Source organism: Macaca nemestrina, chromosome 1, assembly GCF_043159975.1.
Source record: "Macaca nemestrina isolate mMacNem1 chromosome 1, mMacNem.hap1, whole genome shotgun sequence".
Taxonomy (NCBI): domain Eukaryota; kingdom Metazoa; phylum Chordata; class Mammalia; order Primates; family Cercopithecidae; genus Macaca; species Macaca nemestrina.
In genome coordinates, this window is record NC_092125.1 from 143,919,135 (window position 1) to 144,060,606 (window position 141,472).

A 141,472-nucleotide genomic window follows, 5' to 3' on the forward strand; every position below is an offset into this window, starting at 1 on the left:
TTGGGGGTACAGCCAATTTCATCTAAATCTTAAGGAGTGATGCAAGCCCTCAATGAATTGGTTTGGAGATTTAGTAGGCTGGAGGGTGAACGCAGACCTTAATACAGCATTACATAGACACAGTTTACATCAGCCATTATAGGGCAGGCTGCCCAGCAGCGAGTCATTAGTTTAAATTGTCTGCTGGAGAACATCTCTGGGACTTTTCTGGTCCCTTTGCTCATGAGTAATTATTTCCTAGAAAACTTTTTCCAACCCTTAAGTGTTCCTCCTGATCTAGAAGAATGATGTGACCCAACTGAGAAGGCTGCCACAAAGCAAGGAGGCAGAAGCCTAGAGACCTGCTCTCACTGCCGGTACTGCAGTCGCTGGGAGGGTTTGTAACCTTCACTAGGGTCAGGCTGGGGAGGGCAGGAAGCTAGGGCCCTGAGTACACTTCTCTGTTGGGATAAAAACCGGAAGCTCAGGGGTTTGGCTAAGGCCCCACCCCTGGTCTCTCCACATTTTCACCACAGAGACTGATGAGACATTTCCTCTTATTCATTCGTGTAAGTCACAGACAAGGGGTGTGTGTACACACCCATCTCTGAGCATTTAGGAAACTTTGGCTTACACTAGGAGAAGCAAGAGTGTTAATCAAAATTTGTAAAAGTGCCTCATTGAAATCTTGTCAAAAGGATAATGATTTTAAAGAGGCAATAATATGAAATGATGGCTTTCTTGCAGCTATTTCATAATATGTATTCTGCCAGGCTCTCCCGGCTTGCCCAAAGAAAAGGAGAAATGAAAACACTAGGTTTGTCAATTTTCTGCTTTTCTATAATAATTGCTGGATATGCTGAATGTATGAAATTCATGAGTGTTTCTTGGCCTCTATGCATCCTATATTTCTTATCTATAAGTGTTAGCAAACACTAAAGAGTTAGAGGTCCTTACATGTAAAACATTTAAAAGTGCTGCTCCATGGTTGAAAAATTTGGTGTGAGATTGTGTGACAGACTGTATTTTTCATAGATGGCTACAACGATACCTCCTGTTCCACATATTCTTAAGATGTGACACTGGCACTTCTCCCATTGAAAGGTGGGTTCTGTGTCTTCTCTGCCTCTGCTCCAAAACGGGGCAAGATTTATGACTGTTTTAACTAATAAGAGTATGGCAGAAGTGAGGAATGTGACTTTCGAGGACAGGCCATGACAGATGATGCAGCATCCTTTGTGTCTTTTGGAACACTTGTTTTGGACCCTAAGTTATCATGTAAGATGCCTGACTGCCCTGCAGCTGTCATGCTGGGAGGAAGCCCAGGCTGGATGGGGAGGTTTGCTCTGGCCGATAGCCCCAGCTGAGGTTCCTGCCAACAGCTAGAATCAAATGCCAGACTTGGGAGTGAAGATGCCTCCAGATGACTGTAGCTCCCAGCCATTAAGTCTTGCCAACTGAGGTTCCACACATCATGGAGCATAAATAAGAGGTCTTTGCTGTGCCAGATTCCTTACCTACAGAATCTGAGTGTCATAATGTAGTTGCTTTACACCGCTAAGTTTTGGGCTGGTTCGTTACATGGAAATATTAATTGGAACAGATATAAAACCAGAAGCCCTGTTCACTCCCCGAGTCTTTCCAAGATACTTTGTTGGAGAGTCAGAGCTTCTTGGAACATTATTTGAAAACCTCTGGACTAACTACTCTTCAATGGCTCCAAAATCTCTGTTTGTAATAAACCTAGAATTTAAGAGCTTCATCAAGAAAGAGAAGAATCTCACCTAGTGTTATGGATTGAATTCCATCCCCACAAAAGATGTTAAAGTCCTACCTCTCAGGACCTGTGAATATGACCTTATTTGGAAACATGGTCTTTGCAGATTATCAAGTTAAGATGAAGTCATAAGGGTGTATTACTATGTTCTTTTTTTTTCTTTTTTATTTATTTATTATTATTATTATACTTTAAGTTCTAGGGTACATGTGCATAACGTGCAGGTTTGTTACATATGTATATTTGTGCCATGTTGGTGTGCTGCACCCATCAACTCGTCAGCACCCATCAACTCGTCATTTACATCAGGTATAACTCCCAATGCGATCCCTCCCCCCTCTTCCCTCCCCCCTCCCCATGATAGGCCCCGGTGGCATTTTGACATAGAGATAGATACACACGGGGAGAATGTCATATGAAGATAAAGGCAGAGATGGAGGTAATGCATCCACAAATGAAGGATCATCAATGATTGCCAGCAAACTATCAAAGATGAGGAGAGAGGGACGCAATAAACTCTTCCTTACAGTCCTTGGAAGGAACCAACCCGGCTGCAAACATCGTGCTTTAGAACTGAGGCAATAAATTTCTGTTTAAGCCACCCAGTTTGTGGTACTTTGTCATGGTAGTCCTAAAAAACTCATGTACCTAGGAGTGAATTTGAACAGAGATGATGGTCCCTCACATTCTAAGGGCCTCAGTTAACAGAGTTAGGCCTTTTGATTAATTCAGTGTTTTTTTTTTAGAGCCAACTGGGTACAAGTCACAATGGTAAGCACCACAGAGAAATACAGAGATAAAGAAGTCTTGGTTCCTGCACTCACTGGGCCTCCAACTTTGGAAGGAAAGATATGATAAGTCCTAAAACAACATAATCCAAATGGTAAGTGTCCTAAATAATGGGGCAGGTAGAAAGTGTTAAGAGAAAATCTAAATAAGTCTTTAAAATGCTTTAAAAAGTCTCATGGATTTTAATACATGCAGGGCCCTAGATTGGATTTGGACGGACGGAACTGACGATAGAAAGGGCATTTCTTCAATGAGATACCATCTCACACCAGTTAGAATGGCGATCATTAAAAAGTCAGGAAACAACAGGTGCTGGAGAGGATGTGGAGAAATAGGAACACTTTTACACTGTTAGTGGGATTGTAAACTAATTCAACCATTATGGAAAACAGTATGGCGATTCCTCAAGGATCTAGAACTAGATGTACCATATGACCCAGCCATCCCATTACTGGGTATATACCCAAAGGATTATAAATCATGCTGCTATAAAGACACATGCACACGTATGTTTATTGCGGCACTATTCACAATAGCAAAGACTTGGAATCAACCCAAATGTCCATCAGTGACAGACTGGATTAAGAAAATGTGGCACATATACACCATGGAATACTATGCAGCCATCAAAAAGGATGAGTTTGTGTCCTTTGTAGGGACATGGATGCAGCTGGAAACCATCATTCTTAGCAAACTATCACAAGAACAGAAAACCAAACACCGCATGTTCTCACTCATAGGTGGGAACTGAACAATGAGATCACTTGGACTCAGGAAGGGGAACATCACACACTGGGGCCTATCATCGGGAGGGGGGAGGGGGGGGGGAGGGGGGAGGGATTGCATTGGGAGTTATACCTGATGTAAATGACGAGTTGATGGGTGCTGACCAGTTGATGGGTGCAGCACAGCAACATGGCACAAGTATACATATGTAACAAACATGCAAGTTATGCACATGTACCCTAGAACTTAAAGTATAATAATAATAATAATAAATAAAAAAAAACAATAAAAAAAGAAAGGGCATTTCTTTCTTTTTTCTTTTTTTTTTTTTTGAGACGGAATCTCGCTGTCTCCCAGACTGGAGTGCAGTGGCCGGATTTCAGCTCACTGCAAGCTCCACCTCCCAGGTTTACGCCATTCTCCTGCCTCAGCCTCCCGAGTAGCTGGGACTACAGGCGCCCGCCACTTCTCCCGGCTAGTTTTTTGTATTTTTTAGTAGAGACGGGGTTTCACCGTGTCAGCCAGGATGGTCTGGATGTCCTGACCTCGTGATCCACCCGTCTCGGCCTCCCAAAGTGCTGGGATTACAGGCTTGAGCCACCGCGCCCGGCCACCGAAAGGGCGTTTCTATGAATATCCAACACTCTGCGTGTCCCTGTCTGATCAAAGTACATAAACAGAGTAAGTATAACTTCTTTATTATTGAGCCTACTTAAAGCATTTGTAGAATCCTGGATACATTTTTGTATAATTTTTTTTCCCTCCCTGTATATATAAGAAAAAAACGATTCTAAATATTTGAAAACAATCCAGAATGCAACTTTTGTCTTAGAGTTGTTTACCATAGTGTAGTGCAGTGCTATTAAGAATATCCACGCAGGATATGGTTCAGCGGGTGGGGAGGGGGCGGGGGGCGGTGGGGGCGGGGATGGAGCATGTCATTATCAGTTTTTCCCGTAAGATTTTGAAGTTAACTTTCTGACATTTTCGATGCAAGTTCTTGATCAGATTTATAACTGAAGCACTTAATAGTCACTAGCAGTTTCTGAGTTAGGGAAAGTTACCTGAAAATAATTACCTAGCTGGTTTGCTGTACTTGAGATTTGATTATTTTAAAGTTGGTAGAATTTGAAGGGCAACAGATCACTATGAATTTTAGAAAGTGTGTTAAGTACTCCTTATCAGGAGTCTGCTTTCTAAGCTCCACTCTCCCCTTACCCCCCAACAAATGACAGCCTTATTTAATATAAACCAGGTGTTTAATCTGACATTCTTTGTATTTCCCATTTGACATGAAATCGGTTTCTTTGAGAGGTTACCTGGACTTAAGAAAATATTTACGTAGTTAAATGTTTAGATTGGGTTGTTTTGACTAAAGCTGAATCTCTAGTTTTTAATTTTACAAGTATGAATTTATTTTAAATACTTCATCACTTAAGGCTGTCAACATCCTGTCTTTGTTTCTAGATGCATAAAACTACTAAATCTGTTAGCATGCTGATATTGTTAAGGCTCAACGTGTGATTACCAGGAAAGTCTGAGTCACACCACCAGAGGTTAGAACCTGGGGGAGAGTTCAGAAAAAATAGTCTTCTAATTTTGAACAAATTGACTTCCTGTTGGAAAGGCTCACAGAAATGCCCTGTACCCATTAAATAAAACTTCGTTTTCATTTTGAGATCATTGTTGTACATGGCCTTTTAGAATTTTGTTAACAGTGGCAACTCTGACAAACTACTTTTCATAAAGAAATTTAAATTATGAAGATATAATTTATACATACAGCTCAATAGACATGAACAGAACTCATTATTTCATAAGCTTGTGGACATTTATTACTCAAATGCATATGGAGTACATCTTCCTATTTTTGCTTTGGTTTTCATTGTTCTTGGACTAAATCATCCTAAGAAAGATTTTTTTTTTTTTTTTTTGAGACGGAGTCTCGCTCTGTCGCCCAGGCTGGAGTGCAGTGGCGCGATCTCGGCTCACTGCAAGCTCCGCCTCCCGGGTTCACGCCATTCTCCTGCCTCAGCCTCCCGAGTAGCTGGGACTACAGGCGCCCCCCGGCTAATTTTTTGTATTTTTAGTAGAGACGGGGTTTCACCGTGGTCTCGATCTCCTGACCTTGTGATCCGCCCGCCTCGGCCTCCCAAAGTGCTGGGATTACAGGCGTGAGCCACCGCGCCCGGCCTAAGAAAGATTTTTAAGCTGTCTGAATATTAGAGTATGATTTTAACAAAATTGTCACACATAGTCTATGTTAAATTACAATGAAATCCCAAGAAATTCCCCAATTCAAAGTGAAGAAATGCTATATATATATTTTTGCCATATCAGCATCACTGCTGGGGAGTAGAATAACTGTGGAGGAGATAAAAAATGTAAAACTTAGAGGTTGCCTCTTTTTGTGTCATTTTTCCTGAAACATCTGTTACCTGAGACTAATAAGACTTGAACCAAACAGTATTTATTTTTTAATGGCAAAAGTCTAGATGTAACTCGAGTTGAAATAAAATTAACTCTGTAAAGGATTGAAAAAAGCCCATTTTCTACTTATTCTCAAACTTTATAACAGAAAAATCCATGGATTAAAATAATCGTAACGGCCAATTTGGTTTACATGTTTGATAACATCATTGCCTACCTTGTATCTTTCATGCAAAATATTCAAACTCTGAGAATATTCTATCACTTATGATATGCCTGATCATATAACTATTTTATTTGTCCTTAAATGTGTTCAAATATGTTTAAATGTGAAACCTACAGTATAGTCTGCATTCAAATATCTATGCTCACACAAACTTATGTAGCTAATGAACAGCTTTCACTTTTTTCCTACTTGCAAATTTAGGATGACATTCAAACTTACATTCAGAAATATGCGGGCCTTGTGCTCTGACAGTATAAATACTCCACTGAGTCTCAAATGAACTTTAATAACTTCCTTTTTATGCATTTACTTCTCTACCCAAATGAAAAGTTTATGTTGCTAGCCAATAGTAACTAATAACTAAACGAATTTAAAAATTTTCAGAATTTATCTCAATACTGTGTAAGTGAAAGGACTAGAAGATGGGACAGTGGAGAATGGCAGCGGGCAGAGTTTTTTCTGTACGTGCATATTGCACTGAAATTGCTAGATGTCTCTTATCTATTGCATTCCCTAGCTCTTGTCTCCAGAATTTCTCCAGAGCTCTCACATGATCTCTTCTAATTTCTGCTACTCACACTTACATAGCCTCTCCCATCACACTCACCACCCTTCCTTATCTCAACAATCCTTCTCCAGAGGGCTGATGATCAGTAAAATAAACACTATTATTAATAAAAATATGTAAAGTGACTATTTAACTTTGAAAATTACCCATCATTTCTTATGCATAAGTGGTCATAAAGTTTCCTTGTAGAGGGCTTCCCTAAGCCTGGAGTGAATGTGGCTAATTAGAGGAGGCCTCCTAGCTGTGCAGGATCATGCCGATTCCTTTAAGTAACCACAGTCATTACTATAAGACTATTTACTGAAAGCTAAGCTGGACAGCCATTGTACAATCTGATTTGGCAAATGCATAGAAATTGCACTCCAGATTACATATTAAGGCACTAATTACCCAAATGAAACTCCAGGGGCACCTTAGGTAGATACAGTAGAGTGAATTAAGGAAGGAAATAATTAGTCACAATTACAGAAACTAGCTCTACACAAAGTGAAAGAATGCATGCAGCTTATTTCCTGCAGAGAAAAGGCAGCCTTAGTAATAGTTTAAGAAATGCAAACGATAAACATGATTTCTAAAAATGAGTAAGAAAGGGACAAATCTCTATTTTAAGTTATAAAAATGACTTTATTTTTCTGTTTCTATGTACTACATATCCAAATAACATTAAGACATTTTATCATGAGTTTGCACTATGACAAATCAACTTTCAAGCATTTTCTTGACAGTTCAGTTTTGCCAGCATTTGACATACATACAGACAGAGTAAACAAAGGGCAAAAAGAAAACTGAATGAGCGCATAAGGCATGGAGTTTGAACTCCAATAAAAATATTCATTAAAGAGGAAGAATAAAGTTGGGGGTGGAGAGAGGTATTCCAAAGAAAGAAACAAATTTCCATCACATTAAAAACCATGCATAGGAACTGTTATCAAACACAGCCAAGAAATTAAGTTTTCCAAATGTATATACCCCCCTTTCAAGGTATTCTGATAAAAAAATTCCTTCGGGCAGGGGGAGATCCTCCTCCACCTTTCAAAAATGAGCTTAAGGATGCTACCTTTATCGGTGAGTGACTTTGGGAAGATGGAATGAGTGGATGCTTAGTTTAGATGGCTGGCAGGAAACTTTCAGAAGCATGTCACTGAGGCCTAAATCTTATAAAATCATGGCAGGTCTGGTGAAGACTATCCAAGTTTTCTTGCAATGTTTCTAAGTAAAAAGAAAAGATGAGAAAATTTTCTTGATCTTTTAGGCAGTCTCCTAAGAACCAAACTGTTTAGATAATTTGTTTTGCTCACTTGAGGTTAGTATGGAACGCTATCCTGAGTTACTAAGATCCTACTAACAATGTGACTGTTTGAATCACATTATCACATTCAGAATTCATAGAAGAATGTTAATTGAATCTTAATTTAGTCTCTAAAAGCAAAGTGGAATTATATTGAAATTGACCTTATCTGTTCACTACTAAGTACTGCTGACACTTTTTATAACGATGGATTAGGAATGTTTGCTGTTGAAATAAATCATTTCTATTGATCAGGTATTTGGTATGAAATTAGATTAGAGGGTAAAAGAAACTACTTAAAGAATGAACTTTTCTTATAATAGAAAATAAATAACAGCACAACCCTTCTTGGGGGAAGTGTTAATAAGAGATATAATGATTTTGTTTTTTCTTTTTTAGTATCAGAAATCCTGAAATAGTATACTGTAAGAATTTGGACTTCACTTACCCCAAGTAAATACAAGGAAGATTTTTGTCTAAGACCCTCTCCACAAAGACGACTTGAGAGCCAGGTAAATGGCTACATCTGAACAAAATACTCATAGCAGGTGTGTTTTCCAAGTCTTTCTGAAAAAGCAGTACCTACTGCATATGATGCAATGTATATTGTTGAAACTCCTTTAAATAGATGGGAAATACAATGGCAGGGGGAGGGGTGGGTGAAGAATAAGAAAAACTTACATTTGAAATAAGAGATTTCATTGTATCAAGAATCTTTATATTAAAAGAGCTGTATTAAAAAAAAAACAAATCAAACCCAACACATAACAAGAAAATGCAATAGTTTCTGAGGTGTGGTCTTCTTTGGCGAGTTCTATTGGGATATACTTATATGCTCTCTTTCAACCAGGCCATCACCAAACAACTGTTTGTTCTGTACTTAACAATTAAAACTGACAAAAAGACTTATCCATCATGAGCTTCAAGCAGCCATAGGAGTTAAGAACACATATGGTGCTTTTATATTTACACAAGCAATTTCTCACGAGTCCTATAGAGATTGGGGAAATAGAGCTATACTAGTTATTCCTTTTTAGAAAGAGCACTTGTAAAATACAGAAAGTGATTAGATAAATATCCCTCTATACTGAATTGATCAGTTAAAGAACTTTAGAAAAGTCAGCAGTTCATTACCTGAGTTTCCCATTTAAAGGCTAAATAGTAATTAAATGTTTTTTACTTAAGTGAACAAAAACTTACAATATTAAAAAGGGCCAGTGTCAGAAAATTTAGACTCAAAATTAAGTTTGAGACTTCTGAAGGTTTATAAAATCTAATAGGAATATCTGAATTTTCCTTCTTAGTCATAGCATGAAGTCACAGAGCTATACTGACTTACTAAATGTTATCAAAACTTAGGTTGGGGGTCAGCTTGCAAAATCATTAAAAACCAAATCAATATTTTTTGGAATTTTGAGCAAATTTTTACAAGTGATAAAAATGAATTATTAGTGACCTCAGTTACGAACCCATATGAGATTTTTAGTTAACACCAGATAAAGACTTCAGCATAAGCGTGATTTTTAACCTGAAGAGATCCCTTTTGAAGGGTAATATAGAAAATACCTATAAATTTTATCCAGAAAAATAGTGCACCCGGTGTTTTGCCAGCAGTTACCTAAGCTTGCCTTTCAACAAGGTATTTTTGTCATGCTCAACCATGGACAATCGGCCAACAAATTATTTGTTTAAAACAGATAGGGCTATGTTTCTAAATACAACACACTGTTCAAACTCAGGATTCCAACAATATTCTGAAATTGAATACTTTATCATACAAGAACTATAACCATGTTATTATTGTGAGCACATTATTTCAATTTCGGGTCTAAATTAATCAGCAAAATCACCATTCTAAAACATTAACATAGAGCAGAAACTTAAAAACACTTTGGTCTGTATAATTAGATTATTAAACAAATCAAAAGAATCTCTTTCCCTAATGCTTCACCCCATGATGTATTGTAAAGTTGAAAACACAAATGAGGCACACATTTCTGAGGAGCAATTTCCATCATTGGTTTCTGTATACGAGTCAAAGTAGCATTGGGTCAATTCACCCAAGGAGCAATTTTAAAAAACAACATTTGGAAAACCCAAAGCATCTTTCTACTTTCTTTCATTGTTAAGTCACAAAACTTACTATGATCAGTCCAGAGCTCAGAAAATGGTCAATATGAATTTGGTACATAAAACAAAGTTCTCATAATCAATGGTTCTGGTTCTGGGTCAAGGGCACAAATAGTGTATTTCATTTTCCTGTTCTACATGCTTAATAGTCAGTGAAATACTTTGCCCAAGAGCCCATGCTATGTTGGATTTTAAGTACAAAGGTAAATAAAAGCTCTGCTGATGGTCAGGCAAAAATTATTGCTAAGCAACAACCACTTAGCAATGTATTCACACTTCAACGAACGATTTTAGATGAGATACGTATTTTAAGCCAGAGAGCAGATGGAGTTCCCGTGCTTGTAGCACTAGTATTCACAGCAAGGGCAGGCTTGAGGGAAATCGATTAATATCCAGTTATCCCTCAGTATCATGGGGAATTGATTTCAGGATGCCCTCGGACACCAAAATCTGAAGATGTTCAAATCCTCGATATAAAATGGTGCAGAAATTGCATATAACCTATGCACATCCTCCCATATACTTTAAATTATTTCTAGGTAATTTATAATACCTAAAACAATGTAAATGCTATTTAAATAGTTGTTACACTGTATTGTTTAGGGAATAATGACAAGGAAAAAGTCTGTACATATTCAGCACAGACACGACTTTCTTTTTGAATATTTTCCATCTACAGTTGGTGGAATCCACAGATGCAGAACCCACAAGTACGGAAGGCTGACTGTATATATAACTGGATTATTTTGTGCAACAGGCAAAGTTTGAATAGATTATCACTGCCACACTGTGCTGAGAAAAGGAGAGGGCCTCACTGGAGCACACCAGCTCTTTAACAGGGTGCTTTAGTAAATTTGTTTTCCATCTGATGCAGCTGCATATCAAGATATGAAAGATGATTAAATTACTCAAAAACCAGGCTTCTAATTCTATGATTTTTAAATGTAATTACCTACTAGAATATTAAAATAAATCTAGGTTCTCCAAGGTTGTTCACCAGTACTACATAGCAGTATTGAGATTAAGGTGGGAGGAGCCTCTGTATTTAGGTTTTAAATATTTTTAAAATGTTGGTAAAATGCAAATAAGTTAAATGATAAAGGACTAATTCAAACATACCAGCCACTAAAGATTATTTTCTTCACTCACAAAAACCTTGCCTAAGGATAACAAGAACTGTCAGGTATATGAAATAATACAATTTAGGGTTTTGTTGGAGGCAGGGGAACATTTAAAATACTCTATGACAATGCACTTATGTGAAGTTCCACTGAATGAAGGTCTTGGCCAATGGAGAAGGCAGCTGGTATTAAAATAACTAGCACAGATTCCTTGATACACACACAATGAAAACAAAAATAAGAAACCTGTACAGGTGTAAACAAGTTAAAAATGGCCTTGGCAAAATATCTTCCTCTATTTAAAAAATGCCACAAAGCATGCAACTTATAATTCCCTCCTTTCCACAAGAATGAACTAAAAAACAAAAACAAAAAACCAAATGGAACCATCTCTTTCTGTCAGTAGATAATAGATACATTGTGTTTCAAGACAAATAAAACTTTAAAATATTAATATTGAAAAAATACAATTAAATTTTTATTAAAAATACATACTCCTTACGCAATCTTTGTGTACATTTTGTTTTGTGTGAAAAGGAAAAAAAAATAAAATAGGAAAGGCATTAAGACTACCTAATTATTCATACTGTATTTGGTAGAAGCGTGTTTCAGTCAAACTTTAACGAAAAATAAGTTATTCTGTTTTCATTTGCTCCCGGACATCAGAAGGCAGAGTTTCAAACAGAGCATCTTCCACAACTAAACCAGCTCGCTTCAGAGCCCGACAGTCACCCAGTTCAGGAGGGAGGATTTCAAAGTGATTACCTTTTACATCTAAGTAGGAAAGAAATAGTAAATTTCCAATTTTCGGTGAAAGTACAGATAGGCTGTTTTTCCCAATCTTCAGAGTTTTAAGTTTCTTGCAGAAGTAGAGTTCATCTGGAAGGCTTTCCACTTTATTACACGTGATGGAAAAATACTGTAAACTTTGTAGAACTCCGATTTCAGGTGGGATAAATCGAATGTCATTGTACGATAAGTCCAAGTATCGGATCTTGTTGCATAGGAAGAGGTGGGAAGGCAGCACCTCTATTTTATTGTGACTAAAGGACAGGCGTTCCAGGCTGGTGAGTTTCTTTATATGCTCTGGGATGTAAGTGATGCTGTTATGCCACAGTTTTAGCACTGTCAACTTTCTCAAGTGCTGAAAGCTAACGATTTCTTCTATAGATTTCAGATTGTTTTCCTTCAGGTCCAATTCCTGGAGGCTGAGTAGGCTGAACACGGCATGAGGAATACGCTCCAGGTCACAGTGGACCAACTCCAGCTCTGTCAGATTGGTCATCTTCTTTAAGTTGTTGAGCATCACCAGCTTGGTGCCATCATTATGTATGCACATCTTCTGGAGATGGCTGGAAACATCAACCACTGCCTGAGGGATTTTGGAAACATTGCTTTTGATAGAGAGAATTTTAAGGCTTTTGAGATCCCGCAGAGACTCAAGGGTGACATTTCTGGAAATATCATGACTTAGAGAGCCAACTAGGTACAGCTCTTCCAGATTTCGGAGCCCATACATCCAGGGGGGGAGTTCCCTCATGTCATCAAACTTGACGCTCAAGACCTTGAGGTTTTCCTTCAGGAAAGAGAGCGCCGCACTGTGGATTTTGACAGAACATTGGTGCAGAGAGAGCTCTTGAAGATTGTCTAGCTGTGCAATGGTGGCAGGTATCATTACGTTCTTAATGATTTCAAGTTTTAGAGATTGCAACTCTGTGATTTCAAAAACAGTGTCTGGAAGGCCAGAGAGCATGATAAGGGGCAATTCCAGTCGATTATGGGCATTTGTCTGTAGCTTCTGCCTCAGTTTATCAGGAGTCCATTCGTTATTTAAGTTCAGCTGCTTTAATTTGTTTTCACTGACTTCAGACAGGAACACTGCAAATCTCTTGGAATAGAGAGGGTCATACTGATCTATCATATGAAGCATAAAAGCAAAGTCATTTTTCACATCTGGAATATCATCAATTCCAGTCTCCTGCCGGACATACTCAAAGGAATATTCCCGTAGAGAACGGTAGAACAGCCAGTATAAGGTATAAAGGCACGTCAATCCATAGATACTAACAAAGCACAGATAGCAAAAGGACAGTTTTGAGAACAAGTGTGCCATGGTATGATTGCAAGAAAAGTTTTTATATCCAGTCATGTCCTGAATGTCCACATTACAGTCCACTGTAAACTGGACCTTGGAAACCAGAGCACTATTATATGCAATGATGATTAGGAATTTGATAACCTTAAGTACAGTCTGGCGAACATACATGGCATATAGAATATCACCTTCTTCCACATGCAGCCTGAACTTCTTCACCTTCTCAAATAAGGCCTTCGCCTGCTCACCCTCCTTTTTATCCAGAGCCCCTGCAGTGGATTTATCAACCACAAACTTCTCAGGAATGGACTTTAAAGACTGAGAGTTGACCAGGCTGCCTTCTGGACCAGATTGGGTGGTGTTGGACCTGTTCATGTTGTTCTTCCTGTTGTCCTTTTCTTCTGAGTCCTCCCCAGACACTTCAGATAAAGCCCGTGTGGTCCAAGGAGAATCAAAACACTTCCCCAGAATGGAGATGAAATGTTCTATTTTGGAGCTGGAGCCAGGGAATTTGAACCAAAAGTTACTGCAGAGCATAAAGACCAAGGTATGGATGAGGACAAGGTAAGGGAAATACTTGGCATACCAGTGGAGGGCTCGCTCATAACACATCTGGTTTATAAAGCTGTACTGCTGAAGGTCCAAATCTGTCTTCAGGCCTTTCATCTCCACAGTGATGGGGTTAGCAGGAGATGGTTTAGGTGGAGGCAGTGGAGTGGTACTGGCAACTGCTTGAGAGACATTCGAAAGGGAAGAGTGGTTCTGAGCAGGCTGCACTCTTTTGGGAAGGCAGATTATCTTGTCTTGCATGACCTGAAACACAGAAATAATATTTTCAAATTATATTACTCAAAGAGCTTTCATAATATCATTACTGCAAGGAAAGCATCAGTAACATCCAATAAATGTCCATTTCCTCTGCCTGGAGAATACAACGTTCAATTCCAGCACCAAGATTTTATTCTTAGCTCATATATTGGAAAAATGAAATATCTGACTTTGTTCATCATGTCTAAGTTATGACATAAAACAGTGGTTTTTCAGGTCATAGAACAACTCACAAGAAAATAAATATTTAGGGAACATTCATGTGTTTTAAAAAATTAGCAGCCAGCCGCAGTGACTCACAACTGTAATCCAAGCACTTTGTGAGGCCGAGGCGGGTGGATCACCTGAGATCAGGAGTTTGAAACCAGCCTGGCCAACATGGTGAAACCCTGTCTGGACTAAAAATACAAAAATTAGCTGGGCGTGGTGAGCGCCTGTAATTCCAGGTACTTGGGAGGCTGAGGTAGGAGAATTGCTTGAACCCAGGAGGTGGAGGTTGCAGTAAGCCGAGATCATGCCACTGCACTTCAACATGGGTGACAAGAGCAAAACTTTGTCTCAAAAAAAAAAAAAAAAAAAAAAAAATTAGCAATTCTCTCACTGGATTCTGGGAGAATCAGTCATCGATCTGGGAAGTATATCACCTTCTCAGACTCAATCTTGAGTTAGATGTCCCCAAAGATTGTATCAGTCTGTGTATGAGAAGCAGAAAGATAAGAACGAGGAAGTATGAAAGAAATTCCTGTCTTGTTTCCCCCTTCTTTTTCTACACATATTCTAGACTGTATGTATAGATTAATATGAATGAATGTAATGGAAATTTTGCTAAGCTTTTATAAAAACTATTCCTTCAGAGAGAGATAAAAAAATACAGAAGTGTTTAATAGTAAAATAATTGTTTAGGTTTGCTAGCGTTTCACACAAAATATTACATTGAGAACCACCATCCTTCTACCAATGCTTCAGTTTGTTGAAAAGAATATTAAGCTGTAAGAATGTCCAGCCGACTCAAAAAATTGCAATTTGGGAAAGAGAGAATGCATGCACCCTTTCTGAAGATAAGGTAGGATGTGACAGAATACACATTGAATCGACCTAGAGGAATCATCTTCAGGAGGAGGCCCATGTAAGTGGAACTCTATGAACAAAAAGCTGATAATTCAAAGGAAGAATAACCAAAGAGAATTCAGCAATGACATGTGGAATTAATAATGCAGGGAAAGTCTATTTGTACCTTAAAATGTCAAATGGCTGGAAATCCACAGTGTTTAGTGATTCTGCACCAACAGTGGTTAGTGATTTTGCCACATCAAAGTCCTTTACCTTGATTATAGGCATAGAAACTGAACCCGTTGTAAAGTGGTCTGCTATAGCATGGTAAGGTGACCACAAGCTGGTGACAAGGGAACTAGCATCCCACCATATAGAAGCATGAGGCTGACGACAGAGTGAAGCACCCAGCACTTTGTAAAGTGTCTGGTACATGGAAGACCACCAGTGTATATTTGCTGAGAAAGGAAATGAATCCAAAATTGCCAATAGTGCTTCCAGTTCAGGGTTGTTATCAGTCCAGGTGTGCAGGACACCTCTTCCAGGAATGAAGATGAAGATGGTGATTACAGTGATGACAGCAGCAAACTTCTGTTGTGCTTAATATGCAACTGACCATCTTTTCATAAAGTCATGGGCATTAATTCTGTTAATTGCCCTCTTAATCAGATGACAGCAAGTACTCTTATTATTTCCATTTTATAGATGAGGAGACTGAGGCATGGACTCAGGTTAAGTAACTTGCCTAATGTCATCTAGCTCAGAATCACCTAGACCCAGAGCCCATATCCGCATTTTCCCAAATGTCTAGGATTAAGTCAGAAGGATCCCAATTTGACTTTATCTTAACCAATCATTTTGCACAAGCAAGTCACATTTTACGAAAAAGGCTTACTGCTTGCCATGTCCTATGCAGATAACAAGAAATGAGATTGCAGGAAGAGAGGAGGTTTCACCACAAGATTTATAAAGTTCTGTCTTGGAAGATAAAGCAGGGGGCAACTATTTACTATTTAAATCAAAAGAATGCAGGTAAGAACAACAAATGCGATTGCATTTAGAGGATTCAGATGGCTACTGAGATGTGAGAATTCAGCAGTGGTCTTCAAACATTTAGAAGAAAATGTTGAGTATGCCTACCCACTATATTTATGTCTTCCTATAATTAATGAATATTGACATCAATCAATATGTCAATCAAAAAGCTAACTTATTTCAAGTTTAAAATAAATATAGAGAAAAGTTTTCACTTTTATTTCGCATATCAATGGAGCATTCATCATATTTCTCGGGATTCAAGCACCATATTTTGGAAACCCCTGGAATAAAATAAAAACAAAAAACAAACAAACAAAAAACCACCAGGAGAAAGCCCAGACAAATACTAGACTATCTTGAAGAAACATAAAAGAGAAGGGCTTGGGATCATGTTCCAGATGCTTTCCTGTTCATGGTCTCATTTAATGCTCCAACAACTTGGGAAGTAGGCAGAGGGAGGGGGCCAGAGATCAGCACGGAAAAGGAATGTGCTTCCTTGAGCACATTCTTCAAGAGTGACACCCTTGAACCTATTGTTAATATGACACTGTTAATTATAAGATGAACATACAGGCCAGGCACGGTGGCTCACGCCTGTAATCCCAGCACTTTGGAGACCCAGGCAGGCAGATCACGAGGTCAGGAGATCGAGACCATCCTGGCTAAATGGTGAAACCCCGTCTCTACTAAAAATACAAAAAATTAGCCTGGCGTGATGGCGGGAGCCTGTAGTCCAAGCTACTCGGTAGGCTGAGGCAGGAGAATGGAGTGAACTCGGGAGGCAAAGCTTGCGGTGAGCTGAGATTTCACCACTGCACTCCAGCCTGGGCGACAGAGTGAGACTCTGTCTCAAAAAAAAAAAAAAAAAAAAAAAAAGCAAATACAGAGGAGGAATCAGTGTAAAAGCAAGATTAAATAGAAGGTAAAAAGGGAGGCATCTTCTTATCTTCTTACGGTGCTAAGTTCCTGCTAAGCAACCAAGTGGGCCCCATTTCTGTACCCCTGCCTCACCCCTTCCCGAGGCTTGCTCCTAATGGAAGAAGATGGTGGACTTCAGGAACTTGGTTGCCGTATAGGATTGTAGGTTATGCACTGTACCAGGGTGCCCAGCTGAAGGGCAAGTGTAGGCTGAAGGGCAAGTGTAGGCTGAAATCTAGCTTGTGTACCTCTCACTCAGCTGTGTGCACTTGGGGTTATGTCCACACAGTGCAACTGCGCTTTTATATTTTGCACAAAAATGTCTAATTAGCTGGAATCTGCCATGCTGGAGAAGTAGGTCACATTCTCTCCATTCTACAGAAGAACAAACTGACCAAGGTTCAGAAAACTTCAGTGATCTGCACATGTTCACGCAGTTAGGAAATGGCAGAACAGGAATTTAAATCTGTCTTTTCTTTCCAGCCTAGTGTTCTTCCACCACTCCCCACATTCTTCTCATTTCACCCAGCTTCTGCTAGGATGGCTTTGTAGAGAACAGCCCAGCGTAGGAAGCTTATATCACAGGCAATCTCCAGAAGTTCTGTTCACTCTTTTGACTTCATATTTCTCTTTCATTCCTTCATGAAGATATTTTTTGAAGCGTGCCTACTCAAATCTTGGGAGAATAAAGACAGTGATCTATTTTCTAAAAGCTGTTAATCACCCAGAAATGAGCCCTGAGAAGAAAATAATACTGGAATTTAGTTACTAAGAACAGTAGCATCTCATGCTGCTGAGGGAACACATCACAAGAAGACTCCTGCAGAGAGGCAGCTCTGAGTAGAATTCCAAAAGAATGTGAGGGCTGGCTGTCAAATCCAGGACTACAAAAAGAAACAGCCAGGTTAAGAGGTCCAACAGTAAACAGTATGAAGATTTAAACAGTGCCATAGCTACAAGAGAGAGGAAGTTACCCTCCGTGTTAAATAGAAACTGTATTTCTGAACACTGCAATGTTGGGAAGAACTGGGAAAAGGATCAGAATTTTCAAAGAGAATAATAAGGAAAAAAAAAATAAGGCAGGCAGGCTTCTTCTTTCTTCTCTTCTTTCTTCTTTTTCCTCCTTCTTCCATCTCCTTCTCCTTTTCCTTCTTCTTCTTTTAACAAAAAAGGTTAAATGTGTTTTTGCCATGTCTGTGTAACAGTAGCCTGTGAGAATTAGGAAGTTTTTGTTTCATCTTTCCTATCCTTTTGAGAAGTCTGCCTAATCAGACCTATACTTCACGTTTCTTTTTCTTTACACAGTAATTTAAAGATCAGGGTGGAAAATAAGCCTTAAAGAAAGACTACAAAACAAATCTCAAAAGAATAGTTGTAGGGTTTCAGGCTGTTGGTACAGGACTAAGAAAGAGGGCTTGGAGTAGGGGCAGGGAGAAAGTGCCCAACTGCATCCCCTTCTACAAAGCCCCGAGGCTCAGTTCATCACCAGCAGCTCATCCACACATATTATCACATGGAGGAATTCCACCATTTTCTTTCAAGGACAACTCTCAGCTGCTTTTGGAGGAAAAAAGCTTGAGAATAGAGTTACATGGCGTCTTTATGTAGGAAGAGGGAAAGAAAAAGGGGGAAGAAATTGGGGGAAGACGTGAAGAAAAAAAAATCAAAATGAATAAGAGAACCTGATCTAAAATGCATAAAAGTGAGAAAAATTAATATTCTAAAAGCTGCTATGAGAATTCTGAGAATTCTTTGAATGAAATCATGTATGGTAACGAAAATGTCTAAGTGAAGGAGGAAAAGAGGGACATAGAATGAGACACTGAGAGCAAGGGTCGGATTAAGCCAAGGTACAAAGAGACAGCTAAACTGCCTACTTTACATTGGAGTGAACAGGCTTGGAAGTAGGAGGAGGTGAATCAGGAGAACATGGACAGGCTAGAAGGGAAGAAGAAAATTAGGTCAAACCACACAGCAGGTGGTTGGAGTATATGGTCATTATTTCTATTTTGAGATACAAATACCTTTCAATCTTTCTCAAATCTTTAGTAAAATCTGTTACACACACACACACACACACACACCCCAGCCACACCTTTTATGAATGCATTTTGTAGAATCACAGCCAATTTCACACCATGATCAAAGTTATACAGAGTTTACCTGGGATAGGTAATCTAAAGGTTTCCATGGAAGCAGAAACTGGGACCATGGGAACCTAATCCTTCTAGGAACCTGCCTGGGGGCATTAGACTGGGGATTGACCCAATATCCTCTGGATCTTTTTTTTTTTTTTTTTTTTTTTTTTTTTGAGATGGAGTCTTGCTCTGTCACCCAGGCTGGAGTGTAGTGGTGGGATCTCAGCTCACTGCAACCTCTGCCTCCTGGGTTAAAGTGATTCTTCTGCCTCAGCCTCTGAAGTAGCTGGGACTACAGGTGCATGCCACCACACCCGACTAATTTTTGTATTTTAAGTAGAGATGGGGTTTCACCATATTGGCCAGGCTGGTCTCGAGCTCCTAACCTCGTGATCTGCCCACCTTGGCCTCCCAAAGTACTAGGATTACAGGAGTGAGCCACTGCGCCCTGCTTATCCTCTGGATCTTTAGGAACAACTGACACCAGGAGTATAAAATACTCCTCAAGGCTTCCCAATTAAAGTCCTTGGAGAGAAAAACGGACACATAAACTTGTTCCATGACTGTGATAACATCTATGCAGTACTTACAGAAAAGAAACCCAAGGGTTGCAATAATTGGTTAAATGGATTCATTAAAATTTGGATTCTTCAATTCTGAGCTGCAAATCATCATATTGAGAAAGCACAACAGCTATTTTTGAAAAGATAAAAGAGGATCTTGAAGATCCTTCCTCAATTCTAAGGTCAATGAAATAAGTTGAATTTCTTACTTTTGCTTTCTATGGGGAGGGGAAGGGTTTCAAGAGAAGCATAGGCCAAAATTCAAGCTTCCTAAAAAAAGGAACAACCCATCCAAACCTGCCTGAAAATGCTGTTCAAATTAGGAAGAGAAATCAAATATTTTAAAATGTAACTATCAGACTTAGAGATGCTTTTTTTTTTTTTTTGAGACGGAGTCTTGCTCTGTCGCCCAGGCTGGAGTGCAGTGGCCGGATCTCAGCTCACTGCAAGTTCCGCCTCCCGGGTTTACGCCATTCTCCTGCCTCAGCCTCCCGAGTAGCTGGGACTACAGGCGCCCGCCACCTCGCCCGGCTAGTTTTTTGTATTATTTTAGTAGAGACGGGGTTCCACCGGATTAGCCAGGATGGTCTCGATCTCCTGACCTCGTGATCCGCCCATCTCGGCCTCCCAAAGTGCTGGGATTACAGAGAGATTCATTTTAAGTGGAGTATGCGCACACTTTATTGCATACTGAAATACCTTGAATGGTCAATGTGAAATTAGGGCCTTTTAAATAGAAATTTTCACTATTTTAAGTCATAGTATTTATGGCAACATTTTTGTATGATGTACGTTATTTTAGTCTTAGTCCTTTGTTAGAATCATTGAGACATATCAGGATGACACTTTTTTAGGCAGTTGCCAGAAAAGTATGGAAGTGAAAAGCAGAACCCACCTGTGATAACCAGTTGAAAAGGTATTACATTTGCATGAATGAGACACCAAGGGGCTGAGGTTAAAACAAAATAAAACCACTTAGCTTCAGAGAAACTGCCTGAAATAACAAAGAACATATAAACAAAGGCAGCTTATCTATTACATGCCAGACATGTAGAACATAAATGCTGAATTCTGAGTGTGCCCCAGGAAAAGTCAATCATTCTGGAGTAGTATCTACCATATGCCAGTTGTTATGTTTGGGATACCAATAAGAACAAAAAGCCCTTCAAAGTCAAGAACAAGAGTGAGACATCTGAATCAGTAATTAGTGTGACAAGTGCTCAAATTTGTGCTTGTCTTTCACAATAAACTTTATCATCAAATTATGTAGATACAGAAAAAAAAACCCTAGTAGTATTTTTATTGGGATCACTTTACAAGTTAAGAACTGACATGATGTTGATTCTTCCTCCTTACGGTGTGTGTTTTTTTACTTGTTTGCATCTAATTTTGTGCCTTTCAGGAGTGTTTTATAGTTTTCTCACATAGATTTTGTACATTATGAAGTTATGTCTATGTATTTTATTTTTTTGCTACCGTAAATCTGTCTTTAAAAAAACACATTTATTTATTGTTGAGACAGGGTCTTGCTCTGTTGCCAGGCTGGGGTGCAGGGGCATGATCTTGGCTCACTGCAACCTCCAACTCCCGGGTTCAAGTGCTTTTCCAACCTCAGCCTCCTGAGTGGCTGGGACCACAGGCATGCACCACCATACCTGGCTAATTTTTGTATTTTTTTTGTAGAGATGGGGTTTTACCATGTTGCCCAGGCTGGTCTCAAACTCCTGTGCTCAAAACGATCTGCCCGCCTCGGTCTCCCAAAGTGCTGGGATTACAGGCGTGAGCCACCGCACCCAGCCAAAACATTTATTTTTAACACAGAAGGTAGAGTCCTCCCTTTCCTTCTTCCTATTCCCATTGCCATTCCTTCGTGAGCCCTGATAAGTTTGGTGTATACCATTCCAGATCTATGTCTGTGCATTTACATGTATATAATATATAAACAAATAAGATCTTACTAGATGTATTGTTCCTGCACCTTGAGTTTTTCTCTTTCACGGTATGTCTTGAAGATGTTAATACATTGGCACCTGGATATCTACTTCATTCTAAGTGCCATGGAATTACATATTGTGGATGTACTATAATTTAGGGAAGACATTCCCATGATGACATGCATGTAGGGAGTTTTGCTACTAAAAAATGTGTTAGTCTCAAAAGGTTACATACTATCTGATTTTACACGGCATTCTGAAAAATAGGACAGAGAGATGAGGACATAGAACAGATCAGAGGTTAAAGGCTGAGGTTGGGGGGTTCATTGCAAAGGTCAGCAGCAGGAATTCTTTGGGGTGTTGAGATTCTTCTGTATCGTGTTTGTGGTGGTGGTTACAAGAACCTGTACATATTAGAAAACTAAATATATACCTTGTTTAGATAAAGGGTGTATTCTTGAAGATGGGAGAGCTAAATGCTATCTAATATTAACATTACTCTACCAGCTTTTTTGGGTATTTGTGTTATATTATCTTTTAATCTCTATTTTTACTCTTAAAATTTTTTTTAGGTTTCTGTCTTTTGAATTTTTAAAAAACCAAACTAATCACCCCTTTCTTTCTATAAGTGAACTTAATCCATTATTTTGCTCACTCATATTTGGATATTTGCACTTATTTCTAGATTTTTAGTTTTCTTTTATACTTTTCCCTTCTCCTTCCTGCCTTCTGCTGCACTGGTCATTTTTTCTCTATCTCCTATTTCCCACCCAACCCCTTCTCAGCTGGTTAGGAAGACAGCAACTGTATTTCTGATCTTCTAGAGGTTATCTATAATTTCTTAAAATGTACATTTAAAATTTTTAGTATCTCCACACCACTTCCAAGGATATGTTGTAACTACCCACTGAACTATACCGGTTTGTTGTTCTGAGTTTGTGTTTGCTTTCTTTTGAAACACTTTTTTTTTTTCACCATCTGTACTTGTGTTTGTTTATATATTTATTAAATTATGAGTCACTAGTTTTCTTAGATCCCATAACTTCTCCCTGCATTCATTTTCCTTTTGGTTGAAGCATACACCTTAATAACTCTTAATAAAAGTCTGTGGATAGGAAACTCATATATCTTGTAAGACTGACAATTCCTATATTGCTTTCATTCTTCAGTAATTATTTGGTAAGTTATACAACTCTGTTTTGATAGTAATTTCCTCTCAGCATTTAAAAATATTATTACATTTTCCCTGCCCTGTATTTTTTCTGATGAGAAGCTGGCTGTCAGTTTGTGTTCTTTAGTGCACAATCTATCTTTAAGGTAGCTTTTAAGATTTTACCTTTAGTCTCAGGATTTTCTGCAGGTTCACTTTAATTTTGAATATATGTGGATTAATCCTACTCCATATCTGGAACTAAGGACTTTCTTTAATTTTGGGAAATTAAAGCAAATATTTCTTCAAATATTGCTCCATTCTTTCTTCCATTTTCTTCTACAATTACTCTGAGATGTACGTTAGTGTCTCTCAGTCTGTCTTTTATGAGTGTGCGTTTTGATTCCTGTCTCTCTCTGTGCCGGGCTCTGGGTAAACTCAGAACTCTTGTTTAATTCATTACTTCTTTATGCTACTGAATACAGTCCAGTTATTCTATCTGTTGATATTTTATAATTCAATGACTTTATTTCCAAAATTTCTAAATTTGTTATATCAGCTCTTAAGTCATATCTACCTACTTTATTGATTGACTGATTGAGATAGGGTCTTGCTGTGTTGCCCAGGCTGGAGTGCAGTAGCGTGATCATGGCTCACAGCAGCTTCAAAATCCTGGGATCAAGTGATCCTCCCACCTCAGCCTGCCATGTAGCTGGGAATACAGGTGTGTGCCACCATGCTTGGCTAACTAAAAAAAAAAATTTTTTTTTCTTTTTTAAGAGATGGGGTCTTGCCATGCTGCCCAGGCTGGTTTTGAACTCCTGGGCTCAAGCAAGGTGCCTACCTTAGCCTCCCAAAGTGCAGGGACTACAGGTGTTTGCCACTGTACCTGACCCCTACTTTTTTTTTATTATTATTATACTTTAAGTTCTAGGGTACATGTGCACAATGTGCAGGTTTGTTACATATGTATACTTGTGCCATGTTGCTGTGCTGCACCCATCAACTCGTCATTTACATTAGGTATATCTGCTAATGCTATCCCTCCCCCCTACTCGCTCCCCACAATAGGCCCCGGTGTGTGATGTTCCCCTTCCTGTGTCCAAGTGTTCTTATTGTTCAATTCCTACCTATGAGTGAGAACATGCGGTGTTTGGTTTTCTGTTCTTGCAACAGTTTGCTGAGAATGATGGTTTCCAGCTGCATCCATGTCCCTACAAAGGACACGAACTCATCCTTTTTTTATGGCTGCATAGTATTCCATGGTGTGTATGTGCCACATTTTCTTAATCCAGTCTGTCACTGATGGACATTTGGGTTGATTTTAAGTCTTTCCTATTGTGAATAGTGCCGCAATAAACATACGTGTGCATGTGTCTTTATAGCAGCATGATTTATAATCCTTTGGGTATATACCCAATAATGGGATTGCTGGGTCAAATGGTATTTCTAGTTCTAGATCCTGGAGGAATCGCCACACTGTCTTCCACAATGGTTGAACCAGTTTACAGTCCCACCAACAGTGTAAAAGTGTTCCTATTTCTCTACATCCTCTCCAGCCTCTGTTGTTTCTTAATTTTTTAATGATTGCCATTCTAACTGGTGTGAGATGGTATCTCATTGTGGTTTTGATTTGCATTTCTCTGATGGCCAGTGATGATGAGCATTTTTTCATGTGTCTCTTGGCTGCATGAATGTCTTCTTTTGAGAAGTGTCTGTTCATATCCTTTGCCCACTTTTTGATGGGGTTGTTTTTTTCTAGTAAATTTGTTTGAGTTCTTTGTAGGTTCTGGATATTAGCCCTTTGTCAGATGAGTAGATTGCAAAAATGTTCTCCCATTCTGTAGATTGCCTGTTCACTCTGATGGTAATTTCTTTTGCTGTGCAGAAGCGCTTTAGTTTAATTAGATCCCATTTCTCAATTTTGGCTTTTGTTGCCATTGCTTTTGGTGTTTTAGACATGAAGTCCTCGCCCATGCCTATGTCCTGAATGGTATTACCTAGGTTTTCTTCTAGGGTTTTTATGGTTTTAGGTCTAACATTTAAGTCTCTAATCCATCTTGAATTAATTTTCGTATAAGGAGGATGGAAAGGATCCAGTTTCAGCTTTCTACTTATGGCTACCCAATTTTCCCAGCACCCCGGCCCCTACTTTTTAAATGTTATGTCTTGATCTTTTTAACCACTCTCTGTATATTTATTTTAAATTCATCGTCATCTGGTTAAAACTTAATTTCATCTTGCATGAATCTGTGTTCCAATTGTTAATTTTGTTAATAGTCTTTCTTAACATAGTTTTTTTCATGTGTTCTGGGTGGTAGACACATCCTGAGTAGGCGTATGTTTTCCACTGCTTCTCTTGAGTGTGCTTTTGTGGTTTTCTGCACCCAGCCCCCAGCCTCCCAGAGTCCATCAATAGGTCTTATCATGGTGTTTTGATGTTCCACTGTGATGTCAGGACCTCACAGAGTCAGTCTGGGAGACAGTGGACAGGCTGACTCAGTTTCTGGTTGGCAGGCACCTTAGATGCACACTTTCCTCTGAAGTACCGGCTCCAGCATCCAGTTCATCACTATATTTTTTCAGCTTCTTTTTGGGAGTGGGGACTTTTGGCTTGAAACAGTGACCAGGCTCCAGTCTCTTATCTTGCTTGGTGCATTTATGGTTCCCTTTACTGGCAGGAGCTGAGCTCCTGGCTGCTACCGCTTAGTTTTGGATAAGAGCCCAGCAATTGATTCAGACCCATTCAGCGTTCCATTTGTGCTCCACAGAAATGTTCATCTTGCTTTGGGGTCTGTGTATGCATTTTTGTTATCTTTTTATATCTATCATGACTATACACATTGAACAGAGGACTGTTTTGAATTGTAACACCTGTTTTACCATCTTTCGCAGATAGATATAGACGTGTATATCTTAATACAAAAATTAGTTGAGACAAATTAACATTATGAAAAATTGTGTTGCTTGGGTAGTGCCACACAAGGTAAACTTGCATGTCAAATTCCCTCCCCTCAAAAAAGGCTGAATTTCTTTACACATGTTCCACCAACAGCATATGAAAATACTTACTTTCCTATATCCTCGACAATAAAGTCCATGGTTCTTTTTCTTTTTTTTTTCTTTTTTTTTTTTTTGCAGGGGAAGGGTGGATGCAGTCTTGCTCTGTCGCCCAGGCTGGAGTGCAGTGGTGCGATCTCGGCTCATTGCAAGCTCCACCTCCTGCGTTCACGCCATTCTCCTGCCTCAGCCTCCCAAGTAGCTGGGACTACAGGCGCCCACTAATTTTTTGTATTTTTAGCAGAGACAGGGTTTCACCGTGTTAGCCAGGATGGTCTCAATCTCCTGACCTTGTGATCTGCCTGCCTCGGCCTCCCAAAATGCTGGGATTACAGACGTAAGCCATTGCACCTGGCCCCATTGTTCTTTTTTATGAACTATAATCCCCAAATTATTTCTCCAGCTTGGACCTGTTTTCTATTTTTATTTTTTATAGAGATGGGTTCTCACTATATTGCCTAGGCTAGTCTTGAACTTCTGGGCTCAAGTGATCCTCCTGCCTTGGACCCCCAAAATGCTGGGATTACAGGCATGAGCTACCAGCTTGGACTTTAAAACACAGTTATGATTATATTGTTATAGGAAGAGGAAAAAAGAAAATTTGCAGTGTATGATAAAATAGGTGGTACCATTCCAATATGTTAACTTGTGATCCAGATGTAGTCTTTAGATTGTGTCTTATTCTTTAAAAAGACAGTACTTTAACTTGGTTATGACAGATTTGATCCAAACAGGTAGAGTGGAGCCACAAAAAGGCAAGTGGCGAATATAAGGCAGTTAACTTTATGCTTCATCCTCTCTCTACCTCATCGATTCAAATATAGGTAGTACCAAAGATTTCTACCCTGAGGTTGATCATCTAGACTTGCCCCCAGTCTGGCAGAACAAACCAAGTTATGTCTGTTGACCTAAGAAGGATATAGCAAAATCACATCCCAAAGACCTATTCTCCAGGGATTGTTAAGAGATACGAAGAGCAGGCTATCCTTTGCCAACAGAAACATATTGAATACCTACTATCTACTATTAGGTTAGCATAAAATTAATTGTGTTTTTTGCCATTGAAAGTAATGGCAAAAAACACAATTACTTTTGTGCCAAGATAATACATGCTAAGCGTCATAGGAAAACCAAAGAGGCATAGCCAGTATTTGCTGTTCTAAAAGCACATGCAATCTTGCTACAGAGACATAAATAGCCACATGAAAAATCAAACGAGAGTGCAAATATGACAATAGGTACAGTAAGAGCTCAGGCTTGGAGTAAGCAGGGTAGGCTCAGTGGAGTAGAAGTAACTTCATTTGGGACTTGAAGCTACTAGGTTAGAGCCTGTGGTTCCAGAGGCAGGAGCAAAGGGATGCATTTGGGGAGAGAGAGGGAGAAAGACTGAAAAGATGGAGTGTCACTCTTCCTTTCTGAGGTAGACCCATTTATCCTGGGCAAAGGGATAGAAATAGAAGGGAAAGGAATTAACTTTCATGTTACTAAGTTATCAGTTAATGCACAAACTTGACTGAGCACTTTCCCCCAGAAACAAGATGCTAGAGGTCAAAGAAAGCACTCATTGTCCAAAGGCACGAGATCAACTCCCCTCATCAGTGATAGAATCAACTCTGAAAATGTAGATTGTGTTTCAAGGCTGAACTATGGAAAATATTTTAAGTACAAAAAGTGTTGGTGAGAATAAGAAGGAACTGAAAAGGCAGAGTAGATGGCTCTGAAGGAGTGAACATTTAAATGCTTTCATTCTTAGTAAATGTCTTATTCACAACTCTTGCTATGCATTATGTCCACTATATGCATATTTGGGGGCAATCACCACAAGAGCACAGAAATAGACATCTGTGCGAACCACACATGCTGCATCACTATCATCAGGACAAACACTGTCCTTGTCTCCAGCAGAAATGGAAAAGCAAAACTGCAAGTATGTGGCATCATTTCCTGTTTGCTGTGCACATGCTCTCTTCTTTTCTTCTACTTTTTAAAAAAGCTTTTAAATTTTCTTAGAGCAGCTTTAGGTTCACAGCAAAATTGAAAGGCAGGCACAGAGATTTCCCTACCTCCACCCATGTATAGCCTTCCCCATTATCACCAAGCTCAACCACAGTCGTACATTTGTTACAATCGATGAACCTACACTGACACATCATTATCATCCAAAGTCTACAGTTACCTTGGGGTTCACTCTTGGTGTTGGATGTTCTGTAGATTTGGACAAATGTATAACAACATGTATCCATTGTAATATCCTACAGAGTCATTTCACTGGCCTAAAAGACCTCTGAGCTATACCTATTTACACCTTCCCTCCTTTGTCCTTTCTAAGCAACAACTGATATTTTTACTGTCTGTAGTTTTGCCTTTTCCAGAATATAATACAGTTGGAATCATATAGCATGTATCCTTTTAAGATTAGCTTCTTTCACTTAGCAATGTTCATTTAATGTTCCTCCATGTCTTTTCATGGCTTGAGAGCTTTTTTTTTTTTTTTTTTTTTTTAGCTCTATATAGCATTCCATTGTTTGGATCATATCTCTCTCTCTCTCTTTTCTTTTTTTCCACCTTTGGGACTTGTCTGAATCTCCCTTATTTTTAATGATGATGATGCTTAACATTTATATCATGGCCAGGAAATAACACACTGTACAGGGAGGAAGTTTACACCCATATAGTAAAGTGAGACAAAAACCAGTTTAAGGCAAACTGCCAAAGTCTAAGGTATTTACAAGAGCAGAGTATAAGGTCTGTTTTTATTAGTTGCCTATTTCTCCAATAGCAATAGGAAAAGGAAAAGAAAAGAAATCATACCTTGGCACATTTGAGGCATGGAGTGCTTGGGGAAAAAAAATCCAAGGGATTGAAGAGATAAGTTCATTCAAACTTAGATTTCTGAACTTATGGATTTCTTCAGTGGTAAAGTATAATGGTACATTTTATACAGATTTTATTAATACATAATGAAAAACTAGTATCAAGCAAAACTCCTTGAGTTATGCACCATGAGAAATGCCTGAGGAACATTAAATGTCACTGATAGAAAGATTAAGCACTGAAAAAGCTACAGCATATCTTAAATCATTATACAGAACAAATAACAGTATAAGGAGCAGTAAGCTCTTTAAAGATCGGCACCATGCTTAGTTTTCATTGCCTGGCACAAAGTAGGTATGCAATAAATATGAAGTGAACAAATAAAATAAACACTGTCCCCCATATGCCTAAGGAGGAACAAACCACAGCTAAGGCAAGCATATGCATTCATATATTCAGATGCCAGAGAACATCTGGAAATATTTGGCCTCTAGCTACCTTCCTCTGACATGAAACAATTCATTTTGCACATTCTCCAAACTGCCAAGTGATATCAGTCTAGTGATTTCTAAAGCCAGAGTTAAGTGCTGACTCATTTAAGAGACACAAAGCGAGTACCAGATTTGGGACACATGGTCTGTTTATTCCTAGGTAAGAAAGAAACCATCATATCCACATTAGAATCATGTCTACATGTTGAAATTTTGCTTAGTAAATACAATTCTCCTATCACTGTAAATACTGACATACTAACTTTTCTGAGTATGAGGATGACAATACATGCTATTAATGTTCATTTTTTTAACCCTTGGTTAAACTGAAGCTTTCCAGCCATCAAGGATGCTTATATTACCTATATCTTGGATAATGTTGTATCCACATTGTTTTTTTCCCCCACTTCTTTTGAAGAAAGCTGCTCTAGGCCAAACAAGGAATTACGAACAAATCTTTTCAGAAATGAAGGGGGTGGGTAAGATTTGAAGCAGCTTCCTCTCATTCTGCTTCATGGCATTTTTTCCATAAGCCATAAAGACCAGTGAATTATTTGATCCATGGCAATTTAAGATCTATGTGGAAAGCATCCATTTCAAAGTAACAACCATGTGAGAAAATTCAATGGATACATAAAAACACAGAACATGTTTTGATTTATAACAGACTATTTGTTTCAGTTGTTCAAAGAATTTGAAATATTTATCTCTAATTATGCTCTTAAAATAATACAGGAAAATCTCTTTTGGAAGCAATGCCCAGGGACTGAAACCTTAGTTCTGTACTCAGCTGACTTAGCTCTAGAAACCCTGCAGTTTACTGATGAATTTGTGAGCAGGAGTAGAATCAAAGAAATTGGGAGAGTTCAAAGAGAAACAGAAATCATCCAGATTATCCTCAATGTATGAACACGACAAAGATACAGAATTCTAAATATGGGAAGCATACAAATAAAACTGTTCCGAAAGGATATTTTTAAATGATTAGTTTAGAAACTTACTATAATAATTGAAAAATAATTTGCTGTTTATTTTTAGCAAATGAAAGTATCTCCCCAAGTGAGATGATATCAACTGCCAGGTTGTGGTCCAATCTACATGAAGGAATAGATAGTGTCATTCTCAAAAGATAATATCCATAATTTGTTATGGCATCATAGAAGGCTTGCAGTTAAGGCAAGAGTCATGGCACTTGTTAGTCATTTATGTGTGCTGGATGGCAAGTGATTTTTTTTTCAATCATTATTATAATTTTTAGAACTTAAGATTATTTGGACTCCATAAATATTATCAATTTGGATAAGACAGGTTCCACACATTGCAGACAAATAGGCCTTTTACCTAGAGAGGGAGAATTTCATCTATGCACTTTTCCATTTTTCTGAATCATCCAGATGATGGCTGATTTCTGGGGAGAAAAGACTCTTCTTCGTTCCTCCTTACTTCTTTTTAAGTGAAAGAGGGCTTGATAGAGATGGTTACCTTAAGGAAAAGCACTGAACCTTGGTGTCACAGGCGGTTGTTTCTACCTTGGGATCAGTCTGTTTTGACTCCCTCTTCAGAGCTTCTAAAGGGGGTCATCATTTGGAAGTCTCCCTTTTTCCTTAAAACTGATGTGACACAATAGGTCTGAAGCTGCCTCTCTCTGGGAAGTTGATGGCAGCCTAGGAGGGCCTGAGGAGGATTGTTCAGATGAGCGTTAGGAAGAATCAACAATAAATTAATATCTCTCTCCCCTCTCTCTTCCTCCGTCTTCTCTCTTCCCCTTCCCCTCTCCCCTCTGTCTGTTCTTTACCCAGATTACCTTTTTTTTGACCTGAGCACAGCAGAGATTAAGGTGTAGAAAAAGAAGCTAAGGAGTTTTTTTTTCAGAACTCCCTACCACGCCCCCACTTTTTTTCCGGGTACGTAGATTTTTCAGAGCTTAGGCAAAGAAAGTGCTTGAGACTTATCTGAAGTGTGGCCTAGCTCACCAGGAAACTGATAATGTGGTTTAGGGCCAGAGCCTTAGCTTTAATTAAATGTTCTTCTGCCTGATCTTGTCCCCTGTGTCTGCATAGCTCCTGCAAAGTCTTCTGGGAGACGGACATAGGTAGCTATCGGAATTAGGACATTTGGTCCTGGATTCTATACCTCTCTCAATCTCTGTTTGTTAGAGGCTCAACTAATCACACTTATGACTATCTGAGATGCCCCAAATGAAGAGAAGGCAGTTTTTTGTTTTGTTTTTCAATTGGGGAGGATCAGAGTAATTGTCCAAGAGAAGACATTTTGAGGTCTGTAGTTTCTAAAGAGACTAAAAACAATACATTTCTATTTTATCACCATTTTTTTCCACAATAAATCTGGAAAATGGAAGTGACGCCTATCCTGCTCATTTTATAAAACTGGGCCTCAGAAAAGTCATGTGTTTCACCTAAACTCATACTAAAAGCATACGAGAGAACCCATGTTTTCTGTTTGAAGTTTTGGGGAAAGATTTAGTTTTTTTCTCTTTAAATTAACTTGATCTAGCTGAAATGATTATTATTTTTTTAAATCCAGGTTTTTTATTTCCAGTGAGCATATAAGGTTTCTTACAAGGTAAAATGATGAGATAGCTGATGGCCTATTTATTAGACAAAAGACCTTTGCAGAATTCTAAAAATATAATATTAAGTGACTAACCGATATAATCATGCATACAAGTGTTCTTCAGGGAATATTGCTACAACACTGTCTCAGCTTGCATTAAGCATTTTCTGAGTCCAATATCTAGCACCTATAACATTTAACATCAACATCCTAAACAATAAGTTAACATACTGAACTTAAGGTCACATAGCCCCAGTTTTGGATATCAGGGCAAAGAATCTCACCAGCTTTTAAGAACTAAAATAACTTGAGTAGGGAGATGCCAATTCTATTTTAAGATAGCTGACCTTAATACTGCCAGTAGTTCAAACACTTCTTAGGAAAGTTAATGTTTTGAACATGATGAAAAAAGTCACTATGTATGTTTAAAAGCCTTTATGTAGGGCCGGGCGAGGTGGCTCACGCCTGTAATCCCAGCACTTTGGGAGCCCAAGGGGGACAGATCACCTGAGGTCAGGAGTTTGAGACCAGTCTGGCCAACATGGTGAAACCCCGTCTCTACTAAAAATACAAAAATTAGCTGGGTGTGGTGGTTCATGTCTGTAGTCCCAGTTATTCGGGAGACTGAGGCAGGAGAATCGCTCGAACTCGGGAGGCAGAGGTTGCAGAGAGCTGAGATTGAGCCACTATACCCCAGCCTGGGTGACAAAGCGAGACACTGTATTTAAAAAAAAAAAAAAAAAAAGCCTTTATACTTTTATTAGAAACAGGAAGTGCTATTATAACAAAAAAGCTGGGCATGGGCCGGGCTCCCAGCACTTTGGGAGGCTGAGGCGGGTGGATCACTTGAGGTCAGAAGTTCCAGACCATTCTGGCCAACATGGTGAAAGCCCGTCTCTATGAAAAATACACAAATTAGCAGGGTGTGGTGGTGCACGGATGTAAACCCAACTACTAGGGAAGCTGAGGCAGGAGAACCGCTTGAATCTGGGAAGTGGAGGTTGCAGTGAGATCACACCGCTGCACATACTCCAGCCTGGGTGACAGAGTGAGACTCCATCTCAAAAAAAAAAAAAGAAGCTGGGGATAGGTGGCACACACCTGTAATCCCAGCTACTCAGGAGGCTGAGGCAGGAAGATCACTAGAGACCAGGAGTTTCAAAGCAACCTGGGCAACATAGTGAGAACTTGTCTCCAAAATAACAAATAAAATAAAGCAAAGCTGAAAGTCCTTATTTGCTAGAAACCCCCAAGTGGACATTTGTAGAATGTTACTATACCTCACAAGTCTTATCTTTTATAATACCCCATATCACTTTTTTCCCCCCTGAATGTAATTTATTCCTGTATTCCTATAACCACCCTGTATATAGAATGTCAAGAACCTTGATTTTCTCAGGCAGGGTTAACTATGATTTCTCCTTTGTACCCACTGCATTTTATTCACACTGTAGCAATTATGTTGTTTTAGAAGGATGTATATGAATGTTTATCTTTGCAGCTGTTTAAATATCTTTAGGACCAAAGCTAAGTTTTTGTGTCATCAGAAATTAGCATAGTGCCTATAAGAGTTGCAGAATAAATTGTTACAATGAATATGTTATTTTGCTCTGCAACTATTTTCTAAGCTCCTTTATTCTGTATTCCCCATAATACCTAACACAGTATTGGAAACCTAGTCAACATTCAATAAGTATGTGTTGAAGTATTTACAGTTTCATAGCAAAAAATTAATTAAACAAAACTCTTTTATCACCAAATATTCTCCAGCAAAATCTAGATATTAATATGTCAAGGATGTTATAAAATAGATTTCTATATTGGACTTAAGTCATTTATAAATTCTTTTCCAATTCTGAAAGTCTATTATTTTTAAAGGAAATTTAACTAGTGTAAGACTACAGCCTTTGTGGATAACAATAAACCAGTATCATGAAACTATCACCATTATTCAAGAAACACTATATTTTAAATGACTTTTTAAAAAAATCCCTAAAAAACTAAAGTATACTAAATAGTTAATGAACATAAGCAAAGTTCATTTGAAAATTGGTTATTTAGAATGAAAAAAAAAAAAAACCAAAACACTTTTCTACAAAATACCATGAAGGTTATTAGACTCTCAGGGCAGCTCATAAAATCCAATCCATGGGTGTACTGTGAAGTACTAATACTGCTACAGAACTTAATCACAACTAGTAGTAAGGTCTCCACTGGGATGCTGGCAATACACCTCTCCACACATCAGTATGAATGGACAACCACCTGGATAAGAAAAACCTGGCTTTCACCATGACAATTATCAACAATTTTATTATAAAAACAACCACATATGGCAAAATCCCCGCCAAATTTTCATTTCTGTAAAACATATTCCCATAATATTACTGAAATAACTCTGTAACTTCCTCTAATAAGGTACCTCAATTTCTACAATTTCTTAAGTTTCTTTGGCATAACAGCAGGCGTTTTTTTTTTCTACACAAACTTTAGCTGTAGTTTTCCTATGAGGGCACATAACAATATATATCATGATTTGTTGCTCACTTATTAGCATGTTATTGCATTATATCATCAAAAAATTTTCTTTTCAAGTTGGTTACTCTAACACATGAGGCCCTCTCTCTCTGGCATTGGGTTTATGCTAATTATTCTCCTGATGAAGCCCCCAGCATTCCCAATGGGCTCTGAAGAAGGCTGTAGTAAAACTCTCACACTACTCAAGAAAGATCATTTGTTACCAGCTGTTGTTTTTTTTTTTTTTCCCAAGATGGGTTCTCCCTCTATTGCCAATGCTGGAGTGCAGGAGCATGACCTCGGCTCACTGCAACCTCCGCCTCCCAGGTTCAAGCGATTCTCGTGCCTTAGCCTGTGGAGTAGCTGGGATTACAGGCACGTGCCACCATGCCCAGCTAATTTTTTTGTATTTTGGTAGAGACGGGGTGTCGCCATCTTGGCCAGGCTGTTTTCCAACTGCTGACCTCAGGTGATCCATCTGCCTTGGCTCCCCAAAGTGCTGGGATTACAGGTCACTGTGCCCAGCCTTACTAGCTGTTTTTTATAATTTGGGGAGGAAACGGGATTTTTCTGACCTCCTCATTAAATACTCCACACAAAGCTTTCCTCCACCAGTTTATGATGCAATCCTAATCTGCATTTTTGTATCATTGTTTTTATTAGTAAGACAGTGTAGTGAATTCTCAGAGCTGCTAAAGCACTGATATATTCAGTCACCCAAAGATTTCTGGAGTTTGTGCTGGGTCAAAGGCACTCAGGTAAGTAGAAAAATGAATCGGACACGAATCTTGCCTGTAAGCAACTTGAAATCGTATAGGAGCAATGAAATAATGCCCTTAACACTCTCTGCCATACACTGTTTCTCATTAAGTGCCAATCAAGGGGTGATGACAACTGTTTTGGTAATTCATGTGGTCCCAGCTTCCAAGAGGCTATAGGATTAAATTCTTTGTCCTAACTCTGAGATGGCAGATGTAAAGCTGGATGCATACATCTAAGACACCTGACATTCATGGGGGTACAAGTACTCTAGGACACTAGATGACTAGGTCTTGATTCGGGTCAATGCTTGTTTCAGGCCTTACCAAGTGGATCCAAATAAGAAAAAACTGAAAGGGGCCACTGCCCTTGTGCTATCACTGTACCTGCCACACTGGCCTCTTCTACTCCCTCTGTGTGCAATATTCTTTCTGCAGGTAGCCTCCCTCTCTCAGTTCCGTTTGTTCTGTGCCTTTTCAGTCTTCACCTTTTCAGAGAGGACTTCCTTGGCTACTCTATTTTGAGGGAGACCCCCTGCACACTCTCTCCTTGCGCTGCTTTGTCTTTTTCAAAGCATTTCTATCTGACATAGTATTTTAAATGTGTTTATTTGTTGGCAGGCATTTTGTCATTTTTATCACTGCCTAACTCCATTGCCTAGAAATACTATATGTAAAGAACAAATGGTTCTCATGTCATGACATATGGATTCTCCTTGTAGCTTCCCCTCCACCCAGGTTATTCAATTTCTGGAAGTGTATCTCCAATAATAGGAAACTTACAACCTACGTGACATTCTCAGAAAGTTCGTAGCTTTTTAAAAGCTTGAGTTTGTATGAGCCAAAATATTCCATCCTAAAACTTCTCTGTTGATTCTATTTGGTCTTCAAGGTGAGACCCCAGGGATAAGTTGAAGCCATTTATACGTTTCACATGGCGGCCCTTCCAGGGTCTGCTGTCCTCATTCTCATGCCCTTTCCATCTTCTCAACTTGAAGATAAGCATGCCCTCAATCAGGCCTCATACAAGGTCTTTTGGTCCCTCTCCTCTATTGGTCACAACTTCTTAACTTGTGGGGTAAAATGCCAAGAAATAAATGTAGTATTCTACATCTGTAATTGAAAGTTCTCAGCTGCTTTTCAAGGACACCAGGTGTTCACAATATATTAGCACATGGCTAAAACATGTCATCTACACTTCTTCATTCACTCATCCCTTCATTCCACAAAATGCATTCTTTTGGGCACTTACTTACATGGTGCCTGCTACTGACTTCTGTTCTGGGGATACAGAAACGAACCTGAATGATGAGGCCTGCCTGGCCTTATGGAGTTTATATTCCTACAAGTTAGAGGTAATTCTTCCAACTAGATTTTTGTTTTTTAGACAAAGGGATGACAAATATTAAGGCTAATGATTGTCTCATTTGTGAACTTTATAGTTAAGGAATTTCCTACTTGTGAAACACAATTGAAATGTTTGCAAAGAGATTTAGAGGGTGGGCAAGGTGGCTCACGTCTGTAATCCCAGCATTTTGGGAAACTGAGGGAGACAGATCACCTGAGGTCAGGAGTTTGAGACCAGCCTGACCAGCATAGTGAAACCCCATCTCTACTAAAAATGCAAAAATTAGCCAGGTGTGGTGGTGTGTGCCTGTAGTCCCAGCTAATCCGGAGGCCAAGGCATGAGAATTGCTTGAACCTGGGAGGTGGAGGTTGCAGTGAGCTGAGATCATGCCACTGCACTCCAGCCTGGGCAACAGAGTGAGACTCCATCTAAAAAAACAATTATAATTGGAAAAAAAAGGATGATATTTGGATGGAACATCTGACATGTTCTATAAAGAAAATTAGAAGAAAGGGGTGATTGTGTGTGCGTGTGTGTGTGTGTGTGTGTGTGTGTGTGTGAGTGAGATCGGGAGAGGGGAACCTCAGGGACAAAGGATTGACTTATTCATGCTTCTCGATGCAAAGGGTTATTAGCATCAGTTGATGCAAAACCCACTTTCTCACCACCACTCTGCTCCCCGCCACTTTTCTCTCTCATTCCTTTCACCTCTTATGCCACCTTATTCCCCTCTACCACCATAAGTGAGCATGCCTCATATAAATGTTAAGTTTATCAAATTTTTCAAAAAATCTAATTGGGATTTTATTAATATTGCATTGAATTTATGAAAAAATTTGTGGAGACTAGACATTTTCGTAAAACCAATTCTGTGCCGCTCAAGAACATGAAATGTCTTTCCAGTCATTCAAATTGCCTTATATGTCATTTATGTCTTAGACATTTAGAACTTTTCTATGAAGGCCTTGTGTATTATTGGTTAGCTTAATTCCTAGATACCCAATAGCTTTTGTTGCTATTTTGGATGGTATCTTGTTCTTTTGTTAAATCCTTCAGTTGGTATGTATCTTTCCAGTTGGGAGTATCTTAGTTCATATTTTTAGAAGTGGACACAAAATCATATTAATAGATTAAGGTTTTTTCACGGTATGAAAACTTGCTATTCCAAAACAATAGGAATTGTAAAATAGGCATAACAAAAATGCAGGATTTTACGAAGGAAATCGGTAGCATAGAAGCAGCAGCATTCACCGTTTATATTAAACAGGAGACTCCAGATATAACATAGAAACTTACCTACAATTAAAATGTAGTCCCAATGTTAGCCTAATCCTCACCACAGGGCCCCTATATTGCTGAGTGGTTCAGAATGCCACCAGTGCTCTCAGTGAAGAGAGAAGACTTTGAGAGGAAGAAAGTAAGGGCAGTAAGTGGTACAGTAGATCTGTTTGCTGATATGATCAGAGGACTGGGGAACATCTCCAAGTCAAAGGCCCTGATTAGAAACACAAGGCCACCTGCCTCCATGTCATAGTGCACTTATTTAACATAGGCCTTTAAACAGAAGTTTTGAATGATTCACACACAGGATCAACAACAGAGGCTAAATATATAGTAGATACCTGCTTTACATAGGAAAAAAGCCTCATATTCTGTCAGTGCTTTCTTATTTGGTGAAAAAGATGTATTATTAAACAATCAATAGGCAACAAGATCATAACAATACCTAACAATGAGAAAAACGGAAACATTCCCCATTCACTGACTGGCATTGGATGGTATCAGATAATCTAAGAAGAGCATTTAGATTCATGAACTATCTTAAACCCAAGACAGTGAAGCGAAAGGCACTCACTCCTATGTTATTCTTGTGGCCAGGAATTCAGTCCACGTAAAATTGTCAAGGTGATAGATGACAAGAAGTAAAATTCTAGGGAAGACCGAAAGTGTCAGTTCGAATAAACCACCATAAAAAGGAGGTCCCAACTAAGGCATATTTTTGATACTAGATGTAACAGAGGTTTTGAAATAGTGTTTCTTTCACAGCATTCACCACCATCCCCACAGAGATGACAAAGGTTGCTCTTCACAATTATTTTCACCATCTAAATAATTTTTGTTTCATATTCCCCAAAGACCCTAGTAGAACAGAGATGTAAGGTGGGTACATGGAAACTTTATACAACTGGGCTGTTGCAGTGGCTCATGCCTGTAATCCCAGCACTTTGGAAGGCTGAGGTGGGTGGATCACTCTAGGCCAGGAGTTCGAGACCAGCCTGGCCAACATCTTGAAACTCCGTCTCCACTAAAAATACAAAAATTAGCTGGGTGTGGTGGTGCATGCTGGTAAACCCAGCTACTCAGGTGGCTGAGGTATGAGAATTGCTTGAACCTGGAAGGCAGAGGTTGCAGTGAGCCGAGACTGTGCCACTGCACTCCAGCCTGGGTGACAGAGTGAGACTCTGTCTCAAATAAAATAAAATAAAATAAAATAAAATAAAAGGAATATATCCGAGATGAGGTCTTAATTTTAAGCCTTCACTTCTATCTGTGATTTCACCAGTATTCTGATGTAATCAGTATTACTGATTCTAAGTAAGAATTTCTGGGCTTCTATCTATAAAATTCAAATTTGGCAAAAGAAAAAGATCTACTAGAAATCCCAGACGATATACAGCAGATGACTGCATGGGGGAAGTAGAAGCAAGAATTCAGGCACATTAGCAAAATGAAGTCTTCTGAAATCATTCTGGAATCTGTAATTCTGATTGCCTGTACCTTCCCGTGAACTGCCTGTGAGCATTTTCACCTGAAGGTCATTTGTCATGGAGCTGACATTGACGGCTCTAAATCAGAGAAGTAGAAATTAATTTCAATATGCCCTAAAAATCAAAGTGGGGATCAGCTCTAACCAACAAACGCACATGTCCTAACCTTTTTGATAGCGTGACCCTGCTGGCCACTTTGCTCCCAGTGATTGGGTTAAATCTTGCAGGATTTTTTTATAGGTGGCTTCGTCATTGAAATAATTCTTTTTTTTCCCTTCCAAATTCAGAAAGCAGGAAATGTCTTTTCTATGTAACAATCACAAGGCAGGTCCCCTAGGGCTTCCAGGGGGCTTGCATCTTCCAGTTCCTGTTTCTGGTTTCTAACTGCTAATTCTATATTTGGTAACGGTCTGCCCATGGGCTGTTTTGGATGTGGTCATAATAAGATAACCTGGAGTCACTAAGCAGAGATCTAAAGCAATCTTATTTTTCCAGGAAGCAATGTGTTGACCTCTCAGGATTTGGTCTATTTTGTTGAATGTGCTGAGTTTTTGAATAGTGTTGTTTATAGCACAAAGTTGGGCGTTTACACTACTGGTCCTTGAGGGTGTATGACTGTACAGGAATAGGACAGACACATATACTCCTACATTCTCCTGGCTTACAGTGAGTTTATATTTGTTCTTATGTAGATTGATGTAATCTAAGGAATGCTCTTTATACATGCTCTTATTCCATGGCAGCCTTGAATAGAGCTACTTGCTCAGAAATGAATAAATATTTGTCACACAAGTAAGGCAAGAGAGCTGGTTCTAATCCCTTTACATAAGGGCAAGAAAGAATCAACACTCCCTTGATAGATAATAACCTTAATTCCCCAGTATTTTCCAAGCTGAGTAGTGTTAAACCTATATGAATACAATCTTTTAGGAGTAAACAGGTATCAACTGTTAACTTGACATGAAAAAAGTAACTTACAAAACAGTTACTGTAAAAGCTGTTGGATTACTATTTTGTCATCGAAGAGTGTTCTTCTAACTCCACCTTAGATTTTGCCTTTTCATGTATTCCAATCTAGGAGTTAACTTGCTTTGTAAATAAGATCAGAAAGAATGATTGTGCTTTCATTTTACAAGGGGAAAATCAAGGCATAAAAATATATTTTAACAATTTTAACATCACGTTGGGAATGAGAAAGGAACTTGAGCTTCACAGAGAATCCGTTGTTTAGAGTTATCAATCATTAAGCCATTTTTAGTGGATTATCATAGCACAGCTAAAATAAGAGCTTAAATTCTTCCCCTACGGGACATTACTTTGTTATATGGATCCTAGGTAGTTTTACTTTAATAATTTATAACATGAATTCTTTCTTGTTTTGTTAATGCTTACTATAGATTGCAAATTTTTCTTTTTAAATAGCAGGTATATAGTGAATGCCCCTTAAAATTTTAATTTGTAATTCATAAAATTGATGCTTTTTGTAACTATTTTCTCTTTTTATCATTTTGTACTTGCTTTTACACTGAAAATCCTGTTTTATAAGCCAAACCTTGCCCTCATAATCTGTGCAATTGTGATGGTTCCATAATATGTGATAGCAGTGTGCACAGGGGTGACACACACCTGGAGAATCAGCCTAAGATTGGAATCTCAGCTGCATCCCTCTTGGCTTTGGGACAAGTTATCTAACCTTCTATACTTTGGAATTCTCATCTGAAAAATGGGACTAATCTGCTTTCACAGGTTTGTTCTGGGAACTAAATAAAGTACATACAGATTCTAGCACAGGTTCTCTTGCCAGCGTTACTCCATGGATGTGCTTTTAGCATTCTGGATAAAACAATTCTGTTGTGTGGGAATGTCCTACCGATTGCCGGATGTTTAATATCCCTAATTCCACCCTCTCCAAAAAATGCCATCTGGGCCTTCCAGTCACTGTGCCAATCCATGAGGGCTTTGTAAAATGATCACACTAAATATTCCGTTAATACTGAGTTCTCCCCTTCATTCCTCTTATTAAAATATATATTTTGGTTTTGTATACTCATTCTTTGAGACTTCATTCAATTATCTTCTCCTTGAGTCCCTAACTTCCAGTGACTGAATGACAACATCATATTTGATGCTCTTGAGGCACCATTAAGGCACTTACACATTGGAAGACACTGTTTATGTGTTTCTATGGTCTTCAGACTATTAGCAATCTGAAGGCATGGGCTGTGCTGTTTTTCGTTTGGCATCTAGCACCCCACACAGTGTCTGATACATTGCTGATGCACAGGATTGTTTGTTGAATTGAGTAGACCACCCCATATGAATTCTGTGCCCTGTAGCCTTCATATTCTGATGCAAAATTTCTTTTGGCATCTCATTTTTTCTCAGAACCCTGTCATCTCAGACAACACTTCCTGTACCCAGTCAACTGGCATCAGATTTCTCTTTAACGGCTGAAGAGATGAAAGAGGCCTATGTGTGAAGGGCCTCAGTTAGTTAACCTATCTGAGCAGGAGCCACCAATTGTGGGAGGTAACAGTGGTGGTGCTGAGAAGGCTGGTCAGTGGGGAGCTGAAAAGGCTTCTGGACTGTAGAGAGACACTGTGGGGTTGTGCTGCAGGAAGATGATTCTGACCAGCACACAGGAAAAGAGGTTTAGCTTGTGCTTGAATCCCCTCCTGAACTTACTGCAGGCACATCTCCTAAATGATGCTCATTATAGACATTTTCATAAGTACACTCTTTTCATTAATTTCATTGCAAGTTAACTACTTATTCTAAAAGATTTTCTGTGTCCTTTCTCTTTTCTGCACTTCGCGTTGCCATGGAATATGTAAACAAGAGAAACAATTCCCTGTGCTTGTTAGGCAGATCCTGCAGCAGCGCTGTGAGCCACGGCACAGTAGTGAAGACAGGTTGAGAGTGCTCCTGCTAATCTATGCCACCTCCCTCTACTATTTCCCAAACTAGCCACCCCAAATCTAACCTTCTCCTTGAGACCCCTGCTCTTCTACCTTCCTTGTTGCTAATTCCTGCTACATCCCTCACCCTCACAATCTCTCAGTAAATGTTGTTTTCTCCATCACAGAGAAACAACAAGCCATAAGGCACAGACTCCCATCTTTCTGTCTCCCTAACAAATAAAAATGCATCTGTAGCTATCATTCCCATTCTGGTGGAAGATGCTTCCTTCACCCAAATCAAGGGTAATCCTTCCTCCTAGATCCTGGATCTTCACCTCCTTCCTCAGGAAATTGACCATCACTAACCCCAAACTCCTGGGTTTTACATCCAACTGATTACTTAATATCTCCATGTTGATGTTTAACATATATCACAAATTTAACATGTTTAAAAACAAACTTTTCTAGTTGCCGAGGTCTAAAAATCTTAGTCATCCTTGATTTCTTTTCTTTTCTTTCTTTCTTTTTTTTTTTTTTTTTGAGACAGAGTCTTGCTTTGTCACCCAGGCTGGAGTGCAGTGGTGCAATCTTGGCTCACTGCAACCTCTGCCTCCCAGGTTCAGGCGATTCTCCTGCCCCAGTCTCCCGAGTAGCTGGGATTACAGGTGCAATGCCAACATGCCTGGCTAATTTTTGTATTGTTAGTAGAGATGGGGTTTCACCATGTTGGCCAGGCTGGTTTTGAACTCCTGACCCCAGGTGATCCACCCACCTCGGTCTCCCAAAAGTGTTGGGATTACAGGCATGAGCCACCACGCCCAGCGGATTTCTTTTTTTCTCTTGTATTTCACATTTAATCTTTCAGCAAATCTTGGTGGGGTTTCCTTCAAAATACATGCAGAACACCTGCTTTCACCCTACTCAAACCATTTAATTCATTTCTTGCCTGGATTATTGCACTGGCCTTCCAAATACCACCCTCACTTCCATCCTCACCCCCTACAGTGTATTCTCAACAGCTGTAGTAGTCTTGTTAAAACATAAATTATGCTAATCCTCTCCTCATTATTCCTCCAAACATGTTCTAACTCACTCAGAACAAAGCCAAGCCCTCCAGTGGCCTAGAAGGCCCTACATGATCTGGCACCCATTGCGTCTCAGGCCTCACCTTTCACTGCTCTTCCCCTCACTCACATTTCTCTGGCACACTGGCCTCGTGGATTTTCCTCAACATTATAGAGGTAATCCTGCTTCAGGCCTGTAACATCACCAGGGGACTTTCTAGGTTCACCTTAACATTCAGACTTACAAGATTACCATAAACTTCATTTGGCACCAGAATCACTTTAGAAATACACAGATTAGAGTCACCAGCAAGGCAACATCAGTCTTTCCCCATTTAGGAAAATCTTCACAACTGTCCATGTAGCTGTCCACACTGCTGTCCTCCCCAAGCCTCTCCTCCCCATATCATCTCCAGTGCAAGGAAAAGAGATCCACTTTAGGTAGGTTCAGAACTTACCCTGGCTTAAAAGCCTTGTGCCTCAAAGGAACCAATATCTCCTGTAACTCAATAGATTAATCTTTGATGTGTCAAGGAGCATGCTGAATCACAAGTTTCACCACAGTCACAGAAGTCCAATGATACAGCTTCCTACCAGGCATTTATCACTCTTCCAGCCCAGATACAGTTGACCAATGAGTGGTCATTTATGCCATAATGTTGCCTAGTAACACAGTTAACGTTTGACCTTTATCGGGTCTCCAGGGAAACAGAACTAGAAAACTGAGAATGTGAGAACATCATAAAATCCAACTCTTCTGCAGCAAAGGAAGGGTCCTGTGCCTTCCGTTCACTATGCGCCTCTTGCTCTTGCTGTTCCCTCTGCCTGGAAGCCTCCTTCCAGGACATCTGCCTGGCCTGCTCCTGGACCTCTTTTAATTTCTTGGCCAAAAGTCACCTTTCCAATGAGGCCTTCCCAGGCCATCCTATTTGAAGATTGCAGCTTCTATCTTACCTGTAGTAACCTTCTACCATCTTTGCATGCTTTATTTTTTCCCATTGTCTTTATCCACTAACATATTTACTAATTGATTTTGCTTATTTTGCTTATTTTCCCCATAGAATTTAAAGTTCATAAAGCTGGGAGTTTTGTCTTTTTTCTCCTTCATTGACAATTCTTAGTAGAACAGTGCCTGATACACAGTAGGTTCTTCAACAACTATTTTCTTTATGAATGAATTTATGCCCCTTTTTTAAGACAATAACATCTCACTGGCACCCTTGTTGGAGGGGAGGGGGCAAGATATTTTCAGTGACCAAATAAAAGACAGCATGGTGTGAGGAACGAAGAGCAGGAACTTTGGAACCAAATCACCTGGACTGAATAAAGGCTTCAGTACTCACCTTGGGAGGATCCTTAGCCTCTCTGTGCCTCAGATGTCTCACTTGTGAGGATAGTAATAGAACCTATATCTTCGAGTTGTCATGAGGATGACATTTGTTAAAATATATGTAAAGTGTTCAAAAGAGTTCCTGACACATAGGAAGCAGTATGTGTTACTATTTTTAAGGCCAACTTTTAAAAGTCCTTTATTTTCACTCTGTACCACTTCTAGTGATTTCTCTCTCTCCCTATACCTCCTTTTCCAGCTGATCTACCTGAAAAATCACATCTACCCCATAGCTTCTATAATACGTTGATTTCCATCCACTTTTCCAGCCACTGACCTAAGATTTCTAATGATGCAGTTGCTACTTTCCCTTCTTAGCCCCTGAGTTAGTTGTGTTGGCTGCCATCATTGTCCATGGCTTCCTTTGGCTTCTGACCTATGCCTCTCTCCTGGTTTACATCTGTCCTTATGGCTGCCTCTTCTCAGTCTTCTTCAAGGGCCCCACTTTCTTCTCCATTTACTCTTTAACATTACTACTGACACTGCCTTCCCATCACATTCTCCCTGGGTGATTCTCCTTGCAAGCATGGCTTCAGCTCTCATATCGACACCCCGAATGTGCCGGTCCTACTGACAGCTTCCCAAAGATGTCATGTTCTTTCTCCCATCCATGACTCAGAGCTTTCTTTTCTCCTCTTGGTGTCCTCTGACTTTCAGCTAAGGAGAGGTTCTTGACTAACTTCAGCTGGTTTTCCAAGTTTTAATTCAACCACCACCTTTTCTTTTATTCCCAAACCAAAGTGAGGGTTTCTCTTCAGCATTCCCTTAGTGCCTCATGGACACCTCTACCATAGTATAACACAAGTAATTTTGATTGCTAGTTTATTTATTTCTCCCCTAGATATGAACTACTTATATGTATCCATGTCCTCAAAGTATGGTACCTGGAACATAGCAGCTATGTAAAAAATACCCAGATTCAATACATACATAGATGGCATCTATATAAACTTTTATTGGGTTCTTTTTAAATTCAGAACTAAACATTCAGTAAAATAATCATATCTCATCAAAATGTTAGTTCTTTCAGAAAATCTTATTAGGGGTAAGGGTAAAGGATGAAGAAAAGAAAAAAGTTCCACTTTGGCAATATCAATGGTGCTGGATATATGCTACATTTCACTGTGAAGCCAGTTTGGAAAGATAAGGGGCCCCCTTTGATGTTAGTGACATCAGACATTACTTGACTATAGTCAATTGCTCTTTGGGCTCATTGAAATCTTTCAAGTACCATATTTACCTTATTAGGAAAGCCCAGTAAACGGGTGTTTCAGGTGATCTGCTATGATTACAGATACATCTACAGAGAACAGTGACTGATACTTACACGGTTAAAAATCACACAGCCAGCTCTCTAAAGAGGTTTCATTGACTTGTGTCTTGCTCTGGCCCCCATTTTGCCAGGGATCTAGGCACCTACCTGTAAAGTACATCCAAACACGCCGATCATGAGCATGGCTACCGAGAGGTAATCGGTAAACACATCCCACCATGGCTTCAGCACTCGGAAGGCAGGCTGCTGCTCAGAGAACTGCCGGAATTCTGTCACGGGAATCATGTTTCTGAGAAAGGAGAGATTACTTGTAAATTAATTTATCTTCAAGTACAACATACTGCATTGTTACCAAATGTGGCTCCAACTCCTCACAGCAGAGGTCTGAATTAGTTCAAGAGCTGTCAAGACACATCAATGTTTTGATGAGCCACTGAATAAAACCACCAGTTGAGGAAATAAGGAGACCCACATGTCCAATAACAAGGTTCCCTTTGTGCACCAGGTGGGACAGAAAGAACATGGCCAGACACTTGCCAAGTCCCAGTTATTTCCTGGACCCTCATTTCTCTTAAACAGAACATGAAGATGCCAGAAAGAGTAGAGCTCATCCCTTGAAATGTTTTTGCTATTTATCTTACCATCTTGGGTTATTGCTTTAAGCTATTTTTTTGTTGTTGTTGCTTTAAACTATTTTTAAGTGTAATTTTAGCATTCATTTGTGTTAATTCTTTACTGAGCCCTATTTATAAAGCATTTTGCTCGTTCCATGGGAAAGGAAAACAGTGTTTCAACGTGGTCCTTGTCTTTTAAGAAGAAAGGTCTTATTGATGGTAGTGGGTTGAGGAGGCCTCGATTTTTCTTCCTTGTTTCCTTTTTGTCTCCATGCTTGTATCTTGATTTTTTACTCTGTTTCCTGTACTTCTCACATTTCACTGTGAACCCCAAACTTATCCTAATTTTCTCCTCTGAGACAACAGTTTACTCTGGAAACTCCTATCTCTAACCAAATGACAGAAGATAAATGAATAGGGTGCACCCAAGGCTCTGGGAAAAGGGAAAAAGAGGCACATTCTTTTCTTGATCTGCCCCCTCCTTTCTTACTCATTCTCACTGCCTTTGGTGTGACCCAGGACTTGAGGTTAATTATCCTGCTACTGTGAGGAGAAATATTCTTTCTTTATCTCATGGCAAGGAATAAGGGTGGCCAAGGACGGCCAAAAAAATTTCACCTTCCTTCCCTAATACTGAATTAAGAGCTAGATAGACAATAAACGTCCCAGATAAAAGCAAAGCCTCTTCTTTGATTACAGCTTTGGCAACAATTACAATGTTATCTATTCTGTCTTGCTGCATTGTGACTTTTTCTTAAACAATAATTTGTCTTCTTTTTGAATCTGTTAACACAACGTTGAAAATTTCAACAGCCTGGTGATTTTCTTCTCTCTGACCTACCTACTTGACATCTATGCAGAATACAATTTCCTCATTTTACTGAAACACAACTTTTCTTAACTCCCTTCTGTTACCACCATTAGGCTACAAGTTTCTTGAAGGTAGAATCTACGTGTTCTGCCTATGTGTCTCCTTAAAACACATGTTGCAGGCAAACTGCACAAGCTCAATACATTACTTTGTATATTTCGAGTGTGATTAAAATTTCAGACTAGTCCGAACTTCCATTTTCCTGACACTTAATGGCCTCTTTTTTTTTCTCAGTAAATTATTACAGTCCCACTGCCCAAATGTTTGATAGTCACAGTTGTCTCAGTGGCAGTTACAGATGGCATAAACTCATCTTGACTTCCAAGTTCCACTTCAGAAGCTACTGTCTTACTCTATTTTGCATCCCCATTACTTGCCATACTGCTGGAAAAACAAGAAGCTATGAACAACTGTCTGTTGAATAAATTCTGATGTTTATTCATGAAGCAATGCTCATCCAACTCAGATATGGGGTGACCCTAATCAGCTGCAGTGGCAGGGATAATTAGCAAACCACCTGTGTTATAGTCTATTGTTCCTTGATAGATTTGGTTGTTGTCTCCTCCATAAGTTTCTTTACATCATAGAGGAAGTTGGACTTATTTATAAAAGTGAGCAACAATTTCAGAAATAAAATGCACCAATATAGAGCAGTGGCTCTCTTAACTGTTTGGTCTCAGGAACCCCTCATGCTCTACAACAATGAGGAGAACCCCAAAGTGCTTACATGGGTTACACCTATACATATTTGCCACACCTAGAAGTGAAAAACCAATAAACTAAAAATATATGTAATTTATTAAAAAGTAAACTCATTAATCAACATATATCATCATGAAAAAGAACCATATTTTCCAAAACAAAATTAGTAGACCAATGAAATTGTTCTAAATTTTTGCAAATCCCTTTAATGCCTGGCTTAATATAAAAGACAGCTGAATAGAAGACATATCTGCTTCTGCAATCTATTATGATATGTTGTTTTGTCTGAAATTTCCATCTATTGTGATATGATACGTTGTTTTGTCTGAAATGTATGGACCAAACATGGCCTCACAAAGACATGTGGTTGGAAAAGGGAGGAGTATCCTTTTTATATCATGGTATATATTTATTTTTGATACTATGCTAAACCTTGACTAACTTAGTTGCAATATGGAAACTGGAAACTATATCAAACAACTTTTTAAACCTCATTATATTAGAATTAATTAGTGGCCGGGCTCAGTGGCTCGCCTGTAATCCCAGCACTTTGGGAGGCCAAGGTTGGTAGATCACGAGGTCAGGAGATCAAGACCATCCTGGCCAACATGGTGAAACCCCAACTCTACTAAAAATACAAAAATTAGCTGGGCGTGGTGGCATGCACTTGTAATCCCAGCTACTTGGGAGGCTGAGGCAGGAGAATCGCTTGAACCCAGGAGGCAGAGGTTGCAGTGAGCCGAGATCATGCCACTGGACTCCAGCCTGGTGACAGAGTGAGACTCCATCTCAAAAAAAAAAAAAAAAAAAAAAAAAAAAAATTTTAATTAGTCTATCTTGTACTTTGAATGGATTTTTTACACATGCATGATTTTGTAACACATGGATGATTTTGTAACATCATGCATTGGTAATTTGGAAAACATTGGATCACTGAGTTATCCAGATCTTCCAAATGTTGGCACATTTCATCATAACAAAATATTAAGACGTATTTTAGTAATAATATTTAAAAATTCATTAATATCACCACTGCTATCATCAGAAAAATGTTTAAGTATTGGGAAGCTGTCAAGCTCATGGTGGTGACCACAAGTTTTCCAAAATTCTAATTATCACTTGAAAGTTTGAATTTTATTGCTGTCAACAAATACTTTAGTTGTTCTCCTTGAAGTGTCAGGATCACTTCATTCATTTTGAGGATATATATGTCACATACTCAAGTCTCAATAATCAGTTGTTTTATTCAAGTAAAAGTAGTATGATGTGATAAAGTAGCTCATTCTACTTTCAACTCCATTACACAAGAGCTTTCTCTTGAGACAACCATTGTACTTTGGAATGCAGCAGAAGTGCTTTATGTATTCTTTCCATTTGATCACATAATGTATTAATAAAATATGCAGTCAAAGGTTGAGAGTTATTAAAACAATAATTTTTACTGCCTCAATAAGGACAGTAAGTGAACCTAGTTTTTTAATTGCACGTATTACCAGTGAAGAACACAATCCCACGGGGGGGGGGGGGGGGGGGGGGGCGGAGCAAGATGGCCGAATAGGAACAGCTCCAGTCTCCAACTCCCAGCGCGAGCGACACAGAAGACGGGTGATTTCTGCATTTTCAACTGAGGTACTGGGTTCATCTCACTGGGGAGTGCCGGACGATCGGTGCTGGTCAGCTGCTGCAGCCCGACCAGCGAGAGCTGAAGCAGGGCGAGGCATTGCCTCACCTGGGAAGCGCAAGGGGGAAGGCAATCCCTTTTCCTAGCCAGGGGAACTGAGACACACAACACCTGGAAAATCGGGTAACTCCCACCCCAATACTGCGCTTTAAGCAAACAGGCACACCAGGAGATCATATCCCACACCTGGCCAGGAGGGTCCCACACCCACGGAGCCTTCCTCATTGCTAGCACAGCAGTCTGTGATCTACCGGCAAGGCAGCAGTGAGGCTGGGGGAGGGGCGCCCGCCATTGCTGAGGCTTAAGTAGGTAAACAAAGCTGCTGGGAAGCTAGAACTGGGTGGAGCTCACAGCAGCTCAAGGAAACCTGCCTGTCTCTGTAGACTCCACCTCTGGGGACAGGGCAATAACAAACGCAGCCGAAACCTCTGCAGACGCAAACGACTCTGTCTGACAGCTTTGAAGAGAGCAGTGGATCTCCCAACACGGAGGTTGAGATCTGAGAAGGGACAGACTCCCTGCTCAAGTGGGTCCCTGACCCCTGAGTAGCCTAACTGGGAGACATCCCCCACTAGGGGCAGTCTGACACCCCACACCTCACAGGGTGGAGTACACACCTGAGAGGAAGCTTCCAAAGCAAGAATCAGACAGGTACACTCGCTGTTCAGAAATATTCTATCTTCTGCAGCCTCTGCTGCTGATACCCAGGCAAACAGGGTCTGGAGTGGACCTCAAGCAATCTCCAACAGACCTACAGCTGAGGGTCCTGACTGTTAGAAGGAAAACTATCAAACAGGAAGGACACCTACACCAAAACCCCATCAGTACGTCACCATCATCAAAGACCAGAGGCAGATAAAACCACAAAGATGGGGAAAAAGCAGGGCAGAAAAGCTGGAAATTCAAAAAATAAGAGCACATCTCCCCCGGCAAAGGAGCGCAGCTCATCGCCAGCAACGGATCAAAGCTGGACGGAGAATGACTTTGACGAGATGAGAGAAGAAGGCTTCAGTCCATCAAATTTCTCAGAGCTAAAGGAGGAATTACGTACCCAGCGCAAAGAAACTAAAAATCTTGAAAAAAAAGTGGAAGAATTGATGGCTAGAGTAATTAATGCAGAGAAGGTCATAAACGAAATGAAAGAGATGAAAACCATGACACGAGAAATACGTGACAAATGCACAAGCTTCAGTAACCGACTCGATCAACTGGAAGAAAGAGTATCTGCGATTGAGGATCAAATGAATGAAATGAAGCGAGAAGAGAAACCAAAAGAAAAAAGAAGAAAAAGAAATGAACAAAGCCTGCAAGAAGTATGGGATTATGTAAAAAGACCAAATCTACGTCTGATTGGGGTGCCTGAAAGTGAGGGGGAAAATGGAACCAAGTTGGAAAACACTCTTCAGGATATCATCCAGGAGAACTTCCCCAACCTAGTAGGGCAGGCCAACATTCAAATCCAGGAAATACAGAGAACGCCACAAAGATACTCCTCGAGAAGAGCAATTCCAAGACACATAATTGCCAGATTCACCAAAGTTGAAATGAAGGAAAAAATCTTAAGGGCAGCCAGAGAGAAAGGTCGGGTTACCCACAAAGGGAAGCCCATCAGACTAACAGCAGATCTCTCGGCAGAAACTCTCCAAGCCAGAAGAGAGTGGGGGCCAATATTCAACATTCTTAAAGAAAAGAATTTTCAACCCAGAATTTCATATCCAGCCAAACTAAGTTTCATAAGTGAAGGAGAAATAAAATCCTTTACAGATAAGCAAATGCTTAGAGATTTTGTCACCACTAGGCCTGCCTTACAAGAGACCCTGAAGGAAGCACTAAACATGGAAAGGAACAACCGGTACCAGCCATTGCAAAAACATGCCAAAATGTAAAGACCATCGAGGCTAGGAAGAAACTGCATCAACTAACGAGCAAAATAACCAGTTAATATCATAATGGCAGGATCAAGTTCACACATAACAATCTTAACCTTAAATGTAAATGGACTAAATGCTCCAATTAAAAGACACAGACTGGAAAACTGGATAAAGAGTCAAGACCCATCAGTCTGCTGTATTCAGGAGACCCATCTCACACGCAGAGACATACATAGGCTCAAAATAAAGGGATGGAGGAAGATTTACCAAGCAAATGGAGAACAAAAAAAAGCGGGGGTTGCAATACTAGTCTCTGATAAAACAGACTTTAAACCATCAAAGATCAAAAGAGACAAAGAAGGCCATTACATAATGGTAAAGGGATCAATTCAACAGGAAGAGCTAACTATCCTAAATATATATGCACCCAATACAGGAGCACCCAGATTCATAAAGCAAGTCCTTAGAGACTTACAAAGAGACTTAGACTCCCATACAATAATAATGGGAGACTTCAACACTCCACTGTCAACATTAGACAGATCAACGAGACAGAAAGTTAATAAGGATATCCAGGAATTGAACTCATCTCTGCAGCAAGCAGACCTAATAGACATCTATAGAACTCTCCACCCCAAATCAACAGAATATACATTCTTCTCAGCACCACATCGTACTTACTCCAAAATCGACCACGTAATTGGAAGTAAAACACTCCTCAGCAAATGTACAAGAACAGAAATTATAACAAACTGTCTCTCAGACCACAGTGCAATCAAACTAGAACTCAGGACTAAGAAACTCAATCAAAACCGCTCAACTACATGGAAACTGAACAACCTGCTCCTGAATGACTACTGGGTACATAACGAAATGAAGGCAGAAATAAAGATGTTCTTTGAAACCAATGAGAACAAAGATACAACATACTAGAATCTCTGGGACACATTTAAAGCAGTGTGTAGAGGGAAATTTATAGCACTAAATGCCCACAAGAGAAAGCAGGAAAGATCTAAAATTGACACTCTAACATCGCAATTAAAAGAACTAGAGAAGCAAGAGCAAACACATTCGAAAGCTAGCAGAAGGCTAGAAATAACTAAGATCAGAGCAGAACTGAAGGAGATAGAGACACAAAAAACTCTCCAAAAAATCAATGAATCCAGGAGTTGGTTTTTTGAAAAGATCAACAAAATTGACAGACCACTAGCAAGACTAATAAAGAAGAAAAGAGAGAAGAATCAAATCGACGCAATTAAAAATGATAAAGGGGATATCACCATCGACCCCACAGAAATACAAACTACCATCAGAGAATACTATAAACACCTCTATGCAAATAAACTGGAAAATCTAGAAGAAATGGATAATTTCCTGGACACTTACACTCTTCCAAGACTAAACCAGGAAGAAGTTGAATCCCTGAATAGACCAATAGCAGGCTCTGAAATTGAGGCAATAATTAATAGCCTACCAACCAAAAAAAGTCCAGGACCAGATGGATTCACAGCTGAATTCTACCAGAGGTACAAGGAGGAGTTGGTACGATTCCTTCTGAAACTATTCCAATCAATAGAAAAAGAGGGAATCCTCCCTAACTCATTTTATGAGGCCAACATCATCCTGATACCAAAGCCTGGCAGAGACACAACAAAAAAAGAGAATTTTAGACCAATATCCCTGATGAACATCGATGCAAAAATCCTCAATAAAATACTGGCAAACCGGATTCAGCAACACATCAAAAAGCTTATCCACCATGATCAATGGGCTTCATCCCTGGGATGCAAGGCTGGTTCAACATTCGCAAATCAATAAACATAATCCAGCATATAAACAGAACCAAAGACAAGAACCACATGATTATCTCAATAGATGCAGAAAAGGCTTTTGACAAAATTCAACAGCCCTTCATGCTAAAAACGCTCAATAAATTCGGTATTGATGGAACGTACCTCAAAATAATAAGAGCTATCTATGACAAACCCACAGCCAATATCATACTGAATGGGCAAAAACTGGAAAAATTCCCTTTGAAAACTGGCACAAGACAGGGATGCCCTCTCTCACCACTCCTATTCAACATAGTGTTGGAAGTTCTGGCTAGGGCAATTAGGCAAGAGAAAGAAATCAAGGGTATTCAGTTAGGAAAAGAAGAAGTCAAACTGTCCCTGTTTGCAGATGACATGATTGTATATTTAAAAAACCCCATTGTCTCAGCCCAAAATCTCCTTAAGCTGATAAGCAACTTCAGCAAAGTCTCAGGATACAAAATTAATGTGCAAAAATCACAAGCATTCTTATACACCAGTAACAGACAAACAGAGAGCCAAATCAGGAATGAACTTCCATTCACAATTGCTTCAAAGAGAATAAAATACCTAGGAATCCAACTTACAAGGGATGTAAAGGACCTCTTCAAGGAGAACTACAAACCACTGCTCAGTGAAATAAAAGAGGACACAAACAAATGGAAGAACATACCATGCTCATGGATAGGAAGAATCAATATCGTGAAAATGGCCATACTGCCCAAGGTAATTTATAGATTCAATGCCATCCCCATCAAGCTACCAATGAGTTTCTTCACAGAATTGGAAAAAACTGCGTTAAAGTTCATATGGAACCAAAAAAGAGCCCACATCTCCAAGACAATCCTAAGTCAAAAGAACAAAGCTGGAGGCATCACGCTACCTGACTTCAAACTATACTACAAGGCTACAGTAACCAAAACAGCATGGTACTGGTACCAAAACAGAGATATAGACCAATGGAACAGAACAGAGTCCTCAGAAATAATACCACACATCTACAGCCATCTGATCTTTGACAAACCTGAGAGAAACAAGAAATGGGGAAAGGATTCCCTATTTAATAAATGGTGCTGGGAAAATTGGCTAGCCATAAGTAGAAAGCTGAAACTGGATCCTTTCCTTACTCCTTATACGAAAATTAATTCAAGATGGATTAGAGACTTAAATGTTAGACCTAATACCATAAAAATCCTAGAGGAAAACCTAGGTAGTACCATTCAGGACATAGGCATGGGCAAAGACTTCATGTCTAAAACACCAAAAGCAACGGCAGCAAAAGCCAAAATTGACAAATGGGATCTCATTAAACTAAAAAGCTTCTGCACAGCAAAACAAACTACCATCATAGTGAACAGGCAACCTACAGAATGGGAGAAAATTTTTGCAATCTACTCATCTGACAAAGGGCTAATATCCAGAACCTACAAAGAACTCAAACAAATTTACAAGAAAAAAACAAACAACCCCATCAAAAAGTGGGCAAAGGATATGAACAGACATTTCTCAAAAGAAGACATGCATACAGCCAACAGACACATGAAAAAATGCTCATCATCACTGGCCATCAGAGAAATGCAAATCAAAACCACAATGAGATACCATCTCACACCAGTTAGAATGGCGATCATTAAAAAGTCAGGAAACAACAGGTGCTGGAGAGGATGTGGAGAAATAGGAACACTTTTACACTGTTGGTGGGATTGTAAACTAGTTCAACCATTATGGAAAACAGTATGGCGATTCCTCAAGGATCTAGAACTAGATGTACCATATGACCCAGCCATCCCATTACTGGGTATATACCCAAAGGATTATAAATCATGCTGCTATAAAGACACATGCACACATATGTTTATTGCGGCACTATTCACAATAGCAAAGACTTGGAATCAACCCAAATGTCCATCAGTGACAGACTGGATTAAGAAAATGTGGCACATATACACCATGGAATACTATGCAGCCATCAAAAAGGATGAGTTTGTGTCCTTTGTAGGGACATGGATGCAGCTGGAAACCATCATTCTTAGCAAACTATCACAAGAACAGAAAACCAAACACCGCATGTTCTCACTCATAGGTGGGAACTGAACAATGAGATCACTTGGACTCAGGAAGGGGAACATCACACACAGGGGCCTATCATGGGGAGGGGGGAGGGGGGAGGGATTGCATTGGGAGTTATACCTGATGTAAATGACGAGTTGATGGGTGCAGCACACCAACATGGCACAAGTATACATATGTAACAAACCTGCACGTTATGCACATGTACCCTACAACTTAAAGTATAATAATAATAAATAAATTTAAAAAAAAAAAAAAAAAAAGAACACAATCCCTTCAGTACAGTCGGGTGCCTCTGTCTTAAATAATGTGAAGGTGCCTTACTAACCATGGCTTTTGTACCATCAGTGAAATAGGCAAAAAACACCTTAGCATTACAAAACAGTTTTGACTTCACGGGGTCCCTTAAAAAGGTCTAAGTTGCCAGGCTTCCATGGGCCACACTTTGAGAACCACTAAGGCAGAGGGTCACCGTTCCTTTGTCTAAGTCTTAAATAGGGAGCTAAAGATTGATCAGCATAATTTTATTTCTAGCTAAACATTTTTCTATTTTAGAAATATAAATATATTTCCTCCAACCTTGATTTTCAACTTACTACAAAGGATTTTAATTTATCTTATCAGTAATGTCTTTGGAAGTATAATATTTTTAATTAAATCAAGAGATTCTGGTATCCTAATTTTAAAAATGAAAAATATTACACCTCCGCTTCTGTAACCCTTTGCAGACATTCGGATTCATTTCCTTATTTAAAATACTTATTGTAGGCTGGGTGCGGTGGCTTACACCTGTAATCCCAACATTTTGGGAGGCCGAGGTGGGTGGATCACTTGAGATCAAAGGTTTAACACCAGCCCACCCAACATGGTAAAACCTCATCTCTACTAAAAATACAAAACTTAGCCAGATGTGGTAGTGTGTACCTATAATCCCAGCTACTCAGGTGGCTGAGGCAGGAGAATAGCTTGAACCTGGAAGTCAGAGGTTGCAGTGAGCCGGGATCGTGCCAGTGCACTCTAGCCTGGGAGACAGAGTGAGGCTCCATCTCAAAAAAAAAAAAAAAAAAAAAAAAAAAAAAAAAAAAAAAAAAAAAGCATGAAAGCATGAAACACCTAACACTTATCAACTACCAAGTCAAATGTCCTGTGGCCATCTCCAGACCAGAAAAAAAAAAAAACTTATTACAAAAACTATTTTAGTAGATCCATATTCCACATAACTTTACTTTTCAAAGATATATATTTTGGTAAAGAATATTGGTAAAGTTGGCCAGGCGTGGTGGCTCACGCCTGTAATCCCAGCACTTTGGGAGGCCAAGGCAGGCAGATCACAAGGTCAGGAGATCGAGACTACTATCCTGGTTAACACAGTGAAACCCCGTCTCCACTAAAAATACAAAAAATTAGCCAGGCGTGGTGGTGGGCACCTGTAGTCCCAGCTACTCGGGAGGCTGAGGCAGGAGAATGGCGTGAACCCGGGAGGTGGAGCTTGCAGTGAGCCGAGATCACACCACTGCACTCCATCCAGCCTGAGCGACAGAGCGAGACTCCTTCTCAAAAAAAAAAAAAAATTATTTTATTTATATGGCTCTTCCTAAAATAATATGTTCCCATCCCTCCCCAGGATAATTTTTATATTTCTTGTCTAGAATTAATATCCCAGAATGTATTCTGCTCTATTTATCTATCCATGACCTAAAGAATATGAAACTTATTCTAGTGTGATTCCAACATGATTGCTAACACTGTTTTATGGCTATCAGGTGGGTAGAGTTAACATTTGTTTTGTTCCACATTTTTTCTGACAGTGGGTAAACAGCATCACCTTTAGCACAATCATACATCATTCAAGGAAACAAGAACCAATTCCAAATGATAGTAGGTATCCTGTCAGTAACCCATTTTGATTAGTGGCCCTGATCAAAATGAACACAAAACAATTTAATAGTTGCTGAGTACATGAAATAAGAATTCAACAGAAAAGAACCCCATGTGTATTACTCATCTATGTTGTTGAATCCAATGGTCAGTTCTCATTCCTTCTTTTGTTGTTTTTTTGGAGACAGGGTCTGGCTCTGTCACCCAGACTGGAGTGCAGTGGTGTGATCTTGGCTCACTGTAACCTCCACCTCCTGAGTTCAAGTGATTCTGTCTCAGCCTCCTGGGTAGCTGGGACTACAGGTATGTACCACCACACCCAGCTAATTTTTGTATTTTAAGTAGAGACAGGATTTCACCATGTTGGCCAGGATGGTCTCAAACTCCTAGTCTCAAGTGATCCACCCACCTAGGCCTCCCAAACTGCTGGGATTATGGGCATGAGCCACTGTGCCTGGCCTTTCATTCCTCATCTTATTTATGAGCAGCATTTCATGTAATTTGACCATTCCTCCCTTGGCTTTTAAAGGACACCATAGCCTTCTTGTTTTCCTTCTACTTCCCTGGCTATTCCTTCATTGTTTCCTCCTCTTCTTTCTGACCTCCTTTTTTGGAGCATCCCAATGCTTACTCTTAGTTCCTCTTGTCTTCCCTAATGCATTCAGTCCCCTTGTGATTGCATCTGGCCTCAATGTTTCAATATCATCTATACTTAACACTTCACAAATTCATATCTCCATCCAGACTCACAGATCCCACTACCTACTCGACATCTCCTCTCGGATATCCACTAGACACATCAAACTCAGCCTGTCCAAAACCTACTCCTGTCCCAGTCCCCTATTCCCCATCCCCATAGCAAACCCTTCTCCACTTATGGCTTTCCTATTCAGTAAATAGCAACTCTGTCTTTCCAGCTGCTTAGGCCACAAATCTTGGAGTCATCCTTGACTCCTCTCTGTCTCATAAAATCACATGCGGTCTGTCAAAAAACCCTCATTTATTGTGTTTTTTCTTTCTTTCGTTTTTTTTTTTTAGACGGAGTTTCTCCCTTGTTGCCCAGGCTGGAGTGCAATGGCGCGATCTTGGCTCACTGCAACATCTGCCTCCCAGGTTCACGCGATTCTCCTGCCTCAGCCTCCCGAGTAGCTGGGATTACAGGCATGTGCCACCATGCCTGGTTAATTTTGTATTTTCAGTAGAGACGGGGTTTCTCCATGATGGTCAGGCTGGTCTTGAACTCCTGACCTCAGGTGATCCACCTGCCTCAGTCTCCCAGAGTGCTGGGATTAGAGGTGTGAGCCACCACACTCAGCCTTGTATTTCTTGATGTATTGCATCTCTACTTCCACAAGAATGCAAGTTTCATGATGACAGAACTTCACTTATCAGTTCTATTGTGTTCATCAATGTGTTACAAGTACCTAGAAAATAATGCTTGGCATGTATTAGATACTCAACTAATGTTTGATGAATAAATGGGTGAATACATAGTAATTTGAGTTAAGAAAGTGGGATATAATTGCTTTTGCAATTTTTATTACTGAAGCTAAAAGCAAAGTATATGTCTGACCCTGCCACGGTAGGAAGATCCCACACACAGGGCCAGGACATTAGCATAGCTAAAGCCAGTGTGAACAAGGGCAAAAGAGGTAAGGAACAGAAATGCCATGATTTTAAATTTATGGGTTCTTTTCAGTTGTACTCAAAGGTTCCACAAATCAAAACAAAGTCATCAGAATATGCTGAAAACATCAGTTGTAAAACAAGTTGCTTTTCTTTTGGCAGTGCAAGGATGGAAATAAAAAGCAGGAGAAAAAAGGCAAAATTTCTCAATTACATAAAAATTATACCTTTCTCTCTTGGGAGAGCATGACTGTAGATTGTGTTTTATTGTACAGTTGTGGCATTCATGACAAAATATTTCTAGGAAAATCCACTGAAGCAGAACATAATTATATGGTTCTGTAGAAATGTATTTAATTAAATGAGAAAATCATAAATGGGTTATAAAATTTTATAACCTGAAAAAGGTCAAAGAGATCATCCAGTCCACACCCCTTACTTTATGGCTGAAAATCCTGAGCCAAGAGAGATTAGGTGACTTGTCCGAGGAACACAGCTAATGGTGAACTATAACTTATAACCAAATCTTTCTTCTTTCCATCTAGAGCTCTTTGTTAATACCACATGATGCTGACTGGAACTGAAAGAAGTTAAACTGTATTAAGAAACAAATAGTTTAAATAGAATTCTTCCTGTACTCAAATTTCTCTTTTCATGTTTCTTATTTGACAATACAAAAGAAAAAATAAACGTACATTAACACATTTAAATTATTCTTAAGCTGTACTGCCCTCATAGCATCATAAAATGATAGAACTCTTGACTCAAAGGAATCTTAAGAGGTAAGCGGAACTTGAAACCCAATTAATACTTCTATCTTATCTTTTCCTTGGAATACTTCTATCTTATCTTTTCCTTGGATAGCTCCATGATATTGTATGTTCAATTAATGGACCAATGACATTATTTGGAAAGTCTTCAAGTTGAGCTTAACCTATTTTTCTAAGAGTGTTGGTGGGGGTGGCAAAAGTACTTCTACCTAGCAATTTTAGTTCTCTTTTAAACAATGAAGATATTATTCCTTTCTGATTATGCTCTTCACATATTTAAAGAAAAATCCTTTTAATTGTGTGTACTTCAGGCTGTACATCTCAAGGCCTTTGCTTTACATGATAGTTTCCACAGTTACCTATATTATTGTAGTCATAGGTCTTTGAATCCACTAAAAATCTATGATCAGTACCTGCTTTTTTCCTCTCACAAGCATAACTCACTTTCATTCACTCATGTGCTTGCTATAAATTATGAGAGGGAATTATATGTCAGGCACTGTGCTAAGTGCTGAGAGAACCCCTCACCCACATGTACACTCATGGGAGAATATTCATTGAAGAAATTCCTAAAAAAACATGAATTGAAACTCCTTTGTAAATGGGGTTGATTATTGTTTCCTGTACCAATAGTGCATTTAAAGAGGTTGTTACAGTATTTTTATTTCACCAAGGATAGAATTTATATCTCATCTCTGTATCTTCAAGAAAGCAGCACAGTGTCTTAGAAGCAGCCCTTGATACAAATTTGTTACACTGAAATAGACTCATCCAGGCTTATCACTCACACAGATAAAGACACACTCAATGGAGCATTTTGTAGTAAGGACCAACTCTTTCATTATGTTATTATCCCCATAGATCGGCCCTGACATTGCAATAAATGAGAGAGAGAGAGACTATTACCGAATAGCTCCATGTTGTAAATAATGATTATTCAAAGAACATCCACTACCGAAGAGAATGTCTGAAATGAGGAAAGAAATCAGGAATAATTTATAATTTCAAAGTTAAATATCATTGAATTTTTAATGTACAATGTTCTGTCACTAGTGCTAAAGAGGATGTGTTGATCAATAATGTCTTCTGAGGTCTTAGCTCGTACCCAAGAAAATGGCCAAATGTGACTCCCTTGTCAGAACACGAACCTATTAAGAAACAGGTGATAGAAAACAAATCTAAACATTAAAGTATTATTAACAAAATAATGATCTGGAATATTGCATTTCTAAATCTCACTGAGATCTTAAAGCTTTAATTTCTTTGGGATTATTGTCAAATAGCTTCAGCTATATGTATATGATACTAATAATTATTTAATGCCTATTCTGCACAATTCAAGTGCATTTAAATTCAGAAATCCTTTCTGAAGTGAAGCTAAGCTGAGATCTAAGAGTCCTTTAAAAACTGTTCATAGAAGATTATCACCAAATGTCAGTCATTTCTTTCCATATCTCTGTTATTCTGAGTATACCTATAGTCTCTCTCAGAAATGGCTCAGCTCTCTGCATCTTACTGGCCTTCTTAGTCACCTCTTCATTCTAATTTTTTTTTCTGTCTCCTTTATCCACTCTTCCATGAGGTAGCATGGATACACACCCCTTCCCAATCCCAATCAGATTCTAAACCCTTGAAAGGGCTGTGTGTTTCTCCTTGAACTCTCAATATCATTGGCTGTGGTTAAGGCCAGGTTTTCAATCACCTTATCAGTCTCAACATCCAAAAGCTAAGTCGAATTCAACTGGGGAAATCTGTAATGACTAGTTTGAGGATCACTGATCTCTTCCTTCAATGTACAGAAAGAGACTGAGGTTTATCTCCAATCCAGTTTTACCCCTTGAACAAAGAGGACACAGGGTTCTAAGCAACAGGTTCTAACAAGGTTCTAACACCACGAACATACAGCGCAGCCGAGAAAACCCAGGCACGGCAGGTGCTGGCAAAGCCATCTGCGGGGAATGCTGCTTGCTTTCTGATGAAGGGCAGCAAGGAGAGGAGGGTACAGAAGGCAAGAAGACTCCTGCCCTCAAGAGCATTAAAACTAACGTTTCTTGTTTATTTTGTAACTTCTGGAATTTACAGTTTTCTGAAAAGGCAAGGGATCACCTTTCATTTTATATTCCTTGCTCTGGGGCCTAGAATACTCAAAAAAAAGGTTTTTTGTTTGTCTGTTTGTTTTCTGAGTTGAACTCTTAATGATTTCATAGGGAGAAAGTTGTCTTTTCTGTTCTGACAAGAAATGTAGCTGGTTTTTCAAATACCTTTCCATAAAAATAGTTGGTAGACTGGTACCTGCACTGTCAACCAAAAAGTGTGATAGGGAAGCTAAAGCAACTTTTTGTCAAACACTTTTCCACTTGCTTTTTGTTTTGTTAAATAGGGGTAACATTTAAAATTTCCAGCTATGTTAAATATAAAAAACTAGGAAACAAAGTAACACTGCTCAGAAACCAAGAGACTGATGTTTAAAGTGACAGACTGAAAGACTAACGGGTTTAGAGTATGATCATTTTTATCTTCCTTTTCAATTAAGCTAATCTTTACAGGAATCTACCATTTAAAATGTACCATCTAGTATCAGGGACCATGGAAGATTTGATAGTTGCAGAAAAACACTAACTGTTGACTAATTATCTTTGGAGCTTTTCAAGAAGGCTGCCTTCCATCTCATGCCAGCTGTTGACTGGTCTTTCCTGTTGGATGAGCTCAGTAAAGTTCGTGATGGAAGGAAAAATTTCAGGTCCTCCAGCCTCCAGGAAAAATGGCTCTTCAGGAGCATTAAAACTGATATGAGGGCCCGGGCGCGGTGGCTCACACCTGTAATCCCAGCACTTTGGGAGGCCGAGGCAGGTGGATCACGAGGTCAGGAGATCGAGACCATGGTGAAACCCCGTCTCTACTAAAAATACAAAAACTTAGCCGGGCATAGTGGCGGGTGCCTGTAGTTTCCAGCTACTCGGGAGGCTGAGGCAGGAGAATGGCGTGAATCTGGGAGGCGGAGCTTGCAGTGAGTCAAGATAGCGCCACTGCACTCCAGCCTGGGCGACAGAGCCAGACTCCATCTAAAACAAAACAAAACAAAACAAAACACAACAAAACAAACAAACAACCAACTGATATGAATGTACCTAAAAATCAGAATGTTAGGTTTTGTCTGTCCAGCTAATGAATATATAATGCAAGGCTTTGTATCTAAAGGAGAAATAATGGTTGGGTTTGGCTCTATATTCAACACATTGATTTAATGGCCATCTTTTCCAAGTTAGACATGTTATGAGTTCCCTCTTCTAAGTCTTCTTTACTCACAGCAGAGCTAAATATCTAATGCAAAGACATTTGATGCTCATAGAGTCACACATTCTAGAAGCTGAGAAAGGGCATGGAAAGTTTCTTTATAGGAAGGCTCTAGGTGGATATAGCCAAATGTTATTGGTCTCTCAAATCTACGTTGTGCCAAATATCTATATGAAAAATATTTTCAGAAAATATGAATCATTTAATTAAAATACATTGTTTCTGAAGATAGATATGTTCTTTAATTTACAAACAGAAAAAAAACCTATCCTCCCTCAAAAAGAAATAGTGAAACTAGGTAACGCATTACACGATAGCAAAGGCCAAAGTCTATGTAGATCCTGAGAAGTCATTACAAAGAACATAAATAATAGCGGCAGGGGCCTTTTGGTACTAATCCCACAACTGGAATGTTCTTTCAATACCCACCCAAGTTGCTTTGTTAACTCCCATGCATACTGCAGACCCAGGTTCTAGCACCACTTGCTCAGGGAAGCTGTCCCCAATCTCTCTGACTCCGTCACATCCAGAGTTTCAGGCTCACATTGTGGATACCCGCTCATGACCCCTGTCAGAGAGTACTTTCCATTTATCTGTGCTCTTGGATTTACATTGGTCTTCCCTAGGCTATAAGCTCCATGAAGGCAGAAATAATTTGTTCTGTCCACCACTGTTTTCCCTAAACTTCACAGTATTTGGCATATAGTAGGTGCTCAATATATATTTATTGGGTAAATAGATGGGTAATTAAAAAGAAAGTTACAAGAATGGTCTAAGTGTAATATCTTGGATTTATTAATTTGCATCCTACGTCAGAAAAAAAAGTAGAGGAAAGAATATAAAGCTCATCAGCTAACTTGGAACAAGATCAAAAGCAGTGCCATCTTCATTGACAAACGGTACAGTATTTTGAAATCGCTTGGAGTTGATATTATTAGTAAGAAAGCTGGCTTGGAGCCAGATGAGGTCTTCCTGAGAAAACCATCTCAAAGATATCCAGAGCCTTGCCAAATATATTTTTAAAAACGGTTTAAAACCTAGAAGACAAGACATGGAAGTCTAGCAATGTATCAACTTGCATGGTGACATCTAAAGCTGATTTCAGAACTGATTTTGCTCAGCAAATTCATCAGGAGGATTAACAAGGCACATTGCGGGTGCTTGAAAAGAACAAAACTGGCTCAAAAGTTGTTAAATTGGGAGGTTTAAATATATTAATCACAAATGCTGAAAAAAAGCATAGAAAGGTCACAGGAATTCAATTAAAACTTTAGGACGAGTAGAAAAAAGTATGGAAGAAAGAAGAAAAAACTTACTTGTAAAAGTCCAACACTTCAAAGAAGAGAGATCTTTGGAAGTTCTGAAGAAGGACTTAGGAATGAAGTGGATGATGTTTTGGGTAGTGGAAAATAGGCTTAGGGCCAAGGGAAAGGACAGGGTTTATGAAACAACTGTGGGGATGTTTGTTTTTACTTGCTCTTGTAATGTTTGATCTTCTTTTCCAATGACCCATCTTAAAAACTTAACACAGACTAATGTTTTAGGAACCTAAAACATTAGGTAACACAGACATAAATTAAAATAGTTTCTACAAAAATAAATAAATAAATAAATATCCACTCAACAGAGAAATGGAAATTGGTGGAAATATAAGTTGGTTCATTTCTATTCAATATCCTGGGATACAAACACAGCCAGACTTGGGATTCTTGTGAGAAAGACGTGGGATGTAGGGGAATGGGGGTGGAGAAAGTTCTAGGATCTTAATGTATCCTTGGTCTTTCTGTTTCTAGAGGCTGAATAGATTATCAATGGAGATAGCTACTGGAGTACAAAGTTTCCAAAGGACAGATGCAGTGTCTTTGAAAGCTTTATATTCCTAGCACTTACCACAATGCCTGGAACTTGATTCATTCTTTCTATAAGTAATAGAATAGCTTTATCTGCAAGGTATTGAGCTCATTAATGTGAATAAAGTGATGAGTAAGACAGACATAATCCCTCTCTTCATGAACCATGCCTTATGGTGGAAAGACAGTAAACAATGACACACAACCATTTAATCACAATTGTGACAAGCAAGATGAAGTAGAAGTTTAGGACACTCTGATAGCATACATTAGGACCTCAGCTACTGGGGGTTTAGGAAGTGATGCTTGCATGGAATTATGAAGTATAGTATAAGTAGTAATAGTTAACTAGGTAAAATTGGAGGCCAGGGCCAGGAGAACATTCCAGACAGAGTGAAGGGTCTGCAATGTAATGGCTTTTTTTTTTTGTTTTACCCCTCTTAAAATGTTTCATTTTGCTATCCATTACTTATAAATGTTTTGTTTCTGTTTATTTTGAATAAGGTTGGACACTGTCATTTTCTATCTGTAGAGACATAAGGATGGGTAGCCTGAGCCAGTCCAGATGATTTGAGACAAGGAGGGCAACACGTGACATGCTCTTGATGGAACTGGCAAAGAGTCACAAGACTCATTCACCAAAAGTTGTTTTGTACGGTATGTGTGAAAATCTACCCATGCTTTCTGTAGACTCATGTAAAGCTTCACAGCTTCACCTTGCATCTGGCTGTTAAATGGGGAAAACTGCCTTCCAGAACATGCAAACTGACTCTGACCTATACTGGGTCATCCTCCACATAATGCCTCAACATTAATTCAGTGTAAAACATAAATTCCATGTTAAAATCTGGCTCAATAGCCCATGTTTGTACCAAGTTCACAAAATTCTCAAGACAGGCACTGAAGGCGATTAGAATCTCAGTGGGCCGGTCATCACCAGTCACGGGCTGCTCAACAATCTCCTGAGACTGAACACACACAGCAACATATGGGTCAACCATGTCTTTACTCCCCTGCATTTATCCAAATGTGTGCCAGCCTGCCATGAGGGCCCCTCACTCAAAATCTACCTAGAATTCTTCCTTAGGAACTGACTTTTGAGCTATACAGAGCGATTGTCTTTGCTCAGAGGATAGTCTCCTTTGATCTGTTTTTTAATTTTCTCTTTTTCTTCTTCCCTTCCTTGAGTATGCCCTTCCTCTTTCCTTTTCTCCCTTCCTCCTCTCTAACCTTCTTCCCTCCCTAACCTTTTTCAACACATTTTACCTAACTACTCAGTGCCAAGCCCTGGGGATAGAAGATAAATAAAAAGCTGTAGTAGAATATTTGACCACTCGGGTGACTGAGGCAGGAGAACCATTTGAGAACAGGTGTTTAAGGATGCGGTGAACTATGATGGTACCCATGAATAGCCACTGCACTCCGGCCTGAGTGACAGAGCCAGACTTCATCTCTAAAAAATACAAAGAAAAAAAAGAGCATATGTGAGTAACAGATCTATCAACCAGGGAACCAAAAAATGTATTATCCCCTTTCTTTGCTCCTCAGCTCTTTATACTGATTCAAACCCAAGGGGCTTGCATAAGCCAGGCCAGCACTGGAAAAGATGCACACCAACTAGCTTTTTAACTCCTGCAGGTGGTTTGCCAAGAGACATGCCAGAGACAAACGGGGTATAAAACCAAGCATGGGACTGCCCTGGGATGAAGATATGACAACAGAAATAACCAGGTACCTTCATTTTCACAATCTAAATTTAAAGATGCAATAGATTCTGATACATTTTTTTGATAAATTCCTTGCTATATCAATTCTTGCAACTTGCTATTCAAAAGCTAAGAACCAAATAGATTTGTATAAGAGATACTTGAATAAACTTCTATATATTCAATATTTTCATCTGTACTTTTTTAAACTGACATTTTTCTGATGAGAAAGTCCACAGCTCTTTTCCAATCTTCAGTGGGATTTGTAAACCCCCCCCCCCAAATATTTAACCACTACACCAACAATGCATTAGCTGTTATGATTATAGAAAGAAAAGCAGAAAACATATGTTGTAAAGAAAGTAGTTACCAGAATTAAACTAGAAAAAAAATGGCAAGAACATGAATGAGTCAGCATGAGGGTTTAACAGGCTAAGGGCATCAGCTTCAAAGAGAAAATGAAATGATTTGGGTTGCCCTGGTAACACCAAGATAAAATGCGGAAATGAAAATGCGAGGTTTAACACTAAGAAAACCTTCTTCAGCACTAGGGTCCCTCACATCATGGAATAAGCTTTACCATGGCAACATGCAAAAAACATGCAAAGGGATTAAATACAGAAAATATCCAAAGGAGTGAAAGCATGGTATTAATAATAAGAACTAAGCTGATCTAATAACTATCCTGGACCTTTCCTTTTTTTGACTCACAGAATTAAATAAGGCGAATGGGAAAGGGTTTGCAGGGATCAAATGAGATTTCCTTCAGTTATATATAATCTTAAATAATTAAAAAAGTTAAACATTATAGATTATTTCCACCCACTCACTTTTCTGCAAATGACATAGAATCTCCACTCATTCTAAAGATCTGGTTTTATTGCAGGAAAAGGCAAAAGAAAAAAGAAACAAACATAAGAAATAGAAACATCCTCCTAGGTTACATTTTCCATGTCCAATCTCTACTTTTTGGAGGAGATCTGTCATTGGTTATTAAGGCAATAAATGACTCCTCTCAAGGGCAGACAATCATATTAATATAGTACTAGAATATAAAAATGATACTTTAGAATCATAGTGGTTGGGAGCATAGCACTGAAGTCAGGGTGCCTGGGTCTGTATCCTGACTCTGTCACTTGTAAGCTGGGTGACCACAAGCAACTTACTTAATCCTTCTGTTTTCTCATCTTGAAAATGGGGAAAAGAATAGTATCTTGCTTCACAGGATTGCTGGGGAAGCACGTAAGAGTGGCAAACACTAACAGTGGTACTAGGCAGGAATTAGCACTCAATAGATGACAGCTACTAATATTAGCAATAGAGATGACAATCATATTTGATAATTATAAAGAGTTTGTGATTTTTAAACATTTTATTTTGGTAAGAGCATAACGTAAGATCTACCTGCTTAAAATTTTAAGCATACCATATAGTTTGGGTAACTACAGGTACAATGTTGTACAGCAGATCTTTAAAGCTTACTCATGTTGCAAACAAACTTGATGCCCATTGATTAGTATTAATAGCTCCCCATTTCCCCATCTCCCCAGCCCCTGGCAACCACCAGTATTCTCTTTGATTTCATTAATTTGACTATTTTAGATACTTCATATATGGAATCATATATCTTTCTGTGACTGGCTTATTTCACTTATCAGAATGTCCTCATTCATCCATGTTGTCACATATTGCAGAATTTCCTGTTTTTTAAAGGCTGAGTAGTATTCCATCGTGGGTATATACTACATTTTCTTTTTCTATTCATCTGTCAATGGACATTTTGGTTATTTTTACATCTTGGTTATTGTGAATAATGAAGTTTACTCTTAAGAATAAGAATTTATCGGTGTTTGGAGACTTCTGTCCTAACTTGAGGTACCATACTAAAATAGAATTCTTTCTAAAAACAGAAGAAATAAACTTTAAAAAATTGTGTTGGTTAAATAGGAAAGAAAAGGTATATAATTGACATATAATGTTATCATGCTTACTAACTGCCAGGCATTAAAAATGTTATCTGTTGAACCTCCACATTAAACCCTTGAAGTAGGTATTATCTTTGCTGTACAGAAGAGGAAACATACAAAGAGAGATTAAATAATTTCTCCAAGATTGGAAAGCCTGTGAAGGGCATAGCAAAAATTCCAACTCAGGGCTTTCAGATTCCAATGTCCAAGCTCATTTCACTTAAAGAGGGAAATTATTTTAGTTTCTAACAATCTCCTTTACGGGAAATTTAGACTTGATATCCATTGGCAAAAGCACCTATTTGGAAATTCACCTCTTTCAGGATTGCATTCAGGGAAATCATATTTGTGACTTGAACACTGTAGCCTAAAATCTGACACTGAGAGAAATCCAGTCTGAGAAATGATCTTTTTAGAAGTTATAAAGGATTCTGCTTCTGTCCATGAAGAAGTCACTAGGGTGAAACTTACCCTTCTATAATAAATAGCTAAAAAAATAAAATTTTACCAGAGCCACTGAAGCTCTTTTGTGTTATGCTCTTGGTTATACCTGTTTTTCATTTGATGCTAAGTCCTTGGGTGGAGAATGCAGTCCCCAGATATTGCACTGTTCCAATCTCCTTTAGGGGGATCTGTATGTGATTTCCAGGAACTTGGTGCAGCAAAACAGTGAGAACCTTCTATACTGAGAATTTGAATACTGGGAAATATATACCAAATGAAAACAGAAGGACAGTGACCACTTCCTTCCTTTTCCTTGTTCAAATTAATATAATCAAGATACTTAAGTATTTAACCATCTTTTACCCCATGAAATTTATCAGCATCTTCCCTTCCCTGATGTTTCAGCTAAGTGTTTTGCTTTATTGTAGATACGCCAACAATGAACATTCGTTTTTCTATGACTGGTTCAAATGCTGTTTGTTAAAATTATTATTATGACTTTGCACTTCTGTCTTCTCCATCCAGGGCCCACAATATTTCCAGAAGCAGGAAATGGAAAATACTTTAGGTAAACTTTATGTAAAATATTCTCATGGGTACCTAAAGTCTCTTTCTTTTTTTTTTTTTTTTTTTTTTTTTTTGAGACGGAGTCTCGCTCTGTCGCCCAGGCTGGAGTGCAGAGGCCGGATCTCAGCTCACTGCAAGCTCCGCCTCCCGGGTTCACGCCATTCTCCTGCCTCAGCCTCCCGAGTAGCTGGGACTACAGGCGCCCGCCACCTCGCCCGGCTAGTTTTTTGTATTTTTTAGTAGAGACGGAGTTTCACCGGGTTAGCCAGGATGGTCTCGATCTCCTGACCTCATGATCCGCCCGTCTCGGCCTCCCAAAGTGCTGGGATTACAGGCTTGAGCCACCGCGCCTGGCCCCTAAAGTCTCTTTCTAATCCATGGGTTGACAGCTTGAGTTTTGCCAACTAACTCACTCTTGATGTTAAAAGATATCAAAACATAGCAAACCACTTTAAAGTTTTAGCTCTTTTAAGGCAATGTGGCTTAGGATGTGATTTCTCAGCAACCTGAGTTCCAAGGCTCAAATGCCCTCAGCTTAGATTTTCCTCATCCCATCAAACACTGCCCAGCAAGTAGCTCTATTACTGCTCTCCTTTGTATTTTACCTAAATTTCTTCCTCCCACTACCCCAGGTTTACTCCTTTTTTAGTTTTTCCTAATATAAGTAACTCATGCTCTGGCTGATGGATTGGGTGTGAGGTTTGAGACAGAAGAATCAATATGAGTCCAATATTTTTAAGTTGAGAAGCTGAAATCATGGAGTTGCCATTTTATAAAGAGAGTGAGAAGCTGCAGAAAGTAGGTTTAGGGAGTGGGGAATAAGGAGTTTGGATAGAGACATCTGAAATTTGAGATGTCTACTAGACTTCCAAGTCGAGGGGCTCCACAAACAGCTGGATATACTGGACTAAAGATAGGAAAGATCTGGGATAGAGATAGAAGTTCGGGAATCATTAGGGTTATAAAAAGTGGTAGGATGAAACCACCTAGGGAGCATATAGAGAGGGGAAAACTATCTAAGGACTTCCTGTAGCAAGGAGCATTCTGCCACCAGATATTGGCATGAATATTGTTTTCTCACTTCCCTCAGGTCTCTACACATATATCATTATTGGAGACACCTTTTCTGGCTACCCTATTGAAAATATTAATACCAACTCACCAAAAGCAAGAGCATGCCATCCCAGCACTCCCTTTTTCATTCCCTAAGTTGCTTTCCTCAATAGCATTATCTTTATCAGATATACTATACAGGTATTACTCATTTAGTTGTACTTCTGTCTCTCTGCTGCATCATAAGGTAAGCTCCTAAGAAATGGGGACTTTATTTTGTTCACTCATGTCTCCCAGAGCCTAGAACAGTATCTGGCACATAAAAAGTACTCAGTAAGTAATTGCTGAACCAATGAAATGAGAAATGAGCATCTACTTAATCTGAAATTCTCCCAGTTATTAAAATGAATAACAGAAATGTTTATGTGACTACCAGAAATTAGAGTAAGGTGCACTTGGTTTTGAGGAAGAGAACACCAGATTTCTTTTGTACCACTCTGCATTTTCTCATGATACTTGCACTCTGTTTAGGGGCAAAGAGGAAGCAAAGAAGTCATAAGAGGCCACCTGAGAGATCTGCATGGAGCTGGAAAAAGACAATTCTATCTTATTTAGAGTTGGGAGAAGGAATTAAGGACAGGAGTGGGACAAGAGGTGCCCTGGGCCTCATTTGTTTTGAATCATGGGCTCCTTTATATTATTAACAGTATCATGTTTTTTCCTCTACTCACATTGCCGGCCTCTGTCAACTTCCAGGGACCTACCATGGAATAAGGCGAAGACTGTAAGAAGGGAATGTACATGTTTATTAAGCAACAGCAGTGCAATAGCGATCATTGATCGTTTCGGTCAAAATGCAGTCATATGTTGTTTAACAATGGGGATATATTCTGAGAAATGCATCATTAGGCAATTTTGTCGTGTGGACGTCATAGAGTGTACTTATACAGTCCGAGACGGTGTAGCCTACTATACACTTAGGCTACAGGGTTTGGCGTCTTGCTCCTAGGCTATAAATCTGTACAGCATTTTCCTGTACTGAATCCTGTAGGTAACTGCAACACAATAGTATTTGTGTATCTCAACATAGGAAAGGTACAATAAAAAAAGCATAAAAGATTAAAAATAGTACACCTGTATAGGGCACTTGCCACGAATGGAGTTTGCAGGACTGGAAGGTGCTCTGGATGGGTCAGCAAGTGAGTGGTGAGTGAATGTGAGGGCCTAGGATGTTACTTTGCACTGCCGCAGACTTCATAATAATAAACACTGTACACCTAGGTTACACTAAATTTATAAAAAATATTTTTCTTTCTTCAATAATAAACTGTAGGTTATTGCAACTTTTTTACTTTTTAAACTTTAAACATTCTTTTTAACTTTCTGTCACTTTCATAATAACATCTGGCTTAAAACACAAACATATTTTATAACTGAACAAAAATATATTTTATTCCTTATTCAGTAAGCTTTTTGTTATTAAATTATTATATTTTGCTTTTTAAACTTTTTAACTAAAAACGAAGACACATGTATATTAACATGTATATTAACCTAGGCCTAAACATATGCAAATCAAAACACATAATAAATCACATAAACAGAACCAATGACAAAAATCACATGATTATCGCAATAGAGGCAGAAAAGGCCTTCAACAAAACTCAACACCCCTTCATGCTAAAAACTCTCAATAAACTAGGTATTGATGAGATTATCTCAAAATAAGAGCTATTTATGACAAACCCACAGCGAATATCATTACTAATGGGAAAAGCTGAAAGCATGCCCTTTGAAAACAGGCACAAGACAAGATGCCCTCTCTCACCACTCCTATTCAACGTAGTATTGGAAGTTCTGGCCAGGGCAATAAGGCAAGATAAAGAAATAAAGGATATTCAAATAGGAAGAGAGGAACTCAAACTGTCTCTGTTTGCAGATGACATGATTGTATATTTAGAAAACCCCACTGTCATCTCCCTAAGCTGATAAGCAACTTCAGCAAAGTCTCAGGATACAAAATCAATGTGTAAAAATCACAAGCATTTCTATACATCAATAATAGACAAACAGTCAAATCATGAGTGAACTCCCATTCACAATTACTACAAAGAGAATAAAATACCTGGGAACACAACTTACAAGGGATGTGAAGAACCTCTTCAAGAACTACAAACTACTGCTGAAGGAAATAAGAGAGGACACAAACAAACATAAAAACATTCCATGCACATGGATAGAAAGAATCAATATTGTGAAAATGGCCACACTGCCCAAAGTAATTTATAGATGCAATGCTATCACCGTCAAGCTACCACTGACTTTCTTCACATAATTAGAAAAAAACTACTTTACATTTCATATGGAACCAAAAAAGAGCTCACATAGCCAAGACAATCCTAGGCCAAAAGAACACAGCTGGAGGCATCATACTACCTGACTTCAAACTATACTGCAAGGCTGCAGTAATCAAAACAGCATGGTACTGGTACCAAAACACATGTATAGACCAATGGAACAGAACAGAGGCCTCAGAAATACCACCACACCTCTACAACCATCTGATCTTTGACAAACCTGACAAAAACAACCCATGGGGAAAGGGTTCCCTCTTTAATAAATGGTGTTGGGAAAACTGGCTAGCCATATGCAGAAAACTGAAACTGCACCCCTTCCTTACAGCTTATATAAAAATTAACTCAAGATGGATTAAAGACTTAAATGTAAGACCTAAAACCATAAAAACCCTAGAAGAAAATCTACGCAATACCATTCAGGACATAAGCATAGGCAAAGACTTCATGACTAAAACACCAAAAGCAATGGCAACAAAAGCCAAAATTGACAAATGGGATCTAATTAAACTAAAGAGCTTCTGCACAGAAAAAACAAACAAGCAAACAAAAACTGTCATCAGGGTGAATAGGCAACCTACAGAATGGGAGAAAATTTTTGCAATCTATTCATCTGACAAAGGGCTAATATCCAGAATCTACAAAGAATTTAAACAAGTTTACAAGAAAAAAATCAACACCATCAAAAAGTGGGCGAAGGATATGAACAGACACTTCTCAAAAGAAGACATTTATGCAGCCAACAAACATATGAAAAAAAGCTCATCACTGGTCATTAGAGAAATGCAAATCAAAACCACAATGAGATACCATCTCACACCAGTTAGAATGGTGATCATTAAAAAGTCAGGAAACAACAGATGCTGGAGAGGATGTGGAGAAACAGGAACACTTTTACACTGTTGGTGGGAGTGTAAATTAGTTCAACCGTTGTGGAAGACAGTGTGGCAATTCCTCAAGGATCTAGAACCATAAATACCATTTGACCCAGCAATCCCATTACTGGATCTATGCCCAAAGGATTAGAAATCATTCTACTATAAAGGCACATGTGTACGTAGGTTTATTGCAGCACTGTTCACAATAGCAAAGACTTGGAACCAACCCAAATGCCCATCAATGATAGACTGGATAAAGAAAATGTGGCACATATACACTGTGGAATACTATGCAGCCATAAAAAAGGATGAGTTCATGTCCTTTGCAGGGACATGGATGAAGCTGGAAACCATAATTCTCAGCAAACTAACACAAGAACAGAAAACCAAACACCACATGTTCTTACTCATAAGTGGGAGCTGAACAATGAGAACACATGGACATAGGGAGGGGAACATCATACACTGAGGCTTGTTGGTGGGTGGGGTCTGGGGGAGGGATAGCATTAGAAGAAATACCTAATGTAGATGACGGGTTGATGGGCACAGCAAACCACCATGGCACGTGTATACCTATGTAACAAACCTGCAGGTTCTGCACATGTATCCCAGAACTTAAAGTATAATTTAAAAAGAAAAAAGAAACATAGGGAAATAATATCTACCACATGGTGGGGAAGACAACACAATACTAAATTTGTGGTGTTCAAGAGTCAGACAGTTAACCTTTTTCCATAACTAGCATTATTCAGGTCTCTTACTGGAGTTTAGGGCTCTATTTTACGAGGAATATGGAAACATATTACATATTACATTTAAGGGCAAAAAAATTTTACCTACAAAAATATATTCAGATTCCAATGATTTCTGACCCATCTTAACTACTACCCTGATCCAAGCCACCATCATCTCTCAATTAGATTATTGCAATATCTTCCTGACTAGTCTCTCCACTTCTACCAACGACCCCTAGAGTCGTCTCAAGTGAGCAACCAGAATGATCCTGGGTTTCTTCTCCATTCAAAATCCTCTAATAATTCTCCATCTCACGCAGTGAAAAAGCCAAAATCTTTACAAAAGTCCTAAAAGGCCCTCTGCAATCTCACTGCCACCCCACACCAGTCTCATAGTTCTCTCCTGCACACCTGCTTTGCTCCAGCCACACTGGGCCTTCTAGCACAAGCTTGTCCAATCTGTGGCCTGCAGACCGCATGTGGCCCAGGATGGCTTTAAATACGACCCAACAGAAATTTGTAGGCTTTCCTAAAACATTATGCGATTTTGTGATTTCTTTTTCTTTTAGCTCATCAGCTATCGTTAGTGTATTTTATGTGTGGCCCAAGACAATTCTTCTTCTTCCAATGTGTCCCAGGGAGGCCAAAAGATCGGACGCCCTTGTTATAGTGGCTTCTTGGCACCCCAGGTTCACTCCTGCTTTTGCATTTGCAACGCCTCTGTCTGGAATTCCATCTTCCTGGTATCTGCAGGGCTCAATCCTTCATCTTCTTTAGGCCTTGGCGAAACTTGCCCAGATTTCAAACACTTTTCACCATTTCCATCACTACTCCTCTGTTCCAAGCCTTCACCCTCTTATTTGAATAATACTGCAAAGCCGATTTAATATCACACCGTATCTCAGCCATAGCACTCCCTTTCCTCCTGCCCTGCCTTATTTTTCTCCATAGCACTTAACACCTTTGAACATACCATATATATTTTAGCTAATTATGCATTTCCTTTTCTTTCTCCTCCCTCTTGAATGCAAGTCCCAGGAGGGCAGAAATTTTTGCCCAATTTGGAAAATGTTTTGTCCCTAATGCCCAGAAGAGCGTCTGGCCCATATTTATCATTCAGTAGATATCTGTTAATTAAAAGAGTAAAGTGGTAGAAACAGAACCTATAAAGAAACACTATGGAGATACTACTTAGCCCAGAGCCTAGTGGCTAAGCTGGTTCTCTCCTTTCCAATCGGAGGCCTCTGCAGCAAACATGCTCTGCCAGATCATCACTCAATCCAAGAAGCATCTAAGCTTGATCCCCCTCTTTGTATTTATTGGAGCTGGAGGTACTGGAGCAGCACTGTATCTCTCGTGTCTGGCATTGTTCAATCCAGATGTTAGTTGGGACAGAAAGAGTAACCCAGAGCCCCGGAACAAACCGGGTCCCAATGATCAATACAAGTTCTACTCAGTGAATGTGGATTACAGCAAACTGAAGAAAGAAGGTCCAGATTTCTAACAAATGTTTCACATCAAGGTCTTCCAGAAGCCATCCACACAATTTTCCGCTTAACCAGGAAATACTTCTCTCCTCTAAATGCATGGAGTCATTTTGATGTAATCTATTGGCGATTATGCTGATTAGTAAATAACTGAAACTTGGAAAACAAAACAAAACAAAAAGAAACACTACGTAAATTGAGACAAGCAAAGGAATACAAAAGGCTACCAGAGGAGTCCAGAGCCTGGACGTCCATGGATAGACTTCAGTGCCAAATACAAAAATGCTTCAACTTTGCACATTACAGGCTTTAAACTGCTGCATGAGAGATTTAGGAAGAAACAACCCATTGTTAAATGACCAAATAAATGGTTGCAGGATGAAATCCGAGGGTTGGTCATGCCAAGGAGATGTGAAAAATAGGACAGTGAATCATGTTTCGATGGTGAGCTTGCTGTCTGGAGGCCGGGTGCTGGATGAGAAAGGTTCTTTTGCTCCACTAGGAGCTTAAGATGAGTATTTCTCCAGGAGCCAACATTACTTACTGAAACGCAGAAAGTGCACATGTTTTCAAAGGGAAAGCATATGGACTAGTATTAAATTAATAACTTCTGATTGCAAAACCTGTTGACAGAATTTGGCTGAGCTAGTCTCCTGAAATTTATTAGGGAACACCTGGGGGGAAATAAAACCTAGGATAGGGAGGAAGAGTGGTTCTCAACCTTGGCTGCACATTGGAATCACCTGGAGAGTTTTACAAACACTGATGCCTGGGTGCAGTTAAATCAGAACCCCTGGGGTGGGGCCCAGGCATGAGGTTTTTGTTTTGTTTTGTTTTGTTTTGAAGGTCCTCAAGTGATTCCAACATGTAGGTGAGGTTGAGACCTATTCTCCCCAAAATATCTGTTTCTTCTGTTTGTGATAAAAAGTACAGCTACGTGCTAAGTGAGGTCTTAGGGGGAAAACCAGAGCTTTATCTGGACTACCAAAGGCAGCGTTTGCTCACTTAAAATGATTTCAGTGCTCCATAAATGTATATTTTAATATCACATCTTCGGTTAATAGTTACCTGGACACCGCCTCTTCCCAGATCAGGACTGTCAGGCTTCCCCACACAGCCCACCCTCTCTCAGGAAGAGCATGCTGTTTGGATAATATTTGAAGGGGTCTCAGACCACAGCTGCAGTGTCCTATTTTGGAAGCCCGTGGCTGAGTATTTTCATAAGCAGTCCAAGATCAACACTTTCCTACTTGCTCTGTTCACCCCTTCACTCCCCTGGGTTATTTATATTCTCAACTATCTCCACTCCCACACTGTAAATTCTGTAAGGGCAGAGACCACGTTGCTCATTTCACATGCCCAGTCCCTGACCTAGTTGTCTGAGCCGTAACAGTTTTGCATGACACAGAGCTAGGTCCACATGTACAGCAATGATTTACCCCTCAAAACAGTTTCTCAATGTAGATGATGCTTTGAACATTAAAACTGTAGTTCTGACGGGGTCCATATTTATAAATGTTTTGTTTTAGAGTAACAGTTCATTACCATTTTATTGACAGTTTTAATACTAACAGTTAATTACTGTTACTGTAAAATGAAGTTCTCTTTCTGTATAAAGGAAAACCCCACCACTATCATAACATGAGCTGAGGTTTACTGTGTACTTAGAAGTGCCAGGCACGTCATACATATTACATTACTTAATGCCCAAATGTCTCTGGGCTCCAGGTACTATCAGCCTACTCTTACTGAAGAAATGGAGGCTTAGGAAGGTCAATATTCTGCCTGGGGTTACAGAGTGGTAAGCAGAGGGGCCTGCGTACAATCTAGGTAATCTGGTTTTAGAACGCGTTAATCTAAGTCACTAAACCTAACATTCCATAGACAACAGAACAAAACAATTGAAAACTGAGTTGAATTCCTTCTTGAATGAATTTAGGAATTAGTTAACAGGAAAGGGTATTTTCCTTTACAGAAGTGTTTCATAAAAACTGGGATAGCTGGACTTGGTGACACAGTCTAGCTACTTGGGAGGCTAAGGTGGGAGGACTGCTTGATCCCCAGAGTTTGAGGCAAGCCTGGGCAACATAGTAAAACTTCATCACAGACACACACAGACACACACACACACACACACAAAACAAACTGGAGAAGACACTACCTACAATTTCCTATTAATTCTCATTATAATATCAGAGACACTTCTAAATATATATCATACTTAGAGTGTAATATACACATACTCAGATACGTTGTCTTTTAAATTGGTTTGCTTTTTCATTAGCAGTGGCTCCTAATTCTTTGGCTATAAATCTTTTCGCTCTATAGCCTCTTGGTCAGGCACTTATAACTTTAAAGAATTTCAAGAGTGGAATCTACACTTCGCTCAAGAGCTAAATGAGAGTACAGGTGGTTCATTTCCCTGTCAGAAATGTGCCCATTTTCAGCATATGGTACATACATATTTCCAAGACACATTTTATGGTTTATCACTCAGAATGAAAAATAATGAAACGAATGTTACATTTTATATCAATTGTTTAGTTTTGGAAGGATAATGAGGATTTCCTTAATCCTGTTCATAGGTGATCCTGATATAAAAATAGAAATGGTATTTAGGTATAATCTTTCTTAAAATGAGGACATAGCTGCATATTTTTAAAATGTAGTGATTCTACCACCTTCCCCACTTCCACTACATAAAATGCCTTGGCATCTGGGATGTTGAGATATGAATAATTACTATTTTAAAACTTTACTGAGCCTCAGAATTTTTAAAGCCTTTTTCAGATTATATTCTAAAAATAAATATATTTTCAAACAGTCTTCATTCCAGGTTTCCAAGCAAACACACCCGAATACATTAATTAATATTTCAGGCCCTTAGACTGTTTTCAAATACTATATTTAACAATGCTTATGATGATCACTCAAATAATTCTGATTCAGTTCAAGTATGTCAACAGGAAGAGGTCTGGCAGAAATATAAAAATTCTAAGCAAAGTCATTCTGAGACTCAAACAACTCCAATACCAGAAATGCTAGTTAAACCAAACAGTAGTGTGGCCAAAGAACATCAAGGAAAACTGCTGTTTTCAAGATTTGTGGTTTCCTTATATAAGGAGCCTATTCTGCTCTTGGATGTGGCACAAGGGGGCTTTTCGAAAGCATGGTATATTTCAATTAAAAAAAAATCTTAATCCAGTTGAGTAAATGTAAAGTTACACACAGTCATACACTTCATTCCTGAGATCCTCTGGAAGTAAATCCGCTGCTTAACATTAATGACACATCTCATCGACTATGTTTTTGTTTATAAAATACTCTAATATGTACATGACTCCAGTTCAGGTTTAAAATTTTTTCCCATCTTTTGAAGAATAGGTCTCCTGAAAAATTTTCAGAAATTCTTAGTAATTTTTCATCATACTAAGCATCTTTTTATTTTATTTTATTTTATTTTATTTTATTTTTGTTTTGTTTTTGAGACCGAGTCTCACTCTGTCACCCAGGCTGGAGTAAGTGGCGCAATCTGGGCTCACTGCAACCTCTGCCTCCCGGGTTCAAGCGCTCCTGCCTCAGTCTCCCGAGTAGCTGGGACTACAGGTGTGCGCTACCACGCCCAGATAATTTTTGTATTTTTAGTAGAGACGGGGTTTCACCATATTGGCCAGGATGGTCTTGAATCCTGACCTTGTGATCTGCCCTCCTCGGCCTCCCAAAGTGTTGGGATTACAGGTGTGAGCCACCACACCCAGTCATACTAAGCATCTTCTAAACCACAATGGCAACTACTTACTAAGCCTACTACCACGTTAGGCAAACCATCATAAAGACAGGATATGTTCCTATTTAGGATACCAACAATACAGTAATAGCATTTTAATACAAAATTTAAAGGTAGTTTGTACAAATTCTTTTCCTATGAACTGATTACAGTTGTGTACATTTAGGGTGATATGAAGTCCTTAGTCCAAGGCAATATATGTCAACAGTAAAACAAACAAAAAAGACTCCTGTTATTACCTTAGATGTATATACTACTACCTCATTGAACATCTGCATTTCCAGAACTCTAAGTTTAGTCATAAGCGGCCACATTAATCTAAAAAATAAAAATCAAAGGAAGTCATCTCTACTCACCATTTTGTATAATATAATGAAATAGTTACAATGTATGTTTTATAGCCAGAAAGACCTAGGTTTGAAATCTAGCTCTGTGGCTACTAGCCTAGTGACTTTGGGCAGGTTATTTAACCTCTTTGAATCATGCACACTTGGAAAAGCAGCTGGCAGTCAGTGTGAAAATTGTCAACTACACTATTTAATTAAGAAAATATTTCCTGACTTCTTGCTTTTTAGAACAGTGTTTGTATTATTTAATAAACTTTGAATAAAAAAAAAGAAAATTACCTAGGCTTCTCTCTTGGGAATCTTCTGGATTCTGAAAAATCCAATTTACTGTATGTTCCACTATATCTGCTGTTCATGGAAAGTGCCTGACAGTACCCCCAAATTGTGGTGTCCTCTTGAAAACATTTGCTATTTTTTCCATTGCCTCAAGACAGGCCAATTCCTCCCAATCAATTATTTCTAACTCCATGTGTTACCTATGCTTGTTGCATGGATATATAGAAACAAAACTCTGTGAAATGCCAACCTGCCCCAATTCTTGAATTACATGCCTGGAAACCCAGAGGTCTCAAATGCACACTTCCACTAGATTCCCCACTGACTATGTGACTCTTTGAGCTTACTCAGTACCTAGCATCTCTGGAGCATGACCCAATTTTTAAGAAAGCCTTGATAGCTAAGAGCAATAATGATAAAGTTAATGAACAGGTGCTTAAGAGCAAGGGCCCATCCCCACCCCACACTTGACAGGCAGTTAGACGTGATGATGTGGAGATCGCCAGCTTATGGAAGGGCTGTCCTCTGACCACTGCCATCCAGAAACACAGCTGCCTTTATAGGGTCTACAGGATGGTTAGCAGCTGAGGCTGAGGAAACTAGCTGCAATCTGTGGGATCAACATTTCCCCTCAAGGGAGAGTTCTTGGAAGGTGAGTCATATAATCTTCAGGAAAGGTCACTGAAAGAGCCCTCATGTTGAATCTTTGTTGTGAGCTACTACAATGTCCCTGTGCTCTTTGTACCTCTAGCTGTAGGATGGCAGCATGACAGTGAGAGACACAGCTGCTTGTTTTCCAGTATTCGGCCTCTCCTTCTTATGTAATAATAAAGTACATGTTCCAGCTCCCTTGAAGGCAGGTATGGTGTAGAACTTAGTCCTAGCCAATGGCATATAACCAGAAAAGATATACTTAGCTTGGAGTTGTGTCCTTAAATGAGCCTTCCATATACCTTCCTCCCCACCTCTGAGATGGGATGCAGGCTTAGTACTAATCATCTTCAACAGACAAGTAAGGGATACATGTTAGCAAGGGTAGAATACCAAGACATAAGGAGGCCAAGTCCTCGACAGTAACAGATCCACATGACTATGTTAAGACTGTTATGAGAAAGAATGTCCTTTCTTCAAGTCACCATTGTGTATGGGGGGTGTGTGTGTGCACGTGCATGCGTGTGTACGTGCACGCGCGTGTGTGTGGAGAAGATGGAGAATCTCTCTGACAGCATTTGAACTCTTCACCTAACTCTTAGTCACACGGGCAGGGCTTTCCCACTGGAGTAGCTGAATGCATATCACATGGAGGAGGGGGAGCATATTTTCCTGGTACACTGACTTTACTCAAATATTTGGATTTAAAAAAATGCTGGCCCGGCCAATGGTGTATGCCTGTAATCCTAGCACTTTGGGAGGTCAAGGTGGGAGGATGGCTTGAGCTCAGGAGTTTGAAACCTATCTGGGCAACATATTAAGACCCTGTCTCTACAAAAAATTAAAATATTAGCCAGGTGTGGTGGTGCGTACCTGTAGTTCCAGCTACTTGGGGGGCTGAGACAGACTGCTTGAGCCCAGGGGCTTGAGGCTGCAGTTAGCTGTGATCATGCCACTGCACTCTAGCCTCTAGCCAGGGTGACAGAGCAAGACCTTCTCTCAAAAAAAAAAAAAAAAAAAAAAAAAAAGGAAAAAGAAAATGTTACATTGAAACCAACAAACAAGGATATAGAATCAAAGGCAAAATTCTTGTGCTTTTAAAAAGTTAAAACAGAAGATATTAAACAAAATTTTGATCCTTCAAGCAGAGTGCTTGAAACTCTACTCCCAGATTCCTGAAATACGCACAAAATCTGTTTTATGCTGATAAAGGCACTGATGGAAAGCAAGAGGAGCAACAGTTGTAGAAAGAACCTTAGACTAAAAGTCCAATGTTCTAGAACCAACTCCACTTTTGACTACAATATATTGGGCAAGTCCTACTACCCTGATATCTTTACATTTTTACAACACTGCCACACCTGTATGTGTCCAATCAATACATTCTCTCTCTCTCTCTCTCTCACACACACACACACACACACACACACACACACACACCCCTAACTTTGGGTTGCATGGGGAATAAAGATAACTTAGATGTGCCCTTGAAAGGCAGTGAGATACTAGGAGTTGTAATTCTATCCAGGTTCAGTATCCCTTATCCAAAATGCTTGGAATGAGAAGTGTTTTGAAGTTTTTCAAATTTTGGAATATTAGGATTATTATACTTACTGATTGAGCATCCCTAATCTGAAAATCTAAAACCAAAAATGTTGTAATGAACATTGCCTTTGAACAGCACATTGGCACTCAAAAAGTTTCGGATTGTGAAGCATTTCAGATTTTAGATTTTTGAATTTAGAACGCTCTATCTGTAGCACTGACATACCAGTGGAAGTCATACAACAAAAAGGCTGCTCATGACCTAATAACCCTGTTGTGATGCCCTTCAGTGGACAAGTTCTACAATTCACAAAGAACTCACAATCAGCTTTCTATGCCTCACTATTAAATGTGATGGGATGGTTTGAATGTTTGCCTCCTAGAAAACTCATGTTGGAATTTAATTGCCATCATAATAGTATTAAGAGGTGAGATCTTTAAGAGTTGTTTAGGTCATGAGGGCTCTGCCCTCATGCTTGGATTAGTGTTACCTTAGGAGTGGATTTGCCCCCTCTGGCTCTTGCTCTCTTTAGCTCTCTCTTTGCCATTCCACCATGTGATGCCTCTGCCATATGAAAATGCTACAAGAAGGCCCTCGCCAGATGCCCGCACCTTGATATTGGAATTCCAGCCTTCAGAACTGTAAGCCCAAAATTTTACGTTCATTATAAATTATCCAGTCTTGGTATTCTGTTACAGCAGCACAAAACAGACTAAGACATTTGAAGATACAGATATAGATTATCAGTCATTTGAAGAATGCCTCCAACTGAAAGACAGATATAAATAAGACAATCAAAGGAACAAATAAAGACATTAAAACCAAAAGGAAAGCAGAGAGCAGGAGTTCACATTTAAAAACTTCCTAACTATAATTAATATTCTCAGAGACCTAGCAGGAGATATTGTATTTATAAAATAAACACACTGGAAAAAAAACTTGGAAATTAAAAATAAGATAATGAAAAAATCAATATAAGGTTAGATAATGTTGATGAAATAAATCTTAAAGTAGAAAAAAAAAACAGACAGGGAAAAATAATATACAGACTCCAGATTCAATGTTTGAATAATGGAAATTAAAGAGTGAAAGGAGAAAATGAACACAGAGGTATCAAGAAGAGAGTGCAAGCAAATTTTCCCAAACTGTAGGACATGAGACTTCATATTAAAAAGGCTGACTAGCTGTGCATGGTGGCTCATGCTTGTAATCCCAGCTACTCAAGAGGCTGAGGAAGGAGGATCATTTGGGCCTAGGAGTTCAAATCCAGTCTGGGCAATATAGCAGGACCTTGTCTCAAAAATAATAATAATAAATAAATAAAAGGCTTACTAAAGTGCTAGCACACAATGAGTTAATAAAGACCCATACTCTCATGAACACTGGAGATAATGAGAAGATCCTAAAAGCTTGCAGAAGGCAGCAAATAAAAGGGTGCATATAAAGAAACAAAAATCAGATCAGTATTACACTTTTTACCAACAATATGGTATTATTGTATGCTAGAAAATAGTTGTAAAAAGCCTTCAAATTCTTAGTGAAAGTGGTTGTCAATGTAGAGTTTAGTACCCAACCAAACTAACTTTCAAATTTGAGAATAGAATAGTGTATTTCAGACATAGAAGGATGCAGAAAATTTATTTTTATGTATTCTCTCCTTAAAAAGTATTGGGGAATATAAAGGCAGTAAGACATCCATCCCCTGAATTGAGACTTAAATATCCAGCTGCTGACTTGACATTTGCAACTGGATGTTTAGTAGACATTTATCTTTTTTTGTATAAATTTAAAGGGTGCAAGTGCAATTTTGCTACATGGCTATACTGGGTAGTGGTGAAGTCTGGGATTTTAGTGTAACCATCACCTGAATAATGTGTATTATACTTATTTAGTAATTTCTCATCCCTTACCTGCCTCCCCACTTCTACCCTTCCAAGTCTCCAATGTCTATTATTCCACATGCTATGTCCATGTGTTCACGTTATTTAGCTCCTACTTCTCAGTGAAAACATGCACTATTTGTCTGTTTCTGAGTTGCTTCACTTAAGAAAATGGCCTCCAGTTCTATCCACGTTCTATCATGTCTATCCATCAAAAGACATGATTTCATCCTTTTCCATGGCTGAATAATATTCCATTGTGTATATATACCACATTTTCTTTATCCAGTCATCCATTGATGGACACTTAGATTGATTCCATATCTTTGCTGTTATGAATGATGCTGCTATAAACACACGAGTGCAGGTAGCTTTTTGATATAATGATTTCTTTTCCTTTGGGTAGATACCTAGTAGTGATACTGCTGGATTGAAATTAACAAGTCCAAAATAATTCTTCATTTCACCCCAAATCTGCTATTTCCACAACCATCCATATTTCAGTTAATAGAAAATCCATCTTTGCAGTTCCTCTGGGTCAAAACCTTGGAGTCAATTTTTAATTTTTTTCTCTTACATTCAGGTCTATCCTGTCAGCAAAACCTGTAGGCTCAATCTTTAAAATCTATCTAGAATCTAACCAGTTCTCCCTACCTCTCCTGCTATAACCCAAGGCGCAAGCATGTCTCACTTGGTTTATTACAATAGGTTCCATCCTTGTCTCTTACAGTTAGTCTACTCTTTACCATTGCTTCTCACAGTGTGCCTTTTTGGGGAATCAGCGAGGTCAAAACTATTTTCACAAGAATACTAAACATTATTGGCCTTTTAAATTCATTTTCTTGTGAATGCACAGTGAAGCTTTCTAGAGGCTAAATGATAGATGACAGTGAACAGACTGCCAGACATTAAAGACATCTGCAAAAACTTAAACACTGACATCTTTTTGTTCTTTTGTTTTGGAAAATATAATTTCAAAAAATATGTTACTTGTGTTAGCATGCAGTGGAACTATTATTATTTTAAAATAAATAAATAAATAAATAAATAATCAAATTTACATTTCTGAGCTCTTATGGGTTAGAGCTCTTTGGAGTTTTCAATAATTCGAGTACAAATGCCCTGAAACCAAAAGGTTGGCTAATGATTGCTCTATACCACAGCCAAAGTGATCCTTTGAAAACTCAAGTCAGATTAAGAACCATCTAATGGTTCCTCATCTCATTCAGAGTAGAGGTGGACACTTCATGAGCCTACAGCACCCTCTCTTAATAACCACTCTCCCCACTGCAGCACCCTCTCTTAATAACCACTCTCCCCATTGCGCAAAGCCCTGGACCCACACTGGCCTTCTTGCTGTTCCTCCTTCATGCCAGGGGAACATATTTATATTTGCTGTCCCCTCTTCTCAGATCTCTCCTCCGCAGATATCTGCCTCTCCTCACCTCCTCCAGATCTTTGCCTTATGAGCTGTATTTTTAATTGTGTCCCTTTCCAGATGTTCATATAGTTGCAACAATTTCCCCCTTCTCCTGTGATATTGCGGCCCCATAACTTGCCACTTGTATATTTGTTTATCCTGTCCTTCTGTCATAGAGAGTAAGTCCTCTGGGAGAGTGGCTTTCTTTTTAATCGCTTAGAAAGCCAGTGGATCTGGTGATCTGCACCCAGTGTGGTCCTCTTTTATTTTTCCTTTGATCCACCACTGAGAGCCTTGTACCTAGTGTGGTTTTAAATGATAATGCAAGACTGATCATAAGGGGTTATCTGACTAAACCTTCAGGCAAGACCACACTAAACCCATGACAGAGAGCCCCAACTCTGTTCTATTTTTAAGACATCCCAGAGACCCAGCCACTATGAAAATTTGTGAGAAGGTTGATTACTTGAAGCTTGAAAATTATTATTTTTAACCACCAAAATCTTTGTGCAGCAGGTTACACTTTTATCTCTTTCCAGAAGACATGCAAAATTGCTCTTCAGATTCAGTTAGAGACCTTTTCATACCCCTGGAAGTAATTACTAACTTTTTCCTGGAACCCATCTTAGCAGCAATATCTCAATTCCTTTCATCTTTCCCACATAGATCCTGTTTTCAATGCTCTAACCCACTCTCTGATGGTTTTCTGATTCTTTCCCCAGTGTTTTATCTTCATATTTCATTGTGTATCTAAATTCCAACAAGGTATGAGTTAGAGTGGCATCAAAAGATTCCTACAGTTTTACTTTTCTTTTACTGCACCCCAGCACTCCAGCGTATGCTTTTTAAAATATACTACATTGCCTTGAAAAAGAAAAATAGTCCCAAACCTGTTTGTGTGACATTACTTACAACTTCCTCTCAGAAAGAAATGAGTGCTCCTGATAAAATGCTTCAGTAGTTGATTCTCATGAACTTTAATGACACTAGGACTTATTTTGGGAAATCAGATATGACCCATGCAGTTGACCAGCTGTCAAACAAGAATTTAGTGACCTTTAGCAAAATATTGTTTTCTTTTGATGTCAAATCTAGTGATTTTTCTAACCATTCTCTTTTACTACAAAATGTCCCTATCAAGAGCAAATCTCTGAATTAGCCTACTAACAAACTCCTCCCTTAGAGCAAGTTTAGTATAAAGCTTTAACACTAACAAGTAACTTGTCATAACAAGTAACTTGTCAATTTTTTAAAAAATGCAAGGATCGGCTGGGCGCGGTGGCTCAAGCCTGTAATCCCGGCACTTTGGGAGGCCGAGAAGGGCGGATCACGAGGTCAGGAAATCGAGACCATCCTGGCCATAAACTCTTTCCTATAAACGGAGGGAAAGAAAATACTTAGGGTTTATAAATCATATGTGGTCTATGTTGCATATTCTTTCTTCTTTTTTTTTTTTTTTTTTTTTTTTTTTGAGATGGAGTCTCACTCTGATGCCCAGGCTGGAGTGCAGTGGCGCGATCTCGGCCCACTGCAAGCTCCGCCTCCCGGGTTCACGCCATTCTCCTGCCTCAGCCTCCCGAGTAGCTGGGACTACACGTGCCCGCCACTGCGCCCGGCTAATTTTTTGTACTTTCAGCAGAGACAGAGTTTCACTGTGTTAGCCAGGAAGGTCTCAATCTCCTGATCTCATGATCTGCCCGCCTCAGCCTCCCAAAGTATTGGGATTACAGGCGGGAGCCACTGCGCCCGGCCTATGTTGCATATTCTTTTTTAAAAATTTAAACAATTCTTAAAAAATAGAAAAGCCGATCTCAGCGAGTGGGCCATACCAAAACAGATTGCACTAACTCAAACTGCATGGGCCACAACTTGTCAATTCCTGTTGCAATGGTTCTCAGAACTCCCTTGGATACTTGCTTACCTCAAGAGAAACAGAGTTACTGTCAGCCTCCGGATCAAGGTACTTCATGGCATATATGCTATTGTTACCCATTGTGTTATGCTTCTTGATCGTTGGATTTTTTGTTTTTTTCTCAGATATGGCAATTTGAGCACTTGAATGTCAATTTCTAATGGCCATCTGAAGTGACTCCCACTCTACTGGGCTTAAAATGACTTGCCATCTAAGTTGAGAGCTTGGAGAGCTGTTTGAGCTCTAAGAAGTGGTTGAACTTGGGGTTGGAGTTAAAACAGGACTCTTCCCCCAGGGTGAAATCAGAGCAGTATTTGATATTGGAGGGATGTAAGTATGGAAGTGTAGAACCCAAAACTTCTGTTCCTGGAACCCATGTTCTAAGGTTGAGGATTTCCACCACCAGTGTTTTGTATTTGACACATTCCATGGCTTAACATTTATTATATTACTAAGAAACAACCAAAGCCCTTAAAAAGAACATTTAGGATAAACAAGTGTACATTGTTTCAGAAAGTATCCAAAACTTGGAAATGAAGGAAAGACAGAGCAATATATCCTCTCAATGTAATACTGAATAATTATTTAATTGGCTCACTCATGGATTATTTGGGGAAATATACTTTTTTTTTTTTTAACTTGCTAATTTCTACTGATTAAATTCCAGTCTTGTAGATTTTTGGCTGGTAGAAAAGAAAACTCAAAACATTATGGGTTTTATTTCCCTGAAGGACATTACCTAGTTTTACATCTAGCAATGTTATTCTAACATTCCTTTCGAAAATAATTCCTTGAACACTCTTTGCACCAGTTTTGCCATCCTGCTGGCTCCCTCATTTATGAGTTAAATAAATCTTTTACTGTTCATTCTATATTTAAGAGTCATGTTTAACTTTCTGAAAATTATCCTATGAAACATTCACAGAAATCTTAAGCTATTTTGTGTTTTGCCTGAAGTGGGTTTGTGTATATATTTGTATCAGTATTTACATTTGTCAAACAGTTAAAATTGTATCCTAGAGGAATGGGTTCAGAGGTTTCCTATACATTTGCCTGTATCTGTAAACAGTTATTTATAGCATTCTGTATTTTTGGTCAGTGAGTCCTTTGAGTACCTAGGACTCAACTACTAGAATGAGAGCTTCTCACTTGCTTAGAATGCCTCTGAAAGTTAAGAGGTCACAAAAGATTGTCCTGTGTTTTGAAGAACATCTCATTAAACAAATGAATTCACTTTGAAACAAAGAGAGGAGGGGAAATCTGCCTGGGTGATTTCACAGGTGTGTGACAAGAAAGAGTTAAAGGAAATTTCTGCCAAGTCTGGGTGACAGTGAATTAAAAGAATATCTCTAAATAGACCTAAACAGATAGAATCGACAACCTGTCAAGATAGTTCCTCTGCCACCACCCTGGGCAAAAGAGTAGTGCCTGAAAGAATGTTTCAAGGAAAGGTGTTTTATTTACCTTCAGGAGGTAAAATAACTTTACTTCCTTCCAGAGAGAAATTAGCATGACTGTGAAGTCTTTCAAATAGACAGAGTTCATATTTTCTAGACAGAAGCTAATAGCAGTTATTTATATCTAGACTAAGAAAATCTTAGTATCTTTTCCTGGACACACCACAATAAGAGGGGAAAAATGCCCAGAAGGAATGTTTGGAGTTAATGGATGGTGTACAGGTCGCTAAGGATAAGGAACAAGAACAACAAAAATGCAACTAGCTACCCTGTCAGCTTTCAGCGCCTCTTTCTATATTTAACTAGAACTTTCAATCCAAAATGTAAAGAGATTTACTAGTGCTTTAATAGTACTTTGCAAACAACCCTGAATTATATGAAATTTGAAGTTCAATTGATATTCCAGTAATGATTAATGCTTAGACAAATTAGTTTGTTAAACGTCATTAAAAAGACAGTTAAATGCCTTAGCACCGATTTTATTTTAATTAGGGATAGGATGCAAAAATCATACCTCATTTACATCACAATGTCAAACACAGAGTTATCATATTACCCAGAAATTCTACTCCTAGGGGAATATCCAAAGGAATCGAAAACAGGTACTCAAATACATACACATGAATGTTCATAAAAAACAATTTACAAAAGCTAAAAGGTGAAAACAACCAAAATGCCCATTAACTGATGGATGGATAAACAAAATGTGGTATGTTGAGACTATGAAATATTATTTGACAAAGAAAAGAAGTGGGGCACTGATATATGCCACGACATTAACGAACCTTAAATATATGCTAAGTGAAAGAAGAAAAAAACACATATTTTTGATACCACTTACATGAGCTGTCCAGAATAGGCAAATCTATTGTGACAAAAATAGAGTAATGACTGTTTAGAGGCTGGGAGAAGTAGAGGATGAGAAGCAGGGGTAATAGCTAATGCATAGATGTTACTTTTTGGGGTGATAAAAATGTTTTAAAATTAGATTATAGTGATAGTTACACAATTATATAATTATGTTAAAAGCTATTGAATTGTATACTGTAAACAAATATGTGGTTTGTATATTGTATCTCAATAAAGCTGTTAAAAATGTATTGTAGTTTGCACAATTCATTGATGTATTTTGGTTCACCCTATCTGTTCTCTGACACAATGTGTATTAAACTAGAAGATATTAACTTCCTTATATTTATCTCATAGGTCAGATGGTTGGTTATTATTTATACTAAAAATTTAAGACTGTAGATGTACCCAACAATGAATTATAACTAGTGTCTGTTCTTTAATGGTTGTAAATGTTAGGCAATGTTGCAGTAATGTTAAATCATGGGATGTTGTATTTCTCTTATAGGCTTTGAATACGAACAGTAATTGTATTATTTTAAATGGTAATTTGAATTGTAATTTAAGATAATTAATTTTAAGACAGGGGTTAATATTAAAATTAGGAATTTAATGAATAGTCTTTGGCAAAATACTTACACAATAGTTTTCACCTACGTATTAGATTTATAAACATATTTTTGTTCTTCATAATATTCAAATAAGACTATAATCTTATTTCATAACATGCTTTATAAAATTAATTTTATTTATTTTTGAGACAGGATCTTGCTCTGTCACCCAGGTTGGAGTGCAGTGTTGCAAACATAGTTCACCACAGCCTCAGTCTCCTGGGCTCAAGCCATCCTCCTGCCTCAGCCTCCAGAGTAGCTGGAACCACAGGCATGAGCCACCATGCCCGGCTAACTTTTTTAATTTTTATTTTTTGTAGAGATGGGTCTCACCATGTTGCCCAGTCTGGTTTTGAACTCCTGGGCTCAAGTGATCCTCCCACTTTAGTAATTTTATTTTAAAAACTAACGTTTAACACCAAAAATTGTCACACACCATTGTTTGGCCTGTGTGATTTGTACGAAAAATAACACATATTGAGATAAAATTAATTTTTTTGAATTAGCTAAGTAGGATAGGTAACTGGTAACTCAAAAAGAAAAATTATTTTCCAGATGGCCTTTTCTAGAAATAAATCTGTAAAGTTATTTACTTACCATATATTGTACCCAGAGAGCAAAAGTTACATATTTTTTCTCACCCAACCCAAATGTGTTCTTTCAGAAGGGGCAAGTCAATTTTTTTCCAATCATTTTCTCTCTATTGTTCAGATTATATTATTTCTATCGATACATGTTTAAATTCTCTGCTTCTTACTTTGCTACCTCCAATTGCTGTTAAGCTCATCCAGTGGATTTTTCATTCTGGAATTTCTATTTTACTCTTTTTCATAATTTCCATTTCTTTGCTGAGAGTTCTCATCTGTTAATTCATTATGACTATATTTTCTTTTCACAATACTATAACAGCAGTTTTAAAATTATTATTTGCTAACTCTAACATTTGGATCATCTTGGAGTTAATTTCTATTGACTATACTTTGTCTTGATAATGAGTTACACATTTCCTGTGCATTTTCATGCCTACTAGTCTGATTTTATCCTGGATATTCTGGATGACATATTATGGAAGCTCTGTAGTCTATTATTTCCCTTTGAAAAGTACTAATTTTTAGCTTTAGCAGGCCATTAATTTGGTTATACTGAAACTAAACTGTCTTCTCTAAGGTGGGCAGCAGCTAAAATGTCTGCTCAAGCATTTTAGGCTTCCTGCTGCTAAGGGGTTTAGGCTTACACGGAGCCTAACTCCTCTCATGAGCATTTCTGGGGTCAGGCAAAGATCTGGTAAGAGTTTATATGCAGATTTGGGGGCAATCTCTTTTATGTGACTTTCCCCCCCTAGGATTTCCCCTTCACTTTCTAACCACAGAGCAAGGCTCAAACTCCACCTTCAGACTTTTCAAGTCAGTATGACTGCAGTGTCAGGTATGAGAGTTAGTAGCTGTAGACCATATGGACTGGGTACTGGTTTTAGGAGAAAAGCCATAATTTAAATCTCATCCAGTGGAGTCTCTTTCTGGCCAGGATCAGTTCCCCTCCATTTCTACTTGCTTTGGTTTCATTCCCATGCCTTTAAATAGTGGGGTTTTGTCTGGGCACTGTGGCTCATGCCTGTAATCTCAGCACTTTGGGAGGCCACAGCAGGCAGCGAGTGCAGGCAACATGGTAAAACCCTGTCTCTACTAAATATACAAAACATTAACCGGGTGCGGTGGCACGTGCCTGTAGTCTTAGCTGCTCAGGAAGCTGAGGTGGGAGAACTACCTGAGCCTGGGAGGTGAAGGTTGCAGTGAGCGGAAATCATGCCCCTGCACTCCAGCCTGGGCAACAGAGCAAGACCCTGTCTCAAATAAATAAATAAACTAAATAAAAAACAGTGGGGTTTGATATTTTGGTCAGTTTATAATTGTTATAAACTCAGGAATTAATTGATACAAAGCTATCCCACCATTGATGTTTTATTTTTTGAGAGGTATTTGATAAGCCCCTGTTTTTCTTCTTAGATTATTATCTCTAATCCTTAATTTAGTAGGTTATTTCAGTGCATTTGTAGGCTATATTTTTTAAAAACTTGAAACAAAAAAATTGTAACTTAAACATCTCTGATCATTGGTTATGCCTACAGCTATATCACAATTCAAATGTTTGATTGGTATATTATCAAATAGTACCATATATGTCAGAAGCCCAGTTGTAGAGGGTGAGGGGCTATATTCCTCAGAATACTACACAGCATGAGCACATGCTCTAGAATTCTGGAACTCACAAAATTTCGAGTATTCTATCACTCTGAAGGAAAATATCCTGTATGAAATGACAACAGGAAAAGCTGTGACAAAAACTAGTGAATACCCAGGAGAACATAATAATCCTTTCAAAATGGAATTTCAAAGAGGTAAACATATAGAAACATAACTCATTTTTGTTAATGATCATTTAGATAAACTTTACTTATTCTTACCATACTTAAAAGCAACACAACTTTTTGTAGATAACTCCACTATCATGCAATCTGCAATTCTCTATAAAATGTGACATAAATAGGTTTGCCCAGTCCACAAAACTATGCAGAATGGCAGTCATTACTATACACATTGAGACCCTTTACTGTTCCTGGTAATGTAGCTATTTGTATAGGTTCATTAGTATGTCCTCCCAGCCGGACATGGCGGCTTATGTCTGTAACTCCAGCACTTCGTGAGGCAGGGCAGGTGGATTGCTTGACCTCAGGAGTTTGAGAACAGCTTGGGCCACATGATGAAACCCTGTTTCTACAAAAAGTAGCTGGGTATGGTGGTGTGTGCCTGTGCTCCTAGCTACTCTGGACAGTGAGATAGAAGGATGGCTTGAGTCTTAGAGGTAGAGGTTGTAGTAAGCCAAGATGGTGCCATTGCACTCTGGCTAGGATGACAGAGCAAGGCCCTCTCTCAAAAACAAACAAACAACAAAAAAGAATAGAATATATCCTCCTTCCTACTGGTATATAATTGAATAAACCTTTTTGTTTGTTTGTTTGTTTGAGACAGAGTCTCACTCTGTTACCCAGGTCAGAGTGTAGTGGCGTGATCTCGGCTCACTGCAACCTCCGCCTCCCGGGTTCAAGTGATTTTCATGTCTCAGCCTTCCGAGTAGCTGGGATTACAGACGTACACCAACATATCCAGTTAACTTTTGTATGTATGTATGTATTTATTTATTTTTTTGAGATGGAGTCCTGCTCTGTCGCCCAGGCTGGAGTGCAGTGGCATGATCTCAGCTCACTGCAACCTCCACCTCCTGGGTTTAAGCAATTCTCTGCCTCAGCCTCCTGAGTAGCTGGGATTACAGGTGTGTGCCACTATGCCTGGCTAAGTTTTATATTTTTAGTAGAGATGGGGTTTCACTATCTTGGCCAGGCTGGTCTTGAACTCCTGACCTTGTGATCCACCTACCTTGGCCTCTCAAAGTGCTGGGATTACAGGCGTGAACCACCGTGCCTGGCCAATTTTTATATTTTAGTAGAGGTGGGATTTCACCATGTTGGCCAGGCTGGTCTCGAACTCCTGACCTCAGGTGATTCACTTGCTTAGGCCTCCCAAAGTGCTGGGATTACAGGCAGGAGCCACCGTGCCCAGCCATGAATAAACCTAATTTCTAACATGCTGTGCCCAAAGCGTCACATTTAGAGATAAATTCAGTTTGACATAAAAATCCTATTAAGGTATTAATGCTACACTACCTAAATTGTAGCAATGCACAGAACATCCTCCCGGATACTAGTCTGGTATCTACTCTATGGCCGACAGAATGTCAACTTTTTAGGCAGTAAGGAATGTAACTATCTAGCAGGATAAGAATCTGAGGAGGGTAAAATGGGTCATCAAGAAAATAGGGATACTACAGTTACAAGTACTAGAGGCAAAATCTGATGGAGATAAATTAGATACTCTTTGAGTTCTGGCCTTGGAGTAGACAAGCTGAGAGGAAAGTACTATAAAAAGTACTTCTAGTGTGAAAGAAGCAATAAAAAACACAACTTCAAGGATTTTACAAAGCTTCCACAAAGATGTTAACTCACTGGCCTTACTGGTTGTGCAATATCATATGGCAGCAAATGCGCTGATCACACAAAAAGATCGTTTAAATGGATTAATAAGCTCCTCTTGCGGGACCTTTTAAAACAAAGCATGCTAAGTAGAACAGAACACAGAAATATAGAAGCCCTACTTTATATCTATATAAGTAGATAACACTGACACTATGTTAGTTTAGATTATGCTTCGAAAATCTTCCCTGCCATAGAAAACCAGTTCAAAGTATTATCAGTGTTTATATAAATAGTGCTTGTAACTGTGACTCTGGATGTAAAGTGTAAATAAGGAATCCTAAAATCCTTATTTTAGGATTAACTCCTAAAAGTTAACGAGTAGGTACCAAATTCAATGACCCTAACGCAAAAACGTAAAAGGATAGACTTTTCCTTGACCAAGACAGACCTGCAAAGACTGTCTAAATTGAGTGACTATTAAAAAAAAAAGAAAAAGTTCCTAACTTGATCAGGAACAGAACCTATTTGTGAGGTGGAATTCACAATCTCCTTCTATGAAGAAACACATATTCCTAATAATTAAGCAATTTTCTTATTAAGTTTAATAGGGAAACATTTGTTCTTAGAAACTAGCTACCTAGCCATCCAGTCAAATTGTTAGGTGTCAGTGAAAAGTCTAGTGACCTTGAACCCACATTTTTTTTTAATCTAGGTTAGCTATATCTGACCATTCACTTTTCTTATCAAATTTCCCCAAGAATGAATTTTTGAATCCATCTACTACAAATATTTTACATATAAGACAAATAAAATTTTAACACATGCTCAGAAATTATTTGTCCAAAAGGTTTTTCTAACAGTTTAGTAGTTACGCATTTCCATCCCCTTAGGAATAATCTTACTTTTGCTCTAATCGCATGTTGTCTTCCTTTATCTTACATTATATTAACATATTTATTCAGCAAATATTTATTAAACCTTTGCTCCATGTCATACACTATTCTAAATACTGGAAACTACAGTAACAAATTTAACAAAATAAATACAAATGTAGTATATTTACGTCATTTGCTTAGTTTTATTCAATGTACCACCCTGTGCTTCCCTTAAATGAATTTAATTGCTTGTCTTTGATTATTTCCTTTCATTTTAATTTTATATATTTTATTTTGCCAAACTCATTTCAAATTCTTGCTTCAAAATCAAGCACTCTATACACCACAAAGTCACTTATATAAATATGACCTGCATGTTTTCTATTATGCCATCCAGATCCTCAGACAAAATTCTAAAACACCCAACTCATCCAAACCCAGACATACCTCCAGCTGCTACTTCCTCCGTTGATAACTACTTTCTGGTCACAGTTATCCACATAGCAGTGCACTAACTAGAAAGTTATGTGTGCTGGACGGTATCTTCTAACTTTACTGATAAGCATATTATACTGAACCTTGCTAATATCAAGAGATAATATAAATTAGCCTGACAATGTTTTGCTAATGAAGCCATTTTCATAGTAATTTCTCTACAGTAGTTTCCCAGAAGTTAGATTTATAGGGTATATCTTTCATATTAAAAAGATATTTGAGCCAGTTTCTAGTTTTCATAAATCTCTAAGATATTTGAAAAAGACAAGTTAGTAATTTTTGTTGATTTTGATAAGTTCTTAAAATACATAAGGAGAGGCTGGGTGCAGTGGCTCATGCCTGCAATCCCAGCACTTTGGGAAGCTGAGGCGGGTAGATCATGGGGTCAGGAGTTCGAGACCAGCCTGGCCAAGATGGTGAAACCTTGTCTCTACTAAAAATACAAAAATTGGCTGGGTTCAGTGGCAGGCGCTTGTAATCCCAGCTACTCGGGAGACTGAGGCAGGAGAATCACTTGAAGCCAGGAGGCAGAGGTTGCAGTGAGCTGAGATCATGCTACTGCACTCTAGCCTGGGCAACACAGCAACATTCTGTCTCAAAAAAAAAAAAAAAAAAAAAAAAAAAAAAAAAAAAACCATAAGGAGAACTGACAAGATACATGAGTTTTCATATTTTTAGTTTATTTAGTGACTGCTACCTAGGATTTACTTTGATGTCTTAACTCATGTTTTATACGCTTGCTCTTAATTTATAATTATTTATATACTTTCTCCTGCTTTTCAATCACATATAGAAATATTTACATGTCTCTTAATGTCCCTATCAAGAAGTATGACTTCTAAGTATACTTTCAAATTTCATCATCAAAATCTAAAATAGTAGAAAAGACAATGGATATACTCCAAATAGGTAAGAAATGTTACTGTAAATTATGTCATTAAATATTTATGACATGATTATTTATTGAGCACCTATGCCCCAGACACTTTGCAAGTGCTGCAGATATGGCAGTGAACAACACAGATATGGCCTCTGCCCTTGTGGCAGTTTCAGTGTAGCTCCAAAAATTAAACAGAGAAAATATGTGTAAAAACAAATATATTTCTGGAGGTTTGAGGGTAAAGGAAAAGAATATGGTTTAAATAAAAGCTGGAAGACATGAGGGATGAGTTGTTTTGGGGGAAGGGAGCATGCCAGGCTCCAGATGCTGAAAGCAGCCAATATATAAAGGAGACAAGCTCCTCTAGTCCTCACAGCTGCCACGATAGGCTCATGCTACCTAAAGAACCTGAGCAAAGCGCTAAACATGAGAAAGCTGAGAATTTCTTCAGAGGCCCTCTCTTCTCCTCCCCACAGATCTACTTGTTGTGAACTGAAATCTCTTAGCTATGGAACGCAGTGTTTCATAATTATAAATAAGTAGGCCGGGTGTGGTGGCTCACACCTGTAATCCCAGCACTTTGGGAGGCCAAGGCAGGTGGATCACGAGGTCAAGAGATCGAGACCATCCTGGCCAATGTGGTGAAACCCTATCTCTACTAAAAATACAAAAAAATTAGCCAGGCATGGTGGCCTGTGCCTGTAGTCCCAGCTACTCTGGAGACTGAGGCAGGAGAATTGCTTGGACCCAGGAAGCAGAGGTTGCAGTGAGCCAAGATCGCGTCACTGCACTCCAGCCTGGAGACAGAGTAAGACTCCGTTTCAAAAATAAATAAATAAATAAAATTACAGTTTAAAACATAAATTCTCTAATAGAGACAAACCAATTTATACTCATACAATTGATCAGTCAAAAGAATGAATAATACCACAGCATTCCAGCATAACAGAAATATATAAAGGATGTTGAATGTCTGAAGTTTAGGGAGGGCTTCCCTTCCAGGAAATAAAAGGATGCAGGTAGGGGAGGATTTGAGAGACAACTTTATGAATTTAATAATTTTGTCAATGTAAAATTGGGACTAGAAACCTTACATTTTTACATATAAATTTCAGTTGAAGGGTCAATAAAGTATGCTTTATTTGCAAAAAAAGTAATCTAGTTTCAGAGGATGTGTAAATTAAGGTATTGTATATATTCATACAAAAAATACATAGATATGTTGACTATTTTTCATGTCTTTAAGTTTTATATGGCTCTTTTGTGATTTTAAACATCATATAGAATCATGCTACACCATGCGTTCTCAATGCGGGGACAATCTTGCCCCTAGGAAAAATTGGTTGAGGTGAAGGCGGGGTAACAAAACCTTACATAATGGTTTGTGATCCACCAAAGAGTCACAGTTCATAAACACAGTGTATCTGTGTTGTTACAACTTATGGAAAAAGGGTTCACAGACTGAGGTTAATAATCAAAAAAAGGTTGAGAAATGAAATCAGCTCCACTATGTTCTCTCTAGTGTTTCTGGCCCTAGGATGGATTTTTGTTTTAGACAAACTAATTTCCTTCTTGTTTTACCTTCACAACATCTTCTGGTATGGAAAGAGCTTTTATTCTTCTGAGTCCTTAGAAAGGTTCTTTAAAGAACATATAGCTCTCCTGGATTTCTTTGACTCAAAATACTTTGGTCATCTGGAACATTTTCAGTTACTTCCCTAAGCTTTACCATATTTTTCTTAAAATTGATTTTTTGATTTTGCCAATTCTTCCTTTTCTTCTCTGAATTCTATTTTCTGAACCCATATCACTTTGTCTCTATCAATTAACATTCGGTTAGATACACCAAATGTTAGACTTACAACCATATTTTAAAAGAACACCCATCCAATACCAGAAAATGATCCTAAATTCATTCCTCAAATTTGTGATGGTATGTTATACTCCTAAGTAGATAGTCTGGGGTTTTGTGTTTTATACCTGATATTGGAAAAGAGCTTAGACATTCTCTATCTTGTAATCATTAGGAAATTTTCAATATATTCCTGCCAAACTATGTATTTCAAACAAAGTTCTGAGATTACACTCTTGTCGCTCTGTGCTGGCCCTCGAGCAAGTGGGAGTCTGTTGCTGCGCTAGATGTCCAAGGCGACGTTAGTTTCTCTTTCTTGCCCATCTTGACCCCACAGTCTCTTTTCTACTTTTACAGTCCAAGAATGACCAATATCTAGCAGGCCTCAGTCATAAAGTATTACAGTTATGCTTCATTTATTTTACCTCTTCCATTTTATTTTTCTACCCCTCATATGTATAGTGAGTCATATTCAGAGTGGGTCTTCTGCTTGTGCTAATTCTCTCTCTGAAGGCCACTCTGGTTGTAGCCTCCACACTGTGCCATGCTGAGTTTTACTTTCAGTGAAAGTGGTCTGAAATCCTCCTTGCTCATTATCTCAACCTCTTCTCTGAGGTAGGTGTTCCTTCCCCTCAAGTACATTTTATTCTTAAAGAAGTACATTTGGACCATGACCCATCTAAACTACCAAACGACTCAAATACGGTTGACATACTCAGTATATTTGCAACTTAATGAGGTTATATTACCATGGAAGCAATTTATTAACGAAACATAGCTATTTTACATGATACCTAATGTCCAAGGCTTTGTTTAAGAATGATAGCTTTCCAGCAAATGTAATACCAATTAAACTAGTGGAGAAGCCTGGGTTGAACAAGTCTCAAGATAACAAAGAAGGTGCCACTAACAATTTGGGTGTCTTTCCTACTTACTGTAAGGATCTAAGAATATCCGATTTGTCTCTCATTCAGGAAATAGAAACCATCTGTGTATTATCCCAAGCAAAAATATAAAGAAATTTTTAAAAATCCCTGACATCAAAGAGTTTAAAGTCTTTCAAATGTATTACCTGGAAAAATAACAATTTTTTAAAAAAATTTAAAAAGCGTTAGGAGTGGGCTGGGTGCAGTGGCTCATGCCTGTAATCCCAGCACTTTTGGAGGCGTACGTGTTGTCTGAATTATAAGTGAACTGACAAGGATCTGGAGGGAAACAGGCAGGCTCATGAGGGAGGTAGCTTTTATGCTGAGCCTTGTAGGAGACGCAGAATTGCAGCTGTTGGAGACTTGGTCAAGGGTGAGGTGTGTGGTGGGGAGAGACTGGCATTGTCATGGTACCCTGAGTGATATACAAGGCTACGAGATCAGGAGAGGCAGAAAACAGGAAAGTATGTTTGCCAAAAAATACAAATTCTGATCCATTGACATATTGTTAGTAAAGTAAAAATAAAAAAAAATAAAATAAAAGAGTAAGAACAAAGGAAAAACTACAGAATGTGAATACATGTTTCTGACTCAAGACAACAAAAAAGGATGTGATTCAAAAGTTAAAGATGCTAAGAATCAGATTACACATTTGTATAATCATATAAAGAGTGAATCACTGATAGCAATGACTAATCACTACATGCATGTAAAATATACATAAAGTGAAATACAGCAGAAATTTCTACCAGTGCTACGATACACTGGTGTTTATCTTTACTGAGCACCTACTGGGTGACAGAAGCTGTCCTTTACATGCACTATTACAAGTAATCCGTACAGTGATCCAGCTAAGGAGGCTTTATTAGCCCCATTATACAAGAGGAAACCAGGGTTCAAAGAAGTTGAATAATCTGAGCTCATTTGCACTCCTACTGCGCAGTAGAGTCCGAATTTGATAGCAGCTTTTTCTGGAGGCCATTCTCTTTACTCCATGCCAAACTAGAATGATTTATAGTTCAAAAGGAATCAAGTAGATTCAAGGATACCTCCATGGTTATGTAACCCTCATTAGTTGTAATATGCTTTCATGAGTGATCTGGAATTGGAGATACAGCCAACACTCCAGAAATGAAGTATAAAATCTTGGGAGTGTGTTACAGCCCATGAGACCATCATTGTCATGTCAGTGATAATAGCTGATGGGCAGGAGTAAATTGTCCGTTAAGGTTAAGCTCTGGATCAGTCATTTAATAGAAATCAGTGGCAAGAACATGGGTTTTAGAAACAGATGGCCTTGATTCAGAATTGGAATTCTGTTATACGGAAAATGCTGGGCAGAAAACTTTACAATCTCTGTTTCCTCATATAGTCATTATGGTGAGTTAACAAAAAAATTATATAGAAAAAATAAGCAGCTTTGAATAATTTTTTTAAAAAGTATATCATTAAGACTAAGGAGGCTTGACTTCATTCAGGCACTAACTTAGCTGTATAGTCTTTGGCCAAGTCAGAAACTCTGAACTTCCTTTTTTGTAAAATGTAGATGGTACCATCTACCTTAGGGGTTCGTTGTAAGAACCTGAGATAATGTGTATTAGGTATCTAGCATGCAGCTACATTATGTTATAGAAATGTACCATATTAAATCGTTAACACAATTCTTGGCAAAATATAGTTTCCACCTCATTTCATTTTAAACCTGGGCTTGCTCTATTATAATGTTATAGGTGACTATAAATAATACTATAGACTATTAAAAATCATAACAAATTGGTAAAAATTGAACACCTGGGAGTTAAACATATTTCTAACTTTGTATTGTTTTTTAAAAGATAAACTTCATGGAAATAAAGTGCAGCATTTTCATTCATTTATCTTACAGCTCCGAACGCATTATTTTCACTAAAAGCATTCCCTTTTAAAAACACATTTCACTAAAGTGCTTAATCTGAGAAATAATAGATTAGTACTATTAATAAAGGCTTGATTTTATTAATAACAAAATTGTTAAATATGCTTGGTATCTCTGATACAATTCTTGGGTTGATGAGTCCGGTCTGTGGCCAACCTATTAAGTGAACCATGGCAAATATCCATCTTTGCAAAACTGCCCTACATCCCCCTCAAAGGCAACAAACTGACCCGAAGACAGAATTTGTTAATCACTCCAGAGGAAAGCAAACCAATAGCCCTGGCCTTCCCTATTAAAGCGAGTCATAAGAAATACAAATATCCTAGACTAAAGCTGTATACATTTAATGTTTGTTTACACACTTAACACATTGTTTATGAATTGAGCAAGTTTTGTGCAGTTTAGATTATGTTTTGGGTTTTCAACAAATTATTTAAAAATAAACAGAATGTATAAATGTATAAAAATGATTGGCTCTCGCCAGAGAGATTTTGTAGCGTTGTGCTAACCAAGAGGACTACTCCACTTTTACTCCTTTTTCGTCTAAATGACACCTTAATGACCTGCCCACGCTGAAGCCTCATCCATGCTTTGGGAAACCACCACATACCTGTCGGGAAATGTGACTGTTGGTTAAGGCTACATTTCTCACACTACCGCGAAAGAAGTATGTGACTTAAATAGGGCCGTAATTTCCTTTACCTATTCCTTCCCTCAAAGGCTGCTTTAAATGGAGGTAATTCAAGCCTCCCCGTGCCAAACGCCGGCACTCCCACAAAGATGGATTGGTTCTTATTTTTTACTTTAAGGAGGATGGGAACCTGAAAATGTTTCCTAACGTTTTCTGAGGCTTTAACATGCTTAAGGAATTTGAAACCAAGGCAAGTTTGGCCGTAACACTCCGAAATATCCGCATTAGGATGCGGGCTAGGTGTCCGGCTATCGCAAAACTACGGAGGATGCAAGGTTTGGAAGAAACTGTTTGGACTTTGCTGTATACCGGGCAGGCGTGGGGGGTTGGGGAGGGAAGAACTGGCTGAGGGAGAAAAGAAAGGCATTCGCGTCCACAGAACACATCCTAACGCTCCTGAGTTGCTAACTCCATCCCTAATCATCTCGTTGGTGGAACCAGCTGGAAAGGGAAAGATTAGCGAGCCTCGGCGTGGGATGAAGGCAGCGGTCTTGGCCTCAACCGCTGGCCTAGACACCTGGCTTCTGGGGCCCGCCCGATCGAGCTGAACCCCCTCCCCTTCAGTCCTGCAGGTGAGCACACGGTGCTCTCACGTTTCTTCGAGAAACCTTCCAATTCCTCTACCTCCCCAAAAGTGCTAACTTCAAGGGTTCGGAGGTGGCAGGGGGGTGGCAGACCGGAAAGGACAGGCCCCGGGGTCTCAGGGATTTTCGAGGTAGGAAAGAACGACGATCGCCCCGGCCATGGACGCATTTTCCCTCGCGGACCGCCCCCCGCCCCCGTGCCCAGTCTGCACGACCTGCCGCTGCCGCGCGGCGCTGGGCGCCGGGCTGGGGTCCTCGCGCGGCCGCCGGGGCTAGCGTGGATTGGGTGGGGTAGGGGTTGGCGGGCTCCTGAGCCGCAGTAGCGGATGGTTCCCGGCACCACACGCCGGGCGGGCAACCACATTCTGACTGAGAGCCGGGGGGAGGCAGGGACGCGAGTGAGGCGGGGCGAGTCCTGGTGCGGCGCGCCCGGCAGACCGAGCGGGTGGCCCTCTGCGGGCTGCCCCTCTCCATCCCTCCGCGGATCCCCCGCCCTTACCTCCGGGCGCGAGGGTGTCGGCTGCAGAGGGTCCTAGGGAGCAGCGAGCTGCCTGGGGGTCGGGCTCAGCGGCTGCCAGCGACGGCGGGGTCTCTCGCGGGACCGCTGCTCATGGCTTGTAGCGCCAGAGCACTGCAGCCGCGGCCACGGCGGCGCCCTCCTCCTCGTTCTCTTCGCGGGCTTCCAGCCGGGACGCAGCTAACGCCCCAGCCCCGCAAGCCCTCCTCCCCTCCGCCTCCCCGGCCGCGGACGGAGCCGCCTCCAGCACCGCCCCGCGCGCAGCTGGGCCAGCGGCAGCCAGCGCCGCCCAGCGCCCGGCCCTGGGGTCGCTACCGCCAGCCGAGTCGACTCCGCGGTGCCAGCCCCGCTGTGACGCAGGCCGCGCTGCCCGGGAACTTCCTCCCCTGCAGAGACCACCCCGCGCCCAGGACCCGCCAGCGAGGGCTGCCGCCCGCCGCCGGGGGCTTTCTCCAGGACTGGGAGAGAAATCCTGTCTCCGCTTCCCGACGCGGCCACTCCCACCCCTGAGACGCCCACCTGGCGGGCTCTGCGTGGGGGGATTCGGCTGCGTCTAATACCACCTCCACCACTCATCCCTAACAATTCGCGGAAAACCACAGGCGGCTGTGCGCGAAGGCGTCGGCTCAGCCACCGCAGCTCCTCCCCCGGGGTAAGTTAGAGGGGAGCAGCCACCACTAAAAATAGCCCTTCTGGGAACTCCTCCGAAGGCCAGGGTCAGGATGAAGATAACCCCTCCACAGGAGAAGCGAAGGCCTCCTTAAAGAAGGGTGGGGAGGGGACGGTGGGATACACTGAGGGAGATGGAGAAGGAGAAAAGCAAAACCCAATATCCTTGGATCACGAAGCTCTTGAGCCCCTTGACAACCATGTCTCCTTTCAGGCCGGAATCCCCAACTGCACCGCCCCTGCAAGACGGGCTAAGCGGCAGATTCCAGGGAGATTCAGTTGGAATGCCCCTCCTACAGCTCCCGCATAAAGGAGTTGACGGTGCACAGCAAAACCACCTGTTATTTAGCGAGTATGGGGGGAGGGGTTCTCCCTCATTGATTGATCTGAACTGTGCTTTTCTTCTCCCCGTTTTCCTACCCAATTTCAGGATGAAAAAGCAAACTGACGTCTTGAAAGCTGGCAGCTCTCTGTATGGAAAATCTCTTCCCTGTGAAAAAATGTACAGACAAGATTACTAAGTAACACAGTCTTCTGGGAATGCTTTATCAATGCCAGCTATTTGAAGAGCACCCAAAGTCAAACTAGTGCTCCGCACTGGCAGTCTGGAAAAGACAGATGTATGTGAGTAGAGAAACTGATAGACAACTAGTCGCTGACCAGTTGGCCTGTTTTCATACTACAAGCCTTCAGAAAGCAGTCGCCTCCTTTTACTATGTTTCTATTTCTAAACCAAAATGAAAAGGACATTTGTTCAAAAGATATTCTCTTGGGCTTTACATTGCTTTCCCCCTGCTCACTCAGCAAAATCCTATACTTTTTTTTCCAATTCCAGTGCTGCTGTTGGGTGTCCTTCCCAGAAGACAATCTTAAATTCTCTTAGGCCTTAGGAGCTGAATCTAACACCAGTCTTAATTAACCTAGAACAAGACAAAAATTTAGGTCGTGGCTTACCTCCTAGTCAGCAGGTGGGAAAAATTCCTAGAGAGTCTGGGGGAAAAAGGCAAAGGCTAACTTTAGCAATTTGCTTAAAAACAAACAAACAAACAAAATTCAAGTACCTTGTAAGTCACCAGGGTAGATGCAGCAATACTCTCTAAGGTAGTTTTACCTCTTCAATTCTCTTACCTTACCTGAATTTAAACACAGTGAGGCTCTGACCTTACCTGAATTTAAACACAGAAGTACCAAGGTTACAACCCTCCTGTGGAGGGCCTTATTCTGCAAGGGCTCTCTAATACACTTCTGGCTTTGTACCACTGGCACCTGACCACAAGCTTAGGCATCCCTGAAATGTTCCCTTGCTACCCAGTGTCAAGGAACCATTGAACCTTAGACTTTGTACTCAGGTGAACCAGGATTAAATCCCTGCTCTTCCAGTTTAAACTTAGGAAATTTACTGTTCTTTTTACCTGCCCCCTCCCCCCGACCCACATCCCCTTATCATCAGTATAGGTATAGTAGTACAGGGTGCTGTGAGAATTAGCTAATATGCTCAAATCACCAAGAACAGTGCCAAGCACTTTGTAAGTAGTCAGTAAATGAGAGCTACTATCGTACTTACTACTCTTCATCGAAAGCAAAAGAACCAGGAATAGCAAAAAGGTTTGGAAACCTGGGATCTGAATCCCCTGCAAGTTGAGTCCACCCCAAGTTGCTTTATTGCAGTACTTTTGGCTACTCTGTGTCTGCCTTCTAATTGGATCAACTGGGTAGTTTTTCACGTGTAGGCAGGTAATTCACATGCACGTTAATGCTTGAAAGCTACTAGTCTAAAAACTATGCTACACGGCTTAGTTCACTTTTTCTTATTTTGTAGCATGTAAACCTTAAACCTAGTCATCTCATCTCAGTCCATCTAATTCACATCAACATCCACACTTAGCAAGCTCTCTGTAAAGGACTGGGAGAATTAGCAATCAGTCAACTTGAGGGAGGGTCTTAAATAAGTACAAGGCTTATTCTCTGACTTCAGGGTGTTCATAGTTCATGGGAGAGGGAATCACGCATACACACAAACCAGAATAAACCATTTTGAAGTAAATGTGCTTAAAGTTCAGCACATCTCCAGAAAGGAGAGGGTACTGTGAGCTAGATGAACTGGGTACACAGTCTCTGTCTTGACCTTTCACTTTATACCCAATTCTTTAGGCTAAATTTTGACATTCTAATTGGACTTCCAGAGTGAGTAGTTCCAACACTAAAGACTCTACGTAATTATCAGATAACCATGTACAGGTTGGTGATAGGAGCAGAAGTAGATATTTCTGGGCCGTGTGGGGCTGTGGTAAGGGATTTGGAATGAAATAGGTCTGGGCTTAACTCTTGTATTGCTAGCTGTGAACTTCAGTTTCCTCATCCGTCTATTGGAATATAGCTACCTTTTAGGGTTGTGGTGAGACTTAGAATATCTGTAACCCCTCTAGTGGGTTGTATGATAACAGCAATTATGTTATATTGTTGTTTTGTTGTTAGCTGTAAGAAAACTGAGGCTGGGTTGAGTTATTCCTTGAAGGCATAATTAATTAATTAATTAATTAATTCTGAGACAGAGTCTCACTCTGTGTGAACTCCACTCACTGCAACCTTCACCTTCCAGGTTCAAGCAATTCTGCCTGCCTCATCCTCCTGAGTAGCTGGGATTAACAGGTACCCACCACCATGCCCAGCTAATTTTTTTTTTTTTTTTTTAGTAGGGATGGGTTTTCACCATGTTGGCCAGGCTGGTCTCAAACCCCTGACCTCAGGTGATCCACCCGCCTTGGCCTCCCAAAATGCTGGGATTATAGGCATGAGCCACCAGGCCCGGCCTGAAGGCATAATTTAAAAGTCACCTTCTCTATGAAGCCTCCGCAGTTTCTAGGCAAGTGTAACCCTTCCTTGTGTGACCACAGCACTTACCATGGTATGCTCTCATTTGTCTCTTTACATGCTTCTTCACTACAGAGTCTGGGAGCCTCTCCAGGGCAGGGCTGTATCTTGATTCACTTTTATGTCTATTATTGACACCCTGCACAGGACCTGATATTAAATATTGAAATAATGAGTTTTTAAATGTCTCAATTTCTTGCATTGGTTCTGACTTTCAATATAACTCTTACTATTCTACAGGCGCTAAAACCTGAACCCTTTAGCTCATAAATAATTCATACTAAATTTATGTATTATGTATATGTATCTGCTTAAACCCTGATGATGTCAATGCTGGGATTATTCTTTCAGACCAACCTGCTATTCTTGTTTTGTTTTACATTTGATTTCAGTTGATCCTGCCTGGTAAGAGTGCAAGTAAAATCTACATTCTAAACCAAAACCACCAGCAGGATTTTACACTGCATTCTCTATCCATCCCGTGCCCATTTGCTCCCCAGACCATTTCTGAGCTTTGTGGGAAGAAACTGAGCTAAAAGAAAACGTTGTTGTTTTAAGTTCCAGCTGTTTACACTGTTGCAACCATTAGCACTTTCTGAATTAATACCTGCAAGATAAATGCTACCTTAAGCAATAGTTTTGAAATCCTTGACTCTATGCCATTAAAAATGCTAAGACAGGGAAAAATGAAACCTTCCCTAGAAAATGTCTTTTGCCCAAAAAGTTGCCTGAGAGGTAATGTTGTCAAATGTGGACTTTACCCCAAAATGGTAGTTGAATTTGTACCAGAGGAGAGGGTGGTCTACTGGGGCTAAAAATGATACCCCAAAGTGAAGGACTTAAAAGCAGCCTCAGAAGCAAAGTCTCTGTCTAGCTTTTTCCTGCCCTCCTGTCTCTCACTCTCATTCTCCCTTAAAGGAAGCCATAGAAACTGGAATCCTTCTTGCCTGAGGCGGACCATATAAACCAGAACCTTTTCCCCAAAACCAGCCTGAAAGCCTAAAAAATTTACTCTAATCTTCTCATTCCCTTCCCTTTCTCTTTCTTGCTAACCGCTGGCCATAAAGAAATTAAGACCCTCATTCTAGGGGGGTCCTACCCCATACCTGGGAGGAAGGAATGTCATATAGAAAGGCCAAGAAGAAATCTGGACAGGCCTTGCTGGGTTTCCCCATTCAGCCTATTAGCACTGGATCATACCCCTTTTGTCCAATCATATTTCTACACAGCTTTCCATACTCCATTGAACCTAAGCATAAAAATGGGCCAAGAGCGGTGGCTCATACCTATAACCCCAGCATTTTGGGAGGCCGAAGTGGAACATCACTTGAGCCCAGAAGTTACAGGTTACAGTGAGCTATGATCAGGACATTGCACTCCACCCTGAGCTACAGAGTGAGACCCTAAATCAAAAATAAAAATTCTAGTAAAGGAATAGTTGCCTCTATATCTTTGGGTCTTCATTCTGAAGGCTCCTGTGTCGCATAAAACTATGATCAAATAAATTTGTTATGCTTTTCTCTTGTTAATTTGCTTTTGTTGGAGAGGTGTCAGCTGTTACTCTTATGATAGGAAGGAAAGGAATCACCCCTTTTTGCTCCCTACTGTACCAAGAACCTAAAAATAAGATTTTATAAAACTTTGAATCAGATTCTTCTAAAACCAACCTTATTTATTTTACCACCCCAAGACAGAATTGTTTGATCCCACTAACTTGTGAAATTTTCTTTGGAAATGATAAAGAATAAACACTTATGAGGTACACACTGTGTGCTAAATGCAGGTTGAATATCTGTTTTCCAAAATGCTTGGGACCAGAAGTGTTTTGGATTTCAGATTTTGAATATTTGCACTATACTTACTTACCCATTGAGCATCCCAAATTCAAAAGTCTAAAATGCTCCAATGAGAATTTCCTATAAGCATCATGTCAGTGTTCGAAAATTTGGAGCACCTGATTTCGGATGCTCAATGTGTACTAGCTTTATATGCATTGTCTCATTTATTCACCATAGCTATCTATTACACAGGCAGTATTATTTTCTGTTGACAGATAAGAAAACAGAGGCCCATTGTAATCCAGTAGCTAGCCAAAGGTCACATGACCAGTGAGTAGAAGAGTTGTGATTTGGGCCTAGGCAAGTCTAATTTCAGGGTTCTCATGCTTACTCACTACTTAATCCTATAGGAAAGGAGTATTTATTTTTAAATGGAACCCATCAGTTATTTCAGTAAGATTAATAATGTACTTTTTCAGTCTTTCAAAATTGCATTGATTTGTGCTTTTTCCACTAGTGTACTCATATCCCACATGTGCCTTCATGAGCTGGTTTTACAGCTTACTCTTTAATTGAAAAGCACTTTATGACTAAAAGCAAACTTCTTAATGAAAGATCATAATGTGTCTGTGGCTCCGAGTTAAGGCAACATGAACTATAACCAGACAGAGAGTCTCATTCTTAGAATTATTGTTCAGAGCGGGTCAAGGATAGATAAGTAACTTTCACATGAGAAATATTATTATACTGTGATATAACAAAAAAATATATATATTGGTCATTATGGTTCCTGGCTTACAGCTTCTAAAACTCTTGTAATTTCCTCAGTGATTAGAGCTATAGGATCATTTTTGATTTTATTTAGGTTTTGTTCTTAGTTCCTGAAATAGCTCCAGATAAAGGTGAAAAAAGTGTCTTTTGTTACTCATAAGATGTCCCCTTCAACCACACCTGGGTTTATGTTAATGAAGCAATTTTTGGAAAGCCCCTAGATAACTGCAGGATGGGAGCTGGTTGCTATGGAAACTTAAACGTGTGTGTGTGTGTGTGTGTGTGTGTGTGTAGACTAGAGGGTTGGAATTTTCAGCCCCACTTGGACCTTTGACCTTTTGGGAGTGGAGAACTGAAAACTGACTTAATTACCAATGCTAATGATTTAATCAATCAGGCCTATGTAATGATGCCTTTATAGAAACCCAAAAGGATGGAGTTCAGAGGCCTTCCAGGTTGATGAACAAGAACACATTCACCTGCTGTAGGGGTGGGTGTACCCCAAAGCTCCATAGGTACAGAAGCTTCTATACTCAGGACCCTTCTGGATCTTACCCTATGTATCTCTTCATCTGGCTATTTATTTGCATCCTTTAATATATCCTTTGTAATAAACTAGTAATCTAGAAAGTAAGCTTTTCCTGAGCTCTGTAGGCCATTCTAGTAAATGATTAAACCTGAGGAGGAGTTATGGGAACCTTGATTTGTAGCCAAGTTGGACAGAAGTGGTATATATCCTAATATAACATGGGAACCTGCCACTTATGATTGGCATGTGAAATTGGGGGATGGGGAAGCAGTCTTGGGGACTGAGCCCTTAGCCTGTGGGGTCTAATGCTATCTTCAGGTAATATCAGAACTGAGTTAAATTATAGGATACCAGTCAGTGTCCACTGGAGAACTGAATTATTGTGAGGAAAACCCCACACATTTGGAGGCTAAAAGTATTGATGTGAGTAGTAGCATATAGGAGTTTTTTCCTATACACGTATGTAGTGGAAGTTTAAAGTAAAAAGTTTTGTATTGTCAGGACTGACTTCTTTGCACCTAAATATCACTGCTATAACTGTGTTACTAAGGAATAGTTGCTTGCTTTTATGTATTCGGAACCTGCAGCTACTGTTCTAAAAAGTTTGCATGTGTTAACTTATTAATTAAATCTACAAATGACTGGCTGTACCCATGAAGTGAGTTATTCTAAAGACAATGGAACATTTAAATGGTTTAGAAATTTTTGGATTAAAAATACATTAATAATATCTCCTTAAGAATGTGACTGATTTTTTTCCAGGGCTCAAATTTTTCAGTCTTTTCCTAACACCATATTTTATTATGCATACACAATATGCCATAGAGCCTCTCAGATCACAACTTAACATTGAATTGCCTCAAATTTCAGTGGCATCAGCCCTGACAAAGCATCTAATTTTAAGCCTAAGCAATTGTGTCTTTGTTTTGAATGAGAAACTGTCCTCTCTTTGAGACATGAAGATCCATGGCTCAGGAAAACTTATCAGGGTAGTGAAATTGAAGATGCTCTTGTTACGCACATAAACATGATTCTCTCTTTGAAAAATTATTGTGGACGGTGCTTTGTATGTTTAGGAAATGCCATAGCCATGCCCACATGCTCTCTCCATGAAAGCCACTACCCATCCTGAGGTATGATTCCTTTTTTTTTTTTTTTTTTTTTTGAGCGTTTTTGGAGCTTATTTCTGAGTTTCCTGAATCTCTTTAGGAAACAACATCAGCAACAACAAAGCCTGATTTCCCTTCTTAGTATCAGTGATAGTGTTAATGGCCACTTTTGCTGTTAGTGAAAAGAACATAACCTGGAATTGATGAGACCTGGATTCCAGTCATACTTCTTTCACTGACTAACTTTGTGACTTGGGACAAATCTCTTCATGTCTTTGTATCTTCAGTCCTCATCTGAAAGTGAGAGGATTGGGAAAGATGTCTTTTTAGGGCTTGTTTGGCATGAGAATATACATAGATCTTAAAATTATACACGTTTATCTTCCTTAGATTTCAGTCAGTAATGGATATTATCACCAGCATTTAATGAAGGAAGCAGGAAGTTATCCATCGCTGCTAGCTGCTATCCACAGGAATTCTGTCTAGAGGCAGGGCAGGCCAGTCAGCCAGTATCTTCCCGAAGTACCTTTGTCTTCCACCATCCACTCCCCCTGAGAGAGCCAGTCCTCTAGTGAGGCATTTCTAAGCTGTCCATAGAACTCTGCCCCTTGAGATGTCCTGAGAAATAGGAATAATCTATGGTCAAATTTGTTTGAGAAGTACTGTATCCTCCTTGAAGATTCACAATGCGTATTAGTATGCTTAGGGCTTTGAGAAGTCCTGTATTAAAAATACTTGTTAAATTTTGCTCAACCTAGCATTTCTTTAACTTCACTTGGCCATGGAGCTATTTCCTTTATTACACCTATCAACATTCCAAAAGAATAAAATTCCTCAGAATAGAATATTTTGTTATTTTTGAGTTAAAGACTGCAGAGCCTTCATAAGACTTTTCGTGTTGGAAAGAGAAGGGAATTGTGGGCTCTATAACTTTTAATGAATGTCTGTCAAGATAAGGCCTCTTGGTAGATGTTTTCTTCAGCTATTTTCCTTACAAACATCAGCCATAATGGAGTGCCTGTCATCTTTAATAGGACAAAGAGCACCCATTCTCATTGGTAATAGTGCAGCTTTGTTCCTTTACACTGAGGAATAGTTCCCTGGCTTTTACATACTCTTGTTAGCCTCTGGGTTCCATGACATCCTTTCAGAAATAGCTGAAACTGATATAGAACACACACATATTCTGAGCACAAAAAAGATGACATAGAATAGTCTATTACTGGTGACTGTTAGAAGACAGTTCTCTATGGGTCTCTAGTGTTTTTGTACCGTTTCTTCCAAAATAAATGTTCAAGGATGTTTGTACAGTGAACAGCCTTGAAAGATAGAGATAATGTCTTTCTGTGGAGCAAAAGCCAGACATGTTTACTGTCCAGTATAATAAAGATAATGTTTTTCCCCAAAGCAAATGGGAAGCATAGTTACTGCTCATAAAAAGTTGACATTCCTTAAGCTTAGGATTCCTCTTCTATAGCACAATCCACTGTGGAGTTAGGTGCTTTCTGGCTCTCTTTGCTTCTCCCTGTGGGAAGTGGGTCTCCAGTAACTGATAGAAAAATGCTGATACTTTGGATACTGCTATTGAAGTGAGTAGTAAACTTTCTTTTGTCTCTGACCCAGGACTTTTCATGTCTTATACCAGCATCCAAGAAAGTGTAGCAGGCTAATATTTTAGTTTCCAAGGATAAGAAAATTTCAGAGCCTCCACATTTCTTCACAACAACTAGCTTTTTCCTCTCTACTAGGTGGAAATTGATGGGATAACTTGATATCCTTATCTGCTCGCCCTCGCTGAATCATTCCTGATCTAATGAATATTCTCTCATATGAATGCTTTTCTAGGCCTGTTGTGGCATTTTTTTTTTTTTTTTTTTTTTTTCTGAGACGGAGTCTTGTTCTGTTGCCCAGGTTGGAGTGCAGTGGCGCAATCTCAGCTCACTGCAACCTCTGCCTCCTGGGTTCAAATGATTCTGCTGCCTCAGCCTTCCCACTAGCTGGGACTACAGGTGCGTGCCACCATGCCTGGCTAATTTTTTCTAATTTTAGTAGAGATGGGGTTTCACTGTGTTAGCCAAGATGGTCTCGATCTCCTGACCTCACGATCTGCCTGCTGCGGCCTCCAAAGTGCTGGGATTACAGGCGTGAGCCACTGTGCCTGGCCTCTTGTGGCATTTTTTATAGTCTTCCATCCTTGTTTCTGAGGAAGATTCAATAGAGAGCTATTAGAAGTGATGTACTCTGATTAAGGAATTTCAAAGAAAAGCCACCATAAATTTAAAGTCCAGCATGATAACATTTCATTACAATGATGAGACAATATTTTATATTCTATTTTATTTTGAAAAATTATTTAAAAAATCAATTCTCCGTGAAAAGGAATTACCGTGTTACGTTAAAGAGTGTGTGTGTGTGTGTGTGTGTGTGTCTGAGTTAGTTGCATTGATAGCTTCCAAAAGAAAAATAGAGGAGAACACTAGGGTTCAGATAAGACGAACTGCTTCCAGTGACCAAAAGGAGGAGTCTTTAACCACAACATGAAAACAGCTTATAGTCTCATTTAGGAGACTGAAAACATCTCTGATCTCTTAAGTGTCTCTAATATTCTTTAGCTTGTAAAATGCTCCAGATAATAGCTATTTACATCTGATCTGATACCATTTTATATTAACTATTCATTTTATTGGCTTAACCAGAATTCAGAATTATACCTTCTATAATAATGTTTCTGATCATTTGCTTTGAAGCAAACACTTTCTGATTGAAAAATTGTCAGAGACTTTAAAGTATAACAGTATTGATTTGAAAACAACCAGGTCTGCACATTTATAAGAGGTAGGCTGACAACTTGCTGCCGTGATTTGAATGATACAGACAAGGTAGCTGATTAACATTTGTTGAGGATTTACTCTATGTCAGGCATGATGTTAAAGATTTTACATGTATTATTTCATTACATCCATGTAATAACAGGATAACAGAGGTAATCTTATTATTCCCATTTCACAGATAGGGAGTCTGAGGTACATACAGGTAATGTCACTTGCCCAGCCTCATGCTCTAGTGGTGGCACAGCCAAGAGTACAACCCAGACAGCCTGACTCGAAAGCCCACACTCTTATCATGCCCTTTCTATCTTAAAACATCACAGTATTTTAAACTGCTGGAAAATGTCATTTTTTCCCCTAGAGTGTTAAACAAAAATAAACAATGTTGCTTATCTGGAGTTTCATACCTAATTATCTTCACATATACAATGTTTTTGATCTTCATTTCTCTACAGTGAATATATTTCAGGATCATTAAGGGTGAATTGGTATCCATCAGTCCATGCTGACGGAGAAAAAAAGATACCGTATAGCCTATTTTGAGTAGGGAGACATTCTAGTTATGCCACTTGGAAATGTTTCACATAAGGTTTTGTTGTATCCCAAACTCCTAACATAGTTGCATTTGAAAAATCATTTAGTAACCTAAAACAAATACCAAGAGATGTTGAGTGTCTTTAAGTCTATATCCAAAGAGAGAGGAAAGAGCAGCAATATTTTAAAAGTTACTTATTCTCTACCTGAGGATGTTTCCATTTTTCGTGATTATAAGGAGTATTACTGTCAGCCCCAAACTGCCCAGTTTCCAGAGTCCCCAGATGGGCACATTGTGATGTTGCCTAGGCTATAAGTCACATCACAATACTTTTCCTCAGATCAGACTGGCAGCTCAGCCTCTCCAGTTTCCCAAGGAGGGTGAGGTGGGGAGTGGTGCAAGACTTCTGAGTGCTTTAAGGGGAAAGGAATTTTTAAAATCTTGTATGATTATTTCTTAGGATGATGAGGAAATCATTTAATATGCAACCTTTATAGCTTGCTGCCTAGCCTCTCAAACTCCAAAATGATTTATAAAAAATAGCAATGGAAAGGTTTCATGCAAAATTCTCTGCGACGTTAGATCTATGCAGTGTCCTGGCTACTGAAAACAAATAGTATGATACACATTTCAGATGCAAAAGCAAGTTTCACTTCTAGCATCCCCTGACACCATTTTCACAAGAAAATGAGGAGTCATCATGGTCTTTGCTGAGAAACTTTTGTGAAGATTGGTGGATATTTTTCTCTCTTTCTGTTAAGACCTTGAAGAATAGAGTTGAGTAGAACTTACTTTCTGTTTCTGTTATCTAAAGTGAATTAAGAGGTTTAAGGTTTAAGCGGTGGCTCACTCCTGTAATCCCAGCACTTTGGGAGGCCGAGGCGGGCGGATCACAAGGTCAGGAGATCGAGACCATCCTGGCTAACACGGTGAAACCCCGTCTCTACTAAAAATGCAAAAAATTAGCCGGGCGAGGCGGCGGGCGCCTGTAGTCCCAGCTACTCGGGAGGCTGAGGCAGGAGAATGGCGTGAACCTGGGAGGCGGAGCTTGCAGTGAGCCGAGATCCCGCCACTGTACTCCAGCCTGGGCGACTAAGCGAGACTCTGTCTCAAAAAAAAAAAAAAAAAAAAAAAAAAAGAGGTTTAAGAGAAGCAAGTATGAATCCCCTGATCTTGTGAAATCTCAAGTAGCTAAAAGGAAGTATTGACATTTTTTAACTGGAAGTATTTGAATTTACCTGGATTTAAACCTGCATTGGCATTTTTTATAACACATATGATGACTGAATTTCTGTAGATCCCGTAGGAAATCACCTATTTGTTTTGGAAAAATCATCTTCCTGAACTTTGCAGGTCTTTAATCAAATTTGCACATGGTTCTGATGGGTTTATAGCTCTTTACTGCCTCCCTGATTTTGCATGTGTCTTTATACCACCTCCTAATTTCTTACTTCCTTTTTCTCCTTATCACTATACTCTCTTTCTCTCCAAATTCCATCAGTCTTTAAATGTTCACTTCAAATTCTATCTTCATAAAGTTTTTCTCACACCTTCTTTTCTGTAAACTCTTTCCTGTGGTTTGAATGTTTGTGTCCCCTCAAAATTCATATGTTGAAACCTAATTCCCAGCGTGATAATATTAAGAGGTGGGGCCTTTGGGAAGTGATTAGGCCATTAGATTTCCAGCGTCATGAATGGGATTAATGCCCTCATGATAGAGGCTTTAGGGAGCTTATCCCTTTTGCCATATGAAGATGCAGCAAAGAGGCAGCAAAAAGGTACCATTTATGAAGCAGAAACTAAGCCCTTACCAGCCACCAAATCTGCTGGCGCCTTGACCTGAACTTCTCAGCCTCCAGAACTATGAGCAATAAATGTTTATAAATTACTTGGTCTAAGGTATTTTTTTTTCATAGCAGTTCAAAGGGACTAAAACACTCTATAGTCATTAATCATCTCTTACCTTCCATACCTATAAGAACTTAAATAAGTTGCTTAACTTCTCTGAGCCTCAGTTTCCCAAGAAATAAATGGGGATAATTATAGTGTCTACTTTATAGTCTGGTTGTGAGGGTTAGATTATTTAATACATATAAAATACTAGAGCAGAGACTGACACACTGTAAGCATGTGACAAGCATTAATTTTTGTTAATATTTAACGGCGAATTGCATCCTTATTTTAAACAGTTTTCCATTTTTTTCTATTTTCCACATGGTAGAGGTTAAAATTTGTTGATTTGATTTAATTGTGTGTAGTATAATGCCAAAGGGAATCTTTCTTTAAATTTTTAATTATATTGTAAAGAGTTACCAATTGACAGTTTTCTTATAAGTCAGCTTAATTATAATAAAATATTTAAAAAGTAAACATAGTGAGTACTTATTACCTGAATTAATATTATATAATATACATATATAGTTATATATTTATTATATAAAAAGTTTATTTGATTATTTAACTTTGTATTCATTTATGTAAATAAAGTGTAATTTTTATTAAAATTTATAAATTTTATATAAATATAAAACGAATATAACTTAAAAATGTTTCTACATTTTTATTTCAATTTAATATATCACCCATGATGCACTAAAATAATCATTTCTTTCCCCCACCCCAAATTTAAACACAGGAAATTGTATTTTTGAGACATTCTTATCTAAAGTATCTGTAATATTGTTGAACTTCTGTGGATATGAATGAGTCAATGTCCTAGTTAGTGATGTAGAAAAATGGCTACACACCAATAATTTTGAAAAAAGACTTTCATTGTTTACTGAAGTCACATGCAGGAAGAAATAGCTAGTTTTTTTGTTTTTTTTTGTTTTTTTTTTTTTTTTGAGACGGAGTCTCGCTGTGTCACCCAGGCTGGAGTGCAGTGGCCGGATCTCAGCTCACTGCAAGCTCTGCCTCCTGGGTTTTTACGCCATTCTCCTGCCTCAGTCTCCCGAGTAGCCGGGACTACAGGCGCCCGCCACCTCGCCCGGCTAGTTTTTTGTATTTTTTAGTAGAGATGGGGTTTCACCGTGTTAGCCAGGATGGTCTCGAACTCCTGACCTCGTGATCCGCCCGTCTCGGCCTCCCAAAGTGCTGGGATTACAGGCTTGAGCCACCGCGCCCGGCAGAAATAGCTAGTTTTAACACACCAGTGTTACATGTTCTTTTTTACGTGATTTATACAGGGATGCATCTCAAGATCTCTCCAAATCCTTCATACATTTGTGATCTACGGAGTAGGGAGGGCCTCATACTCTAAAGCAAACTTCAAAAGGCTGTTTGAAATGTAAAATTGGGCAATATTAATTTTAAAACAAATAGTTCAGCCATTTGAAGACAAGAGGTGTCAATATTTCTGTCCAGAAACCAATGGGAGTATGCCATTAAAGATTGAGACGGGGTCCTGAAGTTTGTTCAAGATATAAAATACTAAGGTCTTGTAAATCACAGAGGAGACATTTTATCTATATTACTTGGCTATCTTTAGAAAGTAGTTTTAACTCTTCAAGCAGTTTTAACTACTCTAACCATTGTGTAGTATTTTGTAATGGTGACAAAACTTTAGATAAAATGAAATCTTCCTTCAAAATATCTCTCAAACTCTTCCTTTCCTCCCTTTGCATTTCCATGTCTCTCCTCTAGTTTTGCTCTCATCACTTTATGCCTACCTAGTGGCCACTGTCTCCTTCCCAGTCTTCCCATTTTAGTTTTATCCAACCCACTCTCCATGCAGTCATCTGATTTATCTTCCCAAAGTGCTGCTTTCAACACATATATAATGAATGGCTGGCCCAGAGTAGTTGCTCAGTAACAATTTCCCCTTGCTTTAAGTAATTCCCCATTGTCCAAAGGGAAAAACTTAAACTCAAATCCTGCATGGTTTGTAAATCTCAGTAGGAGACTGTGGTATAATAAAGATTATATTGGTCTTTTTTCCTGGTTCCTACTACAGAGCTTTTAAAACCCACTGCATTCCCTAAGTGATGGAGGTCTCTTTGTTATACAAATGAAGTGGCTGACCATAGCCTCCTGTGTAGTTTCAGGATGGAAGCTGGTCACCAGTAAGACTAACCATGGGATTAGAGTGCTCAAACTTTGGGCCAGCCTGACCTGAGTTAAAAACTCAACTAACCAGGAGGGGAAGGGGGCTGGAGACTGAGTTCAATCATTTGACCAAGAATTTAATCAGCCATATATAAAATGAAAGCCCAATAAAAACTGTGGATGCTAAGGCTCAGGGGAGCTTCCTGATTGGTGAACATAAAGCTATACCAAGAGGGTGCATGGGTTGAGTCCATGGGGTGAGGGTGTGGAAGCTGTATGGTCTCTCCCTGATCTCGTCCTTTGTATGTCTTCATTTAGCGCTTCTTTAGATGTAGTCTTTATAAAAGCCTGTAATCAAATCTGTGCTTTCTTGGTTCTGTGAGTTGTTCTAGTGAGTGACTAAACCTGACAGGGTCATAGGAGTCACTAAATTTGAAGCCAGTTGGGCAGAAGTGTGAGCTGCCTGGGGACCTCCTGAGAATGACTGGCATCCTAAGTGAGGGCAGTCTCATGAAGGACACTGCCCCTTAACCTGTGCCAATTCTGGTAGTTAGTGTCAGAATTGAGTTGAGGTGGAAACAGAATAGAGACAGTATTAAATAGCTATTACTAGAATCTATAGAAATAGATCAACTCACTGGAGCGTGATTGTATAGCATAGCTGCAATGGAAAAACTGATTTACTAATGGCCTGCCCAGGACCACAAAATGATAAAACTGCTTCCTCTAATCTGGCTTACCTAGAACATGTTAGGATAGCCTCATGCTAAGTAATCATGCCTATGAATCATCTGAAGACAGGAGGAGTCAACATATTTTGACTAGCCTAGGGCAAGGCATTTGGACTGTACTGCGAACCATGGTTTTAATTTCACAGGGTTCTGCTAGTGGTTTATTTAGGCAGAAGACAACATGAGTGTCCTTCGTCGCTTAGTTTCTCTGAAAAATATTCTACCTAGGTAAAAAAAAAAAAAAAAATCAAGCCTAGATGATAAGTTATAAGTAAGTGGATATGTTATATGTGAAGATTTAGATTTCTTTGCTCTGTCTATATCCTAGATAGTAATTCTGAGAAAAATCAAGTTGCTGGTACTGGTGATAGTGGTGTATGGGAGAGGGAGGGCCCTGCCTACTTATTGCTCAGTAAGCTATCTGTTTCCAATTTTGACAGTAAAACATAGCAACAGAGGGAAAGAAAAGAGAAGTCACAAGGCATTGAGTATCCACTGCCTAGCAGGCTCAGAACAAATGCTTTTACTTATGTTAGCTTATTTCACATAAGCTTATGAAGACATATATAACATAAGTTATGAAGACATAGCCTCCCTGAGGAGTAGGTATTCTTATCCTCACTTTGTAGGCACTCATAGTGGCTCAGAATTCCCTGAGATCTCATAGTAAGTTAAAGAACAAGCATTAACATTCAGGGTTGTCTGAATCCAAATTTAAACTCTACGTTCTCCTTTACTGCCTAGTTTCCATCTTTGAGCCTTATTATGGCATGCCCAAGTCACACTCTGGTTTAATAAAGCCAAGAAAAGTTGTCTTTTCCCCCTAGATTTGCAAGAGGTGGAGTGAGATTTATCGACACTCAAGTTAGACTAGAGTCAGCTCCTGAACCAATTTTCCCCAGACAAATCAGAGATTTTCACTGTCAAGACAATAATGAAATCTCTTTGCAACCTCCTCCCTCAATGTTATCTCTTTCAGGCAAATTGGTGCTAATTCTGGGGCAAGCAGGAACAAGTAATCATCAGAGCCTCCTAGAGATATCCTTGGCACAGTTGCCTGGGGCACGCTTGGCTGTGTTTTACAGAATGCTGTTCCCACGCACCTGAATTAACTCTGTCTAGTTGTGGATGGCCAGAAGTGACCCTTCTAGCAAGAATCCTTGATGGTACATCCCCACTGTCTTCCAGAAGATCTGCTAGAGGGCTCAAAATATGCTGAACTCACACTGGGTTGATGAGGCTGGGCCCCTGTATTACTGTCTATTTGTCATTAGTAAATCTTCCTGGCACCATTGGCTGGGACCTAACATGAAGAACCTGGCATATAGTGCCCAGCCCCCTGGTCGTGGAGGCACAAGAGAGTAGGACAGGGCCCAATGATCTCCACAGTCTCACTTGGCCACCAACAGGGCAGGCAGCTCAGGACGGTGTCTCACCTGGGCCAAAATTTTGAACAGTCTGTAGACTGGTACCTGAGTTGCAAGCAGAGTGCATGTTCTCACCAGTGAACACCTTCAGCTGAACACAGTCTTCCTCTCATTTCCTGAGGGCTCCCAGCAGTTGATTTCCCATGGAAACAAGCAGAAATCTGTTTTAATCATCTGGCATTTTTAGTTTCCTAATTTGTATGGGAACCTGGAGATAGAGACATATGGTACATTCATTATCTGAGAAAGCGACAGCTGAAAGAAAAATAGTGAAAGCCAGTCTTAAAACTGGAAAGTTTCAGCAGATGCCCTCAAATTACTTTCCTTCATCTCAGGGACTGTCAACAATGCTGCCAAAAGTGTTGTTCTGTTTTAGCTCAGTATTTCTAGCAGGATTTACACTTGAACCTTGGTGTGTGCTTCCCCCATGGCCCTTTACAGCCTGTCAGCTCTTGTAGTTGGATATTGGAGCCCCCTATTATCTCCTGAGAACCCGATAGAGAGTTGGAATGAGCACGGGCTCAGGAGTCAGTCAGACCTGAGTTCTAATCCTCAGGAGTCAGTCTGACCTTACTAGTCCATTGATGTTGGGCTAAAACTGAACTTCCCTATGTCATTTCTCTCTCTCTCTTTCTTATTTTGAGACAGGGTCTCACTCTGTTGCCCAGGCTGGAGTGCAGTGTCATGATCTAAGCTCACTGCAACCTCCGCCTCCCGGGTTCAAACGATTCTCCTGCCTCAGCCTCCTGAGTAGCTGGGATTACAGGTGCATGCCATCATGCCTCGCTAATATTTGTATTTCTAGTAGAAACGGGGTTTTCCTGTGTTGGCCAGGCTGGTCTTGAATTCCTAATCTCAAGTGATCTGCCCGCTTTGGTCTCCCAAAGTGGTGGGATTATAGACATAAGCCACCAGGCCCCGCCCATTTTTCTCATCTGAAAATTTCATTCATTCATTTAACAAATATTTATTGAGCATATATTTTGGGCCAGGTACTATTTTAGGAACTAGAAATATAGCAATAAATAAATAAACTCCTCATCTTTGTGGGGTTTAAATTCTATTTCAGAGGACACAAATAATAAAAAATGAGTAGAAGACATGTCAGCTGGTGATAAGTGCTATAAAGGATAATAATACAGAGAAAGGGAGTATTTGGACAAGGCAATGACAAATTTTTAAAAGGCTGATCAGGGAAGTATCAACCCTGCAAAAAGGCAGTTGAAGAAAGACCTGAAGGAGGTGTAAGGGTGGGCCTGTGGCTACTGGAGAAAGAATATTTTGGGGTTGGGAGACTCCCTGGTGTGTTTGAGGAACAGCAAGGAGTCCAGTATGGCTGGAGTCCATGAGTGCAGAGCTTTGGGCAACACCAAAGAGAATTTGGCTGTAGTCACTGTCGCTCTCATACTGGAAAGTTTTGAGCAGAGGTGATGTGATCTAAGTTGTGTCAGGGTTACTCTGGCTGCTGTGCTAAGAGCAGTCTGCAGGGAACAAAGTTAGGATGTTATAAGTCATCAAAGGGAGACTCCATAATGGTTTGCACCAGGGTAATCGATGTCAGGTGGTGAGAAGTGGCCAAATTCTGGTCAACACATCCTTTTGAAAGTAGAGCTTTAAGAATATGTGACAGGTTGAATGTGGGTTAAGAGAGGGAGAGGAGTTAGAAATAACTCCAAAGCTTTTAGCCTGGTTACTAGGAAGAATGTCAATTTTCTGAGATGCAAAATAGTTTAAGAGGAACAGGTGGAAGGGATGGAAAATCTGGAATTCTGCTTTGAACATGTTAAGTTTGAGGTGCCTGTTAGAAATCCAGACTGGGTGCAATGGCTCATGCCTGTGATCCCAACACTTTGGGAGTCCAAGGCAGGTGGAATGCTTGAGCTCAGGAGTTGGAGAGCAGCCAGGCAACATGGTAAAACCCTGTCTTTCCCAAATATACAAAAAATTAGCCAGGTGTGGTGGCACGTGCCTGTAGTCCCAGGGGCTGAGGTGGGAGAATCACCTGAACCTGGGAAGCTGAGGCTGGAGTGAGCTGTGATCATGCCATTACAGCCTGGGTGACAGGAGTGAGACTCTGCTTTTGTCTTCGAGAAAAATAAGAGTAATTGCTCCTGATGCTTTATGGTGAGAAGCTGAGCTGATTGAGAAGTAAATAACTCAGTTTGTGTGCTTTTTCTAGCATGGACACTATTATTTCCTTGCAGTTGATCTAATGGGATTTCAAAAGTTCACAAATTTAAAGATAAAGAAAGGTCCTGGCACTGGAATAAGTAATATAGAAAGTACACATCCCCCTTCCGTGTTCCCGTTTGTTTGTTTGTTTGTTTGTTTGTTTTTATAGTAGTTACAGTCTGGAATTGGAAAGAGGGTAATGGGGAAGAGAATGCTTGTGCTCATATCAGTTCAGGAAGATTTCTGGGTCCTGAATGGAGGAGGCATTGAAGGCTAGAGATGAGTTGTATGGAAATTTTATAATACTAACTTGCAGGGATGCTCAGATCCTGGCTCAAAGTAGAGTTCAATGAATCGCAGTTCACTTTCTTAAAGACAAGAACTCTGCATTATTAATCTTTGTACTCTTAGTAGGTATGCAATAATTGTCCCTATTTCCAGACTTGAATTTAGTGACTTTATGTCTTAATGTTTCTAAGGTACTGAAGACTTAAGGTTCAGGTCAAGGTCAAGTTTAGACTTTATTCTAGAGCACAACTGCCTGGTAGAAATAAGATGCAAGCCATAGAGGTAATTTAAACTTTTCTAGTATCTGCATTTTAAAAAGTAAAAAGAAATCAATGAAATTACTTTTAATAATATACATTATTTAACTCAATATAGCCAAAATATCCTTTTAAGATGTAATCAATATAAAAATATTGATTTATTTTATTTTGTTTTAAACCTATTTTTGAAGTCTAGTGTGTATTTTATCCTTACAGAACATCTTCATTCAAACAAGCCACATTCCAAGACCTGAATAGCCACATGTGGCTAGCGGTGATCACATTGGACAGGGCAGTTCTACAGGCAATCGGGGGTTATTTTTCTCATTTGCTTTATATTTTGAGTCCGATATTTGACTGCTGACACATGGTGGGTTTTCTGTCCATCAGGTTCAGATACTATTTGCTCTTTTGCTTTACATAGCAAGCCATTATGTGTCTACTATCCAAGCTCACACACACATACCTTAAGATATTAAATTAGCAAATATATCTAGTAGGAATCTATTGTTTTTACTGAAACATCCCAAAGCCCCAAGTGTTTATAAGACCTGGAACAGGCCGGGCGCGGTGGCTCAAACCTGTAATCCCAGCACTTTGGGAGGCCGAGATGGGCGGATCACGAGGTCAGGAGATCGAGACCATCCTGGCTAACACGGTGAAACCCCGTCTCTACTAAAAAATACGAAAAACTAGCCGGGCGAGGTGGTGGGCGCCTGTAGTCCCAGCTACTCCGGAGGCTGAGCCAGGAGGATGGCGTAAACCCGGCAGGCGGAGCTTGCAGTGAGCTGAGATCCGGCCACTGCACTCCAGCCTGGGTGACAGAGCGAGACTCCGTCTCAAAAAAAAAAAAAAAAAAAAAAAAAAAAAAAGACCTGGAACAATAATTTTAGTTTAGAAATATTGATTGTTTCCCCAGGGACACTTTCTTACAGGCTCTATTAGCCATTGATTCTGTTAGTGATCATCTCACCAAGGGCCCCAGAAAGGGCTCAATAATCAGGCATAGGGAGTGAGAGTGGGTAAGAAGAAGATTCAAGGGAAGGAAGATAAGGTGATAGGTACCTATTGGGTGTCAGATATGACTAAGAATTTTATATGTGTTGTTTCAATTTTCTTAATCACCTTGAAACATGGTTATTATTCTTCCCCATTTTGCAGATGAGAAAACTTGAGTTGTAGAAAGGTTGCCTGACTTGATAACGCAGCTGGGAAGTTGAGGAGGCAGGACTCAGATTTAAGTCTGACCGGTATCGAAAACCCCAGCCCAATGACTTCCATACTACAAAACGGACAAAAGAGATCAGGTACCCCAAAGGGCAGAAAGTAGCTGAATTGCTAGTTGTTTTGAATGCACTGGGAAGGGAAGGGAGATACAATCTGAAAAACCTGCATTTACCACATGAGAACAACACCCAGTAGGCAAGTTGACAGCCCTTTTCTGTCTTACAGCTGATGGCAGTGGGGGGCCATCCAGAGCAGCTGCCATTGCACTGGCTGCAGCCAGGCGGGACCCACTCCCAGACCCAGAGCCTCTGCCACTCTGTACCCTGGCCCTATGTCATCGCTCTTGCCCACTGCCACTGTGGGGAGGTGTGGGGAGGAGGTAGATAGTCCCCGGAGGAGCCTGCCCCTGGGAACCCTCGGAGCCTGCTGCCCTGGGAGCCTCCACGATAGGGCCAGGCTGAATTGCCCTCTGGTGTGGGGGCAGCATGGTTGGGCACAGAGGGGCACACAGAGAGGGGCCCCGAGGTGGAGCCGGGCCAGGAGTGGTGCAGTGTTCCACTGAACCAGCAGGAGCAAGGAGCAGGCAGGAGCCCCACCCTCCCAGGCGCCTCTATAGCCGTCCAGGTTGCTGCTGCAGACCCGGGCATCTCTGCACTCTCAGGGGACCTGGGAATCTCCCCCGTTAGCCCCCGTAGGCTTGAAGGTGTCTGCTCCCACTTCCTGGCCTCTCCCTGCTGTTGGCTCCAATCACAGAGTGGAGTTGAGGCCAAGTGTGGGCGCTGTCACAGCCCAGCTGGGTGTACACACACACACAGGGCAGTGCTGACATGCCAGGCCCCTGCCGCCTGAGCCCCCTCTGGACTTTGGGCACTGACAAGCACAGTGGGGAGGGAGGCTGAGGAGGTGCTGAGGACAGCTCGGTGCTGGCCTGCAGGTGTCCCTTGGCATGAACAGTCTGGGTGTCATGAACAGTAGCAGGAGGCAGACAGTCTCCTGGGTGGAAGGGGATTGGTCCCTAGTGAAGCCCCACCCTCAAACCAGGGAGGACCTGAAGCCTGAGGGCCGGGCTGCCAGTCCCAAGGACCAGAGGGAGGACTTGTAGAGCTTTTCCTGGGCTTGCCCACGGCTACCCATGGACCAATCAGCACACACTTCCTCCCCTCTGAGGCCCTTAAAAACCCTTGGTTCAGCCAGACTCCAGCAGAGGACAGAGAGAGGATAGAGGACGGAGAGACGATGGGATGACCTGCTGCAGAGAGGAGCTGCCCACCCCAGGGTTTCCCGTCTGCTGAGAGCTGAGAAGACGATGGGATGACCAGCTGCAGAGAGGAACTACCCTCTCTGATGGGAGCTGAACACTGGTTGAGATACCCACTGCAGGTCTCCTCTGAGCTGTTCTACCGCTCAAAAAAGCTCCTCTTTGTCTTGTTTACCCTCCACTTGTCTGTGCACCTCATTCTTCCTGGTTGCAGCTCAAGAACTCAGGGCCAGCCAAATGGCGAAGCTAAAATATCTATAACCCAAACAGGGCTGAAACATGCCCCTTGCTCGCCATGTTGTGGGTGAAAAGGAGAGAAGAGTTGTGGCCCTTCGGGAAGCCCAGACCTGGGAGCTCCCAGAGCCAGGGCTTTGACTCCCTCTTCGGGGCTCCGCGGTTCCTGATGTTTCCAAGTTTCTGGGTGCTGCTACATTCCCCGGTGCCCGCCGAGGAAGGTGCTTGTGGTGCGCCTGCTCCAGCTGCAACCTCACAGAGAACCAGTGCCTGTGCTGGCACCTGGAGCTGCCCACCCTGTGGTAGCAGCCGGCATGTCTGACTGTGCAGTGGCCAGACCCCATACTCGCCTACACACCCCTTGCCGTTCCACGCCTGACTCACAGTCTCTCTTAGAGGCATGGGATCCAGACTGGTAGTGTGAGCTGAGTGCAACCTGCCAGGCTGAGTGGGTGGAACAAGCCTTGTGGGCCGAGCAAAACTCAGACAAAGGCACCACCAGCCACTGAGGTTTCCGGCCAGAAAAGTGACACCCGAAAGATCCCGAAACACCACCTCTTCAGATATATTGGCAATTGACCAGGACACATTTTAAAGATTTTTCTCTTAATTTCTTATTTTTTCCTGACCCATCACTAACAGAAAGGACACATTTTAAACATTCACAGAGACCAGGTCTAAGGTGAGTACACAGTGATGACAAAATTTTGTTGGAAAAGGCAGACCTTCTGCACCTGATGCTACCTTAGTCCATGCAGAGTCCTCACTTCTGTGACTAAGTGGAAATCAGCTATAATTACTTGAGTACATCACTAAGGTTTTTGTAAATAAAAATTTCTGAATAAGAAAATTAGATATCTTCTTCAGTTCTGGTGTTGTTACTAAGGGTCTCAGTCAGTTTGAGCTGTGATAACAAGTATCCTAGACTGGGTGGCCGAAGCAACAGACACTTTGTCTCTCACAGTTCCAGAGGTTAGGAAGTCCAAGACAAAGGTGTTGGCAGATTCACTTCTTGGTGGGGGCCCTCTTCCTGGCTTGTAGGCGGCTGACTTTTTGCTCTGTCCTCACATGACATACACAGACAGACAGTGAGCTGTTAGTCACTTCTTGTAAGGATACTAATTCTAACATGGGGCTCCACCCTCGTGACCTCATCTAAACCTAACTACCCCCCAAAGCGCCACCTCCTAATACCATCATATTGTGGGTTACAGATTCAATGTATAAATTCTGGGGGAAGACACAAACGTTCAGTCCTTAACACTAACAATCACCAAGTAACGCATATGTACCGAGTTTAGAAGTTGGCAAAGGAAATTCACATAAATCACCTTATTTGAACCTCACAGTCGTTATCTGTGAGATAGCTATTTTTATTTTCCCTGTTTTACAGATGAGGAGGCTAAGTTGAGAAGCATTCAGTGATTTCCCCAGGGTCATCTGACTAGTCAGTGGCAATGGTAGAGTGCAAAATCAGGTTTTCTGATTCCAAATGCTGTGTTCATTCAGCTGCATCAGGAATCAGGCCATCTTGCTCCTAGTATTAATAGCAGCAATAACAAAACAGGAACAGTATCTGATGTTTATTTGGTGCTGTACTCTGTGCCAGTCTCTTTAAAAATATTGTCTCTCAGGGTAGGTGCTAGCATTCTGTTTTACATCCCCGAGAAAACTTAAAATTATCAGGGTAAAATAACTTTCCAAGATCACACAGCCAGTATATCACAGAGCAAGTGTTTGAACCAGGTTGGCTGAGTCTAGAGACAATGTTCTTAATAAGCCACTTTGCTAGAGTGGCCTTTGAAGTGCTCTTTCAAAGACAGTTTGTAAGATGAAAATAATTCTGTTAGATATATTTATTGAGATTTTAGTCAGAAATGGATTTCTTGCCCATTAAAAGCACTAGTGTCCTACAAAGTGCTCTATTGAAAGTCCTATTTTTCAGGCACGACAGATGGAAGACAGATGTTTCTTTATGCTCTGAAAGGTCCACTTTATGTAGCTGACTATAATAAGATTGTATCTGGTTCTGAATGTTTCAGAAAAATGGTGTCAGGCAGATCATTGCAAATGAAAGCCAAATCAAAGGCATTATTGCACAGATTTGATAGAAAAAAAAAGCCAAAACAACAGGATGTTATTCAATGGTATGGGTGGAAACTTTTTCAGAGTTCATTCTGAACCACACAGACATTTTCAGATGTGTTCCACCCTAAGATTCAGCCTAAAGTTAGATAACTGCATGTATGGTCGATTGAGACTTGTGTGATGAGGTGAGGTGGCGGGGGGATTGGGAGTTGGGTGCCACAGATGTGGGTAATGCAATACTGAACTTTCTTTGAGTGTGATTTGGAATAACATGGAAAGCATGGAGAATGAGTGGAAACTTTGCTGTGACTTAAGTAGACTTCAGATAAACAGGAACTTTCTGTGAGTTCAGAAAACTTAGATGCCCGAGTATATTTGGAATACTCATTTGGGACGAATGATTAGACCTCTAAGCTTTTTGTGTGTATTGGAATCATGACTGCAACACCTGAGAAGGATTTTCAGGCCCAATACACAAGTACGCTTATGTTTTGACCAAGCTGACTTCCAGGTTAGAAAGTCCATTTGTACTCTATAGAGAATCATAGCATCTCAGAGCCTAAAAGTGGCCTTAGAGTCACTTACCCCAACTCTCCTCATTTACTGAAGAGGAAACTGAGCCCCATGAGGGCTAGTGATATTCTGGCATCAAACTTAACACAGTTGGGAGGGGAATTCCCTGAAGATCTAAAGGACACTAGTTCAAGGTGTTGTATGCAGATGTGGTTGAGTTTTTGCATATGTTTAAGAACACAAACTTTGAAACCAGGTCTAGATTCTAAACCGGTGTCCTTTACTTACTAGCTGTGTGTCCTTTGGCAAATTACTTAACTTCCCCAAGCCTCAGTTCCCCCATCTATAGAATAAATATAAGTTTTCTTCCTTTAACATCATTGCACCCATGCCCTCAAAGAGTGTATCCAAAGTACTACTTCCTTATGCCATTTCCTTACCCACAAGGCTTTAACAACTTCTCACTGTTTCAACAATTTGTCCACAAGCGTCTCCACTCATGGTTTCTGGCACAAGCCTTTGCCCTTAGGCATCCTGGCTGACCCACTGGCCAGCACACACCTTGCAAATGCTCGACTTTCAGCTATTCATTCATTATGCACCTACAGTATAGAATACTATAGCAAATTGTAGGTGCAGATACTATATTAGTCGAAGGGGACACAAATGTGAACAAGATTTGGTTTCTGCCTTCAGATGACTTAGCGGGAAATCCATAAATAATTTCACTATATTGGTATAAGGGTTCAGAATAACTAACTCCAATTTGGGGGAAAGAGGATGGTCAGAGAACTTATAGAGTGATATCATCTTAGTCTTGAAGAATGAATTGAGGTTTATTCATATGTGTATGTATGGAAAAAAGGAACTTCTGGTTGAGGGAACAGCCTGGACAAAGGCATAGAGGTTAGAAAGGCTTGGCAGAGAGGACTGCCCTGTAGTTCTATATAGTGGGCTGGCAGGAATGCATGTGGGAAGTCCAGCACTGCCTGGAGGACTTGGATTCTGGCCAAAAGAAAACCACTGGGGTCAGGTCACATTGCTGCTTTGTTAAACCCCACAGGGCACAAAAGGGCAAGAACATTCACATTTCTGGTGAGTCACATGTAAATGGCTGTATGTTTGCCAAGGTCTCATCCAAAAGGTACTGAGGCTGGGGGCATCTTTCACACAAGGTGACAGACACATTTCTGCTGCTGACGCCATTTCAGTCTTACGACCTTAGATTTCATTTTATCAGGCTTTTACTGTCTATAGATACAAGAAACAAGACTTCCTTTAAGTCATGCTGCCTGGCTGTGGTGAGAACAGACAAGGGTGTGGCTGTGGCCGATGGTATCAAAGAAGACCCTTACTGCCCCATTCCCAGTACGTCCTTGAATGGGCTCTGGATAAGTTCCTCTGGACAATGGGGAGCCCAACTCTCCGTCGTACATTCCCTGACTACCTGCTGCTTCTAGGAGATGTGGGTACTGCCCAGGGAATGGCCTTTCTTCAGCCATTTCTTGGCCGTCCCTACTCTTCATGGTAGGAGAGAGAAAAGAGGGAAGAAAGGACCCATGTGCTCCTGGTGGGCCAGATTCTTCTTTTCTGTCCAGTGCAATTTTCTCATTCGAAGGGGAACATTCCCTTCAAATATCAGCAAGATGGTCAGATGTTTATGCAGAATCTCAAAGCTCAGCATCAAGATTTCTGGTCAACATGGATGCTGTTTACACTAGGTTTACAGTCTAGTCAGGGAAACAGACACTAAACAAGTCATAATTATCAAGAGGATGGATACCTCAAAGTATAGTACCAGTTGCCCTGGGAACAAACGGGGATCTAAGGATGGACTGGTCAGAAAAATGCCACCTTGAAGAAGTGACCATTTATACTGAGAACTGGATGAACAGGAGTTAGCTAGGCATAGGAATTAAGGAAGAGCCTTTTTGGCAGAGAGAAATGCATGTGCACAGACCAAGGCAGGAAAGGACATACTTTGAAGTATTTTCTACCATCTTTGGAGGCAAACTCATTAAAGCTAACATGTAGAAAGCACCCACTAGGGTCAGACAAGATGCTAACACTTTACACACATTATCTCATGGAATCCTCCTAAGATCTTATGAAGTTTGTTTCCATGAGGAGCGGGTCTTATTTGTCCCTGCTGTCCCTCACTGTATTCACAATATCTTAGGCAGCATCTGGGTAAGTAGCAGACACTCAATATTTATAGAATAAAGCTTATATTTTACAGATGAGGAAGCTGAGGCTCAGAGATACAAGATGACTCAAGAGTTACCGGTGAAAATAGGGCTCTGATCCAGGTTGGAGATGAGTACCTTCTGGGCTTTCAGTCCAGGACAATGGTCTTGTCTTCTTCCAGATAAAGCAGAGACTAGGCTAGGCTTTGGACAGTCTTAGACTGGGCATGAGGGCACAGAGCAGGTGAATAGCACATAGCTATGTCTGCCCACTGCATATCAGATGAGCCTGGTGAGTGCATAGTCTGCCCTTGGAGCTGGCACCCAGGTGGGGCTGTACCCTGAGACCAGGCAGAAGTTAACATCTCTCAGTGCACTGAAACCTAGAGCCATGTTTCTCCAACGGGGAGCCTGTTAGTCTCAGCTGAACAGAAACTGGAGTACTTAAAACTGTCAGGCAATCTGTTTGCCCCAGGTCAGACTCTGGGAGGAAAGCCAGTGATAAAGGGTCAGCCTCAACTTTCAAATTTTGGTGTTAAAGCCCAAGAGAGCCAAGTACCTCACAGGTCACTTTTATACCTGTGCAACCTCAGGACATTTCTCTTAACTGGGAATTGTAACCTGAGCATTGTGAAGGCCCTGCTGGGAATGTTTCTATCTGTCCTGCCCTAAATAGCTTTTCTTCACTGTCTACTTGGCTCTCCTGATGGGGAGGCGCTGCAGAACAGCCCTTTAAGATAATTCCATCCTCCTTCACTTGCTATTATGCTCGAGGTTCTTTAGTGAATAAGTCTTATTCATGTGTCATAAAAGTGAATCATTTCCAAAGCTGAAAAAAGAAATGTATGACATACTCAAGTTCTTAAGAAAATTACTCACTATTAAACGTGATCAACACTTCCCACTCACTCAGCATTTTATGTAGATCAGAATATTGGAGTTGGAAGGCCGGCTAGCGAGCATCCAAGCCCACCACTCACGAGGCTCAGTTAGGCTGGGACCCTGTGCATGCTGACGTAAGGCAGATCACACTGGCAATGGCAGGATCACGAGGGCTGGTGCTGAAGCCCAGAAGTTACAAGAACCCTATTTTCTCTCCCTCCGTCAGATAGCCTCCAGCATCCTCACCATCACCGACTTCCCCAAGCCACAGCTTACCATGAGAAGCATGTTAATTTCTCCCAGGTCCTTCTAGTCATTAACTTAGCTGGGGCCTTTACTGATGATCTGAGACAACACCCAAGCCATCTGCCTGATTACCAGCATGAAACAATTCTCTGTGGACACTCTGTTCATCAGGAGAAATTATTATACTCACTACCAGAAAGAAAGAAAAAGGGAGAAGGGCCAATTTCTTTCATATTCTAGAAAATTTAAAAATAGTGCAAAGTCCCAGTAAGGTCATTTGGTAAGCCTTCTTCCTTTCATAGAAGAGCTCAGTGGAGAGGGCCTGGGACCCCTTAGAGCCACAGTCCCACTGTGTAATGGGCCTTGGGGACAGCTGAGCAGGTGACTCACGTGGACCTGACATGAAAAACATTTCAAAGAGCTAGCGTTTTGAAGAATCTCGGGGAAATGCCAAGTGAACCAGTGCTAAATGGCAGTGGATTGTTAGAGCTGGGGTTGAGGCTTTCTTCCTGCTTAGCAGTGCATTCAGCCAGAAGGCAAAGCCAGGGTCACAGCATCTTCCAGGGCAAGGAAGGCAGCTTCTTATCTGGAACACGGCATGAATTCAATAAGGACAGCATAACTTGTCCCTCCTCCTCACTCTTCTCACTCTCCAACATTCTAAATCAGCAGAAGAACGAATTTCGCCTGAACTGTGATTAGAAGTCATTTTGCAAGTCTAAAATGCTTGCCAGCATTTTCCTATAATAAATCAGCACTTTCAGGGAGTTAAACTGGAACTTCCATTCTCTAATAAAACCCAAACTGACAGTGAGCCTCATTTGCAAACTGAAACAAAAAACGCTACATGTTAACAACTCTTTTTAAGAGGTTGGGGTCATTATCCAACATCACCCACGGGGTCAGAAATCCAGGATGACACTCATTCTTCTAATGAGAGCAAACATACTCATAGATTTAGGTTAAAGCATCAAAATATAAACTATGCACTTTAAAAATGATCAAAGTTTATAAATAAATGGGTTCTTTGGAAGAAATTGTACTAAAATGTTTAAAACTGTGTGTGTAGGTGTGCACACATCTACATGTGTATCAATCCTTTTCAACAGACTATTCAGAGTCTGCACATTATAAAGAACAGAGTACTAAGTTAGATGTTAAAATCCTAGACTGTGCTCACAACCCTACCACTTACTAGCCATATGACCATGGCAGTGCATAGTATATAAAAAGCAGAGTCTATGGTGCTATGGAGTCCCCAGTTTAAAACTTGACTCTTCCATGTGCTATGCTAGCTATATAATCTAGTGTGTTAGTTAAGCTACCTGAACCTGTAAAATATAGGTAATGCCTACTTGATATGCTTTAAGGATTAATGATATTTATTAAGCTTGTGGCAGGTGCTTTAGTAGTTTCCAATAATGGTAACTACTGAAGGTGTCTCTTTTAGAGCCCAGTTTGCTTATATGTGAAATGGGGAAAATGGCCTAAAGTTCTTTGGTACAGTGATGCACTGTGCCTGGGAAGGGATTATCATTAAGATGCAGATTACAACTAAAATGAATGCAGCTTGTTAGAGAATACACAGATTCTAGAGTTAGGTAGGAGACATGGGTGCTGATCTGGCTCTTCCACTAGGCTTTGGTTAAATGCGGATTATCTGTGCTCTTCAGAGCCAGCCCAGCAGAGTGAAAAGAGCACTCAACAGGGGCATGCACAGATCTAGGTACCATCTTCCTGAATCACTGGGGCTGTGATCTCCAACAAGCCACTTAACCCTTCCTTCTCAGCAAATTCTCATTGGGAAGTTCTCTGAATCCAGAATTACATTAGAGGATGAGGAGGAAAATAAAACATATAGGAAGTGACTATGGCTAAGAAGGAGATAGAAACTAGGACAGATATGGAGCAGGAGGAAGCACTAGGATCAAAGCAGACTGGACGAGACCACTGAGCTCTGAAAACCAGAGTTTTCAAAACACCAAGGTGGTTATGAGAGGATAAAGTTGATGTTTAATGTTCAGCTAAATCTCTGTAGAAACGGGCTATGCAGACCTGTAGGTTGAATATGGTTCCTCTTCTCAACAGTCATGAGACCTTGGGATGGTAATAATTTTGAAGTCTTCTTTCTCACCTGTAAAATCAGAACAACCTACCAAATAGGGTTGTTGGCTGGATTGAGATAGCACACATGGAAAAGCTAGTAGACTGCCTGGCACACAGGAGGTGCAAAATAAAGTTGTTGTCATATATCACCTCAATACTTCTTCCTAATGTGACGCTCTCCAAACTCAAGGAGCAGGAAATAGTTAATTATTATCTTTTCTCAATTTGAAGCCACCAGTGAGGTTCCTGATGTGCATTGTGCTGCTCTGATACCACAAGTCAAGTAAATTTTCCTCAGGCCACTTAATGCACGTTGCATCAATTTTTCACTTGGCTACTTCTTTAGGCTTTCCCTTTTCACAGAACTGCCAGAGAAAGGCTCAATCTATTATGAAAAGGGTGGTTTGATCCACTTGAAAAACAGAACTCTTCTTTTCTCCCCTTGAGGATCTGAGAAGTTTCTCTATGCATTACTGTAGACAAGGGTGTGAATCCAACCCCCGCTCAGGGAAAGACTACAAGGAAACTCCCTTCACACAGGTGGTGTTTAGTCCCCACTAGTGGTGCAGTTTCAGAAACTCCAGAAGGGAAACCTTCCCACCTACGCCTTAATGACTGAGAAGTATTTCAAGGGAAAAAGTTTTTCCTACCACAATGGTAACTTATTGATTCCTGTTGAGAAGAAAATAGTCATGGCCATATACAAGGTACTCACATGCTAGGCTGTGCTGAACTAAGGGTAAGTGCCCTTAAACAGGTGCCTGGGGTATTAATTTACAAGGAGTAACTACATGTCATTGGAGTAATTGGAAATTTGGTGCCAGTTAACTCAGGTTTCCACATGTAATTCCTTATATTAGCAGCCTAACAAATGAAACTTGGCCCTTCGCCCATTCAGCATATGGAATAAGTCTCTTATTTTAAATTTGAAACTGTGGCAAGAAACTATCTTCTAGAAAGAGAGAATCTTGATAACTGGGAGACATGTATTTTGGTGAGCATAAGTAAAGCATCATCCTTGGAATAACAGGTATTTCATATTCTTGAAGATGGGAGTAATAGGTGAGGCTAGGTGGGGGACAAAGAGAGTAGGATGCTTTGAAAGGGAACAAGAAGGGAGACTTAGCAGCTGACAGGCCTGCTCACAAGGCCTGGGAGGCTGATTGTCAGTTGGGGATATTCAACAGAAATGCCGTGAGCTGTAAAAACTCATATTCCCTACAGCCCCTAGGCCCACTTGTCTTTCCGCTAAATTATCTTTATCTCATTCTTGCTAGATAGAGTTTTAGTTTTGGAAAAAGGAATACAAAGATAGTTAAAAGGTTCATGATTGTTTTTTCTAACAGAACACCGGTTTTCCCATTTCTGCCAAAAACATGTTGAATAAACATTCTAAGCATGTTCTTTTAAAGGGGTACCACACTCTTACCTGCCCAGGGTGCCTGCATATTATGGTCTGATCCTGGTGCCAGGAACCATATGGGGCTTTCTATGTGCATCTCATTTGAGATAGAGTTACTAAGTGAGGGCCAATGAATCCTCAAGATCTTACCTTGGGGGCTGCATTTGATAAAGGCAAAGCAAGGCAAGGAGAAACTGAGTATAGGAGCAAGAAACTGGATGCTGTGGTTTAAGGACCGTATCAGGAAGGAGAGGCTAGGCTCCAAAACAGTAATTGCAGGGGCAGTGCTGATTCCTAACTTTGTAAATCTTTTATACCTGCAATAGTGAGGCCCACACTCCATGAGGAAGAAGGTTGGCCAAGATTTACAAATGTTGATAAACCTAAAAAGGCATTTCCACTCTACCTACAGAGTCTAGGACTGAGAAGTCACTGCTCTTGGCAAATAAGTGATTGGTAATCTGTGTAAGAGAAATTACCAGGACAGGTAGAAACTGGGACATGTGGAGAGCTGGACAGAAGTGGGTTAAGAAGTGAATAGTCAGTGAAGAAACAGGACTGACCAGAAGGTTTGGTGTTAAAGGAAAGCAGAGAGAATCTGTGATGGCTTCGCAGGTAAGTAAGATAGGCATCTTTTTCTCCAAAAGAATCTGGAGTTATATTTACCTACACGGGGGTGCTAGTGGCATGCTTCTATTTGACATTTTCTCCTCTCAGCAGCAGAGGGAGGTAGAGAGTAAAAAATGATGTGGGTTGAGCCCTATAGGAATACAAAGGGATCCAAAATGGAAGGTATTTATCATAAGGAAATTGAAAATCTCACGAGATGACAGGCAGCTCTATAGAATCTCTGCTATTTAGGAGGCAGAAAGACGTAACTTGAGTCTAGGGTAAGATGAGAAAACATGGGATAAAGAGATTTGCATTTTAAAAGGACTACGCATGTGAAAGAGGCCTTTTCGGATCCTTCTTTAGCATGTCGATGTAGGATCTTATGTAAATATGGGACTTGAGTTTGAGGTCTGGCTTTGTGCATTTTGGGTAAACTGCTTTTCCCTAGACCTCAGGAATGAGGGTAACAAAGAACACCAGGTGGGAACAGAGGAGAAGGAAACAAATCATAACAAAAGTTGCAGCTCCAGAGAATGGAACCCTGCCCTCAACAGCACCGGAGTCTCTCCCTCCAGTCAAGCCCTTTACCACTTTTTCAAAAAGCCACTTTGAAATGTGGAAGTGAATGCTGAAGCACATGAAGCCACAATTATTGCTGTGTTTAGGGGGGCATGTCACTGCCCTGCAGACTGTTAGCATATAACTTCAGCATCTCAAAGCACCTAGCAGTCCCTGAAAGGCTGCTAATGCCTGGAGGCAGGCACTCACTTCATTTCAATAGACTTCCCATTCCTGAACCACTTAAGAGATGGGGGAAGCCTTTCTTGAATGACTTACTGCATTTTCAGAGAATATGGCCAGGGAACAATTAAGTTACTTTCCTTCATAATCTGATTCAGTCTATATATATTCCATCAAAGTTCTGGCTATCAGCTTTCTAATGTGGTCCTGAAACTGTGTGCGTGTGCGTGTGTGTAAGAGATGGAGAGAGACTGTTTTCTATCGAAAAGTTCAAACTATCATGTACATATTTTATTCAGTAATTCAATTTTTTCTCCTTTGACTAAACCATCTCAGAATTGTCTGTCTTGCAGTTCTTTAGCTTTTGCTTACCTGGTTCACAATTCAGTGTTAATGTTAAACAGGAAATGGAGAAACAGACACCAAGAAGAAAGGAGATGAGGTGTTCTATGAACATTGTTCCCTGAGTAATTCCAAGGAAAGATGGGCCCACTTGTGAGAGATCTACTGTCCCTCACAACCCATGTATTCTAGGATCCACGCAGCTCTTCAGGTGCTTGTTATTTTGTGGCCATGGCAGCATATTTTGAAAACTCATACCACTGTTGTAAGATTCATATGTAAATCTGAAATCTATCATTTGGTGAATAACAGTACGACGGTACAAGGAAGCATGAGAAGAGTGAGGGAATCACTTTTGGAACTTGGTTAAAATTAGTACAGTCAACTTCTTCCAGCATTTAGTGTTTTTATTTGCCATTTGTTATAAAAATTGGATCTTTATTTTACACAAAAGGTACTTTAAAAACAGTGAAGTTTACCAAAAGCTACTGAATCTGCGGCAAAGGGATTTACCACCAAAACTGCAGATTTACACGGTAAACCTGAGGGCCAAAAATATTGAACAAAATCTTCCATTTTCTAATAATTCATTACCAGAAGCAAAAACAATTGTGCACAGATAAATATGTGAAGGTTAACAAATGCTAGTTTTCACTCTTGCACTAACCAAAGAAAATGTCTCTATTCCAGATTGGCCCATTATTTCACTGAGTGAAATATTTGAAGAATTTTAAAAAAATCTTCTTGTAAACGTTAATATTTAAACACAACATATACATGCATGAACACATCCATTCTAACTCTATACCCCTTTGTATTCTTAAAATTGCACCATCTCTGCTAGAAATAATGTACAACATGCAGAAGGCATTCATAATTGTTTTTCTCAGAAGTAGTGTATTATACAAGTCAAATGCAAAAGTTAAATATGAAATTAAGCTCAACTGAAAGCCATGTCAATTCAGTACTTTGGCTCATTATTCTATGTTAATGCTTTAGTGCTGATGAAATTATTCATATTAAAAATTTGAAGAGAAGGTAGCCTGTTACCAAAGGTATGCAGTAGATAGCTCCCTGTGGATACAGAAGTGATGGACAAGAAACAGAAGGAAACCAATTAAATAGGACTGCAGGTTTTCACTGCTCCAGCTTTTCACATCCAGCTGAAAAGAAATAATTATATTGAGGGCATTCTGCAACAGTAATTAGTTTACACTATTTCAAATATATATAATGACTTCATAATCCAAACTGGAATGCAAAATAACTCCTTCCCTCTCCCACCATTCTGTCTCTGTTTCCAAAAAGAAATAAACAGATTCTGATGCAATGTACAGTTACTGAAAACAAAACAGTTACATTGTCCGGCTTTGGGTAGAGATCAGCTGTAAATACTGCAGGATGGGTAAAATAAAACTACTCAATGAGACATAATTATAGGCAATGGCTTCCTCCTAAATAAATACATGCTCAAATATCATTGCAAATCTTCTAGCATAAATATATTCTGTTAAAGTGCTGATCAAATTTAGTGCAGTAGGTGAGTGAATAAGAAAAACAACATACCTTATGTGCACAGGATGATGCTAAGAGAATGTGAAGATGGAAAGATGAAAAGAACATTTTATTGAAAACGCAAGAAAATAATGTTAAGGCCACAGAATAATTGTTTGATTATTTTAATGGTTTTTGAACCCATCAATATTATGCAATATTTTAATTAAACATAAAATTTTAATCACAAAACACTTGAACAGAAAAAAAATTTTTTCACTATCAAACAATGTTATGCAAATACATCACTGCAGTGCACCACAGCACACCTATCGGAGCTATGCCACAGCACTGAGATACTGAGGATCTCTATTTACCCTGTTTAACATAATGTGAAGTGACATAAAATACAGTGACATACAGGAGAAAGAAATTAAGACTGGGAGTGAAGAATGAAAATATAGTATCTATGTGCCACACAGATGTACCCTGATGTAAGTTAGGAAAAGAACACTACTCCTTTACTGGAATGCTCAGAAACACTTAGGTTCTCAGAGCAAGGTTGAGCATGTGATTTCTTTTAAATGTCATAACTTAGGGAATACAGCACTTCATGACTAATGAATTGAAAAACTTGCTATCCTACTATTTAATCTACAACCTCCTGCAATTTTGGGAAAAAAACCCCACTAGATATATCAAAAAATAATATTATAATTTACATACATGAAGTTATGTGTGTCTGTGTGTGCATGCAAATAAAAGTAACCCATGCCATTACTACCATAAGCTATGAATTTTGTTCTGAATAACCTCCACATTTATTTTTTGGAAAATGCATATGTATTCTTGAAATCAAATGCCAACGAAAGTCTCATAATTATAATTTAACAAACTTAATTGTCTTTATTAAAATTCTGTTAAGTGAATATGAACACTTGTGAAATAAAGATCTGCTCCAACTGTACAGTAAAGGTGGTATTAACACCCTATTTTTTATGTGAAGTAGTAGCCTCATTGCTCCTTGCATCAGGGCTACCTTGTCTCAAAAGCGACCTAAACACTGGCGTATAAGGTTTAAATTAAAAGATGTAAAACCATGGCATCAAAAACAATACAGATTGCACCAATAATTATACCCTAGTGTGTGGAAAGCAGTTTATAATATTTATTATTAATCCTGCTAGTAAATTCCTCTAGAAATTTATGTAGGTGATAAGGGAAATTTAGCCAATGACTTTTGCAGTTGAACCAAACCAGTGACGAGCCATGGAGAAGTTCGTCAGGTGAATGGTAGCAAATCTGAATTTTGTTTTGAAAATCCCTCCTATAAAAGAGGGTGAGATTCTTTCATACAAATTCTAGCTAGTTATGTGGCCAAAAACGTTTAAGCACTTTTGGCATATTCATGTCCAAAACTTAATCATATACCACACTGGAATCAGTATACATGATAATTCTATTGTGAAACACTAAAATAAACATCAACTCACACTTAAAAAAAAGAAAATAACAACAAAAAACATGGATATAATTAGAATCTGTTTTCTGAAGTCCTAGAAGTTTCATCAGTTATACCTGCTTCCCTGAGAGCTGAATGTTCTGACTAAAGGCAAGTTTTGGTTAAGTCATTTATTTTTACACTGTTCCTTTCCATTCAGAATAAACAATAATGTGTGAGGCAGTGTGTTTGGTGTCCTATATTCCTTATAGCCAATATTATTCAAATTTCATTTGATTTGAATAATTCCTTTCTCTGAACTTTAGTGCAGGAGTGTGTGGCAGGTGAGGGAAGCTCCATTTGCTATGCTTTAAAGACTCACTCATCTTTCTGGAACAAAGCAAGAGAAAACATTTACCACGCACCACAATTCCATATACACAGTACTGTTTACCTATAGTGCTTTCCCGTTTTGTGTAGGTGCAGTTAATAGATTTCTTCATAGTTATATCCAAAATGAAGAGGTGGCATCATAATGCCTAGACCCTTAGGGAAAAACACATTAAAGATGTACATTTCCCAAAAATGAGTCAGTTGATTTTATTCATTAAAAAATATGCATAATAAAAGGCCAAACACAAAGCTCTTTATAAAAAGGAGCAAAATGTATTTTCCAGAAAAGTTAGATAAAGGCATGAGATGAATTTCAGTTAAATGGATCTATTTCTTTGTGGGTTTTGAGAACTCATTTTAGACACTGAATAGAGGCTGTTTTACATTATAATCACAGCTAGAGATTACGCAGATGGAGGGGAAAAAAAGTCTTTTGCTTTAACTCTTACTAAATTTCTATATTTTAAAATTAATTTCAAAACCAAATCTGTACCTCTCCCCTCTATCACAGTTTTTGTAAGTAATTAAGAATTGTACCCGTACGATTGCACAGCGACTAGGGAAGAGAGAGGTAGATGATTCGGCCACTCTCTCACAAGGAAACCCCCAAATACTTTAGGGCATTAAACACAAGGCTTTTGTTATCCAAAAGTAATTAGTTGCAGAGTACAAAAACATTTTGGAGCAGAATGTACACAAACATCAGAGTCATAAACAGCCAAAACCAAGTACACTAACAGTAAGTTCATAAAGAAATGCATAAATTCTATATATCTTACAAAAACAATCCTCACAGATTTTGAATCCAAGATTATACAGTAGAAAATATTTATATGTTTTACATTTAATATAAAAATTCTTAAC

General features: G+C 39.7%; 1 protein-coding gene and 1 pseudogene across 4 annotated transcripts; one reads left to right on the top strand and one right to left on the bottom strand.

Moving 5' to 3' along the window:
- Positions 1-7,300: 7,300 nt before the first annotated feature.
- LOC105482822 (leucine rich repeat containing 8 VRAC subunit C) lies at positions 7,301-111,432 on the bottom strand. 4 transcript variants are annotated; one of them, XM_024793107.2, is made up of 5 exons: positions 111,353-111,432; positions 107,002-107,121; positions 105,055-105,090; positions 45,853-45,994; positions 11,491-13,942 (listed from the first exon to the last, which is right to left on the bottom strand). In XM_024793107.2, the coding sequence occupies exons 4-5, from the start codon at positions 45,988-45,990 to the stop codon at positions 11,669-11,671; spliced, it is 2,412 nt and encodes an 803-aa protein (XP_024648875.1). In that variant the 5' UTR covers positions 45,991-45,994; positions 105,055-105,090; positions 107,002-107,121; positions 111,353-111,432; the 3' UTR covers positions 11,491-11,668. The 4 variants fall into 4 exon arrangements, with proteins under 4 accessions (XP_011741475.1, XP_024648875.1, XP_011741473.1 ...); XM_011743173.3 differs by lacking the exons at positions 105,055-105,090; positions 107,002-107,121; positions 111,353-111,432 and adding exons at positions 7,301-7,704; positions 103,414-103,548 and having other exon boundaries at positions 11,800-13,942; XM_011743171.3 differs by lacking the exons at positions 105,055-105,090; positions 107,002-107,121; positions 111,353-111,432 and adding an exon at positions 103,414-103,548.
- Positions 74,845-76,952, top strand: LOC139359559 (cytochrome c oxidase subunit NDUFA4 pseudogene; annotated as a pseudogene).
- Positions 111,433-141,472: the final 30,040 nt, after the last annotated feature.

Bases quoted from the DNA above. Each gene is read 5' to 3' on its own strand.
- LOC105482822 (XM_024793107.2), bottom strand. From the start codon at position 45,990: ATGATTCCCGTGACAGAATTCCGGCAGTTCTCTGAGCAGCAGCCTGCC. The intron at 13,943-45,852 runs GTAGGTGCCTAG...TCTGTGTTTCAG, and splicing joins TGTTTGGATGTACTTTACAG to GTCATGCAAGACAAGATAAT.